Below are 144,179 nucleotides of genomic sequence, written 5' to 3' on the forward strand. Positions count from 1 at the left end.
TAACAGTAAAAATTATGAAACCAAAATGGGTTCTAACAAATTGCACTGAAACCAAAAGGAAAAACATAATCTTAATAAAACAAAATAAAACACCAGCAGAAAATTACACAATTAACTGTAAAGAATATAGATAATAAAGTGTATTCTCAAAACATAATAAAGTGTAAAACATCAATTTAACAATGTCGGACAATCTTCATGAAGATCACACATCGTTTTCATAAGCTGCAATCGTGTTTGATGGAGATTCGACTACTACAATTAGATTAATCTGAAGATGATCGACTTAATAATTCGAATGATTAAACTGTACCTTCTCTTCTTTTCTCGAATCAAACTGAAAATAATTATAGATCTGAAAAACAGAAGTTCTTCAATTTCTTAAACACTGAAAATCAATCTTTAGATATAATTCGAAGCATTCAAGTCTATGATTTCTTCGCTACTTCAACTAAACTGAAACAAAAACGAGATCTCAAAAATAATTTATGAGATGATCAGATCGAAATTGAAGCTAAAAATTGTTTATGAATTGAAAATGTTGATGAAATCGGAAGAATCATAAGTATTTGAACCATAAAATCCAAATACATGAATATTTTTGTGGAGAATATCTCGAATTCTCTGTGTAAATCTGATCTTCACAATTTCTGTATTTGTTTCCGCCTAAATTTTCATTATAAACATCGTATATACATAGGGAAGGGTAAGACAAGAATTATAAAATTTAATAAAAACTAAATTTACCAATTTTAAATGAAAATGGGGTTTTTGTTCCATTTTTATTAGATATGGTTCTTATGGAGGCCAAATAATATGGTGGTGTATTGGTAACTCAAAGAGTATCACCTAGGTTTTTTAAAGCTTATTATGTAAAATACCAGCCCTTAAATCGTGTCGTAATGGCACGGGCCATAATGTTGGTTCATTTTTAATATATCGTATAATTTGTGTCCCTAGTACTTATCAACTCCTTATGATTAATATGAGTTTGTCATAAAAATAGTAGGGATTTTCCTCTCTTTTTTTCTTTTTTTTTTCCTTTAATATTTTACCGTCGGAAATTTGCTCAAACGAAAGAAATATAATCTTAACTTTCAGACAATTTTTTATTTAGGTTCATTACTTATAATGAGATAATGCTCTACATGAACATGGAAGTTTAAATATTTTTTGGAAATATGTCGTCAGCAGCGCTCATCTCAGTGAAATAAACTAATCAATATCGTTCATAAAAGTCTCCCCATGCTCCTATTTCGCTCCAGCTGACTCATTTATCATGGTCATGTTGTCGATCCTCCAAATAGGCAGAGAATAATATTTCTTTGCATCGAACGGATGATACAAACTCTCCAATGTGACATGATTTTCCTGTAATTTTTCAACACCCATCAGATGACAATGTTTAAAATATGTACCAATTACCTTTTCGAAGGGATTATATATATGCAAACCTTTGCCATTAAATCTTCAACAAAGTATTGTGCCCAACAGTTTGTCTTAACGAAGGCTTTGGTAACTTCAAAAGTCTTGGAAATTTTGTCACTTCCATATGTTCCTACCTTCACTTGGAATACAATCTGACGACACATTACCTCATAAAGAACCTTGAACACATATTGTACTCCCTGATCCTATTTCAAATTTATAGGTTGTCAATAGATCCTTTACCAAAGGTTGACATCTTATACATTGAATATTTATAAAAAAAGATTATGGTATTGTGAATCATTGCTTTCTAAGATTGTAGTTTTCAAAATTGGTCTCTTCAAGTCCCACGACTTTCTAAATTTATTTATCCTGTTTGTTTTTAACATTTTAGTTAGCCATATTATGTTTGTTATTAACTTTAAACTTGATGTCATCTTATACTGTGAACTTTATGTGATTTCAGAATCGAACTTTATGTGTTTTGTCGAGTTTATTTTAACATTAGAATGATCAACCACGTTTTATACTTTATAATATAATGTTACATATTTTGTGGCATTACAAAATTAGCATAATATGTTTTTGTTCACCAATACACGCCACCACCATAAAACCATATGAATCCTTTTTTTTTATCCACCACCACCTAGTGGGAGAGCCAAGGGTTAACTAACCTGGCTCTAACCCCTTAAACTTTTAATAACTACATTAATTTTTTAGTTTATTTTATAAACAGTACTTTGTCCATATATATTTATGGTTTAGTCCACCAAAGTTTACATGTTTTTTTTTTTAAAGTAAGCCTCCTCAATGTCAATTTTTGACTCCACCACTGCCATCATCACTGCCGCCCACACCATGTAGGTTGTTGGACGCAATTCTAATTTTCAATCACAAATGCCATGTATGAGGTTTAGATTGAACAAAATGTCGTCAACTGATTGGTTTCATTTTTTTCCGTGTATATATTCTTTTTTTTATTGCAATCCATTTTATTTTAACATTAAAAAATCATGATTTATACGATATAGTACCAAAGATAATAGGGGTACCATTTGGGTGATCCAACTACGATCATGAAAATATTATCTTGTATGATATCATCCCGGAAATATATGGTACCTTCCTTTATCAAAAGTGTTAAAAACAACCAACCACATCTTCCACACTACGATGTTATCGATGGTGTAACGACAACATAAAATTAATATTGTCCATCACTACTCACCAGCACTCACCGTCACTACTTCTTCCACCACAAACCAGGGGTGAAGCCAGGATTTTGAGGAAAGAGGGAGAAAAAACTCTTGGAAAGTTGGGTACATGTGAAAAATGGACTTCGTATCCCATTTTATGATAAAAGAACAAAAATAAATATAATTGTGCTCGGCGCCGCCCTTAACCACCACTAGTCTTTCGGCCTCCACCTCTTCTATTACTCATTGTTGCCAAAAATGTTTATTGATATTATTTATCAAAATTACTTATTAATAGAAATACATATTATAATTAATTAAGAAAATATTTATAATTAAAAAATGATTAGTCATTTATTATGAGCAATCAGTGAAACACATTTTAATAAAACACTTTATAATGAATAGATTATTTATTATGTGCAATTAGTGAAACACTAATTAATAAAACAATTATGATATTTAAGTTGAACAAACCACCACCGTTGATTTATCTTTTTTATTAATTCCAACCAAGGTGGAACACTGGTTAGAGGCCATTCTTATGACACAATAGGTCATTAGTTCGAAACTCCCCGTTATAATTTTTTTAAATCCATATCTTGACTTGAGTATTCATTTTTTATTCATAATATTGGAATTAATACCACGCGTGCGAGTTGTGGGGGTTGGTCAGGAGAACCACAGCCCTTGATTTATCTTTGTCTGGACAAATCCTGACCACCACTAACACATGCTAACTTATCCTAGCTTTGTTTTGTACTAATGATATGGTAAAATAGATATTTATTTATTTTATTTTTTTTCCGAAGAAGTAAATTTATAAATTTCAACAATTCTAGACCAAATACATCAAAGGTGAAAAAGATGAAAAAGATACGTATGTCAGGTATCACAGAAACTTTGCCATACAATACAAGTATGAGAAACATGATTTTCACATACGTAACTGATGATATTGAGGGGATGGCATTTGAATTATGTTTTTTTTTGTGCGAATAAGGTATTTCATTGACGACTAAGACTGAAAAAGATCCTGCATTACAATAGAAGTAGAGCCATCTAATATCGATCCTTATGGTGATCTCTTGATATTAGATTTATATACTGATAGATGATGTTGAATCTATGCTGCACAAAAACACCGAGAAATATGTCGTAACCGTGTCAAACACCGATCAGACACGACATGGTTACGACACTTCCCGATACGTGATGGACACGACATATCACGTGTCCCGTAAAACTCGACATTGGATAATTTACAGACACTAATTGGATACTTTCAGACACACCATAAATGATTAATTTTTGTTAGGAAAATCAAAATAAACTAAATATGAAGCTAATTTATTCACGTTTTAGTCAAATCTAAACATTATTTACGAAAAACTTGATCACTATTTTATTACTATTGATTTAATTTTATTTTTAATCAAGTTTATTAAGAATAATAATACTTATTATGTTGAGTAGATTGATGTAGAATCTCATTTTGATGGTTTGTGTAATACATATCGTGTCCCCGTAACCAGGTTTTCTGAGATTTGACGTGTCCCCGTAACCTATCCCGTGTCTGTATCTGTGCAACATAGTGAATACATGGGGGGTATGAAAACGTTGGGGGTACCAAAATACACCACCAACTTTTCTTGGGCAATCTTTATGGAATAAACCTAAATATTATTCCGAGAGTTAGACTCAATCAAGAAATAATACTTAGAGTTATATCTCTAACTCTCACAATCAAAATATTATAGAACCGAATCCGTGAACCCTGATTTATCAGTGAGAGAACTCTTGGATGGTACCAAAGACCAATGCCCAAGAATCAATCAAGTCGCATCCAATAAACTAGGTAGGATATATCTACTATGATTGATTTACGTACAACCTGCTATAGATAAACAATATAATACTGAAAAATAAATAACACATACACCATAAGTTTTGTTAACGAGGAAACCGCAAATGCAGAAAAACCCCGGGACCTAGTCCATATTGAATACCAAACTACATTAAGCCGCTACAGACACTATCCTACGACCAATTAACTTCGGGCTGGAATGTAGTTGAGACCGAATTAAACCCTCCCAGCGATTCAGTTACAGTCGCGTTCCTTACGCCTCTTGAATCCTAGCAGGACTCCACGCAGTTGATTCCCTTAGATGATGTCACACCAACTAAGATTTGCTTCAACTCAATTTAAGACTTTGAACCAATATGCCTCCCATAGATTAAGCCTATATAGATATATGATTCCATTTTTAATCAAAGATTTGATAAATCCAATTGGAAATCGATAGCAATGGACACGGTCTAGCTAACCTCAAAATACGGTCTTACAACACCGAGTGCAGCCTAGATTATTATTCACCTCACAAATATAACAACCATGTGGAATCAACAAAGTCTGAGACGAATAAAACTTTGATAATTATTATCAATCTTGTTTGATAGAGCAAGCTTAACAATACAAAAAAATATCAGGTTACTAAATATATTAATACAATTAATAACAAGATATGGCTTCACGAATCCCTATGAAGTCTTTGTAGTCACTGAAACCCTAGAACGGTTTTAGGAAGAGGACGACTCTAGATACAATTAGGACACACAAGAAGTAGTGTCGGCATTCAAAGTTCCCAGTTTCCTGAAGTTCCCCTTTTATATACTTTCAAAGAATAGGTTGCTTTATGTTTAAGCTAAGATAGCTTTGGAACCAAGCAATCAATATTAACTGTTAGATGAAATTTGAAATCTGGTTTACATAAACAAGATATACACTATGGTTCGCTAAACCGTAACCAAACCGTTTATAAAGACTATGTCCAACATGGTTAGCCTAAACTAGCCGTTTTGAACTTAAAATATTAATATTCATTTTCATGAACACACGAGAAACTAATCCTGAGTCACAAACATGTGATCAAGTAAGTCTAGTGTTTTTAGAGAATTAATCAAATGCAAATTATCTCATAGAAATAATTTAATCGTACTTGAAAATAAAATCGACATGGTTAGTAAGTGTAAAAAATAAAAACACCATTGCCAATCCTAAGTTGGTTCAGTCACAGTACGCGTACCGGTTTGTAAACATTTAACCAAACCAAGTTTCGCAGTTCACAGAACTTTTTAGGTTTGCGTATCAGTTTGGAAAATTTAAGACTGCCACCGGTTCCAGTGTTCACAGAAATAAATTGGTTTGTGTATCGGTTTGGGTACACAGCCGAGTTCAGGAACACATAACTATTTTAGTTCGCATACCGGTGTGGAAGCTAATCCCGGTTTTGTAACCACAGTTCCAGAATGGTTTGCTTACAAGTATGCATACTAATTTGGTTCACAAGTTGATATATTTTATTCAAGGTATGCATAAGAACATGCTTACCAAAAATCCGCTTGTGGATATATAGCTACTCCGCTACGTGTACAAAGTACATGTATTACGGTTTTAGACTTATAACAATTATCTCAGTTTGTAAGACTCATAACATTGTATTCTATCCGAATATAGTAGTTCTATATTTATCTCAAAATCGATTTGAAATATTCCCTAGTAACATCAATGACACATATCACTCTTCCAGGCTATTTCTGAATGATAAAAACTTGAATCACGACTTAGATTCCGAACAAAAAAATTTTCCTTAACCGAAATTCATCAAGTATGAACAAATGTTTAGTAAGCTTAGTCATTGTATTTCGAGAACTAATTATCAAGATAAACTTGACTCGAAATTCTTGTCTATGCATAATAGTCTAATTAGTTATGTGACATCGTCTCATAGATAGAAATATGAATAAAACTTGAGATATAGGTGGTTAAGTATTCACTTACCTTTTGTCGAAGAAGTTATTCAAAAGATTTGGTTGATCTTCGCTGCCAAACGGTAGAACACAATGACAATTGTCGCGATGTCTGTATCTCAACTACACTTTTATCCTAATCAGAGACTAAACTAACTGTAGACTAAAAATCAAGATATATTTTTGACAACTAAATTTGACAACAAGCTTGAGATAACAACACTTGTGAGTTCGTTCGAGCAATGCTCTAACAGGGTAGTCTTCCAATTTAGTTGAATTGAAGTTCCTTACAAATTTAGTTATAATATCCGCTACCACATTTATTGATTTGAGAATCAGGGTGAGAGACTGTATGCGAATTGGCTCACGACTCAGTGCATTAATCACAAAAAAATATTCATTTTCATTGAAATCTTCATAATTTTCCGTGTTAATCCTTGAATTTTTGGGTGTTTTTTAGTTGGATCTGGTATTAATGATCCTTAATTAGTTCTTCTTACTGTAAGGAAATGGATTTTGATGAAAAACATGAAGATTCAGATAGGGTTTCTTCAGTTATTAGTACTTCAAAAAATTTGAAAATCAAACTTCTGTAACTTTGATTGATGATGAAGATGATCGTTATGCTTCATGGATATTTTCGTTGACTGGTCGACTTGATTTGCTTCGAATCAAATTTGTAGATGCGGCGATTATCTTAAAAAACCAATGGAAATTAGCAGGGCAATGTCAATTGATACCTTTGAGAAAAGTTTTTTTCACAATCAAGTTATCTAATGAAGAAGATAAACAATATATCAGGTCTGGTAGATGGGAAGTAGCTGATAAAATCTTAATAATCGGGAATTGGATACCTAATTTCATGCCTAAAAATCATAGAACATCTTTAGAAATAGTTTGGATTAACTTTCCTGGGTTGAGATTGGAATATTGGGATAAAAATACATTGTTTACAATTAGCAAACCTATTGGTAATCCAGTCAAGCTTGATGATGCTACCCCTAAATATGAAAGTGGGTATTCTGCAAAAGTTCTTATTGAGATTGATCTTGCAAAGGCTATCCCAAACAAAATATGGATGATCACCATATATGGTAGTTTCTCTCAAGGTATTACTCTTAGCAAACTGCCTAAGTTTTGTAATAAGTGCAAGATAGTAGGTCATATGCAATCTGAATGCATATTTACACAGAAAAATCAGGAGGTTGTAATTGAGCAACAACATAATACTGTGGAAAAAATAAACAAGCTAGTAATTCTCATTCTCATGATCAAAAGCCTTTTGATATATGTCAAACTTCTGTAGTTCAGTTAAATAATGGAGTTGTCACAGCTCTAACAGTGAAGTGTATATTTCAAAAGGAATGTTTAGCCCATTACAAGAATAAGAAATAGAAATTGAAGATGTATCTGAGGACAGTAGAGTGGATTTAGAAGTTCTAAATCCAGAGAAAGTGTTTCAGATTGCATAAGGTAATAATATTGAAAAAAGTGTTGTGAAGTATATAAATGGGAAGGATGGTACTGTATCAGCTGAAAAAGTTCTGGTTGAAAAGACGAGGGTATCCAAATACACCGCAATCTTTTATATATCAACATATTAGTCCGGTATCTTAAGTGATCGTCTATAAAGTGAGTCGAGACAATACAACTTAAGTCTTATACCTTGTGTGATTGACTATAGACGAGGTTGAGACAATACAACAACAAGATATTTACTTGACAATAGTTACGAAAAAAACCGATTCACTATTAGAATCAAAGTCAAGTAATTCAGATTAACGTACTAAGTATTATTTACTTGCGGAAGTAAAGTAAATAACACACACAAGAATTTTGTTAACGAGGAAGCTTCAAATGCAGAAAAACCTCGAGACCTTGTCCAATTTTGAATACTCTCATAATTAAGCCGATATATCAAATTTATGTCAACTTCGTATAGTTGAGACCAAGACGACTCCCCTAGATACTTAGTTTTGTCAGTATCCATGCGCCTAAGACTTCGAGAGTCACACACGTGAATCATAACTCCTTTGGATCGTATTCCAAACAATAAAGGAAGAAAATCTGTTTGGAAACAACTCTTATTCAATCTTAGTGATTAAGACAATATGAGTTTGACAAAGGCTCTTCCGTTTATCGCAATAAACTCGTTAGACGGGGTAGGATATATCCAAATAATTAACTTAGATTCGGATCTAACAACTATCATATTCGGATCCTGAAGAATGCCACCAAATGATAATTTCCGATTTATGCGACTTTATGATTAGATAAATCTAATCTAAGTCGGACCCCAGCCGATCAAGATGTGTGTACCAGATTCAAAAAGATACAAAAACTAATAAGAAAATCTTCTCCATCTTCAAATATTCAGTTGCCTTCTTAAACCTGCAAAACAAAAAACTTGAATCCTCTTGTGATCAATCGCACACAGGATGAAGTCTGTTAACAATGGATTATCACAAGATGCCTTTAGATCCGAAAATGGTTCTAAAGATCCCGTCGATACTTTGATCTTGTTTAGTGACCCTTATGTCAGAAGAAAGGGATCTCAAGAATAATAACTAGGGGAAAACAAAGTTATAACAACTGTTAGTCAATCAAATCAATAATCGAAAACCAATATAACTATGCAATATCTAGTTCTCCCATCAACGGTACTAGTAGAACTTATTGATCCCACAGAATTATTTAAACGAGCGGTCGAAAGAGATTTCGCCTAATTAGGGTACTTTACTCTCTGGAGAGACGATTCCACCAGAAACATGAATGAAGTTTTCTTGGCTCTTAGGATAGTTTGCAAGAAATGCAAACTCAATTATTTATAGACCAAGGTCCTTTGAACAAGAAGGAAATTCCAAAACCGAAACTATTCCTAAGATATGTGTTAAGGTGCGAAATTCGGTTTTCTTATTCCCAATAAATGTTGAACCATATTTGAAATCTCTCATAGAAAACTTTTATTATTAGTCTAGAACATTAACTAATGATCCTTTTCTAGAGTATATGCTTTTATTGTTGGACATGAAAGCATATAAAATCAAAGATCATAATTAAATAATCTTTAATTATTGGTATCACCTTAGTATCAAGGAATATATTTGAACAATAAATAATATGAGTTGTGCACATGTATAAATAATTTCGACATATTTAAGCTTCTAATCTAAACCCTAATTCACATACATCATGAAGAAATATGTGAATCATGGAAACTTGGTTTTTCTCATGGAACCGATCAAACCATCATTACAAAATATGTTGTGACCGTTTATAACATGAATCCCAAGATAGGTTGTAATCGGTTACACCTTGCTTCCGAAGTTGCTTGTGACCGGTTACACCTTGATTCCCAGACGTAGCTTGTGACCGATTACAACTAAATCCCCAATTGAACTTGTGAACAGTAAGACATTGGAGTCCAAAGTAACTTTTGACCGGTTACAACTTGCATTCAAATATAGCTTGTGATTGGTTACGCCTTGATTTCTAAAGTAAACTGTAACCGATTTCAACTAGCTATATAACATAGGCTATGACCAGTTATACTTCACTGTCAACCAAAGTTAAGATTGGTTATATGTAGTCATATTGTATTGATCAATAAAAATACTCAATGAAGAACCGGATTAAAACATCATGTTTTCCCTTTCGATTATGAAACGAGTTCATACATTTACTTCCTTAAACTAATGTAATGATACATAGTTTTCTAGGATGAAATTACACCTATATAAGTAACTAAATACAATAGATTATGTCGATGTCGTCATTACAAACTTCAAAAGATAAACGTTATACTTTGTAATATGATTCCTTAATACTTCGATCATGCTAATATGACCAAGTATAATACTAGAGTTTCATATGTATATATCTTCGCATGTTATACCTTGCTTCCCGATAGCTATCATGTGAGCGGTTACACTTGGTCCCCAAGGTAACTATGTGACTGGTTACACCTTGCTTCCTGAAGTTATCATGTGACCAGTTACAATTTTGTTTCCAAAGTGATTATGTGACTGGTTACAACTAACCTCCTAATGCATGATGTGACCGGTTACACTTTGGTTCCCAAAGTGTTTATGTGACCGGCTACAACTAGCATCCTAACATTGCATGTGATCGGTTACACTTTGATCTCCAAAGCTACTTGTGACCGATTCTAACTAGCTAATCATTATAGGACGTGACCGGGTGTACCTTAAGTCTTAACATAGTCAAGATAGTTTCTACCACTGTCATCTCCGTTGGTCATCCAAAAAAGATATTCAAAGAATAACTAGACCTATCATGATTTCCCTTTTCATTATGAAAACAAATTCATACATCTACTTCCTTAAACTAATGTAAAGATACACAGTTTTCTAGGATGAAATATAAGATGCACACATAATCAAGCAACTATATTGCTTTGAGGTAAAAACTGTTTCTGCTGATTTTGGTAAATTTGGGTATGTGGATGAGAAACTAATCTAAACCTTAAACAAATGCACTGCACGGGAGTACTTTAGATTCGAGAGATACTAATCTAAACCATATGTATTTAATCAAGCGACTCTAGATGAGTTTTGATACTAAAATATGACAACCAAACTTGACATACCAACGCTTGATGGGTTCAAACGAGCTATGCTCTAACACATATATAATCGGTTCGGTTTGTAACCAAGATTTCAATGATCGGGCTAAGGGAAAATTGCTTCGGCAATTGTTTCCTTGATAACATATTGAAACTAAATTACTTTTATAGTTTCAGTTTTAGTATTGGTTATATAAATTGGTATGCACTTCTTAACTCTTATAGGTTATACAAGTCATATGGATTTGTAACATCATTTCGGTTTTCTCTTATGTTTTTTCGTTTCTTTGACATTTTTGTAAATATTTGGAGTAAACAAGTGATACATGTGGAGAATTATATATACCTAACGAAAGTAAAGCATAGACTAAGGGGGGAAACATATCATTTTGTTGTGTATTATTTCATACTGCAAAAGGGGAATAACAAAGATGTTCGGATTGAATATTTACGTACATGGTGTTAGTCCTCAAGGGAGTTTGGGGAGTTGGGTGTAGTTGGGTTTTTTCCTCTTAGTCGTGAGGGAGTTCGAAGGAGTATCTCAAAATCCCCGTTAGTCGTTGGAGAGTTTAGAAGAGTCTCCCAAACTCCCTAGAAAATCCCGTTAGTCGTGGGGGAGTTTGAAATAAACTCTTAATCTCCCTGTTAGTGGTAAAAACTAGAATGCTAGGGAGTTGGGTTTTTTTGGAGAGTTCTGGGGAGTTCTAGGGAGTTTACAATGTATTTTTTCCTCACTCCAAATCTATTAAAAGAGTAGAGATTTTGGGAGAGTCTCTCAAACTCCCTACACATAAAACACCAAACTATCTCAAACTCCCTATACTCTCTTACACTTCCTCAAAATCCCCAAGATCTAAAATACATTAAACTCCCTCCCAACTCGCTTGTGGACTAACCCCCTGCTAGCTTTCCTTTCGGGTAAAGCTTTTGTTATTCACATGCAACAACGACGTTTATTTTTGAATATATGAAGGAAATTATGTTTTTGAAACTTGGAATTAAGCGTATGAAGATTGAGTTTTTAGTAATTCGTTTATCTCCATATATATTAGAGTTTTGTCACTAACATAGAAAAAGGGGGAGATTGTTAGAGCATAGCTCGGTTGAACTCACCAAGTGTTGGTATGCCAAGTTTGGTTATCATATTTTAGTATGAAAACTCATATAGAGTCTCTTGATTAAATACTATGAGTTGGGAACTCAATGTATCGACATTTGAGTGATAGATAAGTTCAAGTCTCCACATACCTTTTAGTCGATGAAGTTCCACTGCTTCCTTGAGTAGTTCTTCGTCTTCATATGATGATCTCCGTGGAGTCTGGAGCTCACACTTAACTATCCTAGTCCGAGACTTAGCTATAAGTAGACTAGAAATCAAGACATATAGTTTTGAAAATTAAATTTGACAAACAAGCTTGAGATAGCAACACTTGCGAGTTAGACCGAGCAATGCTCTAACAATCCCCCCCTTTGTCAATTTTAGTGACAAAAATTTCAATACATATGGAATACAACATAAATAAACTTTGTAGCTTCTCCTCCACATGCTTGATCTCCATGGTTCTTCAACATTACTCGAAATGTTCGTCAAGTACTCCCATGATTCCATAGATGTTCAATTTAGCATCATAGTGTTTGAAGATCCGTATCCATAACAATGAGAAAAAAAAATCTCTCAATAATTGTTATACAATGTCATAGTATTATTGCACGACATCAAAGTTCAATTGTATCACAACTTCGACAACGATACTATGGTGATATGTATCACTCCCCCTTAGTCAATACTTTCATCTCAACATGAAAACCACTCCCCCTTACATAATGAACCGAAAAACATATGTATTTGTAATGTGAACTACACATTAACTCTCCCCCCTTTGTCAATAAAATTGGCAAAGGTACGAAAACTAGTGGGATCCTAATGAAATTTCCACGGAGAGTCTTCATGGCCAAAGAAAAGTACATATCAATTTTTTTAGATGTAATCATAAAGACGATGCTAAATGCATTCATCAAGGAGTTTATAAAGATACAAGATAACTTCTATAATATTCCACAGCCGCACTCCCCACAAAGATATGAAAATTAACCGCAAGTTCAAAAGAACTCTCCCCCATAAAGTGTCATTCTCGAAAGAACAACAAGAGCGACCTTACTTTTACAAGAAAAAAAGGATTTCTTTGGACACCAAAAATCACAAAAGAAAATGATTTTGTATCAAAAAATCTCAACTAAATTAACCACAAGAGAACTCATTATTAATTTAATCGGAATACTCAACCAAATTAACCACAAAAGAATTCATGATTAATCTATTTGGAAATGCTCACATAAGAAAACTTACAGATCCGCACAGTATATTCATAAGAATGGATCAGAGAAGATCAATACTTAAGCATAGACAAAGATTCATTTTATTTTCATCACTATTTGCATAACGACATATAATAGACATAATCTTTGTAAACAAAAAGTCATCCTATCTTCCATCAATTATTTGCATAATGACACAACATGTTCAATTTTTGTTTATCAATATCGACATATGAAAGAGATAACTTTTGACCAAGTATGGGACAATCATAGTTCACGGACGCAAACACACATATCCCATAACACATCGCACTATATAAAATCATAAAGATTAATACTGCAAAATGATCTTCCAAATCAACTTTAGAATTTAAATAAATAAATCTAAAAATATTACAGGATGAAAATGTTGGACATAGCTATGTGTAATCACAATAATGGCTATTCCAAACCCTAGTTATCCTTCTTAAACAAAAACAAGAATAAAATTCTCATAAGAAGTTTCCTAGACATTAAGACCTTTGAAAAATTCTTTGTCGTCCCCGAACTCCTTGTCGTCAACATCCATTGGAACATATGGCTCATGGAGAAAGGAGTCAATTCCAATAAACCTTCTTGGATGATGATGTCGAACCAGGGCCTTCTGAATTTCCAATGATCTTAAAAAAAAAAGCTTTTCTTTTTTGAATGTCCTTCCTTGTTTCCTTCAACTCTTCAAGAACATCAGAAAAATTTTGAGAGTTTGAAGTAACAACTCTTGGCTTCCTCACATTCCTTTTTTTATTTTCAAAGTTGGAGGTAATGGAGTGATTGATGGCTTAACAACCATATTGACATCTTTTCCATCAGAAGACATGATGCTTGGAGTAACCATATGCAAACGGTTTTGTGAGAGGAATTTACAATCTAAAGTCAAAAAGTAGTCTTAAGATATAAAGAGTATCAGGGAAGGAAAAATGAATGTAGGGTTATGAAACCTTTAACATAAGTTTGTACACACACAACTCACAACCATATGAAGGGTATAATTATCAAGAATAACCCTCTTTTATTGAAAGACCAGGGAGGTCCTTTCCAATATCAAATATATATGGAAGAATTCCGAAAACACAAAGCTACGAAAGAAAAACATAAATTTTTCTAAAATCCTGAGATGTGCACAATATTGTATCTTTTGACCAGGCACATGAGACAAGATGCACCAAATAACACAATCAAGTTGTGCTACGGTGAACAACAATCTGTCCACCATAACCTCTTTGAAAGGAATTCATAGAACCCCGTCTCTCTGAATGTTTAGACCATACTTTCTCCTCTAGTGTCCTAGACTTATCCTTGGAAACTAACTTCTTCGAAGAAGATAAAATCTTACATACCTCAGCGGTTTTTTAAGCAAGTTTAAGCTTGTTTGCTAGACGATCCGCTCTTCGTTGAAGTTGGTTGACATATCTAATTTTGTGTTTTTACTTAAAACACTTTGGAAGTTCATGACCCTTGAGCTAACAATAAGAGCATGTCAACGCATAAGATGATTCAGGCGCCCGTGATGTGCAAGCTGCTAAGCACATAGTAGAACCTGAAACATTAAAAAAAGAGTTTCCAATAGAAAGGCCAATTGTTTCTTTCAGCTTGGTTGAGTTCTCTTCTGAAAGATTATCAAGCTTGATGTATGTATTGCTATAATTAACAAAATTAATATTTTCACATAGAAGAGCAACACTTGATTTTCTGTCTTCATCAGAATCATAATTATCAGACATTTCATCAAGAGTTGCAGCAAGACCTTTGTTCCCAGTGTATTTTCTGCGATTTGGACACTCATTTCCAAAATGGACAAACCTTTACACTTAAAGCACTGAGGCATATCCTCATCATCAGTTTCATCGTTTTCCATGTTTTTAGAAGGAATACGACTATGAGGTTTAACTCATGCTTTAGCCTTATCTGTGGAGAACCGTTTACTTTTCTTCAAAAGAAGATCTCTAAACTGTCTTATGATCATCGAGACTGACTTGTCAAGATCTTCATCTGATGACACAGTATCAGAAAGATCATCTTCAAAGATACAAACACTTGTAATTTATCAAGTAGTTTAGTTTCCTTCTGTGCTTTGAACGCAACATCCTCGCCAAATTTGGATGATGCTCATGATCAAAGATCTTTAGCTTCTCAACCAGAGTATTTCTGGAGAGAGTTGCGAGATTATTTCCTTCAACGATGGCATGCTTCTTAGAGTCGTATCTAGATGGCAGCGATCTGAGAATTTTCATCACAATGTCCTTTTCAGGAATAGTCTTACTCAATGCAAAAGATGCATTAACAATTTCAGACACTTTGTGATTAAACTCATCAAATGAATCTTCATCTGTCATACGAAGATTTTCCCAATCAAAATTTAGGTTTTGAATCTTATCTTCCTTTTCACTAGTATTCCCTTCAAATACGATTTCTAAGATATCCCAGGCTTTTTTAGACTTAGTGCACGTAGTCACATGATGCTGAAGATCTGGGGTAATAGCATGTACGATAGTATTCATCCCATCAAAATTTTGATTTGCAACAAGGATTTATTCTGGATTATATCTAGCTACCAATATCCTTAGGTATACATCACCTTCTATATTAACCGGAGGATCATAGACATTAAAAACACATACCCATGTTTGAAAATCATGAGCCTGAATAAAAGCACGCATAACGATTTCCACCGCAAGTAGTTTGAGCCATCGAAGACTGGTGGTGCGTTTATGGAGATAGAATTTATGTCCATAAAGTCAGATTGCTACAAACACAGACTTTTAAGGTCTTAAACATGTTTGCCTGCTCTGATACCAATTGAAAATGTGGGGGGTCTAATAACCTCACCCAATATTTCGCTTAGCAATCTGTATGGAATAACTCCAATATACTCTCAAGAGAATCAACTAGACAGTTAGACTCAATCTTAAGAAATATATATCAAGGAGTTAAATATCTCTGTCTCTAATTCAATCTGTAATTAACAAATAGAAATCTGCGAGTTCGATTGAATATAAGAGATGAAAACTTGAACGTTACCGAAGACCAATGTTCAAGAATTAATCAATTTCAATCAACAACCAAAGGTTGGATTTCACAATTGATAAATACAACACACAACCTGTGATATTTCTATTATATAACAAATAATGCGAAAAAGAAATAACACAGACACCAGAGATTTTGTTAACGAGGAAACCACAAATGCAGAAAAACCCCGAGACCTTATCCAGTTTGACCACCACACTACGGACTCTAGCCTACTATAAATTAACTTAATTATGGACTGTAGTTGAAACCCAATCAATATCACACTGATTCAAGGTACAGTTGTGGTCCTTACATCTCTGATCCCAACAAGATACTATGCACTTGATTCCCTTAGCTGATCTCATCCACAACCAAGAGTTGATACGATCGAAAGTCGAAAACTTTAATAAACATACGATAATAGATAAACATTTCTCCCAAAGAAATACCTACGAGTTTTGTTCCGTCTTTGGATAAATCAAGGTGAACAGGAACCAATCAGTAACCCGAACTTATATTTCCGAAGAACAACCTAGAATTATCAATCACCTCACAATAATCTTAATCGGCTAGTGAAACAAGATATTACGGAATTAAAAACGATGAGACGAAGATATTTGTGACTTCTTTTCTATCTTTCCTATCGGAGATATCAATCTCAAGCCAATCTTTCGATTGTACTCGTATGATAGAAACAACAAGATCAGATCACGCAACTACAAAGAAAATAGTTGGGTCTGGATTCATAATCCCAATGAAGTCTTCAAATCGTTAACCTATATGGTTTCGAGAATAAACCTAAGGTTAAAGGAGAATCGACTATAGCTTACACAACTTGTATCACACAGGAGGTGTGGGGATTAGGTTTCCCAGTTGCTAGAGTTGTCCTTTATATAGTTTTCAAATCAAGGTTTGCAATCTAAGTTACCTTGGTAACAAAGCATTCAATATTCACCGTTAGATGAAAACATGATTAGATTCAAGATAATATGTTTCAACCGTTAGATTGAATCTTAGCTTGTCATACACAAATGAAATGCACGTTCATTTAGGTTTGGGTAATCGTACCTAAACATGTACACCTAGTCGGTTCAACAATAGTTAACCAATGGTTAGCCATATGAGCACTTTCATATCAACCATATTCATATTCACCACAACTAGTTCAAATGACTTCAAAAGAACTAGTTAGAGAGTTGTTCAATTGCTTAGATCTTATATAACTACAAGACACAATTGAAGCAAAATCGGTTTGATTCACTTGAATAAATTCATGAACATTCTAGCCACAGTTTGCAAAGATTGAATTCCTTATTTTGTAAATGTTTGAGTTCATGAACGACCGATTTTATAAAGTAACCAGCTTAAGTATGCGCACGGGTATGCGTACTTAAGCAACCGGATTTGAGTTGGTTTGGTTTCCAAACTCAGCAAAAATTCTCGCACAAAAACTTCCGCCAGTATGCCTATGGTACGCATACTTTAGGTAACCAGATAAGAGTTTGTTAATTCCCAAACTCAGCATATATTCACGTAAGTGAACTTCCGCCAGTATGCGTACGGGTACGCATACTTATCTAGTCTGCATCCACCAGTTGCACACATTCAAGAATGCACACATTAGGTTCTCGGTTTATGGACTTATACACTAATGTGCGAACACACTATATATTCTTAAGTCCAAGGATGGTTATGTAATATAAACTCTTATTTCAATCATTGAAACATTCTTAGAGGATATTATATATTTGTTATTCACAAACTATTTTTCATCAAAGCGATTTTCAGGATATTGAAATATCAACATGACTTTTGTCACGAGTAAATATGAACTTGGCTAAAGCGAAAGCTTACCAACACATATTTCGAGAAATAGATAGGCGAGATAAACTCGTCTCGAAATAGCAAATGTGGTGTTCAATCTGGACTAGGTCCAGGGGTTTTTCTGAATTTGTGGTTTCCTGGTTAAGAAAACTTCTGGTGTCTGTTTTATTTCTTTTACAAAATATATTTTGTTATATAATTGAAATTGTTAGAGCACTGCTCGGTCAAACTCGCATGCGTTGCTATATCAAGCATGTTTGTCAATGTTAGTGATCAAAACTATAAGTCTTGATTTCTAGTCTATTATAGCTAAGTCTCGGACTAGGATAGTAAGTGTAGTTGAGATCAAGGACTTCATGGCGATTCATCATACAAGTGGAAGAACTACTCAATGAACCGGTGGAACTTCTCAACAAAAAGGTATGTGAAGACTTGAACTTATCTGTCACTCAAAAGTCTATCTATTCTATCTCCTACTTCTTGAGACAAAAGTCATATGCTATATATATATACATAGGTTATACACATTTGGTCTTTCGAGCCGAGTATACCTCACCTATCTATATCTCGAAATATGTGTTGGTAAGCGTTTCGCTTCGACCATGTTTTTCTTTACCTAGTGATGCAAGTCATGTATGTTTCAATCATATTGAAAATTGCTTTGACGAGAAATAGTGTAACAACTATATAACGTCCTCTAAGAATGTTTCAATGATTGGAATGAGAGTTTAGATTATATAACCATAATGTACATAAGTATGTTGTGGAAACACATATGTGCGTAAGTCCCATGATGGAAATCGGCTAGTAGACAAGTCCGCGAACTCAGTCCGCGAACTGCCGAGGTTCTCAAACCCGAGAATTTCTGCTAATTTTACACACTGTTTTGCGTGAGCCAAGTCCGCAAACCAGCGAAGCTCTCGAACCCGAGAATTTCTGCTGGAGTTTGAAAACTCTTTCCAGTACCTCAAGTCCGAGAACCTAGTCTGCGAACTTGTGTAGGTTATATATCTAAAGATGATTTCTGAACTTGACTTATAAAGACTAAGGAATGATTTTACAAACCATGGGTATAAAGTTCATGAACCGATTCATGTGAATCAAATCATCTTTGCTTCAATTGTGTCTTGTGTAGTACATGAGATTTCCTTGCAATTTAACAACTCTCTAACTAGTTCACGTGAGTCATTTGAACTAGTTATGGTGAAGAAGAAAATGGTTAGTATGAAATGCTCAAATGGCTAACCTTTTGGTTGACTATTATTGAACCAACTATGCACACGTTTGGGTACGGTTAACAAACCTAGAAGCGTGCATTTCATTTGTGTATAACAAGCTAAGGTTTCGATCTAACGGTTGAGATATAGTAGCTTGCATATAAATCAGGTTTTCATCTAATGGTGGATAGCGTTTGCTTTGTGAGCAAGGAGAAACCATGATTTCAAAGACTATACAAGGGGACTTCTAGCAAACTCCACAAACTAATCCCCACACGTCCGTGTGATACTAGTTTGTGTGCTAGAGTCGATTCTCCTTTAACCTTTGGTTTTCTTATTCTAAAACTAGGTTAACGACTTAAAGACTTCATTGGGATTGTGAAGCCAGATCGATACTACTTTTATCGTAGTTGTGTGATCTGATCTTACATCTTTTATCGTACGAGTACAATCATATTGATTGGCCTGAGATCGTGAGAGTTCTCCGATAGGCAAGATATAAAAGTAATCACAAACATCTTCGTCTCATTGTTTGTGATTCCACGACGTCTTGTTTCTCTACCATACGATTAAGATTGTTGTGAGGTGATTGATTAATCTAGGCTGTTCTTCGGGAATATAAGATCAGATTATCAATTGGTTTCTCTTCACCTTGATTATATATCAAAAGATGAAACAAAAACTTTAGGGTTTTTCTGTGGGAGATAGATTGATCCTTTGATAGACTTGTCTGTGTGAGACAAAAAATTTTATTGTTAAAGCCTGCGATTTTGGGTCGTAGCAACTCTTAGTTGTGGGTGAGATCAACTAAGGTAATCAAGTGCGTAGTGTCCTGCTTGGATCATAGGCGTAGGGGTGCAAATGTATATTGGATCAGTGGGATACTGATTGGGGTTCAAATTCAGTCCATTCCGAAGTTAGCTTGGAGTAGGAAAGTGTCTGTAGCGGCTTAATATAGTGTGCATTCAATCTGGACTAGGTCCCGGGGTTTTTCTGCATTTGCAGTTTCCTCGTTAATAAAACTACTGGTGTATGTGTTATTTCTTTTCGGCAGTATATTTTATGTAATAGAAATAATACAGGTTTTACGTTTGAATCAATCAATTGGAAATCTGACCTTTAGTTGTTGATTGATATTGATTGATCCTTGGACATTGGTCTTTGGTACCGTCCAAGTTTATCTCTCTTTGATAAAGACTCGCAGATTTCTATTTTCTTGAGTAAAGATCAAATCGAGAGATTGAGATATAAACTCGTTAATATACTTTTCTATTGATTGAGTCTGACTGTCTAGTTGATTCTCATAAAAAGTATATTGGAGTTTGTCCATACAAATTGCTAAGAGAAATATTGGGTGGAGTTGTTAGACCCCCGCTTTTTCAGAAATATCACAGATTTTGTGTTGGATCGATCAATTGGAAAATCCAACCTTTGGTTGTTGATTGATTCTCGAACATTGGTCTTTGGTATCGTTCAAGTTATATTTCTTATATTCAATCGGGCTCGGAAATTTCTATTTGCTGATTGCAGATTGAATAACAAGAGATAGAGATATTAACTCCTTGATATACTTTTCTTAGATTGAGTCTAACTGTCTAGTTGCTTCTCTTAAAAGTATTTCGGAGTTTGTCTATTTATATTTCCAAACGAAATATTGGGTTTGGTTGTTAGACCCCCGTTTTTTCATGATTGGATTGGTTCGGCCTGGACATGTTTAAACCAAAACTGCACCGGCTGGTTGGACCAGGTTGAACCGAATGTTAATTAGTTCAGGTGAACCAGGTTGGATTTGAACCTAACCATATTAGATGGACCGGTTGATGAACCGGATCCTTGGCTCGGCTTTAATCTGGCTTAGCTGGATTTGAGCGGCTCGAAGAGCTCGGCTCGGATTGAAGCGACTTGGATTAGAGGAATGGAAAAGAAGCTATGGTAACGTTTCTGTGTAACTGTTACTATTTTGGAACGCTTCTGTTACTGCTTCTGCTGCTGTTTTCGCTCCGGTTTCTGCATCTACTTCGCAACAGTTCCTTCATCTCGTTCGCAGCAGTTTCTTCAACCTTTGTAACGGTTTCTTCAATTTTCGTAATGGTTTCTTCAACCTCGCAACACTTTTTTTACTTGTTCATAACCGTTTTTCTGATTCTAACTTTTATTTTTTTGCTTATTTTTGCATGGAATATGATTTCTTCCACGCTTTTATCAATGATAATGCCTTTAGCCGGCGCCAATGTTTGTACCCAAAATTACTTCTAGACACTAAACACGATGATTTGATGATGCGATTAGGTTAGAAAACGAATTAATGATGAACAAAAAGACGAATTTAACGTGGTTTGGAAAGTTGTGCCTACATCCACGGCAGAATCCTATAGGGGAGAAGTTGTATTGATATGAGGTATACAACCTAGAATTCCATGTATCCTTAGAGTTTAGGATACATGTATTTATATAGTGTATGTAACCCTAATTCTTATATAAACTTGATGTGCAAACAACTTGGGCAACAAGACTTCTGGAAACTTCTGGAATCTTCTTTAACGAGCTTGATTCGCTGGCTTATAGTCTATTTTATAGACGATACAAACAATATTACTAACCTCAAGTGAAAGGATGACATCGTCGTTGTATTCGTTGCTTCTTCACTTTCTTCATGTCTGCAGAGTAATATTTGTATGTCTCAACATTCCTAAACTTTCTAGTCTAACCTACACGAAGTTGACTCTAGTACATAATCAAGCGATTCTTAGATGAGTTTTGGAACTAAAATATGATAAGAAAACTTGACATACCAACGCTTGTTGGGTTAATCCGAGCTATGCTCTAACATGGAAAGAAACAATCGTTAATTCAGACACAGAAAAGGGCTGTTGTGGAAGCAATCATATGCATGATTTACTGCCAGAAGCAAAGGAGCAGTCAAATGCTTCACCACTAATTATAGTTAATAGATGATGAAACCATCTAATGTAAAGAGTATGCGAACAAATAACTTTTAGCTTGATTTTCAGAACAATTTGATTTTGAGAATGGATGCATTTCTTTTGTAAACAACATCAGGTTTAAGAATGTATATGAGATTTTTTTGCGTCTTATTATATATGATTCTATGGTTTGTGGATGTATGTTTGTTCCATGGGGGGAATGGAATTCTGCCAAAAAAAAACAGGGAGCCTGGTTTTCAATTTTTACTCTAACATCAGGAACGGTTTCATTAAACCATTCCTATTAATTTCAATCTATTTAGGGACGGTTTAACTAAACCATTCCTATTGGGAACTAGGGATGGTTTATTAACCGTCACAAAAATATATCCTAAAACCCGTCATCACATTATCAACGGATTACAAAGCGTCCCCAAAAATATTAGTGACGGAATTTATAAACCGTCCCTAAGAGGAAAAACCGTCCCTAGTAGTACTAGTGACGGTGGATCGGAGGACGGTAAGAAAATCGTCCCTATATATCTTTTGGGACGGCTTCTGGCCTCTTGGGACGCTGTTTTGGCCGTCCCAAAAGGCCTTCTGTTTTGTAGTGTCATACTCTTGAGCGGGTTGAGGTAATGGCATATTTTTTGGACTTACCACCTACTATCCATCCATTATTCCATATTTCCTACAACAAGCAACATCTAGGTACCGTTACTCAAGATCATGATGCTCTTCCTCTTATTGATAATTATCAGGTCATACAACAATATCGTGAAAAAGTTTTGGAAGGTCAAACGAGTCGTCATCATGATTCTAGCGAATATCGTAATATTTTTCTCCGAGTGGAATGAGACAAAACCTATTGGTAGAGCGTTTATGAATTAGTTTTTGTTCCACCTAGTACTTATCCTCAGTGAAGCTATGCTTAATTATTTTTTGTTCCACCTAGACAAAACCTATTCACGCGGATGTTGCTCGGTTCGTGTACTTTATGTGTGTTACCGTATCTATTTTTATCATTACTGAGATGACATGATATTATATATGTTCATGAAAAAAAATAGCCCCCCAAACGAGAATCCCTGATTCCGTCGTTGCCTCCGTACTTTTAATTGATTAAAAAATGTAGCAGAATTAAAACTTACAATCTCTCTAACGTCGCTCATCGTTATTTTCGGGGCCTGGAGTCTGCCATTCTCATAGACCTAGGATGTCCCCACTTGCCAACATATTTGATAGATTTGTATAAGGGAAAAAAACTGGTTGAAGAACACTATGCGATTGGAAAGCACTCGGTATTACAAACATCTTATACGATGTTTGTTGTTGTTGTGGTGGTGTAACAGTGTAGCCATCATTTGGGTTGAAGGGCGAGAATGATGATGAAATGCGCCTAGCATCTGGGTAAATAATTACTTGAGGTTGAGATATAGTGGTAGGACTAGAAGATGCCTACAATATTAAACTGCAAGTGCACAGTGTATTATTGTGTATAATTCAAATACAGGTCGATCCACAGGGACAAGGTGGGTGTAGAGTTGATTCTATAGCCTTACTACAACTGACTTCTAACAAGGAGTAATAAAAAAAATGGGTTGTTTTTGCGTTGATACGACAAATATTGATGATTATACTAAATCAACAAATGTAAGAAAAAATACAAAGATAACTATGATGTTGAATCCACCGCCTAAATGCTTAGAATTCCCTAATTTTGATATACTAGTTCCGTTTTCAATCAAAGAGCTGTAGAGGTTCTAGCCTTAAACTACCTTGAAGATGTGATAAATCACTTGCACAAAATGGATAATTTAACCTCATCAAAATATGTCAATCCCTAGCATTATTTATCTGTTTAAGACATAAATAATCACAAACTGAACTAATCAGTTTACATAAAGCTTGAATACATAGCAAAGAATTGCTCAAACTACCATGAATGCATGGCATACAAGGTGAAACTAATTTTCCATGAATTCAGAGATTAAATCATGCTTCTCATATAAATTCATGGAGAAAAAGTAGAACCAAATCAAGCAACTGATTATTTAGGGGTTTCATCTCAACCCTAGTTAGAAAACTAAAACATGGAGGAATCTGAAAGTAAAACTAAATTACAACTAAATCTTGGTGCACCGGCTACTCCGGGCATGCCTTTTCATCACAAACCCATCTCTATTTATACATCCATTTCTCCCAAAATTGGGTTTCAATTTGTCTACAAATCCCACTGAAATTTAGGGATTGAGATGTCAATCACTCACCAAATGGTACATAACACCTGATTTGCACTGCATTGAGTTCACCCACTTCATTAACGTCACATGCATGCTCCATTGATGGTGGTATTTAGACATAGGTTTCAACTCCATAACCTATAATTTCAATCACTTTCGTCTTCCTTAATTGGTCAGTGGTTGTGTGTAGGAATGATAGAATTAGGTGTTTCATATCCTACAGAGAGTTAGTATTTTGAGAATGGGAAAGTGGAAGTGACTACACATATAAGATATGGAAGAGAAGAGAGTGCAGTTGAGGGAGGGTGGGCGGTGGTATGGGAGAATAAATTTTTCTGATTTTCGGAAATGAGAAGGGAAAGTGTAAAGAGGGTTCACCGAGTGTTAAGCATGTGTATCTTGTTTAGATGTGCAAGGGTGAGATTGTTGACCTCCTTGACTTCAAACATGATTTGAGAACTTTATACCATTGATCAGACTTGATTAATTTTTCACTCCTTGACCACAGCTGTTGTTCCATTGACTTTGGTAAGTTCAGTTCTACACATGCTCAGACATCTCCCTAGTGTAGCGATGCGACATTCCCACTTCTTCTTACGCTTCCTTTACAGTCTCGCTCACCTCTTGTTCACCATTTACTCAACTACCTAAAACACAACAAATAAAAAAAAGATTATCTTGACAAAATTACCCATTAAAGGAGATGTGCTCATGATACAAGTTTTTCCGCAAAACAAAACATGGAGGAATTAAATATGTGATAAAAGACAACAAAAAGATCTAGAAATATGCATTATTAGGCACTGATCATATAGGCACAATTTGTGATGAAATACTGTGTCGTACTTGTGTTTCTCCCATCATTAATTTTATCACTCTTGTGACATGATCTGTTGCTCCTGGTAGAATCAGAAGACTGTGAACGCCCATCAACATTTACAGTTGGACTCAATCCAAACATCGTGTCCGTCTTCCATTTCCGACACACACGCAAGTGTATAGCCTCCCTTTTCCAATTCAACCAATACATATTGTTAAGTTGTCTCTTCAACTCTTTGCGACTGGGATCCATATTGTAGTAAGGATAATCACGTCCTATATTTAGGAAAACAATAGGTATCGTGGTTGGATCACCTTGTGAAGTAATAATTGGAATCCCCCAACGGATTTTGAGCATATTTGACGAAGATGATGAAGAATTTGTACCGCGACAGGGTAAAATATAAAGCATGGATCTTCCGGGGGTAGCTGGCTAGGAACGATGTTTTCATCAAGAGCCACGCGTGATAACCTAGGAAATCAAACCCATAGATATGCATGTTTTCTATACTAATTACAGGCTTCACAATCGACATGTACCATCTAACATAATGCGCTTCATAAATATTCCTCTATGAGTATAGTTCACACCTCTCCCACGACAATAATCTCAGCCGATCAAAATCTGATGCAGAGGTTTGCATCTCTATTGGCGGGTTAATTGCATTGCATAAGTACATTGTAACCGGTACATTAGTCATTCTCCCAAGTACCAAACCCCTATATCCATTTATGGAGTGTAAAAAAAAACTCTACGGAGAGGATAATCAAGAATGCGTTCTACATCATTACTATGATACTCAGGATAATTAATATAAGTGTGAACAACAACATTCCCGTGGATTCGAGTCATCTGTTGAAACCTTTGAACAAAACTGGAAAACGAGCCGTCGCTGCCAGTGTCCTTTTCTCCCAGTTGGTCGAGAGGTACATTTCCATGATTGGAAATCTATGGGTTTTTCTTTAAGAATTGGTTTACCAATACAAAAATGGGTATACTACCAATACCGCAAATTACTCCATAATTTAGTATTTTGACTTGATCTACATTTGTTCATAAAAAATCTTTAGATTTAAAAATAATAATTTTGATATTTACCTCTATGATGTCTCAGAAATAAATGGAGTTAGATATATCTATGGACGCTTGATCCATCCCACAGTACATACCAGCTAAAATTACAGACCCCCAAACATAATGTGGCGCTTTTTCAAAATCTTCTAACGCTTCAAGCCAACCAATATGAGCCACAATTTTTGAGCTTGGAAAGAACGTCTGACCCAGTAACCATAAGATAAACACCCTTTCGAGTTCAGGATTGTCATATATATTTGTTGAGTTCCTATGTTGGTTAAGGAAAATCTTCAATGCTGAACATAATAGTCCACCTCCTTTCAAATCTTTATGATATGCATGTACACGTGCTTCTAAAAACGAGGGAAGAAGCTTCTCCCATTTATTATTTGACATCTAATTGTTTTAGTTGAATGGTACATGATTTCCCACTCCACTTGGGATCCCAAAAATGAAATACAGATCAAGGGGCGTAATTCCTATTATAAGACTATAATTATTTATTTTTTGATTATTTCAAAAATTAAGTTAAGTTGAACAAACTTGCCAATTTACAAATCCAAAAAATGGAACATGTGCGTCGCCAGTCACCACCTTTCTACCAATACTTTTGTAATTTTGTTGTTGTGTTTTTTATGCTTCACACTATAAAGCACACGTCAGGGACATCTGTCAATTCTTTCTCCGAATGCAGAGGGTAGACCATCATAAACAACCTTTAAATCTGAAAATCCACCTCTTACTCTATAAAAACTCTCAGATCACTGTTGATGCCCTTACACATGACCTTGGACTAATGATGAATCATCAACGACACTCGGCAAAGCAAACTCGGCTTCCCGATTTTGATTAGAATCTACATTTGTGGTAGGCCACGTTACCGGTTCATGTCCTCGATCTCTTTTGTGCCTGATATTATTGACCGTTTTTCTTATCAACTGGCTCATTTTATATCAAAACTTCGTTTAGGAAGAATAAAATTTTATTTAAAAGAATTTTAGAAGAAGAGATAGTAGCGGTGTGAGTGAAAATGAATTCAAATGAAGAACCATCTGGGGTTAGCTCAGTTGGCCAGGAGCGTGACTCTCAAGAAGGAGGTCAGGAGTTCGAGTCTTCGCTCAAACATTGGAGTACTCGTGTAATTATACTAACTTTACTATGGGGTTCATGGGGCCGAGTTTTCTCAGTGGGGAGTAAGCCGGTGGCTACGCTGCCAGGAGGCAAGACGGGCCTATGCCTAGTTTCGAAAAAAAAATTTCGAAGGAATTTGTAGGTTTTGAAAACAATAGACGTTGGGAAAAGAGAAATTGGAAATCTAAATCAGGAATTGAACTTTGAATTTCTAAAACTACAAAATCAGGGTTCTTCCCAAACATCAAAATCAGACCCTAATTTTAAAATTCCAACCACGCCAATGCAAAATCAAGTTAAAATCCCTCTATTCCTCCATTGTTATTTCCACCGCCTTTTTAGCCTTTGCCTTTGCTTCTCTTTTCCTTTTACGATTAACTACCTTCAGAATCTTTTTCATCTTTTCAATGCATTTTTCCTTCACATCTTCAATCCTTTTCATTTTATCCAGAAAAACCTTTGACTCCTGCGTTAGGACCTCAGCTTCAATCTCCTCCAGTTCTTCCACACCATCGTCATTGAGAAGAATTACTGCAGCAAAAACAGAAGCTTAGTTGCACTCCTCTTAGTTTATAATACCAATTCTTGTTCTTATAGGAAGTATAAAATACTCTGAAAAGTGAAACATACTTAACAATTTGTGATATATGTTTGTCTGTTCACTGCAAGTTATACCAAACATAAGTAATACCAAAACTAATTGCAAGATTTAGGAATTAGGAATTACTTGAAATCTTAGACCACATGTCCACCATACTGCAAGAAAGATTCCAATTTACAGGTCACTTATCCAAATGGATCTTTTCAAAATTCATTATAAGAAGCTTACAACTTGCCAGTATGCACTCTTTCCCCCCCACATTTCACTACTGCTACTTTTCCATAAATCAGTATTACGAATCTGCTAAACTCTGGACATGTAGTGCAGGCGAACGCAGCACTAGGAGAAGTCGGATATTCAAGGGTAAACTAGTTCACACTTTATTTATGGAACAAACTAGTGGCCAAACTTACTGGCGTCAAGTGGAAAGACAAGCTACAAGGAAGCAAACCAAGTCATGTGCTCTCATACCACATCTAATTTGGTTCCATGACAGGTTCTACTCCAACACTTCACAGGCTGTATCTAAATCCTACTTATGTGTTAAATGGTGCCAATCTGGGCAGGGTACCACTTCTTGCAAACCCATCAGAAGGAAAATAAAATCCTTGGCTTGGATATTAGATATCGGTTAGCATCTTAACACAAGGTTCTCTACAAGTAAATTGTTAAGGATCCATGCCAATCTATTATATATAATATACATACTTTAATAAGAGGAAGTGATGTTTAACGTCTCAACAAGACAGGATAAATCTAGTGTGACCTGAACTGGCTTTATGCAGTGAAGTTTTGTGATGTTCAAACTTCATATTTCAAATTAAAATTGAAATCTGAGAACAACAACAGAACAAGTGCAACTTGCCTCACAAATTCTTGATAAAGGAAATTCTTCCACAATTGAAATTCATTATACATTTCCAAGGTATGGGTTAACAACCAATCATTGTTAGTACGAAAAGAGAACTAGATAAATAGCAGCCTAACTAACTACCCTGCTAAGACAGAATCTTATATTTGAGAATTGCATACCATTGGTATCACCAGTACCAATTCCCAATATCCCCATTGATGTTGCCAACAATAGAGAAAAAGCATACAAATGCAAAGGTTTTAAAAAAGAAAAGCAGAAAAAATCAGAACACAAACCTTTAACAGTCCCTCCTGTTTTCAGATCCCTTTGACATGCTAATGCCATTCCTAGCAAAATATGTTTAGCAATCGTTTGCTCATCATCATCCCCACTTTCGAGTTTAGACCTCAAAGGAATGAGTGCACGTCGAGCCTCCCGATCCTTGAAAGCAGAAGGTACGAAGAGAATTCCCATCTATCTCCTTACCATTGGTGTTACGTTCTCTGATTTCCGAACGGGTGAAAACCTCCTTCCTAAAAACATCACCAGTACCAAGTCTTCCAACATAAATCACCCTATTCGATCCACTGTATTCTGAAAAACAAATACTAGCTGCCTTTTTTTTGTATGTCTAATTTTTCCAGTTTATAATTCTTGTTTCCAAAAAATTCTTCAGCCTCTTGTGCACAATCTTCAGCAGTAAGAAGTTCTTGTGTTTGATCCTGAAAGTGCATCAGACTAAAGCGACATTCTTAATACTAACTCCAAGAAAATTTAAAAAAAAAATACATACCATTGTTGTCAATTTACTAATAACCGGATCAAACCATCCACTGCACCCAGCTACGGTTGCATACACATCTTCTGAGATTTTTATTGCCTTGTTGGAATTTGAGATAGGAACAGGGGGATGTTGTTGTTGCGCACCAGGATCAGAATCATGAAAAACGAGCTGAGTCTCAAGACCATCGGTACACACAAAAATCCCATAAGTCTCGTTTTTGACTAGGATAATAACAGTCGTGCCAGTGATCAAAATCCATCTGCAAAAGGAAACAATTTATATATCGATATTTTCTCCTGCGAGAGAATTTATTTGGAAAAAAAGTAAAGTTTGATTTCTAATAATAAGGAAAGTAAAAGAAAGAAATATACCTTTGGCTTTGATCGGTGGTAGCCATTATCTAGCTAAAGAAGAAGAAAATTAAAGGTTTAAAATGGTGTTTTTCTTGAAATGTATGTTGTGGAAACCAAACCCTAGAGCTCTTCTGAAATGTGTGTTGGGAAAGTAAGTTCTAAGGGTTTTGGAAGGGTTTTCAGCTTGATTACCATTTCAAGCAGATGCTTTTTTCCTTTCATTTTTCTTTCCCAATAGTTTCTGTTTTTGGAAGTTGGAAAAGTATCAGGATATTATAAAGATCAATCTGGATTCCATCAACTAGGCACGAGTAGCCTAGTGGATAAGACTCTAACTTAGGATTGAGGGTTACGAGTTCGAGCCTCTCCACTCCCTGGTGTTTTTTCTTCCTTTTTGTTCATTTTATCCCACTCATCTGCAGAGCCACACACAAATCTTTTATATTCATTTTTATGAGCTTGTTCAAATTCTTTACTAACTTTTTGGATCTGAGGCCATTAAAAGATAACTATAAAAACAATAAGAAGAACTAAGAGGGTCACTTAGAGGAACAGTTCCTGCCAACTCTAACGCACCAGACAGCCAACAGGTGAACCTTTAAATTTCAAGTGGGATACACCAGACCTTATTACTCTGCACAACAGCAATGCTAGTATCGCAAGACAGTGCTCATGTTCGGAATTGAACTCGAAATATTGATGCCGTCCATTACCGATTTTCCTGGCATAGTAGGTTGTGTCTGGTAACATCTCCAGACAGCTGACATGGAGACTTCAACAGTTTCATATGCCAGTTATGTCGCTTAAGTCTCCCCTGGAAGAAGAATACATATCCAAGATCAAAAGGCTGACAACCAGAGTTCAGTTAACAGAAAACAGGCATAACTGTAATCACTAGAAAACAAGCAAACTTAAATAAAAAATGAAACACTCTTTCTGGGAAGAGGGAGTACAATTTTTTCTTTTTTATGCTCATATATTTAGCGAATGAAAACAGTTCAGTTACGAAGAGAAGGTTACCTATCTCTCAACAGAAAAAATAATCCTTGGTGCAAAAGATGAATCAAATAGCCCAGTTGAACTCATTTATACACAATATTGGTTATTCATGTGCAGTGGTCTCACTACTATATCGAAGAATATAAACAAGAGACAGGAGGGGAAGGTAACAGGCACATGTGCAACAAAGACCCAGAAAGGTTGGGGTGCTAACTCACTCGTTAGTCATGATCTAAGACCATATAAGTAAAAACAAGGAAACAAAATGTCCAAATTACACACAGTTTGAACACTAAGTAACCTCCAGAAACAAAAATTTTAAGTCTTGTTCAGTGACCATCATGGATATCTAAGGATTGCTACATGTGAAAGCGAAAAGGACTTATCGATTGAAAAATACCTCTTCAAACCAATGCGCTGCCATAAGGTACTGCGCTGCGTCTCTTCATTTTGATTTTGCGTGATGAAACTTCTCCTTCTCATATATATAGTTCCCTCTGCCAATGATTTTCGAAATTATTGATGAATTCACATCAAATTCGGGAACTCCAGCACATTCAAAGTCCTAAATTAGCAGCGAATGTAGAATATGTAAGATGGTAGAAACTAGTATAGGTACTTAGCTGGATGAATTGAACAGGTCTGGCTGTCTGGTAACAGAGAAAACCTACCTGAGATGCTAACAACTCAACCTAGCCCAGCCCTAGTCTGAGCCTAGCCTGCAATAAAGTGGGCCGTCGCTAGTCTGTTCGCATGTTGTTTTAAATTTCAGTGTACAAATTCAACATCAAAGTATACGTGGCCATCTCAAACAGCGTGAATGAGGTTCCATTATGGAGCAAATGAGCCCAAAACTCGACAGCATCAGCTTTCTCCACAAGTAATTGACTAGTTGAGAAGCAGGCCTAGTATGTGATCATGAGTCATGTTATGGTACCTTGGGGAATATCAGTATGACACAGCTATACATATGCAAATTGGAAAATGTTACTGCATGCTCCAGGAAAGAAAAGCTGTGAAAAGTATGTGTATATATAAGATACATTCTGGAGATAATTTTATCAGTACATCACATCTTCCAGAAGATACTAGGATGTAAAATTACAGAAACATGTGGTTTCCCAAATGCCAAGTGATAAGATTGAGCGTCTTGCCAAGTTAGCTAATGATGATTAGCCACCTTTAAGAGCACGGGTGTATCCAAAAACAAAAACTATCGGGAAAAAAAGCTACAAAGTAAACTCTGTCAGTGAAGAAAATACTAAAAACTCGCAACAGTATATATGTATACTGATGGTAATTGCCTTTTCTGGTTTACGGAGCATATAGTTACAACTTCTGAAACATGACCAAGTCTCTGAGTAAACAACCACAAGAGAATTTAGAAATTTTGTTACCTTTAGTAATAGTTCCATACATTCCCATGACTGATAAAAATTGCTGAAATTAGCGGTCTAAGCAAACCCTGACCACAAACAACATCGGGCTGCATGGTGAAGAAAAATCAATTAAGCTGACAATTATCTTGATCGACTACCTTACAGAGGGACAGCTGTTCAATACCAGCAAAAGAACATAGCACCCTGATCCAACAACACTTTGACAGCATCTCGGTGACCGAGACCAGCAGCAAGCTCAAAGGCAGTGCCAGCACTAGTTGCAACATTCTACGTGATCACCCCTTGAAAGTAACAAGGTTATTATCTTTGTATCACCAAGCCAAATGTTTATTCAAATAAATAGAGATTACTTGTAGGAAGTAAAGAAACATCTTATTGCTGTTCAGACTTCATAACCTACTTTGAGGAAATCTCGGCGTACTGAGAACTACACTAGATAAAGTAGTTTGCTATGTCTGCTGGGCCATTGGAATGCAGTTAAAATATTCTCACGTTGACCCGAAAGTCTATATCGTTGTGGAAAGTTGGGACAAGGATATTTCTAGACCACCAAATCAGGATGGCTCACTAGAAGGTCGACCATCCAGCCAGGCAAAGAGAGTAGTTTTTGGCTATGACATCCTTTTGGTTGACTATAATTTAACTGATCCAGCAAATTGGCCAGGACTTTGCATCCTTAACAGGTAATCTGATCTCACATTCAAGCACAGATTACCTAAAATTCATGCAGTGAAGTACATCTTTCAGTGTGTCCAGATAAGTGAAGTTTTTAATGAGGTCCCAATTGTTTCCAGTTAATTAATTATTATTAGGTGTACTGTGTAAATGTGTTTAATATCCATGTGAAGGTATAACCGAATTTTAAGTTAGGTCGACATGTTTAGCCTTAACAAGAGCAATGAAGGTCTACTATCTAACAGAAGACTGAAAGGACCATCTAGAGAGGGAGTACCTATCTAACAGAAGACCGAAAGGACCATCTAGAGAGGGAGTACCTCATCCTAGGGGTCCAATAGTTGGAGGTAGTGAGCATTTACCACGTGGCCTGAAGTATCAGGAAGAAGATGGTTCCAAGGTGATATAAAAAATAAGCAGTCATATGGTGCTTAGTCTTCTCCTCTGTCATCACCAACTTTCCTTGAGCAACCAAATCTTTCGTCCCTGAAAACTCATCAAACAAGGTTTTGAGCTTGATCTTTTTCAACTTCTTCTTGTACGTGCGGTCTTCCTCAAACTCATTATAATCATCACCTTCCTTGGGATCTTTGTTAGCTCGCCTAAACTCACATTGTGCCTTTTTATCGCTCCACCGTAGACACCTTTCGACTAGTTTTTCAAGAGCTTCATAACTCATCGAGGGATCGTAGCCATATCGAACACTTGTTCCTGCAATTGGTAGGGATGTGATTCTAAAACAATCATCTGGAGTTATTTCCATCTCACCAAAAGGTAGATGAAAGGTATCCGTCTCTGGATAAGCCCTCTCGGAAAATGCAGTAATAGTGACAACATCAAATTTTTGGTGCGCATGTTGTATCACGTTCCATAGTACACAATCAAATACCGCCAAGCGGACCTCATCACACTCATTGTCTATATTCCATACCTTGTTCTTTTGACATTTCAAAACACAAACAACATTTTTATGATCCTAAAAAAACAACATCATATCTTATATACTAATATATATATAGAAAAGAACAATATATGTCAAAATATAATAAAATGACTGAGAAATCTAAATCTTGATAGTTAAGATTGAACCATACATTTGTCACAAAGATCTTGGCAGCCCATGAGTTTTTGTAGCCCATCAATACCTCCCCGCCATCTCTTGGAGTACCATATGTTGGATTCTTTGGCGGCAAACACAAATCCTTATGAGGAATGTACGAATATCTAGCACAAGGCTTTTTAGGCGTCTTTTTAGGTCTCTTTACCACTATGTCTGCTTGTTCCTCTTCTTCTTCCTCTTCATCCGAGTCCTCCTTTGATTCATCATCATCCTTATCTCCATCCTTGTCTCCATCTTTCTCATCTTTTTCATCCTCATCATCGCCACCCTCATTTCCTCCTCCTTGATAACAATTATGTACGCGAAATGGCTGAATACCTTTCTCTATTGATCTCCTTGTCTTTAAATGTGAATAATGTACAGCCTAAATTAGGCAACAAAATATACAACTAATGCAATTGACTATTTAGCTAACTATTCTAAGTAATATATACAAATACATGGTAAGAAGAATAACTTAATTGGAGCCACAAATCTTGCAAAGAATTCCTGAATTAACGTCATAATTACTGCCATTGATATCCCCCTTCAAATTGATGTTGGATGACTATGAAGCATCAATTTGTCAACCATAAACTGATGACGGTTTCGGGAAAGATCCTTCGTAAATACGTCAGCTGTTTGAAGAGCAGTATTGATATGAGGAAGTGAAATAACACGACTATCATAGGCATCATGAATAGAATGACAATCTACTTCAATGTGTTTCGTACGTTCATGAAATACTGGATTTGCGACAATTTGGATGGCACTAGTATTATCTGCATGAAGTTGAGTAGGCTCAGCTTGAGAAAAGCCAAGTTCACCCAAGAGGCCACGAAGCCAAATAATTTCTGAACATGCTGAGGACATAGCACGATATTCAGACTCAGTTGAAGATTTATATATTCGTTATTGCTTTTTGCTTTTCCATGATACAAGAGAGTCACCAAGGAACATACACCAGTCGGTAATAGAACGTCGAGTATCTGAACAACCAGCCCAGTCCGCATCACTGTATGCAACTAAACGAATGGAAGTACCCACAGGAAAGAAGAGACCTCGATCAGAAGTTCCTTGCAAATAACGAATAATGCGACGAACAGCAGCTAGATGGATGTGCGTAGGTGCTTGCATAAATTGACTAACTTGTTGAACAGCAAATGAAATATTCGGCCGAGTAATCGTCAAATAATTTAGGCTCCCCACCAAGCGACGGTACAAAGAAAGATCAGAAAGAAAATCACCATCATCCCGACGATATTTGACATTTACCTCTAAAGGAGTGTCAACTGAGCGACCATCTTGTAGACCAACCAAAGAAATAAGATCCCGAGTATATTTATGTTGGTGTAAAAAGAGACCAGCAGCTGTCGAATGAAATTCAAGGCCTAAAAAATACTGCAAAGGACCTAAATCCTTCATATGAAAGGACTGACGAAGATGCTCTTGAAGTTGTGAAATCAAAGTAGAGTCAGTACCCGTAATAACGATATCATCAACATAAATCAAGAGTAAAACAATGTCGTTCGAAGTTTTGCAAGGGAACAAAGAAGAATCATACTGACTCTGGACAAAGGAGAAGCTGATAAGTGTAGATCGAAACTTGTCAAACCAGGCTCGTGGTGCCTGTTTCAAGCCATAAAGTGATCGTTTGAGCTTACAAACATCCGTCAATGGAGTAGAAAAGAATCCAGATGGTGGAGTCATATAGATTTCTTCCTTAAGGTCCCCATGTAAGAAAGCATTCTTAACGTCCATTTGACGCAGTGGCCAACCTTGAGAGGCTACAATAGCAAGAATAAGTCGCACAGTAATCATTTTTGTGACCGGTGCAAATGTTTCTTCGTAGTCAACTCCATGCTCTTGCCGATTACCAAGTGTCACCAACCTTGCTTTATATCTGTCAAGAGACCCATCAGAGCGGAGCTTAATGGAATATACCCATTTATATCCAATGGGTCTGACACCTGCAGAACATGGAACAATATCCCAAGTATGATTCTCCTGAAGAGCTTGAAGATATTCTTGCATGGCTTTCGTCCAACATGCATGTTTACCTGCTTGAGAATAACAAGTGGGAACTTCAGTGTTAGCTAAAATGGCAGAGAAACCATACCGATTTGGAGGATGGGTGTCACGGAGTGACCTTCTGAGAGCCACTGGAGCAATCACCGGATTAGGGTCGGGAAGGATTTGTGGAGATAGGGGCCGTCTTCGCTGATAAACATGGTTGCGTTTAAAACGCTCAATGAGTGGTGACAGATCATTGATATCCTCAAAGGTAGGAAAATAAACATTATCAAAATGAGAGACATGCTGCTGAAAAAAATACTCGCTTTCAAAGAAAATCACATTTCTAGAAATACGCATGCGATTAGCAACACTATCAAAGCACATATATCCTTTCTGAGTAGTACTATACCCCATAAAAGCACATGTTACTGACTGAGCCATAAGTTTGTGACGCTCATGAGAAGGCAGGTGAACAAAACAAACACACCCAAAAGCGTGCAACATGTCATACTGAGGATATGTACTGAAGCGACGATGGTAAGGAGAATCAAACCCCAATTGTTGAGAAGGTAAGCAATTGATTAAATACACTTCCGTAGATAAAGCTTCCACCCAAAACTTCGCTGGAACAGAGGACTCCAAAAGCAATGTTCGAACCATATCCAACAAGTGACGGTTCTTACGTTCAGCCACCCGTTCTGTTGAGGTGTATAAGGACAAGATCGCTGAGATATAATACCTTTCTTTTGCAAGAATCCCTGAAATTCATGTGACATGTATTCCCCTCCATTATCATATCACAAAATCTTAACACATGTAGAGAATTGTGTTTCAATATAGGCTAGAAAAGTTTGAAACACAATGAATACTTCAGCCTTCGTGCGCAGAAAATAAATCCATGTAAAACGGCTGTAATCATCAATAAATGTGACAAAATAGTTATATTGAGCATGCGAGATAATAGGAGCAATACCCCAAACATCAGAATGTATAATATCAAAACATGTAGTAGCACGACTCCCATATGTAGGAAAAGGTAAAATTTTACTTTTCCCCAACTTACAGGTAGAGCAATCAAAATTGAAACTTTTATCTTTGTTACCAAGAAAACCACGATTCATTAAAGTTGATAAAATCACATTGTTCGGATGACCCAAACGTTTATGCCAAATGGCAGCCTTATTCTCAACTATAATAGAAGCTAAAGACAAAGTTCTAGGAATCGAAAATTGCAGCGTAAAAATTCTGCCCACTTTAGGCGCCTTCGCGATCACCTTCCCCGACACCTGATCCTGCACAAGACAACCATTTCGAGAAAAATGCACATCACAGTTATTATCCACCATTTGACCAACGGAAATAAGGCTAGTAGATAATCCAGGAGAAATAAATACATGACGAAAAGAGGGCATAATGTCACCAACGGCTGTAATTGGAAGATTACTTCCATTGGCGATTTCAATATTGTGTGTGCCAGTATACTCACGTACATTGTGTAATAAATCAGGTGAGCCAATCATATGATTGGATGCTCCAGAATCAACAATCCGATGAAAGGTAATTGACTTACTGTTACCTTGAAGTCCAAGCGCAGAGAATGTTGTAAGAATCATTTGTTGTACCATTTCTGGAGTAACTGTTGACTGATTAACAGTGGAAGATGAAGAAACAGCTTGAAAGGCTTGGGATTTCCGATTTTCTGGACGTGTAGGACACTCCTTGATGATGTTCCCTTGTTGTTTGCAGTAGTTGCATAATTTCTTACTAAAATTGCGTGCAATATTCCCAAACTCCTTGCAACTATAGCATTGTGATTGCCCTTTCCCTCGATTCCTCCCTTGAGAAACATAAGCTAGATTAAGCAAATCAGCCGTTTCTTTCTGCCCACTTATAGCGGCTTGGGTAGCCATCCTTTGTTCCTCACGCAATAATTCACCAACACATATGTATAATGAGGGAACCGGATTTCTGTTCAACAATCCAGCTCGCGCAGTCTCAAATTATGGTCTCAATTTCATCAAAAATTAATCCCGCTTACTTTCCTCATGCACCGCCTGAAGACCTTCCAACGTCTCTTGAGAGACCTTAGAATAATAATACCAGAATATTCGCTCCACAGGTTAATAAATTCAGAATAATATTGCTCAATGGAAATATTACCTTGACTGAATTGAATGATCTCAAGTTCAAGTTGAAAGCGCCGCGCAGTATTTTCTTGGTGGTAGATGCGTCTCAAGTAATCCCACATTTGTTTTGTTGTACCAAAAGAACGCAGATTGTTAACCATACGTGGTTCAATAGATGCTAAGATCCAAGAAATGATGCGAGCATCACTGGTTTCCCATTGCGCAAGTTCCTCAACATCTGTAGGTTTCGAAGAACTGCCGTCGATGTGATTCCAAAGTGTCTTCCCTTTCGAGAACATTCTGAACTGAAACTCCCAGGCAACGTAGTTCTTGCCTGTAAGTCTGATTGCAAACGTCTCCGAGGATTTGCCAGAAAATTTTTCGATAGACATCTTAAACCAAAAATCACAAAGCCAAATTGTTGATAATAAATCAACCCGAAACGAAGACGAAAAGAAAAGAACTAGAAAACATCCCAGAAAAAGAGATAATCAGAAAATAATTGATGGCTCTGATGCCATAACAATTATGTACTCGAAATGGCTGAATGCATTTCTCTATTGATCTCCTTGTCTTTAAATGAGAATAATGTACAACCTAAATTAGGCAACAAAATATACAACTGATGCAATTGACTATTTAGCTAACTATTCTAAGTAATATATACAAATACATGGTAAGAAGAATAACTTAATTGGAGCCACAAATCTTGCAAAGAATTCCTGAATTAACGTCATAATTACTGCCATTGATACTTGAGCGGGTTCATCTTCTACACCTTGATTATGTTCTTGACTTCCCATCTTCCACAATCTCTTCATTAACTTGTTGGCTTACGTTGTCAACATTATCTCTATTGACACCATCTTGGATGACAACACCCGGTAATGACCCACCTCCATACTTAGCATTTCTGATTCCACGCTTACCGGCACCACAATGTATTTTTCCTCGAGGCGTGGGAGTTCTCAGATCTTCCAGTAAAGGTTGTTTTCCTCTAATCAAGAAAACAAAATATATTAGCTTAACCGATAAATGATTGACTAAATCAAGTGCAACATAAGGATTCTCAGCGTAAGCTTCGGTTTGAATAGGTTTTTTGCTAACACACCGAACTCCACATGTGTGCAAATATTGAAGAGTTCGGTTTGTCAAGGATTTTTGCGAATAAACCGAACTCAACATTGGTCACTAATAGTAAAGAGTTCGGTTTGTCAAGGTTTTTTGCGAACAAACCGAACTCCACATATGTGCAAATACTGAAGAGTTCGGTTTGTCAAGGTTTTTTGCGAATAGACCGAACTCAACATTGGTGACTAATAGTGAAGATTCGGTTTGTCAAGGTTTTTTGCGAATAAACCGAACTCCACATGTATGCAACCTAACATAGTTGGACAAGTTCGGTTAAATTGAAACTCAACATAGCATAGTTCGGTTATATTGAGATTTGTTTTTTTTTCTTGGTAAAGTTTGGTTACTAAATAGTTTTAGAATATTATGCGAACCAACCGAACAAGATAGCTCAGTTCGGTTACACAAAAACTCAAAATAGCGGGCAAAATTGCATAGTTCGGTTACATGTGGAAAAAAAATTGTTGCAAAACTGGTGAAGTTCGGTTAGAAAAAAGTTTTAGGCTTTTTTGCGAACTAACCAAACTGGCAGTTCGGTGACCCGGTTTTGAATCCTATAAAACCGAATTGTTCTTCGTGTTCTTCCTTTCAGGAAGTTCGGTTAACAAACTAGGGTTTTCTAGAAATTCGTCCTAACCGAACAACGCACTGTAACTTCCGTTCGAACCCTATTTTGATGATTTCTATTCAATTAAACGAATCAAAATCAAATTAAAAGTATGGGTTTGTTGGAAAATACCTACGAATCGGTCCCATGGCAGAATCAGGCTTCTTACAGCGTCTATTATACTGGATTATGGATTCACTTGGCTCTTCCACTTCTTTATGAATCTCAAAATCACTTGGATGATTTACTAGATGTCCTAATGGGGGACCTGTTCCTGGGAGTCAATTGGTTTTCTTTCGAAGAACCATTCTTATAGTCGATTGATTAATCGATGATGAAAATTTTATGAATAGACGATTAATCGATGAAGACGATGTTGAAATGGGGGAAGAGGAAAGAAGAAGAGGAGAATAGTTCCTCAAAACTGTTTTTTTTGTTGTTGTGCGGCTAGGATAGATTAGGATTATGTTTAGGTTTTTGTTTTAGATTAAGTTAGATGTAGTTATTAGGTTAGGATTAATTTAATTAGGGTAAGGACCAAATTAGTAATCTCATCTGATTTAGGACATCCCTTAACATTGTAGGGTAGGTGGTCTAATAGGAGCATGGTTCCCCCAAAAGCACCATGGTCCCCAAAAAATCGTTCTTTAATTAAAGGCCTCATATTATAGGTTATCTATGGATTGGGCCTTAGCCTAGTTTTTCCTTATAACATTTATGCTCAAGCTTGCCCAAAATTTTAAAATACATTGTCCATATCTGCCCAACATTTCGGTTGAAATGAGTTGGGTGGGTTGGCACAACCCAAGTCCCACACCTAATTAGACATACCATTTCATACATTTTCAAGTTTGAAATAGTTTGAATTACGTCATTAAACTTACTCTAAAACAATTTTTCTTAGATTTGAGGCACATGAGGCAAATGTCATGAAATTTTCTTGAATAAGGCAATCCTTGGGCTTGAGGACACTCATACATTCTCATCATTTAGCAAATGTATAGTACATCAGTGGATACCTCATCTTTGCTAATATCTTCTCTCTCTGTGCGTGTCTTTTCAAAACATCCGTGTGGGTAGATATAATCTTAGGGTTTCTTACTCTTCCATGTATTGCGTGCCTGGTTATTGGTTGGAAATGGACTGACTGCAAAATCAGTAGAGACAAATAGGGAATTAGTTTGCTGGTTGGGGTGCATTCTGTTGTTTTTGACTTGATTATTTAGATTCTGATTCACCATATTGCGGCTTTTCTTGTTTCGTGCCACCATCTGAATTAAAAGTATCTCAAATTAGAGGCATGTGTCTGGTTTTGTGACTGTTTGAAACTGAATTGCGGCTGTTTCCTGTTTAATGCCACCGTCTGAAGTAGAAGTATCTCAAACTGGAGGCATGTATTTAGTTTAGTGACTGTTAAGTGCAATTTTGCAAGTAGAGTTGTTTCCAGGACCCTGCAAAGTTGTGCCTGTGGCTGTGTTTTGCGTCGTCATTCACCATGTTAGTAAAAGCTTCTCAGATTAGAGGCGTCTTTTGATTGTGACTGTCCAAAACTAGAGTGCAAGTAGACTGGTTTGTGCACCTGTTCTAAATAGCCAAGATGAAGATTGAATGTATTTCAATGAGTACATCTAAAAACAATTATGTTATGGCTTCGTCCAGGTTTGAACTGGAGACCTTCAGTGTGTTAGACTGACGTGATAACCAACTACACCACGAAACCGTTGTTGGCCTGAAAGCTTAAGAAAATAATTATTAAACCGGTACAAATGAATAGTCCTATCAGAAAAGATTTTGGATTCTGAAACAGAACTTTTATAAAGGTAGCAAGGTGAACTCAACTGTGGAAATAAGTTGGTACGAGTGCATTATGCTGATAGGGGTATGAGCATCTGTTCTTTTGCTTGCTTTCGACTAGTACAGTATACATGAACTGCACCTCTCACTACTACTAATAAAGAACAGGACTCTGAAAGTTTGGCCCAAGTGGACATGAAGAATTGAAATCCCAAATTGAGTTTTTAAGTATAGAAACTTGCAAACAACTTTAGGGGCACTAGTATATGGTAAAGTTCTGTTCCCTGTGCTTACATTCGATTTGAGTACATGGATTTTCACTTTGCACCTCGCAACTACTTATATTGTACCCTGGTCTCTAGCTTTATGAGTTTGATTCAGCATTTTTGATTGTTGCTTAAGATTCCCTTATAGAGCTTGAGGGGGCAAACTTTAGTTTTAAGATTTGGCAGGGGGCAGCGCGGACGCTTTCCCCCCTCAGGAACAAATTATGACGTAGACTCTCCCTCTTGGGGAGATCTTAGGCGAGCACCCCTCCTTAGTGTGCAATGGAGGTCACTAACCTAGGCCATGGACCTTCATGATCATCCATAGACCCCGTCCAGGTAAGTATGTTTTTCAATTCTACCTCTCCTCTCTTTATAGTCTGTTTTTTCCTGTCTCTTGGATTGGCACAATAAATGTGGGACTAACCATTTTGTTAGAGTGAAACTCACCATGTAGTTTTTTTCCGTGTGCAACAATCAAAATGAATATTGGAAATTTGCAACATTGGATGATCTAGTGGTGCATTCTTATATTTTTGTTATCATTATGATTTATCTGCAATGCGGTCACCGGTTCTGAGTGTGTGAATTTGGTACTCAATTAAGCATACGACCTTCAAATTTCGTTGGCTACCTTCAACGGATGGGCTTTTTTTGTTATTTCTTTTGTGTATGCATTCTCTGTGGAGACAACACTCACTTGTGCATTCTTGGTGTTTTCCGTTCATTAAAAGCTTATAAGAAGCTAGAATCAATTCTCCAGTTTCAGTCTGAGTGTAAACTTTCATTGGGCCATTCTAATTCACTCACCTTTGGTTGTGGCATTGATCCAGATCTTCATACGAACTAATTTTATTTTCTTGTTGCATGTCTCCCAAAACCCACTATCTAGGCAACAACCGAATTCTAGCTCCCCATGAGTTTAGAAGACAAACCAATCAGGACTTGATTCTGCAAGTAGGCACTGAGTTTTTTAATCTAATGATACGAGCTCTTCTCTGTTCATCCTTCCAAAAAAAAAAATTAGTTTTAAGAATTGTAGGGCTTTACCCTTGATTAGAGGGAGCCCTTCCAGAAATTCTCGACGGCCCTGAGAGACCCAAGGCCGAGGAGGGGTTTTGGAAATAGTTTTCAACCAGCAATTGACGCGCCTCGGTTATTACCTCATTAGCTGCATCATTGCCCCAAACGCAAAGATGCCTTGGACTGACTGCATCAACTACCTTTTATAATACCTCTACCCACACCCCTAACTCTGATTCGAATAAGGTGGGACTAATAATTGTTGGCTCTTTAAAAATGAAGTAACTGCAGTTTGGACAAGACCGAGTTGCTAAAATCATGAGCCCGAGCATTTTCTCTTGAGAAACAACTGGCCTTTCTGGTAGAATTAGAGACAGGTGGTTGATGAAATTATAATCATCATTGTTGTTAAGGGAATCATGATTTTTAAGACACTTAGCTACCTCGTGATAAAAACACTAGAAATGATGAATGACAAGCACATTGGACAGATTTTTGGCTGTTAGGTAATGTGTTTGGTGTTTCTACAGGTGGTTCATTCATTTTGCCAGTTGATATGACAACTGACAAGCACATGCTTTATGAATTGGCGAAGGGTAAGAGAGCAAACCCCTCCTTGGATACTAAAAGATTGGTTTTAAATATTTGTTGGGTTCCCCTTGAAAAGGAGAAACCCTCCAAAAATAGGCGTATGCCGCTTATAAACGGCAAGCACACGGTATTCTTTAGTAAAAGGCGAAAGAATAGTTCGCTTTGTGCTTACCGCACGGCTGCGTGGATCATTAGGAGGTGTCAAGTGCTTGTTTTATGCAAAGTATTTTCAGTACGGTTGTGCTTGTTACTCAATGTGGGATTAATCACTAATTCTTTTTCATTTCGACTGTCATATTTCTAATTTCTCCTTTTGTAATGCTGTCTCTGATATATTCCGCTAGTTGCCTTGGTAGTCAAAAATTATCGTTGTGAATGAATTTTCTTCTGCTTAACATTCCAACAATATGCAGTCAATAACGAGTCTTTCAGCATCTATTGGGGAAAATTAGAAGTTAGTGATGGTTTGAGCCAATTGGAATCTGTAGGCTTAAAAACCTCACCTGGGAGAATTTAAGGTCACCGTGGGGCTTGCCTTCAGCTCAGTACTATAATTGAGGATTGCCGGGCAGACCTTTTAGATTTGAACCAGTTGCTTTTTTAGAAATTTGGGATGCAGCAGGTCTATCCACTGAAATAGGCGGCTTCAGCAAATATGATTCTTGTCAAAAATGATTTTAGGAGCTTTACTTGCTGGCACTGTGTGAACAAACACGATAATATCCACTCACCTGATGGTGCTGGCATTCAAGAGAAACAGCCGTAGCAGCCAGAAAATTAATGTATCTTAAAAAAACTAAAAACAAAAAAAGAAAGAGAAAAAAAAGTAAATGGCTTCCCCCAGGTTTGAACTGGATGGAGATCTTGGGTGTGTTAGAGCAAGTCTTATGATGGAATCCATCCATCTTCCATCTTCTACGCCACCTCAACATTTGGAACTGTGGATGGAAACGCAAGTGTAACGGTGGAATCCAGAAAAACGCTATTAAGAATAGCGTTCAACGCAAATATGAATAGCGCTACCTAAACACTATTATCATTAGCGTTTGACCACGTCAACGGTCAAAACGCTATTCTCAATAGCGTTAGACGCTGTTCTAAATAGCGCCGAACACGATTCTCAATAACGCTGACGCTATTCCTATTATCGTTTTAGAATTCTCTTATCCAGAGAACACTCCACCATTCTTCTTCTCTTCTAATTATTCTTCTCCTCATTAAGCAAATGTATAGTAGCATGAGAGATATCTTAGATTTGAGGCACATGTCATGAAATTTTCTTGATTTAGCCAATCCATGGGTTTGGCACAAGTCAGTAGAGATTCTTATCTTTGTTAACACATAGCCGCATGTCTATTCAAAACTGTAGCGTCGGTACTTATTTTTATTTTTTTCATTCTTAGTCTTCCTTGTATAGCCTGGTTAATTTTTTTGTAGGAATTACCTATAGGTACTAGTTTAGTGATACTAGTTAGTGGTAGGTCCACCCACAAAAACCCAGTAACATGAGGTCTAAAGTTTTAAAGAAAAAAGAAAATTGGACCTAAAATTTTATTCCCAGGTCCTATACATGTGCGAGATACATGAGACATATTTTTAAATTCCCAAAACACCCTCATGTATATAAAAACAGGGTAAGTAAATTTCATTTCATTTTTTCTCTTTTCATTTCAATCTCTCGGATCCAAATCGGAGAGCAGCTAGAAGAAGGAAAAAATTCTTGGGTTTTAATCGTCGAACGCGAGATTATTTATTTCAATCTTGTTTCATTAGCCGAGATTTAGTTAGTTTTAATGTTGTCTCATATTTTTTTGAAACTATTTGGATTTGATTTTCAGTCTAATGGCAAAATCAATTGAGATACTGTATATGAAGTTGTTGCTTCCTACATATCAAGAAAATCATCTAAGAATTAGTCAATGTATTTGGTTTATATTTGATTCCTATGTTGATTTTTCAATTCATCTTAGTCTGTTGTTGGAGATCTCATATTTAGTTCGGATCTAGATAGATAATCATGTTTTATATACATTTCGTTAGTAGATATGATATTTTACTTTCATTTTGTTGGGTTTTTTTTTTGTTTTTGTGTATTAACCATCAGTACATATATGATGTACTGATGGTTTTTGATGAAAATAGTTCAGATCTAAACGTAAATAATAAATTTGTTGTTGTTTGAGATTGTTTGATCCATCAATAAATATATGATATTTTGCTCCAGGTATGTTTTCTAATCATCTTCTTTGATTATTTTGTTTGTTTTATTCTTTTGATTTGTTTTTCGATTGTATTATGAAGATCAAATCGATTTTCATGACGCTTTTATGTTTTTAGCTTTGTTACAGTTTGGTTTTGTGTATGAATTGACAGTACGTATACGAAGTACTGATATAAAATTCTTTTGATTATGTTTTAATCAGATTTTTGCCACTGTTTTTGGGTTCGATCCATGAGTATGTAAGTGTAATACTGAAATATGTGCTTTGATTCGGTTATATTCATCGTTTCATCAATTCTTCTTTACATGAAGTTGATTTTTAGTTCATGATTATGCAGTACGTATATGGCGTACTGATAGAAACTTTTTTTGATTCTGTTTTATTCAGAGTTTTGTGTTCCATCCATTAGTACGTATGTGTAATAATGAACTATGTTCTTTGATTTTTAGTTATAAATTAGAGGTACATATATGGAATACTAAAAAGAACTGCTTTAATTCTGTTATGCTCGTAGATTCATCGGTCTTTTCTTATCTTGGAGTTGATTTAGATAATGAATCATCAATTCATATATGGATTACCTAAAGGTAACATGATTTTTTTTTTGTTTTTACAGGTTCGTTGTTGTTCGTCGTAGTGGATTGTAATTCGATTGATAATTTTTTCAGGTTAGTTTCATGTAAAATGAGCAGTATTATTTTGAGGTGCTCAATGTTTTGTATGTACGAGAGCAGTATTACTTTGAGGTGTTCAATGTTTCGTGTATATATGTCCGGTTCGTAATTGCTTGTTAATACATTAGATTATCTAGAATTGTAATTAGCTGAATCAGTGCATATTGCATGTACTACTCATTTTTATCCGTTGTTCATCATGGTTGTGTCAATATTGTTACGTTTTGGTCGCATTTACAGGTTCAAGATGTCTATATCTAGTCCAAACACTTGGAACTTTTTTTAGTATACCATTTATTAACTGCAAATTAACTAGTTTTATTTTCAGTATATCATTTATGTACTGCAAATTCATAGTGTCTAACACACAGATTCATATATGTAAGCATAAGAATGGTTTTTTAATGAGTGTGGAAGTTATGTACTGAAAATTCTGAGCCTTTTTTTCGGTTTCAATTTGTGTAGCTTTTTAGTTTCTGAGAGTATATCATATATGTACTCTTATATTTTGCAGGTTTTTTATCCACTAGCATATGCTTAGTTCCTGGAGAAGATGTTGCATTAGTTCCTGGAGAAGATGTTGCTGCTTGGTCCTCTTCAAATAAGGATTAGCTCATGATGTTGATTTCTTATTCAAGAACTTTCATCAGTTTTTGAATTATGTAATAGGGAATCTATCTCCTAAAACATTGTTGCGCTGCTGATTTGAACAGTAAAAGATAAAAAAAAAACTATCGATGTATCATATTGGTTAAAATAAAACAGGGTTTTTTCAGTACATCATATATGTACTACTAATTCATACCATTTTATGCTACTTTTTAAGCAAACACATATGTAGACTTCTTCTCAAACTTCACAAATCAGAACGTCTAGGTCTTCTACTATGTTTTTTTTATTATATATGTAGATAAATTAGGTTTCTTTATGGGAGAGAGAATAATATCGAATTATATTAGATATTAAAGGTGTGCAGGCACACACGTTTGGCAACAAGGAGTTTCTGGTCATTTCCATGTTTTGGTTAAATATGGACCTGTAGATAACTAATTAATCCGGTTGGACCCTACTATAAATAACCTTATGGACTTAGGACCAAACAAGAAATTTTCCTTATTTTTTTTTAGAAGTTGTTTACCAGAGGTTTATTGTTGGTCTTCTGCAATTAATATGGCATCATACCATGGCAGTAGTAGCTAGGTTGAGACACAGGCCCAAACAACGGATCCACAAACATTGAGATAAACCAAAGAGAATCGAAAGAAACAGTCATGGTACAACAGCGAAATTTCTCGTGGCAATCCAAAGAGTTGATGCGTCGTGTTACATGCTCTGCCAAACTCGGAATTTTATTAGGTTAGCCAAGCCAAGGAGATTTAAAGATTGGTTTTGAAATTTAGCATTTGCTGAGGGTAACCGTCCCAAAATTTGAATGGGTTTTCATGAAATTTTGAATGCGTTTAGATGTAATGGTTCTCATGAATGAAGCTTTTATGAAACCTTGGCTGTATGTTGAACTTCAACTGTGTAAAATACAATGTCTGTTACATGAACTGCAACTGTTTGACAAAATACTCCAATGAAAAAATCGATATGAGTGTCTCATTTGTTGTGCGATTGTGCGAAATTGAAGAAAATCGCAGTTGAATATCTTAATAGAGAGATAACGAAGAGTAGTACTCAAACTCATTGAAAGCAAACCGTTCAAGCGGTGTTTCTTTTTAGTTTAGCTTTAGTAATCTACTTCGCAATCAATTTTGATTATTGGTTGATGTATGTTCTCCTAATTTTACAAGCACTACTCTTACATTTCCTGCATGGTGGTATTTTTGTGGAAACCACTATTTATCCCCAACATTTCGTTTATGCTGCTAAATGTTTCTTAATTTCTTGAACTTAATATAATGGTCACCACAGTAAGAGAATTTGACTGGAAAAAAAACAAGAGAAAATGTTAAACCAACCATTTTGTGTAAATGGGTATTTATGGTTGAAGAAATATTAAATGAAAAGTCCGATTTTAATTGAAATGGAATGGCAGGCTCATCGCGCGCGTCAGAGACTGAAGGGAGGAGCTTGAAGATATCTTTGGTGGTGATGGTGGATCTCTACTGGTAGGTGCACCATTCATTTTCTAATCCTCATAGTTTTCTTGAGATGATGATTAATGATACATCCTGTTTTGATTAGCGCCGTTTTTGAGTGGTTTGAGGCTTTCTAAGAAATTGGGTCTCATTGAATCTTCATGTCCTTGAAAATATTGCCATCATTGGAGTTATACACACTTCCTTCCATATGCGTTTTGATGAAGGAGATATATCAAAACAAGAAACCCTGTTATGCAATTTTTGAAAAGTTTATGTAATTGAAACAAATTTGTCACGAGGCTGAATGCAGTTTTAGGTAGCTGACCTTCATCATGTGCTAGTTGAGTGTGAGTTGCTTGAGTGAATCTATGTACCTTGTTAGTCGGCAACTTAACTGTTTTCCTTTGACATGTTTTATTTGCTTGCTTGTCTATGACAATGATACGTCGATTGTCAAAGCCTTAGTTAGGTCTGTAGTTGTGTTTCTCTATGCTGTCATTTTGGATCTAGATTTTACGGAAGTTGTATGAGCCATTTCTCTTATATTTCTAATTCCCAGGCAAGATATGGAAGAACAATGATCCCCATCTTACTTAATTAGTAGTGAATAGACGGATGCAGAACTATTCAACTTAATAAGCTTACTTTGTTTAATTGTGCTTTATGAATTATGACAATTTTTATTTCCTTAGAGCTTTTACTTTTAGAATCCAACTGTAGATTGGACCAAACTCTGAAAATATGTTAACTTTAGATATGTAATAAAAATGAGATGCAGACTGACAAGTGCTTGATTTGGGTACAGGGGTGGAAGACATCAAATATCTTGATTTACAAAGAGAAGACAGCTATTTCATTGTTGCTAGGGAATAAGGCTAAGGGTCTGATATGGGCAACAGCCGAGGACTTGGCAAGGAATAGAGGACGAGTCCTTTCTCTATGAGGAAGTTGGGATTTAATTTGGTGATTTACTTTCAGGGTTTGAATGTGCAGCGAAGTTTTTCCAATAGAATCTGCTGAAAAGGGGTTGGTTCTAAGTATACTTAAGTGTATCTAAGTTGCCGTTGGATTATAGTCACCTAGTTTCTGTATATAAATTAGTCACAGTTAGTTGAATTCAGTGAATGTTGCAGAGTTGGAGGAGATAATAGTATTGGGGTTGGAGGTGATGCTGGAGCAGTATATAGAATGCAAAAGACTAGTTTGCTTTCGGCTGCATAAATTATTTGCTAGGTTGAAATGCTAATCATAAACAAACCAATTGGAGTGGAGCTGTACTTCATACTCTATAGGAGACTAATCCTTCACATCAGCTGAGATTTGAAGATGTTAGTCCAAGCTTTTTTCTGGACTTGCTAATTAACCGAAGGAGGAATAATGTGCTGCAAAGCTTCAAAAATGTACTCATTCTGCTTTAGTATTCAAATGTCAGTCTGTGAATGGAACTGCAATTGAGAGGAATTCCAGCCATAGTATTCTAGCATACGTTGAAGCGCTTGTCAGCTCAGCAGGAACGGCTTCTGATGAACTTTTAATAATTAAGCAGCAAACTTTAGTTTTAAGATTTGGCAGGGGGCAGCGCGGACGCTTTCCTCCCTCAGGAACAAATTATGACGTAGACTCTCCCTCTTGGGGAGATCTTAGGCGAGCACCCCTCCTTAGTGTGCAATGGAGGTCACTAACCTAGGCCATGGACCTTCATGATCATCCAGAGACCCCGTCCAGGTAAGTATGTTTCTCGAAATTGCCTCTCCTCTCTTTATAGTATATCTTTTCCTGATTCTTGGATTTGCACAAGAAATGTGGGACTAACCATTTTGTTAGAGTGAAACACTATCTAGGTTTTTGCCCGTTGCCCGATGCAACAATCAAAATGAACATTGGAAATTTGCAACATTCAATGATCTAGTGGTGCGCTCTTATATTTTTGTTATCATTATGATTTATCTGCAATGCCGTCACCAGCTTTTAGTGTGTGAAGTTGGTACTCAATTAAGCATATGACCTTCAAATTTGGTTGCTTACCTTCAACGGATGGTTTTTTACTTTTTTTGTGTATGCGTTCTCTGTGGACACAACACTCACTCATGCATTCTTGGTGTTTTCCATTCATTAAAAGCTCATAAGAATCTAGAATCAATTCTCCAGTTTCAGTTTGGTTGTAAACCTTCATTGGGCCATTCTAATTCACTCTCCTTAGGTTGTGGCACTGATCCAACGCTTCATTGTCGCATGTCTCCCAAAACCCACTATCTAGACAACAACCGAATTTTTGTTCCGACGGTTTTTAAATCGTACTCGTCGTTGGATGCAAACAAACAAGCTTAATTTCTAAAGTCTTTTGAGAAGAAAAGTTTCATGTGTACACACAAATCCAGTATCACGAATGAAATGACAACCAAGGAAGTGGAGAGATTCATGGGTTCCGTTCTTTATAAGGATGTAAAGATATTTTAGACACTACAGACTGTCCTGAAGTGGGAAGAGGCCACACACTCCAGTCGTAGGGTGGTATAAAAGCTGTATTGCAGTTGCTCTAGGGCCACTAGATGAAGGTTATTTGAAACAGATGACTTGGAAGGTAAGCCCAGTAGAAGCAATCGTGATGTCAACCTAGCTCCCCATGAGTTTAGTTTAGAAGACAAACCAATCCTGCAGGCATCATGACGTTTCAGATGCCTTAGTCTGACTGCATCAACTACCTTTTTATAATACCTTCATTCACACCCCTAAATCTGATTTGTGGGACTAATAATTGCTACTCTCACATTCATAGCGGCTCTTTAAAAATGAAGTAACTGCGCAACTCTCCCTGGCATTTTCTCTAAAGCACAACTTTGAGAAAGAACTCTAACCCCTGGTGTACAATTTTTTTTTTGTTTAGATAAACGCCCAAGAGCTGATCTAAGACAATATTACAGATACTTGGTGTCAGATCTGGTGTACATTGAACTATTCCATGACATTTTCAATTTGGTTGAACCAGTAGCGACTATTAGAACTGTTGCTAACAACTCTAATCGCTAAACTTATGTTGATCGTACTGTGCAAAACAAACGATCTGACTGCTGACTCGGCCCGAATCAGGGGTTGACTCAGATCCAGACGCTGAGTTAGCTGCAAACAAACAAGTTGTTACTTAGTGAGTAGACTTTGAAAAAATAGATTGATATGAAAAAGTACAGATCATGAGATTAAACACAACATGGTTCTGATTGGCATTCTATTACAACCGAGTTTTGAAGCCTGTTCCCAAAATCTAGTCTGATATGTTCTGCTAGTTGCCTTGGTAGTCAAAAATTATCGTTGTGAATGAATTTTCTTCTGTTTAACATTCCAACAATATGCAGTCAATAACGAGTCTTTCAGCATCTATTGGAGAAAATTAGAAGTTATGATGCCAATTGGAATCTGTAGGCTTAAGGTCACCGTGGGGCTTTTAGATTTGAACCAGACAGTGGCTTAAAAAAAAAAGAAAAAAGTTAATGGCTTCGCCCAGGTTTGAACTGGAGACCTTCAGTGTGTTAGACTGACGTGATAACCAACTACACCACGAAACCGTTGTTGGCCTAGAGCTCAAGAAAAATGATAGATAGTCTAAAATTCGTCAGGAATAGATATTGGATTATGAAACAGATCTTGAACTCAACTGTAAAATAAGTTGGTATGATTGCATTATGCTGATAGGTTGAGGATAACCCAAAACATCAATACAAAAGAAGAAAACCAACATAAGCATTGGGCTGATTGGTCTTTCATCAAGAGTAATCATGCAGCGACTTATGAGCAGCTAAATTCTTCTTGAAACTAAAGTGGGAATCAACTCTCGCTGTATCAAGAGAGTTTGTTTCAGGTGATTCTTTCTTTTATTTTCTACATTTGCATGTCTAAACCTCCTCGACGAGCCGTGACATGATTCTTGGGCTTCAGACTGACTAAGAATTATATTTTTAGGCATACGAAAATGTTTTGAGGCATACAAAATAAAATACCGTAGAATAGTTTCATTTTCCTTAAAAGGAAATTCCATTGGATATGCAAAGTATTGTGGTCATTATGAACTCAGAAAGCTGCTTGCGAAACATTTTTGGAAAAGTTGATGACTTTATGTCAAGCTAATTGGTGATTGAAATGGAGCAACACAACTTCTAATGTTCCATGAAGATTTGAATATTTTGGTAAAAGCAATAACATCTAAATTATCGAAATGTGTAAACGAACCGAGGTGAAAAACTACGAAAAAACGACAGATACAAATAACGTGGGCCCCTGCTAATGGGTCCCATAAATAATGGGAAATCTGTGAGAGGCGGCTTCTCACCCTTGTTTTTTCCTCGGTCCATTAAGAGTCACTCATTATACAGGAACTATATTTTTATTTGGCATACCTAGGACCTGATCCACTATAAAAAGATATTTTATTGGCTGTTGTGTCCTGCCAGGATATGATTTATGGTTTTGACCTGCAGCGGACACCAAATTATTGCCCATCCTTTGCAGAAACGAAATTTAAAGATTTAAGGAATGTCGTAATTACAAGTAAAAAGACTGGAATTACTCAGACGTTAAGAACACCAAAAATGATTGATGAACCGTGATGAGCACCGTGTGCGAAGGGGATGGGGCACCCAATGCAGAGAGCGTGACATTTAGGCCGTCAGATCCCTCTCGGTGCACATCACGGGACTGAATCACGGTGTGTGTATCATTGCTCTAAGAACACACATTTGTACTGTTCAGGCGTTTAATAGATAAACGTCAAGAATTTCAAAGTATATGAAATTACGGAAAATGGAAGCCCAACTGAAACTTTAAGAAAGTATATTCAGTTTTTTTCAATAGAATCCAGAACATGAAACAATAGATCTGTGTTTTTTATCCCAATCTCACTGCCCATCCACTTAATCAAAGTTGGGTGATTATTAGACTAAAATTGGCATGATGATCTTCCTTGTTGTAAATGCTATCTACTTGTCATGAATTTGTATTTATGCTATAAATACCTACTTAAACCTCATTAAATCAAGAGGTCCGTCAGACAGTTAACAAATAACCTTACTCGAGATCTTCTTTGAATTACGGCATCCCCGAGCCTTGCTCTTCTTACCAGCGACCACGCACCATCCTTCCTCCACTTCTATTGTATTGCTTTCCTTCGGATCATCCACTAGCATTTCTGTTGACTCGCTGATCAGTTCATCATTATCATTGCTATCATCGTCTTCATTAACGACCTAGCACAAGTTCAGATCTAACATAAGAAAGAATGTCGGAACAAACTATTAATCATTTTGCACCACCCGTATCACAATTTTAACAATTTAGACCAAAGACACCCAATCCCCCTTCAAAAATGACAACACACTTAGAAGTACATAATGCTTATAGTTTCTCATTAAGAGTTGGTTGAATCGAAAATATTCATGGTTGATTAAGAAAAGAGGACATTTTGGAACCACAAATTCAAGGGGATTACAGCTAACAAGTTCCTATAGCTGAGGTGACTTTTTCCTATTGATTATATTGTAAGGAACATCACTGTCCAAAGATGTTCCAGAATTTGGAAAAAGTGACCTAACCATATTATATATTGTCAGCAACACTAGCTATGTTTAAACTTTAAAGGTATATAAGTAAGTTCCTATTGCAGGGTCACATCCTTAATACACATCTTTGATGAACAAGAGACTTAGCGTTTAATTTGACCTTTTGTTTTCTTCTAAGAGAAATCTCTTCATTTTATCTGAATAAGGAATTTTCTAGAGAAGGGTGGATTTCAAGAAAGACCAAGCTATCCAAGAAAAATAAGAAAAATGAACTTGGTATTTTAACAAATCACAAAATCAAATGTGATTGTCAATCTGCAACTGGATAACCAGGGTTCAAGATTTCTAACGTTTCATCATAATTACCCAGCGCATATAGTTATCAGAACTGCAGTTAATACGAAACAACTACGAAAATCAGATAGCAGGGAGCAAATTATCATTTTGCACCAAGAAATCATTTTTTTTTTAACATTTTGACAAATAAATGGTGTGAAGCTGGCAAAAAATCTATAAGTTACCAGTGTACTTTGGAAACTGCTTTTGACCCATTAGATGATGTCCTTAGCTTTTGGATTTCTTCATATTTTCCTTGCAAACACTCTTCATGCATGATCATCAAATGTAATGCCACCTGTTTCAAGTTACAAAAGCATGCATTAGCTTCAAACAGTTACAGAAAAGATCATACATGTTCCTCTATTATAAGTAGTCAGTGGTCAGACAAGTTCAGAATTAATAATATAAACAATATACGACCCAAAGCGGAACATCAACTAATATGTATCTACTTTATAAGGACCTACCAAAACATGATCTACTTCGACCAATTGAAACACAATTTGACATAGGTGTTACCAAACCAATTGTAGCAGTGACAGAGAAGTTACCTCTTTGGTTGACATGGTTGTCGCTCTGTAACACTAGATCTTCTTTTGTTTTCTTGAAATAACTAAAAGAATTTTATTGTGAAATACAGCATACACTCATACTGTATCTACGCAACCCAATCTATGAAGAAACCTTTCAATCAATTACCCAGATATCCAAAATGTGATTGGTTATGAGATCCAATCAACAAATGAGCATATTTGTAATGACGCACAAAGCTTCTTTGTTTAGATAAGACATCAATTATTAATACCCTGATTGAAAAAGTTTGTTCTCAAAATCTACCTCAGACAAAGATTTGGATGAATCCCATGAAGTATATACAGGCTCATTAAATTTCTTGGACACATGAATTCATACTCCAGTAACCCAAAATCTTCCTTAAAGTTAAGTTTTGATTAATACTGTGCATAGTATAGACATGAAGAACACCGGAATCACGAGGTACGGTACTAAGAAACCTCCAAACTTGATGCTAGACCAAAAGAGATTTTTGGACACAGAGCAGTCGGATCCGCTTGATATTAGATAATAGATATTCATAGATCAGATATCAGATCCATATTTAACAAACATCTGAATCAATAACCACCTAGTGGAACAAATATAAAAGCTAACCAGCCATAATATATATCTTAGACAATCAATAAGTAACACAAGTAATCACAAACTGCAGAGATTTTTTTTTTCTTTGGAAGCAAATGCAGAGAAACTAACATTATAATCAATAAGTTCAAGTAATAAAAAAATTTGTAAAAACGGAACTCCATTTTCAATATTTTGAATGTGTTATAACATTTCTACTTATGTAACCATATACACCTATAACCTTTATATTTGAATGAACAGAGATTAAATTGTTTGGTGTGCGTGCACTGTATCAAGAACTTGTCCAATTAAATAAGAGCCGAAGGTCATTATGTGGTCATACTTGCTAAAGCCACCTATAGTCACTGGATTTCAGGGCCAGACCTGCTGCATCACAATTTCTAAAAGGCAACTGGTTCAAATCCAAAAGGTCTACCCAGCAATCCTCAATTACAGTACTGAACTGAAAGCAAGCCCCACAGTGACCTTAAGTTCTCCCAGGTGAGGTTGAAGCCTACAGATTCCAATTGGCTCAAAGCATTACTAACTTCTAATTTTGTTAGTGCTCAACAAAAAAAGGACATGCTCATCAAGCTAATAAATAGTTTCTTTAACAATTCATGGACCATTCCTCCTATATTTTTTAACATACTAAACTAACAGAGTCACCATCCATTGCAGCAAAATAAAAACCATGCATACCTCTGTAACCTCTCGAATGCTTTCCTCGTCAAAATATGTGTCGAAGAATCGACTCAAGCTTTCTTCTGAGTATATCTTCTAAATCATCAATATAAAGCTCTAAAATAGAAAAAACAAAAACCAGGAAATCAAAATGCTGAGCACAATGCCAAACTCAATCGAGAAAGAATACAAACGACAGCAGAATACAATAGAAATGAACCGAACCTGAGTGGGTGAACCAAGAGAAGATATCAGCACGGAGTTGGTCTGCCTTTTGGCAAGAAAATCTGTCATAATTCCTGTATTGAAGTGCAAGCTGAAGAGCAGTCCACTGGGAGAGAATAAGATGGATCCCTTCTTCAACTAGTGCCAACTTATTGTTTCCATCTCCATTGCCAGAATCCATTCATCAAACCAACTTCTTACTCTCCCAGCTAAAACCTTCAATTCACAGAGCAGAAATGTAAATATAAGTTTTAGGGTTTGACAGGCAATTCTAAAACCCTAGGATGCAAAGAAGAGGAATCAAAGCCTTATAATACCAAAATGATGAACTAATAAAATCAAATTGCACGATTGAATTCAGAAAAGAAGAAAAACAACGACCTAAAGTCGTACAAAATCTGTGTGTCGGAGGCGGAACAAGGGGTTTAAGGAATGAAATCTTAATAAAATAGAATGAAGCGCAGAAACCGGGACATATACGAGAACGATTTTCCAGGGACCATGGTCCTGTTAGGCCACTACCCTACAATTTTAAGGGATGTCCTAAAATTATGAGATTACTAATTTTGTCTTATCCTAATTAAAATTAACCTAATTTAATAACTGATTCTAATTTAATCTAAAATAAAACCTAATTTAATCTAAAACAAACCTAGCCGCACTGTAAAGAAAAAAAAGTTTTGAGGAGAAAAATGCTCTCCCTCTTGTTCTTCTCTTCTTCCCCATTTCAACATCATCTTCATCGATTAATCGTCGATTCATAAAATTTTCATCGTCAATTAATCAATCAACTATAAGAATGGTTCTTTGAAAGGAAACCCCACGACTTCAAGGAGAGGGTCCTCGATTGGGACATCTAGCAAATCAACCAAGTGATTTTGAGATTCATAAAGAAGTGGAAGAGCCAAGTGAAGCCATAATCCAGTATAATAGACGCAGGAAGAAGCCTGATTCTGCCATAGGACCGATTCGCAGGTATTTTCCAACAAACCCATATTTTTAATTTGATTTTTATTCGTTTAATTGAATAGAAATCATCAAAATAGGGTTCATATGGAAGTTACAGTGTCATGTTCGGTTAAAATGCGTTTCACAAAAACCCTAGTTTCTTAACCGAACTTCCTGAAACGAAAAACACGAAGAGCAGTTCAGTTCCATAGGATTTAAAATTAGGTTACCGAACTGCTAGTTCGGTTTGTTCGCAAAAATTTTGAAAACTATTTTGTAACCGAACTCTACCCATATTACCAAAAAATATATTACAATGTAACCGAAGCGAACTGTGTTATTTTTCCCACTATGTTGAGTTTACATTTAACCGAACTTTTACAACTCTGTTCGGTTGGTTCGCAAAAAAATTTGAAACTGTCAAGTAACCGAACTCTACCCATATTACAACCTTGTATAATTGCATACATGTGGAGTTCGGTTTGTTCGCAAAAAACCTGGATTAACCGAACTCTTCACTGGAACACAATTTATTTTTAGAGTTGGCCTATTTTTCGTAAACTTTTGCTACTAACCAAACCTTACTACGAGAACCATTATGTTGCATCTTATTTAGTCAATCATTTATCGGTTAAGCTAATATCTTTTGTTTTCTTGATTAGAGGAAAACAACCTTTACTGGAAGATCTGAGAACTCCCACGCCTCGAGGCAGAGTACATTGTGGCGCCAGTAAGCGTGGAAACAAAAATGCTAAGTATGGAGTTGGGTCATTACCGGGTATTGTCATCCAAGATGGTGTCAATAGAGATAATGTTGAAAACGTAATCCAACAAGTTAATGAAGAGATTGTGGAAGATATTGGAAGTCAAGAACATCATCAAGGTGGAGAAGGTGAACCAACTCAAGAAGGAGGAAATGAGGGTGGCGATGATGAGGGTGAAAAAGATGAGGAAGATGGAGACAATTATGGAGATAAGGATGGTGATAAATCAGAGGAGGACTCGGATGAAGAGGAAGAAGAAGAGAAAGAGGAACAAGTACAAACAAAGGGAAAGAAACCTAGAAAGACGCCTAAAAAGCCTTGTGCTAGATATGCATACATTCCTGATGGAGATTTGTATTTGGCGCCAAAGAATCCGACTTATGGTACTCCAAGAGATGGAGGGAGGTATTGATGGGCTACAAAAACTCATGGGATGCCAGGATCTTTGCGACAAATGTATGGTTCAATCTTAACCATAAATATTTCTTAGTCATTTTATTATGTTTTGACATATATTGTTCTTTTATATATATTAGTATATAAGACATGATGTTGTTTTTCTAGGATCATAATAATGTTGTTTGTGTTTTGAAACGTCAAAAGAACAAGATATGGAGTATAGATAAAGAGTGTGATGAGGTCCGCTTGGCGGTATTTGATTGTGTACTATGGAAGGGGATACAACATGCGCACCAAAAATTTGATGATGTCACTGTATTTGCCGAGAGGGCTTATCCAGAGACGGATACCTTTCATCTACCTTTTGGTGAGATGGAAATAACTCCGTGTGATTGTTTTAGAATTACAGGCCTACCAATTACGGGAACAAGTGTTCGAGATGGCTACGATCCCTCTATGAGTTATGAACTTCTTGAAAAGCTAGTCGAAAAGTGTCTGGGATGGAGCGATAAAAAGGAACAAGTGAGTTTAGACGAGCTAACAAAGAGCCTAACGAAGGTGATGAGTATAATGAGTTTGAGGAAGACCGCACGTACAAGAAGAAGTTGAAAAATATCAAGCTCAAAACCTTGTTTGAAGAGTTTTCAGGGATGAAAGATTTGGTTGCTCAAGGAAAGTTGGTGATGACAGAGGAGAAGATTAAGCACCGGGTGACTGCTTATTTGTTATATCAACTAGAAACCATTTTCTTCCCCGACAGTTAAGGTCATGTGGTAAATGCTCATTACCTCCATCTATTGGACCCCCTAAATGAGGTGAACAACTACTATTGGTGCGTTGCGGTTCTTTCATTCGTTCAAGCGGAACTTAGAAAAGCTTCGAGGCTTAAGAGTCTATATTTTGAATGAATGTGTATTGTTAAATTATCGTTTGTGTGTTTCAATATATAAGTGAATGAATGTGTATTGTTACTAATCATATTGCGAATGTATTATTTGTTGCTTTTTCTCATAGGTTTGGGTGTACGACCACTTCCCTAAACTAAAATTGTCTTATGCTCACTCTCCTTGGCCTTATGAGAAGGCTACAGCTGGTAAATATGAGTTTTTGAACTCACAGGATAAGCGTAAGGAGAAAAAGGTGTTGGAGTTGAGGGAGACATTGTATAAGTTAACAGTGGAAGATGTGGTTTTTCATCCTTACACAATTGCATCAGATGAAGACGAGGAGGATGTTGAGGTTATTGATTTCTCACCTGTTGCGGATTATAATGGACCGTTGTTTCATACTGGAGGTTGTACAATGTATAATCCTTGAAGAGTATTGAGACAAATTTCTTGTGTCTAAAGTGTCCCACAAGTGGAAGACTTCAACTTCAAGGTGAAGAAGCAGGGAACTAAGAACTCCGAGAAGAATTTCTCCCCCAAATACAATCATGCTCCATCAGTGGACCACTGGAACAACTCTGGGAATTATCTTGTTCCAGTCGAAGAGTTGCAATATTCGTTTGATGAGCCAAATGACGTTGACGAAGGATATATGGAATGGTATGAAAATTTTTCTCATGCTCGTGTAATAAAAAGTGTCCAACAATCCCGTGCTGATAAAGGATAAGCGAAGGCAATGGAGAAAGAGGCTCAGAAACTTATGAAGCATACCCATATGTGTGGTGATGAGTCCTTGAGGTTGTGGAATTCGGCGGTAAGATATTTACTCTTATTTTTGTTTTCAAAATGTTATAAATTATTGAAAAATAATAGTTAGTTATGTTTTTGATTGAGAAAAGGTGAAGGCAAGTGCTAAACTGTTGAATAAAATGATGGAAAAATCCGGAGTGGAGAGCCGATGGGCACTCGAGAACAAACACATCTCTTCAACCAATTGACTAATGTTTTTAACCCCAACCTTGTCGATACAAGCCAGGTTGATCCAAGCCAGACCATGCCGTTGAAGAGGAGTTGCCGACAAGGGGAAGGTTCAAGTCGGATGGTTGAACAAAGCAGTGGAGATGACACTCCTAGTGACGATGGACGACCTCAACCTCCTAAACGCAAGACTATAAAAGTTGCTCGTAGTGGTCGTGGTAAATGAGTGATTGCAACAATTAGTACTTTGGTTTTTTATGTTTGGAATACTTTTTATTGCGGATTTGGTTCTTTGTTTTCTTATGTTTGGAAGATTTTTTTATTGCGGATTTGGTAGTTTGTTTCCTTATGTTTGGAAGACTTGTGTTTTGCGGATTCGGTAGTTTGTTTTTTTATGTTTGTTTCCAACATTTAGTTATGTGGATTAGTAAATAAATTTCATAATTTGGTTTTTAATTTGTGTTTTAAGGGATTAGTTCGGCTATTTGACTAATTTTTAAGAAATAAATAGGTAGTTCGGTTAGTCGACTAAATATCGTAACCAACCGAACTTGATGGTCCATAAGTTCGGTTTGTTCGCAGATTTTGAAATATAACCGAGCTCTGCAACACCAAACTTTCAAAAGTTACAGTGTAATGTTCGGTTACCTGCAGAATAATGCCAGGTAACCGAACTATGGAGCTCAAAAACCAGTGAAAAGTTTCCTAAGTTCGGTTACCTACCATTTTTTACCAGGTAACCGAATAATACACTGTAACTTTGAACCTTTTTTTTTTGGTTGAGTTCGGTTACTTTGAGTTTACGGAATCAACCGAACTTTCGGACTACCAAGTTCGGTTATATGTATAAAGTTTTGCGGAAACCGAACTCTGGAGTTCGGTTTTGTCGATGAATTTCCTATGTAACCGAACTATGTATTTTGAAATATGAATGACACAAATTTCAAAATAACGGCTATTTTTATAGCCATTATACACCTCAGTAGTATAAATATGTGTCTCATAGTTAACATTTTGTCTCAAAATATTCTAGAAATGGCAGCTACTACTCCTAAATTTACTCTAGATGAAGATCTTTCTCTTTGCAGAAACTACATACTATACTATCCAAAGAGGGGTGAAGAACGAAGAATGAATGAGATTATGAGTCAAAGTTATTGGGGGGAAATTCATGAGAAATTCTGCTCCGATACGACAAACCATCATAACCTTGATCATATAGCTTTGTTCATTCGATTTGAAAAGATTAAAGATAAAGTTGTGGAATTTATGACTTTATTTCGTATTGTAAGGAGGTATCGACTTAGGAGTGACACATACGAGGAAATCGTTTTAACATCAAAAAATAAATTACGACGATGGAAAAGAAAGGATTTCAAATATGAGGATCACTTCCGCATCCTTGAAAACTTTTTCATAACGCGTTTTGGATATTAAGTGTTATGTTCGGTTATGTAATTTTATTTCGTCATTTCCTTGTAATTTTCATTTCCTAACCAAACTTTTGTCATGTAATAGTTCGCTATTGTATTGCAATTTCATTTCTTAACCGAATTTCTATAAAATGCATTGAGAAAAACAACAAAATATGAGCAAATAACACAAAAAAAGACCAAATACCAAAAAACACAATCTTTCATTCTTATGTTGATATTCAAAGCATATATAAGACAAAATACAAAAAAAACACAATCTTTAATTCTTATGATGATGTTCAAAGCATACATATTCTAGCTAAGGGTACATTTAATCATCCCCAAGGAAAATTGAACCTTCGTGTATAATTTTGTCTGATTTCTCCAAAGTTGTCCACATCTCCATGTTATGTTCACGCATAATGCACCAACCCAACATTGTGTCGGGGTTAAATCATTTCCAACAAGAGCATCCGCATATCGGTGGAAATGGACGATTGTATTCTAACCGGAGGCCTATAAAATGCTTGTTGTTAATGAGCGCAATCACCACTCTCATACGTCTAAGTTGCTCGACACATATGGTTGTTTTGGTAGTGTATGTGAAACTAGCACCTTTTGAGAAATAGTGAACCACGCAATTGAAAGCGTCGACGATTAAGTGCCCACATATCGTCATGGCCGTCCGATGATCCCTTGTGAATGGATTGGCCCCCTGGAGACGGATTTGATACCTAACAAATTGCATATTGAGACAAGCATCGCCATCGGACAACATTGTCTTGTAAAATTATGGTTTCTCCTTTAGCTTCATCACCAACCTTTGACGGACATAAGTGATTTGATTATCATCATATATCTTGGCACCTTGAGTGAAAGGCCCTAGTTGTTGTACAACTACATGGAAACCGCAATTAACATCCGGAGGGACGTCATGGGTGGATATGACGTAATCTCTAATGTAAGGAGGTAACTCTTCCAAGTACCTTTTATCATCAAGAGGTGGTGTATCAATTGGAGCCTTTAGCTTCACGTCTTGTGGAGTTGGTTGGATCGGTTCCGGCGGAGTGGGTTGAGAGTGTAACATCGGTCATTTTTTCTTCATATCCCCTTCACTTGACTCGCTCTTTTCAATAATATTCCTTCCCTTTTTCTTAGAATCTTCTTGGTACTTTGGTGGCTCTCTAAAAGAGTCACAGAAATGATACCTGCAAGTGCACAGGGTCTGTTGTAGTGAGTGTGCAAATACGGGTCGAATCCACAGGGACTAGGGTGTGTATTGAAATTCTCCTAAGCTACTCTCTAAGTGCAAGGAAGTGAAGTAAAGAGCCAAAGAAACAAAGTAAAACAGTGGCAGTGATGGAAAGAGTGCATTGAATAAAAGAAGCAAAGAAGATCAAAGTAAACAGTTGTGGTAACACTACTAGGGTCTTGAATCCACCTTCTTAATCCTACGCTAAGGCAATATTTATTCAAATTATGTTCTTGTTCCTTTCCAGAGAAAACTACAAAGAATGATTTATCAGTTAATCTTCCTAACTCACCCCTAGCATAGGCTGTCTTCTTACAGCACAACCTATCACATGCTAATTTGGTTCAATTAGCTAACTCTCATTCATTTCTCAATTAAGCACAGTTCTTATTCTATGGTGGGATCTCAAATGGATAACTTATCAACCAACTTCACTAATTCCCCCCTAGCATAAACTGTCTTCTTACAGTACAACTTATCACAGGTTCATTTGATCAATGTAGCTAACTAGCATCCCTAAAGTTATGAAGCATTATAAGAACAATAATATGAACTTGAATTATCTTAACATGTGATTAAGGCTTTCATCTAAACCCTAGCAGATTAATTTAGAACATGAACTGAAATTAAATTCTAAAATGAACTGAAATTTACAAGACAATTTAAACTAAGAACTAACCCTTGAGGCACTGGCTATTCCAGTCCTCTTGGGTGAAGCACTGGCTAGCCCCGGCATGTCTTCTAACACACACCCACACATCATATTTATAGTTACAAGCTTCAATTAGGGTTCTACACAAGTTTTCCCCAAATCCCCAAAAACAACAGAAATTAGGGTTACTGATTTACCTAATTTGATGGGATGATTCGTTCCCATGTCTTCGACCCATCCTTCCTCTGCTCTTCCTTCTCCATCTCCTGTTCCAACTGCTCCTCTAACTCGAGCTATTTTATCAATTTCTCTTCTTTCCTGTCTCTGAAACCCTAGGAGAGAAATTGGTATGATAGCTGGCTAGAAAGAAGGGGAAATAGATGGGGTTTCGTTAGGTAATAGCCATGATGGATTTTGGTGGTGGTTGTGGCAGTTGAGGAAGGTGGTGGTGATGATGGTGGTGCGGCAGGGTATGGTGGTGTTTGTTGTGGAGAAAAATAGTCCTAAAAATTCTAACTGCAAGTGCACAGTGTCGGCAAGCAACACAGGGCAAGCACAGGTCATTTCCACAGGGACAAGGGGGTGCAAGTGCTATCTTTCTTATTGTAACCAACTTCTAACTAATTACACTAACCAGGGCAAGTCAAACTAACATTTATTTCTTTTCACTAACATTAAACAGAACTAACATTAACTTCTCAATCATTAACAGTTATTAACTTCTCAATCATTAAACAGAACTAGCATTTACTTTCCACTAACAGTCATTAACAGGACTAGCATTAACTTCTCAATCATTAACAGAGCTAGCATTTACTTTCCACTAACAGTCATTAACAGAACTAACATTAACATCTCAATCATTAACAATCACACTGAACTCAAAACATTCAATGCATTGACTTCAGGCTAGCATTGGATTTCTACTAACATCAAAATCAACACAGCATTTATTTCTGGTGCATTAATCACTGACTACTAATCATTAATCATTGACACTAATCATTCACATTAACTGCACAAGCAGATTTGTAGGCAGAGCATTACACTAATTCAATTCTGGAAATTGAAGCAAGGTTACAAAGATAACTAAAGGTGAACAAGCAAATAATGAGGTTAAAATTTCTGAACAGCAATGAAGATATGGTGAATCAGATGAATGGGAAACTAGGGTTTGAGAATTCACCTCTCAGCCCATACTATCATGTTAACTATTGCACTACTCAGCTTCTTTAAGTGGATAAATTACCTCCAATCACTAAATCAAGGCAAGCATTAGTTGTCTGCTTAAAGAACAACTAATCAAAACACAGTAACAAGCAATTGAGAGTAAGTGAACATACATAGGGGAATTCTAACTACCTAGGATGCTTGACATTCTAGGTGAAAGCAACATGTTGTTCATCAGCAAAAATTGTATCCTACACAGTGATATTATCATACATCAGTAGCAATAGGCACACATTCTAGTATTAAGGCTAAGGGTTTCATCTAAACCCTAGTTAGGATGTTTAGTTCATGAGTAGAGGACCTAACATGATACTAACAGTATGAGTGTACATGGAGAATTCAACAGAGACAGAACACAAGCCAATTCCAATTGATTGATAATTTTTTCACTCAAATTAAACTTGGGTCTCTCTCCCTCCTTCTCACAATGTTACACAGTGCCCATTTTATATCAGAACAATAAACCTAATTGTAAATCCCCAAATCAGAAAATTAGGGTTTTTTTTAAATTACAAAAAATTGGACTTACAAACTCCCAAAATTTGCTCGACCCATGCCTTCTTTAGTCCTTGTTGTCGATTACCCATGCTTTCTTCTGCTCCTCTGCTACGAATTCAGTTCCCATCAACCTAGTTCTCTCATGTCAAAACCCTAACAGTGGGTAGGGTTAATGAAATGGGTGAAATAGGGTGATGGGTTTTGTTATCGGTTGATGGAGATGGTGGTGTTGTCGGGTGTTTGTGGTGGTGGTGGAGCTCGAGGTCTGGTGGTGGCAGGGAGTTGCAGGCGATGGTGGTTCTGGAAGTGGTCGGGTGGAGAAGATGAGATCGAAGTTTTGGGAAGAAGGGAGTGTTTGGGTGGTAGTATAGGCTTCGGTGCTAGGGTGTGAAGCGGGAGCATCTGATTCGATGTTTGGCGAGATGAGCTGTTGGATATGGAGATGGTAGGTGGATCCAACGATGAGATGGGAGGCTGTGGGTAGCGACCGTCGGATGGAGGAATGCAACGAAAAGGACGGCCCAAGATGGAGATGGGCGTTGCGATGTAAAGCGGGAGCTTCGGAGTTTGATGTGCGATGATGGAGCGACCGTAGGATGCTGAAATGCTTCGATCTGACGGCTGAAATCCGATACGGGCTTGGGTAGTGGAAATGGGTTTGAGAAAGGGTTTTGGGCCTTGGGTATTCCAGGCCCATAACTTCTTTTAAGAACAATTCTTCCTTCTTGAGCCCATTTCTACCCTCTTGGTCTTGTGCACAACATTCTTCGCGGCTTCCTTGCGTAATTCCTCCTGGCTTTTCACTACTTTTCTGCTCTTTTTGCTCCGCACTTCATCCAGACTTTATTTATTACCTAAAAATGCAAAATTAAGTAAGAAAAAATATTTATTCTTGAAAACAATGAAAATACAGAATATGGGATAAAATGTAGAATTAATGCACAAAAGATGAGTTAAATGCCAACAAAAAGGGATAAATATATACAATATTTGGCACTCATCAAATACCCCCAAACCTGAATTTTACTTGTCCTCAAGTAAAACAAAACTAAGGAAATCCTAACTATACCACTGTCGCTGGTCTCTCGAATGCATTTAGCGTATGCACTAAGCCTTTTAAACCACTAAGTGTCCCTAGTGGACGAGTTGAAGTCTTGTGAAGGTTTACCAGAGGTGTGCCTACAAAACCTAAGGACAAAATATAAGCTCATATTCCGTCAAATGTGACATGTGCAAAACAGTTTAAGCTCACAGCAAAATGGAGATGTCAATCTAGCTATCGAAGGCACAATCCTAGCACTGATAACAAATAAAGACATGTGATAAGAGTGTAAAGTGTATCTACACATGTGTAAAGAAAGATCTGAAGTTATGACTTCTAATCACCAAGAGATAGTTTCTCAGGCTAAGAACTGAGGTCGAAATCTAGCTAGCTGTCCGGACTTTACGAGAATTGTGAATGAGTTGGAGGTATTTCACAATTACTCGCGTTGTACATCAATGACATACACCCTTCCTTGCTTATTACAATGAAACAATAAAAATAACTCTTTACATGACTCTTATTTACATTGACTACTCTCTTTTTATTTTTGGAACAAGAGATGATGGAATTGATAAATACTTGATATTTTTATTTTATTTTATTTTTTTATTTTTATTTTTTTTTGATACAAATGATACTGATTTTTACATATGGTAGCACTTTTGATACATAACAAAAAGAAACAAAAAAATTACATGACACTTTGCAAGAGGTAGCCCTTTTTGATGCACCCAGTTAAATTCGATGGTTGTTTTTCTTAATGTAACCTCCATCTTCTATCCCAACCAACCAAAGAACAAGCTAGTCAAGTTTCGTTCAGTATTCTAAAGTGATTGGCAATCGTAACTTCCTATCCAACACCTTGAAGATCGAGGCCATACATGTATTGGTAGATCGTGCGCGTGCAAATTTCTTATCACTATGTGAATTGTGCTAGAATCAGGGTGCCTAAATATCTAGACTAAGACTCCTAATAAAAATACATATTTGCACAAGAGTCAACATTTCAAGGTAAATGAGCTTCATTTTTTATGATTTTTCATTTTTTAATTTTTTTGAATTTTGATTTTTTTTTTTAATTTTTTTTTTTTTTTTTGGAATTTTTCAATTTTTTTCAAAAAGAAGGAGTTCGTTTTCAATTATAGCATATTATCGTGGTATCTACTCTATACCCCCAAACCTAAACTAAACATTGTCCTCAATGTTTCAAAACATGGAAAGCATTATAAAACAATATATGAAGAGGAACATGCTGAGTAGAGTAAAAGGAGAGAGAATACCCGATTGTATGGCGAAAGCTCGATTAAAACTCCGTTATTTCAAGGCAAAAATCCATCATATTAGCAGTCACAATGGATGAGCACAAAATATATACAAAAGGAAATTTAACTAACACATTATCTACAAGAAAATTTGGTTTTTAATGGGATTGGACTTTTTGGAAAATTTTGGTTTTGTCGGGAGACATTTGGTTTGGATGGGAAAAAGAAAAATTTTGGTTTTTATGGGAGAAAAACATTTGGAAAACTTTTTGGTTATTTAGGGAAAGAGTGGACCAGTTTAGTCCACATAGACCGGGTCCTCCAGGTTGGTTGTATCAATGTCGGGTGGAAATGGCTCAAGGAATGGCTTTAATCTCTGCCCGTTGACTTTGAAAACGTTCTTGTTGGAGACATCCTCCAGCTCTACAGCTCCATGAGGAAAAACTGTGCGTACTAGGTACGGACCCTTCCATCTGGACCGCAGTTTTCCCGGAAAAAGATGTAATCGGGAGTCATACAACAAAACTTTCTGACCAGGAGTGAAGGATTTGCGCAGAATACGCTTATCATGAAACATCTTCATCTTCTGCTTATATAACTTGGCACTATCATAAGCCTCATTCCTCAATTCTTCCAACTCGTTGAGTTGAAGTTTCCTTTGAATTCCAGCTTCGTCCAGAGAAAAGTTCAGCTCCTTGATTGCCCAGTAGGCACGATGTTCTAATTCCACAGGTAGATGGCACGGCTTTCCATACACAAAGCATCATTCAATCTTAATGACCAATCTTTCCTAGACGGATTAACCGTCTTCTCGAGAATGTGCTTAATTTCCCTATTAGAAACTTCTACTTGTCCACTAGTCTGAGGGTGGTACGGAGTAGCAACCTTGTGAGTTATGCCATACTTGCGTACTAAAGACTCAAAGTACTTGTTACGAAAATGTGAACCGCCGTCACTGATGATAGCTCTAGGGGTACCAAAACGTGCGAATATGTTTTCCTTTAGAAATGAAAGTACCACATTGTGGTCATTTGTTCTGGTTGCTATGGCTTCTACCCACTTAGAAACGTAATCAACTGCGACTAGGATGTACACTCTCCCGTCAGAAATAGGGAATGGACCCATGAAGTCGATCCCCCAAACATCAAAAATCTCCACAATCAAAATGGGGTTCAATGGCATCATGTTTCTCCTCGAAATGCTTCCTAGCTTTTGACAGCGTTCACAAGCAACGCAATAATCATGGCAATCCTTGAACAATGATGGCCAGTAGAATCCACACTGCAAAATCTTTGCAGCGGTTTTCTTGGCACTGAAATGGCCTCCACATGCCTGGTCATGACAAAAAGATATCACATCTTTCTGTGCGGTGTTGGGGACACATCTCCTAATGATTTGGTCCCGGCAATACTTAAACAGATATGGGTCATCCCAAAGGAAATGTTTAACTTCAGCCAAAAACTTATAGCGGTCTTGTCTCGACCAATGTGAGGGCATCCTACCTGCAACAAGGTAGTTAACGATATCAGCAAACCAAGGAAGGTCTGAGATAGACATCTGCTGTTCATCTGGGAATGATTCTCTAATCAGCTCAGATTCATCAACAGACTCACTAGTTAATCGGGACAAGTGATCAGCAACCACATTCTCACACCCCTTCTTATCACGGATTTCGATGTCGAATTCCTGTAATAAGAGTATCCATCGAATAAGGCGAGCTTTAGCATCCTTCTTAGAAAGAAGATACTTCAAAGCCGCATGGTCAGTGTATATGATGATCTTATATCCTATCAAATAAGATCTAAACTTGTCTAATGCAAATACCACGGCAAGTAACTCCTTCTCGGTAGTCGAATAGTTGAGTTGAGCATCATTAAGAGTTTTACTAGCATAGTATATCACATATGGTAGTCTATCAACACGCTGCCCTAGAACAGCGCCAACGGCATAATCAGAGGCATCACACATGAGCTCGAACGGCAGTTTCCAATCTGGTGGTCGGACTATAGGAGCGGTGGTGAGGAGAGTCTTGAGTTCTTCCCATGCCTTCACACAAGCAGCATCGAAGTTAAAGACAACATCTTTGGCAAGTAGGTTACACAAAGGTCTTGAGATTTGGCTAAAGTTTTTGATGAATCGCCGGTAGAACCCAGCGTGACCTAAAAATGATCGAATCCCCTTCACAGAGTGGGGTTGAGGTAATTGCTGAATGAGGTCGACTTTAGCTTTATCTACTTCAATTCCTTTTTCCGATACGATGTGTCCTAGAACTATGCCGGAGTTCACCATGAAGTGGCATTTTTCCCAGTTTAAAATCAGATTCTTTTGCTTACATCTTGATAGCACAAGGACTAGATGGTCCAAACATTCGTCAAAAGAGGAACCAAACACAGAGAAATCATCCATAAAGATCTCGAGAAAACTATCTATCATGTCTGAAAAAATGCTCATCATGCACCGCTGAAAAGTAGCGGGTGCATTACACAGCCCGAAGGGCATACGTCTAAAAGCAAATGTCCCAAATGGACACGTGAATGTAGTTTTTTCCTGATCTTCGGGTGCTATATGAATTTGGTTATAACCGGAAAAGCCATCTAGAAAACAGTAGTGACTGTGTCCAGACACACGTTCTAGCATTTGGTCTATGAAGGGAAGGGGGAAGTGATCTTTTCTTGTTACTGTGTTCAACTTCCTGTAGTCGACACATACTCGCCATCCTGTGGTTGTACGTGAAGGGACTAACTCATTCTTTTCGTTCCGCACTACAGTAATGCCTGACTTTTTAGGCACAACTTGAATGGGACTAACCCATTTACTATCTGAAATCGGATATATGATACCCGCATCAAGTAGCTTCAAGATCTCACTCTTAACGACTTCTCTCATGTTAGGGTTAAGTCTCCTTTGCATTTCCCTAGATGGTTTGGCATTCTCTTCAAGATTAATGTGGTGCATGCAAATGGTGGGGCTTATCCCTTTGAGATCTGAGATGGTCCATCCTAAGGCTTCTTTCTGCTCCTCAAGGACTCCTAAAAGCTTGTTTTCCTGTTATATGTTTAATTGTGAAGAAATGATAACAGGTAAAGTATCAGAAGGACCTAGAAATGCATACTTCAAAGTATCAGGTAATGGTTTCAATTCCTGGTTGGCCTTAGGCGACTCAGCCGAAGATATAACAAACTCCTCAGAAAGTGGGGGTTGTTCCACTGTATTCTGCCACTTAGTGATGTCCATTTGAGGTACAGATTCGAGCAAAGATTGGACTTCACTAGTGTATTCATCATCATACAACTCCAAGTTAACACCTTCCAAACATGCTTGCAGGGGATCTTTTGACATAATGCTAGTCAATGAATCTTGTATCAAACTCTCAATCATATTGACTTCATGTACCTCCTCATCATCAAGATTCACAGGTTGTTGACTAACATTAAACGCATTCAATTCTACAGTCATGTTTCCAAAAGAGAGTTTCAACACTCCATTCCGACAGTTGATGATCGCATTGGACGTCGCCAGGAATGGACGTCCTAAAATGACAGGAATGTGACAATTTGGGTTTTGGACAGGTTGGTGTCTAAGACAATGAAGTCTACAGGAAAATAGAATTTTTCAACCTTAATCAAAACGTCTTCTACACTCCACGAGGAACTTTGACAGATCGATCTGCTAATTGGAGAGTTATAGGTGTAGGCTTCAACTCTCCAAGACCTAACTGCACATAAACAGAATATGGCAGGAGGTTCACACTTGCACCTAGATCTAATAAAGCTCTATTGACCGTGTGTTCTCCGATAGTGCAAGAGATTGTTGGACAACCTGGGTCCTTAAACTTGGGTGGAGTTTTGTTGAGAATAATGGAACTCACTTGTTCAGCTAAGAAAGCACGTTTGTGCACATTAATCTTGCGCTTTTGAGTGCACAAATCTTTGAGGAATTTGGCATATGCAGGGATTTGCTTAATTGCCTCAAGAAAAGGAATGTTGATGTTGACTCTTTTGAACAGTTCTAACATCTCATTGTAGTGGGTGCTTATCTGTTGGCGAACTAACCTCTGAGGAAAAGGAGCAATAGGAACATTAGGAGGTAGAGGGACATTCCTAGCAGTAGGTTTGTCGGCTTCACTAATGTGCTCGGATTCTTTTTCTGGACTGGAGGTTTCCTTAGGTGGTGTAGGCAATGCTAAGTTTGGCTCGATTCACTTGTTTGTGGTATGCCTACATTGTTCTCAACAATTTACCACTTCGGAGAGTGGTGATGGAATGGACTTGATCGGGTGAGGTTCTTTCGCAAGATGATGATGTGTGCCTGCTTGAAATATCCTCTTTGGTTCTTGTTGGGGTTGGCTAGGAAGTTTACCCTTTTCTCTTGTATTCAATGCATCGCAAATTTGACCCATCTGTAGTTCTAGAGCGGTGACTCGCTGATCAGTTGCTTTCTCGTTTTTCATCAGATGTTGGGTCAATGATTGATACTTTCTTCAATGTTGGACAATTTCTTGTCAGCAGTGTATTGAGGGTACGACTGCTGTTGAGGATTTCTCGGGTATTGATAGCCTTGGTTGTTTTGATAGCTTGATTTGGTTGAGATGGTCCTCCTTGGGCAGGGCCTTTGGACCATGAAAAGTTGGGGTGGTTTCTCCATCCTGGATTGTAGGTCTGTGAATATGGGTTGTGCTCTTGTTTTTGAAACATAGCATGTGCTTGCTCAAGCTTAGATTCCTGGAATGCATGCATTTCCGGACAATCATTGACTTGGTGATCAGATCCATTACATAGAGCACAGATAGCCATTTCGACATGTTCACAAAAGGTAGTGGGAGAAGGGTTTGCGTTTTTCTGTAGTTCTAACGCTTCTATTCTTCTTGCTAGCGCAGCCATCTTTGCACTTCCTTCAAAATCAGACTCAATCCTATGGACTCTAGCTACAGGTGTAGTCTTTCTAGGTTCACGAATGGATTCCCACTGTTGCGTCTTCTCAGCTACTTCAATCAGGAAGTCCCAAGACGCATCAGCAGTCTTGTTTACAAAAAGACCATTGCACATTGACTCAACCGTTGTTCGGGTGGACACATCTAGACCTTCATACAAAATTTGCACAAGTCTCCATTTTTCAAAACCATGATGGGGACATTGGAGCAATAATTCATTGAATCTCTCCAAGTATCTAGCTAGGGTCTCACCCTCTAATTGCACAAAGCTATTCAGACTTTGACGAATTGTCGCAGTCTTGTGATTTGGGAAAAACTTTTTGAAAAACTCCTTGATGAGATCATCCCAAGACATGATGGATTGAGGCTGTAAAGCATACAGCCAGGCCTTAGCCTTATCTTTAAGGGAGAAAGGAAAAAGCCTCAACTTTAGGATTTCGTCGACATTTGAGTGAAACGCAGAGTTCCACAAATCTCCTCAAATCTCTCACGTGGTGGTACGGGTTTTCATTTTCAACCCTTTAAAAACTGGAAGCATTTGTATTGTGCTCGATTTCAGCTCATAATGGCCATTGGCTTCGGGTAGCACAATACAAGATGGTTGACTAGTTCTCGTTGGGTACATATAATCCTTGAGTGTACGGGGTTCTCCCATTGTTTCTGATTGATCTGGACTGTCTACCTCAGAACTAAGGATTTCGATTGGATCGTCCGGGTTAATTCTAACGAGTCTGTTTGTTTGGTCTCTGTAGGTCACAATCATGTCCTAGCAGGTACCTCAACTAACATGTTGGTCAGAGCAGTCGGAAACAATTTTTGAACCACAAAAGGCCCAATATTTTGGTTTAAAATGGGTTTTTGATGATTTGGTTTTGAGTGGGTTTTGGTTTCACAATGGGTTTTGGTTTATAAAATGTAGAGCCCAAATTTTTTTTGTTTTGTTTTGTTTTGTTTTTTTTTTATAAAGTTAGGAGCCTAATGGATGGGATATAAACCTAAAGTCCAAATTAAAAGACAAGCCCATAAAAGAGAAGAAAAAGAATAATAACAAACAATAATTACAAGCCCATAAAAGAAAAGAAAAAGAAAAAAAAGAAAATTAAAAATTATTACAGGCCCAAATAGAAAGAAAACTAAAATAAAAATTATTACAAGCCCAAATTTAAATACTTAAATACAAGCCCAATTGAATTTAATGAGGCCCAGTTGGGTTAGCTCATGGGTTAGGCCTACCTGAATAGCACAGCCCAGCTGTTCAGTTTTAGTTGCAACAGCCCAGTTGGGATTTGGATCGTCCTACACAGCTTTGGCTTTTCTGAGGCCCAGTTGGGCTTTGGTTCACCTCTGCAGCTTACGGCCCAGTTGGGCTTTGGTTCAGTTTCTGCACCTTCTGCAGCTTACAGCCCAGTTGGGCTTTGGTTCAGCAAAGCTGCAAGTGCACCAGCAGCAGCAACACAACAGCAGCAGGAGCAGCAGCTTAGGGGAGGCTAGCAGGTAAGCAGCACAAAGCAGCAACAGCAGGAGAAGTAGGTTGGCAGGGAAAGAAAGCTGCAGCAGCACAGCAGCTTGGCAGCCCAGTTCAGTTAACAGGCTTAGCACAACAGCAGATTTTCACCAGCACCACAGCACAGTTCAGTAAGCAGCAGCAGTTCAGCAACAACCCACAAGAAAGAAAGAGCAATTGCGCCGCAACCGAGTCCCCGGCAGCGGTGCCAAAAACTTATTGTGGAGAAAAATAGTCCTAAAAATTCTAACTGCAAGTGCACAGTGTCGGCAAGCAACACAGGGCAAGCACAGGTCAGTTCCACAGGGACAAGGGGGTGCAAGTGCTATCTTTCTTATTGTAACCAACTTCTAACTAATTACACTAACCAGGGCAAGTCAAACTAACATTTATTTCTTTTCACTAACATTAAACAGAACTAACATTAACTTCTCAATCATTAACAGTTATTAACTTCTCAATCATTAAACAGAACTAGCATTTACTTTCCACTAACAGTCATTAACAGGACTAGCATTAACTTCTCAATCATTAACAGAGCTAGCATTTACTTTCCACTAACAGTCATTAACAGAACTAACATTAACATCTCAATCATTAACAATCACACTGAACTCAAAACATTCAATGCATTGACTTCAGGCTAGCATTGGATTTCTACTAACATCAAAATCAACACAGCATTTATTTCTGGTGCATTAATCACTGACTACTAATCATTTACATTAATCATTAATCATTGACACTAATCATTCACATTAACTGCACAAGCAGATTTGTAGGCAGAGCATTACACTAATTCAATTCTGGAAATTGAAGCAAGGTTACAAAGATAACTAAAGGTGAACAAGCAAATAATGAGGTTAAAATTTCTGAACAGCAATGAAGATATGGTGAATCAGATGAATGGGAAACTAGGGTTTGAGAATTCACCTCTCAGCCCATACTATCATGTTAACTATTGCACTACTCAGCTTCTTTAAGTGGATAAATTACCTCCAATCACTAAATCAAGGCAAGCATTAGTTGTCTGCTTAAAGAACAACTAATCAAAACACAATAACAAGCAATTGAGAGTAAGTGAACATACATAGGGGAATTCTAACTACCTAGGATGCTTGACATTCTAGGTGAAAGCAACATGTTGTTCATCAGCAAAAATTGTATCCTACACAGTGATATTATCATACATCAGTAGCAATAGGCACACATTCTAGTATTAAGGCTAAGGGTTTCATCTAAACCCTAGTTAGGATGTTTAGTTCATGAGTAGAGGACCTAACATGATACTAACAGTATGAGTGTACATGGAGAATTCAACAGAGACAGAACACAAGCCAATTCCAATTGATTGATAATTTTTTCACTCAAATTAAACTTGGGTCTCTCTCCCTCCTTCTCACAATGTTACACAGTGCCCATTTTATATCAGAACAATAAACCTAATTGTAAATCCCCAAATCAGAAAATTAGGGTTTTTTTTAAATTACAAAAAATTGGACTTACAAACTCCCAAAATTTGCTCGACCCATGCCTTCTTTAGTCCTTGTTGTCGATTACCCATGCTTTCTTCTGCTCCTCTGCTACGAATTCAGTTCCCATCAACCTAGTTCTCTCATGTCAAAACCCTAACAGTGGGTAGGGTTAATGAAATGGGTGAAATAGGGTGATGGGTTTTGTTGTCGGTTGATGGAGATGGTGGTGTTGTCGGGTGTTTGTGGTGGTGGTGGAGCTCGAGGTCTGGTGGTGGCAGGGAGTTGCAGGCGATGGTGGTTCTGGAAGTGGTCGGGTGGAGAAGATGAGATCGAAGTTTTGGGAAGAAGGGAGTGTTTGGGTGGTAGTATAGGCTTCGGTGCTAGGGTGTGAAGCGGGAGCATCTGATTCGATGTTTGGCGAGATGAGCTGTTGGATATGGAGATGGTAGGTGGATCCAACGATGAGATGGGAGGCTGTGGGTAGCGACCGTCGGATGGAGGAATGCAACGAAAAGGACGGCCCAAGATGGAGATGGGCGTTGCGATGTAAAGCGGGAGCTTCGGAGTTTGATGTGCGATGATGGAGCGACCGTAGGATGCTGAAATGCTTCGATCTGACGGCTGAAATCCGATACGGGCTTGGGTAGTGGAAATGGGTTTGAGAAAGGGTTTTGGGCCTTGGGTATGCCAGGCCCATAACTTCTTTTAAGAACAATTCTTCCTTCTTGAGCCCATTTCTACCCTCTTGGTCTTGTGCACAACATTCTTCGCGGCTTCCTTGCGTAATTCCTCCTGGCTTTTCACTACTTTTCTGCTCTTTTTGCTCCGCACTTCATCCAGACTTTATTTATTACCTAAAAATGCAAAATTAAGTAAGAAAAAATATTTATTCTTGAAAACAATGAAAATACAGAATATGGGATAAAATGTAGAATTAATGCACAAAAGATGAGTTAAATGCCAACAAAAAGGGATAAATATATACAATATTTGGCACTCATCAGTGTTGCATAGGGTGAGGGAGAAAGAGAAGAAGTCGATGGAAAATGGATTGGGGTGCGTTTGTTTTGGGTATAGGGTATTCGGTACTCGGGTGTTGAGCGGGTTTAGCAATTGTTGATGAACAGCGAGGATGAGACGTTGGATGCGGAAGTACAACGAAACTGACGGCTCAAGATGGAGTTAGGTGTTGTAGTGTTTGACAGGAGCTTCAGACTTCGATGCACGACGATGAAGCGACCGTAGGATGCATCTCTGGATCCAATCTGACGGCTACGAGCTTAGGCAGGCTTTGGGCTTGGTCTTGGACTTAGGTTAGAGTTTGGGATTAGACAATTCTGAGCCCACTTCTTCTTTAAGAACAAATTCTTCCTTCCAAGCCCACTTCTAGTTGATCCGGCTCTTGCAAACATCATTCTTGCTGCCTTTCTGCGGGAGTCTTTGCCGTTTCTTTGCTCTTTCACTTCGTAAGTTAACCAGGCTTTATTTAGTACCTAAAAATGCAAAATTAATTAAGAAAAGTATTTATTCTTGAAAACAATGAAAATACAGAATATGGGATAAAATGGAGAATTAATGCACAAAAGATGAGTTAAATGCCAAGAAAAATATATAGAAATATGCACTTTTTAGCACTCATCAAATACCCCCAAACCTGAATTTTACTTGTCCTCAAGTAAAACAAAACTAAGGAAATCCTACCTATACCACTGTCGCTGGTTTATCGAATGCATTTAGCGTATGCACTAAGCCTTTTAAACCACTAAGTGTCCCTAGTGGACGAGTGAAGTCTCGTGAAGGTTTGCTTAGAACGTACCTACAAAGTTCTAGGACAAAATATAAGCTCAGATTCCATGAAATGTGACATGTGAAAGACAGTAGAAGCTCACAGCAAAATGGAGATGTCAATCTAGCTATCAAAGGCACAATCCTAGCACTGATAACAACTAAAGACACGTGATAAGAGTGTAAAGTGTATCTACACATGTTTCTAGAATGACCTGAAGTTATGACTACTAATCACCAAGAGATAGTTTTTAGGCTAAGAACCGAATTCTAAGCCAAGCTAGCTGTCCGGCTTTACGAGAATTGTGAATGTTCACCCAATGAGTTGGTGATATTTTAGTTTACCCGCGTTATACATCGATGGCTGCACCCTCCTTGCTTATTACAAGACTATTTACAACAAAAAGATGACTCTTTACATGACTCTTATTTACATTGATTACTCTCTTTTATTTTTGGAACAAGAGAGAACTATTGTCTTTAACATGACAAAACATGGAATAAATGCTTGATATATTTTTTTTTTTTTGATATTTTTTTTTTTTGATTTTTCTGAATTTTTCTGATTTTTTTTTTTTTAAGAAATAACTTTGATCTTTACAACATAGTGACACTTTTGATACATGAACAAAAAGAAAAACATAATTACATGACTCTTAGCAAGAGGTAGCCCTTATTGAATGCATCCGGTCAAATTCTATGGTTGCTTTTCTTAACGTATCCTCCAACTTCTATCCCAGCCAACCAAAGAACAAGCTAGTCAAGTCTCATTCAGTATTCTAAAGTGATTGGCAATCTAACTTCCTATCAAACACCTTGAAGATCGAGGCTATACATGTATTGGTAGATCGTGCGTGTGCAAGTTTCTTATCACTATGTGAATTGTGCTAGAATCAGGGTGCCTAAATATCTAGACTAAGAATCCTTATGTTTACATACATGCACAAGAGTCAACATTTCAAGGTAAATGAGCTCCATTTTTATGATTTTTTATTTTTTTCAATTTTTTAATTTTTTTCAAAAAGAATTCAAAAAGAAGGAGTTCTTGTTTTCAATTATGGCATGTGATCGTGGTATCTACTCTATACCCCCAAACCTAAACTAAACATTGTCCTCAATATTTCAAAAGATGTAAAGAATTATAATACAACATATGGAGAGGATTATGCTGAGTAGAGAAAAAGGAAAGAGAATACCCGATTTCGGCGAAAGCAAGATTAGAACTCCGTTATTCAAGGCAAAAATCCAACATTTTTTTAGCCGAGATCATATTGGATTAGCGCTATATATACAAAAGAAACAAAAGATTTAACTAAGAAACTATCTACTAGATTTTATACAAGAAAATTTGGTTTTTAATGGGATTGGACTTTTTGGGAAAAATTTGGTTTTGTCGGGAGACATTTGGTTTTGATGGGAAAAAGAAAATTTTTGGTTTTTAGGGAAATATTTGTAAAACTTTGGTTTTTATGGGAGAAAAACATTTGGTTTTTAATGGGATAAGGAGACCAAGCCCACTGTTTGGTTTTGCGAAGCCCAGCTAAGTTTTTGAAAAACAGGCCCACTGCTGGTGAGTAAAGCTCACTGTTGGTTTTTGGAATTTTGAAATTTTGGCCCACTCGAACTTTGGTTCAGGCCCACAGTTCAGAAACAAGCCCAGGTAACAATTTGAAATTTGGGCTCTTAAATAGCCAAAGGTCGAGGCCCAACTGGGCTTTGAAAACGTTTTCTGTTTTTGGGTCAAGCCCACAGTGTAAATGTTTAGTTTTCAAATGGATGTTAAGCCCACAGTCCCAGAAATTTAGTTGGGCTTTGGCTAGCTACTAACTAAAATATGAGGCCCAACTGGGTTTTCAAAATTTCAGTTTTCTTTAATTAAAACAACAGGCCCAAATCAATCTAAAACCACAGGCCCACAAGTAATTAAACAAACAAGCCCACAAGAAATTAATTACAAACCCAACAGAAAATATAAGCCCAAATGTTGGGTTTAATATTACAAGCCCACAAGAAAAATGGAAGCCCACAGTTTGGGTTCTCTTAATGGGTTTAGGCTTACTTGCTTAAGCACAGCCCAGCTGTTCAGTTTGATTGCAAAAACCCAGTTGGGCTTTGGATCATCCTAAGCTTGTGTAGCCCAGTTGTGTTTTGGTCTAGTTACAGCAGCAGCAGACAACAACACAAGATCAACTCAGCAACAGCAATAGGCTTGGCCTGGCAGGAAACAGCAGCAGCACCAGGTCAGTTTGTGGCAAGGTCACAGCAACAACAGCAGGGGCAACAGCAGCTCTGCTGCAGCACCACAGGTAACAGCAGCAGCATCAACACCTGTTGGCTCAAAAAGAGAAGTAAGTTTCTCTTGAAAAAGAAGCAATGAGGGATCAATACAGCAGTGATATGCAAACTAAGATGCAAGATGCTAATGCAAGTTACACTAAGATGCGGTTAACCTAAGATGCAATGCAAAACAGTAAGATGCACATCAAGTTATACAAAAACAGCAAACTAAGATACAAGAAAAACTTCAACAAAACAGCAGCCAAGTCCAAACTTCAACCGGTGGTGAGCCGATTCTACCAAACTTGTCGCTTGCTTACCAAAGTGTTTATAGTTGTTGGTAAAAGCATAAACGAAGCGCTCTTTGTGCGGTTCCAACCATTGCTCCACCACATAGTTATTGGTTAATTGGTTGCGAACCAACCGAACTTTGTACACTAAGTTAGATCTAATTTTTACGTAAAGTTCGGTTTGTTAATTTATTACGAACCAACAGAACATAACGCTGTTAATCCTAGAAACTTCCATTAACAGTGAGTTCGGTAACCTGCGTGTTTGGACCAAGTACCCGAACTACACCTTCAGGAGAGTTCGGTTACATGTTCTTCACACGATGGAACCGAACTACACCTTCAGGAGAGTTCGGTTACATGTTCTTCACATAATGTAACCGAACAGTCCCAAATCCAGTTGATTTTTTTTATTTTTAGGAAAGTTTTGACAAATTCAACATACATTTTCCAAGTATGGAGCATACCTGGACACCCAAATACTCTTCTTCCGGTGGTGGTTGATAAAATCCATCATATTCATCTTGAGATTGAGTTTGGGGAAGAATAGAATCATCATCTAAGAAATAACTCATATCCGGATCATTGTGAAGATTAACAAATACTCTAGGAGAGGATGGAGATGAAGAATCAAATGAGTTTTCATCACTTGAATACTCAAAGTTAGTGAATTGGAAAAAAAATATTTTCCATGTTTTTCTCCTTCATCTTCTCTAACTTTACTCTCTCAATAATTCTACTCATCTAATAAAAAAAACATCTTTTAATTTAATCTCACTAATTATTTTTAACTAAATCATTTCACTAATCATAACCTAAAATTAATTATGAGGATAGTTTAGGTATTAATATAAATACCTAGATATGGGGTGACCTAGGTTTACTTCTGATGTCTTTACTCAAAATAAAACCATGGTCCCCGTGCCCAAAAAAATCGTTCATATACAATGAGCGGACTAGAGTAGAATATTTGATCCATTTGCCCAGCTTCTTTCTAGCCCAACAACAACAAAAAATGACCCCTTAACCACCAGACAGGAAGACCACTGTTTCCATTTCCTGATACAGTTAGACTTGCCACCAGACAACACTGCCACTAAATTTTCTTATAATCTTGGTTAAGAGTTACTTTCAGAAAGCTATCCAGTTCAAATTGACGAAAGAGATCAAAATCGGAACTGGATTCTATAACAAGGAATGTTGTACTCCGCAATGTTACTTAAAAGTTAACACCAACCAAGAAATCCCAAAATAACAAGTCAAATTTCTGTTCAAATCCTCTGAGAAGAAAACCTCTTCCATGGATTCTGGTTCTAGGACGTCGCAAAAGCGCAGTGGATGAATATTTGGTTGGTCAGAGAAATTCAAGAGATATGTCCACTGCTGTGTGCTCTTTACTTCGGCTATTTTCCTTGTGTGGATTGCCGTGGTACAGAACTTATTTCATGTTAGAATTTTTTTGCTTGTTTTGATGTTCTGGAATGTGTGGTGATACAGTCTGTGAGCAGGATTAAAGAAAAAAAAAAGACAAAAAAATGTGAGCAGGATTAAAAAAGAAAGACAAAAAAATAGTTAATGGCTTCGCCCAGGTTTGAACTGGAGACACTGACTGACGTAATAACCAACTACACCACGAAACCCTTATTGGCCAAAAGTTCAAGGCCAAGGAAATTTTAATTGTACAAAAGTTGTAACGACTAGGTAGTCTAGACCTCGGATTTTGGAAACAAATTTTGCATTAAGGCAGCAAGACTTGAGTTAAAGTAATGCTGTGAGGTGAACTCAACTATGCAAATAAGGACAAGCCGAACCCATCAAGCCGAACCCATCAAGAAACAAGCATTATGCTGATTCCACTGAAATCTTTTTCTTGTTTATAAGGTGAAGCAGTTAATGAAGTGTGCAGATATATACTGCTAATGGACTACCATATTTACCAGAAACCTGGGGACTACATTAAAAAAAACTTACTCCCCTCCTAGGATGAAACCTATCTCTCATTGACTTTATACTGCTAATGGACTCAAACCCACCATCCTCTTTTGATCCCTGCCCACGCAATGGCAGCAACCGTAGCACCTCCCAAGTGAGCTTCTCCAGAGATATGACCGTCTTCCTGCAAGATTTAAACCAATTGATTAGTAGCATACACTAAAAACTGTAAAATCTAAATGGACCGTGTTTGCTGGCCACGTAACATGGCAACAGGTGTCTAAATGCCACACAAATTGACACCGGTCCATAATCTAGTCTCTATGAATTAGTTGTTTTTGTGGCTCCTTGTTAAGATAGTGTGCCGCTCAATGGGACAAGAAAATTCAAGTTGATATTAACACACAAATGGAAAACAAGTGCTGAATTTGATGAGCATAAATACCTGTTGCATCCTGTATAAATCTTTTCCAATTATCATAGCTCCCTGAGATTCAGTTGCAGAAAAGATGTTTTCAGTTAAGATTCACAGCATAGATTGTATTGCAATAGTTAACTGAGGTATATAAACAGGTGAAATTATACTCAGCAATAAAATTGCTGGGACTGGTATGAAGAAATTGAAATAGAGTGTAGCTTTTGGAAAAAGAAATATTTCAAGCAGTACAATAGCATTCACAGCACCACTTGCACCCTGCATTAGGATAGAGTCAATTCAAAGAAGTAATATTAATAAATTAACAATTCAAGGCTTACGAAATTTCCTTTCTTCAAATACAGTTTTTTGCATGCCAAAGATATGTATTTCTAGGTTGTGACAATTCTTGCGAAGTAAGTAATATCCATGATACACTTGGTACGTACCAATGCAGGGATTGACGAAGGATCTACAAAAAACGAACTGGAGCTCTGCACACATAGATGAACAAGTTAATGCAAAGTGAAGGCAATCAAATTTCTTCAAGGATTCACGGAGAGGCTAGTCATCACATGCTTTGTGGTGACCCAGTAACAAATTTTGAAAACTATGATACAATCTAAGAATCATCGTCACATACAGACAGACAAATATATATGTATTTGGTAATCCACAAACTCTTCTTGAAATTATTTACTATGAGAAGAAACTATTCAGATCTTTCTAAAGATCATAATTTTGTTTGATTAAAAAATGAATTTTCCAAGGATAACTTCGATTGAACATAACAGCTTGTAACAAAAGGAACAAACAGATCTGTGCCCCTAACATATGCAAGATACTCGGTAAATCAGGGAGTTCAGGCCAAAATTGCTATTAAACTTAATACACATAAAGATTCAAACTCTAAGTAGCAATTACCCATGTGGTAAGATGTGACTTCATTAAGATCCTAGGGAAATATAATACAAAAAAGAAAAAAGAAAAAAAGACGATGAGTGGATGCTGATACAAAATTTGTTCACCTGTTTACATCAGTTTTTTAATGAACAACCAAAAGCGAACAGGGATCTAAATCATCATGGGAGTAAATCATACCTTTCTCGATGGGTGCATGAAAGCATGATGTACCAAGTAGAATATCGAGCCGCCAATTGCCCCAGCTAGATACAACTTCAACAGGAACTGTGGTCCGTATATCTGTCCAATCTGTTAAACGCAAAGTATAAGATATTTTATATAAACACCAGCTTAACAAAACAATTAAGCATTCATGAGTGGTATCACATGCACAAAGGTTTGTCACAGCCGAGTACAAAAACAATGACCTGCAGATATGCCACATTGTCGGACTCCGAGGGAAGGGAAAGAAACCAAATACACTGAGATAGGATGTTTGTGATTATGATACCAAATTCATGTCTTTATGGACAGGAGTATTCAGTCCTTACGTATCCGACTAATTTTTAAATTTGTCATCTGATACAGAAATTCTGGTGTAGTTATTTGGAATACATCAACAAGTGATGCAAACTTAGTTTGAGGACCCAGGATCTAGTACGGATAATACTAGGGTGGTGCAATCAAGCAACGAACTCGTGAGCTTGAAATCTCTTCTCCAATTCCCAGAGAGGTGAACTGACAAGAGAGACTAGCAAGGGATCCCCGTGCAAGTTGTACATTGTAATTAGAACAGATGTATAATTAGAAGGAGGTGTGTATATCCTTACCGATTGCCCGAAGAAGTAAAGGCCAAGCATGTTACTGAAAAGATGTTCAATATCTATTTGACTGAACGCAGAAGTAATCATTGTATGTACACGTCCACTTTTGAAGTTATCCACTGAAATCTGTTCACGAAGCATTCTAAAGATTAGAATCAAACTTGGGTCATTCATGATTGTAAACAAGATGTAAGTCAATAAGAAAACTTTCGTCTATGAAGTAAAAGTTAACTTCCCTAAAAGGATAGAGGTGTTCATCATCATCACATTCGTGCATTTGCATTGTTTGAGCGAAAATGAGATGTTTCAAGGAGTTACCATAAAGTTCTCTTTCATGAATGAACGATCAGCAACCCTCCACAACATAAAGACAGCAACATTAGCCCCGATTAACCCCCAAAGAACACCTTTTGCTGATGGAAACCATGAGTTCCTGAAGACAAAAATGAATTGATCATATGAGTGAATTCTTTTTCTCTTCAAGTGAATTAGGAATATCCCAAACAAACCATTTTGGGGCTAAATGGGATTTCAAGTAAACCGCATTATGCTAGGTATAGACCCAAAACGATCATATCATCAGAAATAACCTAATAGAAGAAAAATAAACAAAGTTAATTAAAAAAAATGAATTACCTAGAGGGACGACTCAAGGTGAAGTAACCTTGTTTTGATCCAAAACTAATTGTATTCTTAGAAAAATTACTAGTTTTTGCAAAAAGAATTCCACGATTAATGAAATTTCTGGTTTGAGATTTCCAAAAGGTATGTGAGACTGGGTTTGATTTTGATGGAGTCGAAGAGAAGAAGTAGGTTTTAATTGAAGAGGGAGGTGGGGGTTTAGTAAATGAAGAGGAAGAAGAATTGAATAAGTCTCTTCTTGTGGTGGTTTTGAGCCTAGGAGAAGGAGAAGGAGGAGGAGGACCTAAACGACATTCTTGTAATGAGTTGGTATTTTTAAGGATTTTAGACAGAGTTCTCAATGATTTCTGCATCCTCCCAAACTGGTTTGGTTTTAGAGATGAAGTCTGTCTCTCCGTCTGGTTGAATTGGAAAAGGAACTCTTTGCCTCTTTGAAAAGAAAACAAAGAGAGTGACCACTTTTCTGTTAAATGTACCGAAAATACCCTTTCCCGTGATTTTCTGCAAGTCGAAAAATCTATGTGGGTATTTTTGCCGGGCGAGATTGGGATATACCCAGATTGATCGGGTAATACCCAAATTTGAATAGACCTAGTGCCATTGCTAAGGGGTGGTCAAAACCGGTGATTTTATTTTAATACCCTTGAACTAGTTAAATTAAAAACTAAACGCTAAAAGTAAAAACTAAAAAACTTTTAATCTTTTTTAATATCTCTTCTCTAATCTCTCTGTTCTTCCCCTTTAGCTTCTTTCATTTCTTCTATCAACCGAAAATCTTCAACTTTGATTTTCCACAAAAATGGTTGATTCTAAACGATCAAGCAGCAATACAGATTCAACATGTAATATCAAAAGATCTAAATTATAGGAAAAAGGTAACAAAAAAGTTGGAACAAGTGAACCCAAAGTACCAATCCCTAAACTCAAAGTACCAATCACTGAAGATGTTGAAAAGAACCCATTGCAGGAAAAAAGATGTAAGTAATGTCTAAACTCAAACCAATTATTTTGCTGTGTGGTATGATTGTTATATTATGTTAGAAATCGAAAATTACGATTTTCAGCGTCTAACGTCGGCATGGTTTTCAAAACAAAAGATGTCGGCCTTAGTATGTAAGTGGTAGTCGCCAAGGTCGTAACATGAATAACATGCCGACTTTTCATAATTGTCATGGCGACTGTAAAACATTACCCAGGCCCAGCAGGGTAATCAATAATCAGTCATGTCGACTTTGATTTAGTCGTCAATTTCTTAGACTTGTACCGTCACGACTTGATGTACTTTATGTTACATAAACTTGATTTTACTGAGTACAATTTTGTTCATATTCGACATCTTATATGAATAGGACCCTGCCGACTATTCCTAACAATGTCGACTAAGTGTTAAATTTTTTATTAGCCGATATTATATATGAATATAACGACTAAATGTTAGTCCTTTTTATATAGAATTTTGTTATTAGTCGGCATCTTATATGAATAAGACCATGTCGAAAAGTAAGTAAAAACTATATTTGAAGGTGTAAAATTTCATCTTCCTCCCGCTTTAGGTGTATGGGAAGGTGGTGAAGAATTTATTATTATCTTCTAAGTAATAAGGAAAATACTAATCAATTGGTCGCCAATAAAGTAAGCTACATCATAATGCAAGTTAGCGGAGCTTTCATAAGCCTAAGGAAAGTATGGAATGGGCCTGATTGATACACCCTTTGCATGAGCAAGAAAAATGCATACTCTCAGCAATGCCAAAGCTAAGTAAGAGAGGTGGAACTAGGACGCAATGGGCTACGCTCTAGTTTAAGGCATGTATTATTCCTAGAAATGACTCGAAGGCCATAGATGCATGCAATATTCATAGTCTATAGCCTCCATGGATTTAAACCCTTTTCAGAGCGAGGGTAAGTTGGAACGGTGTGGAAGCTAAGTTGGATGCATCATGCTCCACGATCATGCTTGCAAGGGCAGATGAACGTGCATTTGTCTAGTATTGTGGCTCAATAAGTAGCGTAATAATGGCGCATCGGGGAAGTTATGGCATGCGCCCCGTGGTGAGCTAGGCATTATTTCCTAATCCGTTACAGTTGGTATCATAGCAAGCTCCGAGATAACTCTAGGGACTGTGCGGAATGGATTCGTCAAACGAGTATTATTTTCTTATAAAGGAAACAAATTTGGAGAGTAAACCAACTATTGTGCAAGAAGAGTTTGTAAGTGGACTGCCAGTTACTTTGTAATTCGAGTTGTGCATGTTTGAATACTGTGTATTTGTTTGGCCTAAGTGGAAATCCACTCACGAGTGGAATCCGGAAGACCGTCTGAGACGATGGATGGACAATGGAACTGATCATCCCCACACATTGGAAACTGGCCAATAGTGTGCGTTGTCGGGCCGGCTAGCATCCCACTTACGCGTGACAACCTGGATGATTGTCTTTTTTTTCTTAATCACATTTAATATATTGATAATCAAAATTGTTTAAAATATTACAAGATAAAATTCAGAAGAAAAGAAGGCCAACTACATAGAATTAAAAGAAAATCTAGCAGAATGTATAATACTCAACATTTGGAAACTCTATTCTTGTTAAAAACTTGGTCTCCCTTATAAAACTTGTCTTTGATCTGCAGCCAATTTGGCACCTCTTTTAGCAGCTGTGTGATGAGTGCCAAATATTGTATATATTTATCCCTTTTTGTTGGCATTTAACTCATATGTTGTGCAATAATTCTACATTTTATCCCATATTCTGTATTTTCATTGTTTTCAAGAATAAATATTTTTCTTACTTAATCTTATATTTTTTAGGTAATAAATAAAGTCTGGATGAATTGCGGAGCGGAATAGAGCAGAAAAGTAGTGAAAAGCCGGGAGGAATTACGCAAGGAAGCCGCGAAGAATGTTGTGCACAAGACCAAGAGGGTAGAAATGGGCTCAAGAAGGAAGAATTGTTCTTAAAGAAGTTATGGGCCTGGCATACCCAAGGCCCAAAACCCTTTCTCAAACCCATTTCCACTACCCAAGCCCGTATCGGATTTCAGCCGTCAGATCGAAGCATTTCAGCATCCTACGGTCGCTCCATCATCGCACATCAAACTCCGAAGCTCCCGCTTTACATCGCAACGCCCATCTCCATCTTGGGCCGTCCTTTTCGTTGCATTCCTCCATCCGACGGTCGCTACCCACATCCTCCCATCTCATCGTTGGATCCACCTACCATCGTCACATCCTACGGACCAGATCGCGAAACATCATCCCTCGCTGCAACCGCTACACACCATAGTGACCAAACCCTATACTACCACCCAAACACTCCCTTCTTCCCAAAACATCGACCACACTCTGTCATCCCCATTTCCAGAACCACCACCACCTGCTCTACCCTGCCACCATCTTCCCCGACCATCCCAGTTCACCTCGAGCCGCTTCTCATCACCTCCCAACACCACAGAGACCCATACCCATCAGTACTTTCCCCCTAGCCTAGAGTTCTTATCAAACTCATATCTCTGCATCCTAGGTATGGAATTGATAAGAAATCTCGAGCTAGGGTTTCACTTGGAGCGACAGGGAAAGCAGAGAAAGCATCGTACAAGCATGGGTTGAAGCTATTTTGGTCAGTATGTAGGTTAATTTTTATTAATTTTGAAAACCCTAATTTTCAAATTTGGGGATTTTCCAATTAGGGTTTGTAGAAATATAATTTCCCTGTAAAAACTATAAATGCATGATATGGGTGTGGTAGGAAAGCTCTCTGGGCTAGCCAGGAACAAATTATTGCATCAATTCTCAAATTTCTGTTTAGCAACAGTATATGTGTGGAACTTGTTCATCAGTTGATTTTTGTTGAGGTTATGTTTGCTTAATCTATGTATGCTGTTAGTAAAATGTTGAGCATGAGCTAAATAGCACTGAACTAGGGCTCTGATGAAGCCTAGTGTAATGTTGGATGATGCATGGTTAGGATAGTGTTCTTCTTGCAATTTTGCTTGAGCAATGAGAAGTACTCAGTGCTCTGGCATGCTTGTGATTGATTGTGCTGTCAAAAGACAATCAATTCTAGGGGCATATCAGTGAGCAAGCTGTTTTTCATCTCATTCTAGATGTATGCTTAGGAATTCCATTTCAACCTTGACTGCATTGTTTGATATAGGCACATGGTGGACTCAGTTGCCTTAGTAACTCCACTTTCTGTAACTCTCTCTCTGTTTTGTTTATTGCCTTCTTAAGTGTTTCTTCACTGTTTGGTTTAATTTGTGCAACTCCAACCCTGCTGTGCACTGGATATAGTGCACTGCTCTCCTCTGCCCTTAGCTCATAGCTTCGGTTTACTTCATTGCCATCTTTGTTTTACTTGCACTGTGACTTAGTGAACTGCTACCTTTGTCTTGCATCCACTGCCTAGCTTAGCCCAACTTCAATTACAACCTCCTAATCCCTGTGGAACTGACCCTTCTTACCCACTAGCTACAACTTATCCCTGTATACTTGCAGGCAAGTTGTGAGCAGTCACTTTTCTATACACACCAAGTTTTTGGCGCCGCTGCCGGGGATTTGGTTGTGCTGTTTTTGAAGTTCTCCTAACTATTCTTGCATCTTAGCTCCTCTTGCATTTTAGCTGATTCTATTGTTGTTGTTGTGAACTAGAAGCTTCTTTCACTTCCTGCCTTGTATCTTCCTGCCTTGTATCTTCCTGCCTTGCCATAGTTGTGTGCTCATTGCTATTGTGGCCTTGCTGTGCTCATTGTCCACTCACCTGTTGCTGGTGCCTTCTCTGCTGCCAAGTGAAGCTGCTGGGCTGCCAACTGAAGTGAAGCTGCTGGGCTCTGCCAACTTCTGGTGGGCTTGTACTTTTCTGAATTGGGCTTCACCAAGTGCTGCTGGGCTCTGCCTCCTTTTGTTACTGGGCTCCTGGTCTCTTGTTACTGAGCTGAACCCAACTCAACTGGGCTTCACTACTGGTTCTGCCTTCTGCTGCTGGGCTTGAGCGAGAGCTGTGTAGGACGATCCTAAAGCCCAACTGGGCTGTGCAACTAAAAGGGAACAAAAGCCTAACTGGGCTTCCCTCCTTAACCAAGTAAGCCTAAAACCATGAGTAACCCACTTGGGCCTCATTAAATATTCAATTTGGGTATGTAATAATTAATTTATTTTTTTTAATTTGGGATTGTAATAATTATTTTCATTTTTATTTTTTTTTGTATTTTCTTTTTCTTTTATTTTCTTTTATTTTTCTTTTATGGGCTTGTAATTATTATTATTGTTTTTATTTTTTTTTTTATGGGTTGTGCTAATTTATGCTAGGTTTAGTTCAAAAACTCTTCCAAAGCCCAATTTTAGACCAAAAACAAAATCCCTATTTAAAACCAAAATTCCACTCCTTAAAACCAAATTCCACTTAACCCTTTCAAAACCAAATCCTTATGGGCCCTGTTTTCTTCCTTATCCGTGGGCTTGTTATTTCATGAGTGGGATATGATTGTAACCTTTAGAGACCAATCAAATAGACTAGTTAGAGTAAATCAAATAGACCCAATTGACATACCCACAACTTCTGAGGAAAACACACCGGACCAATCTGAAACAATGGGAGAACCCCGTACCCTCAAGGATTATATGTACCCAACTAGAGCCAGTCAACCTTCTTGTATTGTGCTACCCGAGGCTAATGGCCATTATGAGCTGAAATCCAGCACAATACAGATGCTCCCTATTTTTAGAGGTGTTGAGAATGAAAACCCTTACCACCACGTGAGAGAATTCGAGGAAATTTGTGGAACTCTGCGTTTCACTCAAATGTCCGACGAAACCCTAAAGTTAAGGCTCTTTCCTTTTTCCCTGAAAGATAAGGCAAAGGCCTGGCTGTATGCTTTACAGCCTCAATCCATCATGACATGGGATGACCTCATAAAGGAGTTTTTCAAAAAGTTTTTCCCGAATCACAAGACTGCGACAATTCGTCAAAGTCTGAATAGCTTTGTGCAATTAGAGGGTGAAACCTTAGCTAGATACCTGGAGAGATTCAATGAATTATTGCTCCAATGTCCCCATCATGGTTTTGAAAAATGGAGACTTGTGCAAATTTTGTATGAGGGTCTAGATGTGTCCACCCGAACAACGGTTGAGTCAATGTGTAATGGTCTATTCGTAGACAAAACCGCTGAGGCATCTTGGGACTTCTTGATTGAAGTGGCTGAAAAGACGCAACAGTGGGAATCCATCCGTGAACCCATAAAGACTACTTCCGAAGCTAGGGCTTTTAGGATTGAAGCGGATTTTGAGGGAAGAGCAAACATGGCATCAATAGTTAGGAGATTAGAAGAGTTAGAACTACATAAAAATTCAAAACCTTCCACCACTACTCTCCGAGAACATGTCGCTTCGTCTGTATGTGCCGCTTGTAACGATCCCAACCATCAATTCCAAAATTGTCCCGATTTGCTTGCAGTCCAGGAATCTAGGCTTGAACAGGCACAGGCCATGTTTCAAAAACAAGAGCATAACCCCTATTCACAGACCTACAATCCAGGATGGAGAAACCACCCTAACTTTTCATGGTCCAAAGGACCCACTCAGGGAGGACCATCTCAACCCAATCAGAGCTATCAAAACAATCAGGGATATCAGAACAATCAAGGTTATCAACACCCTAGGAACCCTCAGCAACAATCAAACTCTCAACAATCTTATCCTCAACACCATACCGACAAGAGATTATCCGCTCTAGAGGAGATGTTCCAGAGTCTAGTGCAAAGTCAGAAAAGTCTTGATCAAAAGATGGGTCAAATCTGTGATTCCATAAGTGAGAGAGAAAAGGGTACACTTCCTAGCCAACCCCAACAAAATCCAAAGAGGATATTTCAAACAGGCACAACATCCTGCACTGAAACCTCACCCGATCAAGTCCATGCCGTTACCACCCTCCGAAGTGGTAAAATCATCGAGAACAACGTGGGCGAACCTAATGAATCTGATACAAATTCCACGCTGTCTCCACAACCCCAGAAAACCAAAGAATCTGAGCAAGTTGGAAAGCCTGACAATTCTACTGCTGTGAATGTCCCTTTGCCAACTCATTCTCCTGTTGCCCCATTTCCTCAAAGATTGATCTATCAACAGAAAAGTACCCATTACAATGAGATGTTAGATCTATTCAAGAGAGTCAACATCAACATTCCTTTTCTTGAAGCAATCAAGCAAATCCCTGCTTATTCCAAATTCCTCAAAGACTTGTGTACTCAAAAGCGCAAGCTCAATGTGCAAAACGTGCTTTCTTAGCTGAGCAGGTGAGTTCCATCATTCTGAACAAAACTCCACCCAAGTTTAGGGATCCAGGATGTCCAACAATTTCTTGCACTATAGGAGAACACACGGTCAATAAAGCGTTATTAGACCTAGGTGCAAGTGTTAACCTACTGCCATATTCTGTTTATGAGCAGTTAGGTCTTGGGGAGTTGAAACCAACATCTATCACTCTACAACTGGCAGACCGATCTGTCAAGATTCCTCGTGGAGTGGTCGAAGACGTTTTGATCAAGGTTGACAAATTCTATTTTCCCGTAGACTTCATTGTCTTAGACACTCAACCTGTACAAAACCCAGACTGTCACATTCCTGTCATCTTAGGACGTCCTTTCTTGGCTACGTCCAACGCGATCATTAATTGTCGTAATGGAGTGTTGAAACTGTCTTTTGGCAACATGACGGTAGAATTGAATGTGTTCGATATTAGTCAACAACCTGTGAATCTTGATGATGATGATGTGCATGAAGTTAATATGATTGAAGGATTAATGCAAGATTCGTTGACTAACATTCTATCCGTCGACCCCTTTCAAGCATGTATGGAGAACTTTAACCAGATTCCTATGATGATGCATACTGTAGTGACGTCCTATCTCTGCTCGAATCTGTACCTCAAATGGACGTCACTGAAAGGAAATATGAAGTGGAACCACCCTTACTCTCTGATTCCAAGCTTATTCCATCCATTGTTGAGCCACCCAAGCTTGAATTGAAAACATTGCCTAGTACGTTGAAGTACGCATTCCTAGGTTCTTCTGATACTTTACCTGTCATTATTTCATCATGTTTAGACACGGAACAGGAAAGTAAGCTTTTAGAAGTACTTAAGGAACACAAAGAGGCCTTAGGATGGACCATCTCAGATCTCAAAGGAATTAGTCCCACCATTTGCATGCACCACATTAACCTTGAAGAGAATGCCAAACCATCGAGGGAAATGCAAAGGAGACTTAATCCTAACATGAGAGATATAGTCAAATGAGAGATCCTGAAACTACTTGATGCGGGTATCATATACCCAATTCCCGATAGCAAATGGGTTAGTCCCATTCAAGTTGTGCCTAAGAAGTCAGGCATTACTGTAGTTCAGAACGACAAGAATGAATTAGTCCCTACTCGTACAACCACAGGATGGCGAGTATGCATCGACTACAGGAAGTTGAACACAGTAACAAGGAAGGATCACTTCCCGCTCCCTTTCATTGACCAAATGCTAGAACGTGTGTCTGGACACAGTCACTACTGTTTTCTAGATGGCTTTTCCGGTTATAACCAAATTCACATTGCTCCGGAAGATCAGGAAAAAACTACATTCACGTGTCCATTTGGGACGTTTGCTTATAGACGTATGCCCTTCGGGTTGTGTAATGCACCTGCTACTTTTCAGCGTTGCATGATGAGCATTTTTCTGACATGATAGATAGTTTTCTCGAGATATTTATGGATGATTTCTCTGTTTTTGGTTCCTCGTTTGACGAATGTTTGAAGCATCTTTCCCTCGTGATATCCAGATGTAAAGAAAAGAACCTTGTTCTAAATTGGGAAAAATGCCATTTTATGGTGAATTCAGGAATATTCTAGGACACATCATCTCAGAAAAAGGAATTTAAGTGGATAAAGCTAAAGTTGACCTCATTCAACATCTACCACAACCTTGATCTGTGAAGGAGATCAGATCGTTTCTAGGTCATGCTGGTTTTTACCGGCGATTCATCAAAGATTTCAGCAAAATCTCCAGACCTCTGTGCAGTCTTCTCTCCAAAGATGTTGCCTTCAATTTCGATGTTGCTTGTGTGAAGGCATGGGAGGAATTAAAAACCCTTCTCACCACCGCTCCTATAGTCCGACCACCCGATTGGAAGCTTCGTTCGAACTTATGTGTGATGCCTCTGATTATGCTGTTGGTGCTGTTTTAGGACAGCGAGTTGATAGACTACCATATGTGATATACTATGCTAGCAAAACCCTTAATGATGCCCAACTCAATTATTCAACTACCGAGAAGGAATTGCTTGCCGTCGTTTTCGCATTAGACAAGTTTAGATCTTATCTGATAGGGTCTAAGATCATCATATACACAGACCATGCGGCTTTGAAGTATCTTCTTTCCAAGAAGGATGCTAAAGCTCGCCTTATTCGATGGATACTATTATTACAAGAATTCGATCTCGAAATCCGTGATAAGAAAGGTTGTGAGAATGTGGTTGCTGATCATTTGTCTAGATTAACTTTAGAGTCTATTGATGAATTTGAGCTGATTAGAGAATCATTCCCAGATGAACAGCTGATGTCTATCTCAGACCTTCCTTGGTTTGCTGATATTGTTAACTACCTCGCTGCAGGTAGGATGCCCTCACGTTGGTCGAGACAAGACCGCTATAAGTTCTTGGCTGAAGTTAAACATTTCCTTTGGGATGACCCATATTTGTTTAAGTACTGCCCAGACCAAATCATTAGGAAATGTGTCCCCAACACCGAACGGAAAGATGTGATATCTTTCTGTCATGACCACGCATGTGGAGGCCATTTCAGTGCCAAGAAAACCGCTGCAAAGATCTTGCAGTGTGGATTCTATTGGCCATCATTGTTCAAGGATTGCCATGATTATTGTGTTGCTTGTGAACGCTGTCAAAAGCTAGGAAGCATTTCGAGGAGAAACATGATGCCATTGAACCCTATTTTGATTGTGGAGATTTTTGATGTTTGGGGGATCGACTTCATGGGTCCATTCCCTGTTTCTGACGGTAGATTGTACATCCTAGTCGCCGTTGACTACGTCTCCAAGTGGGTAGAAGCCATCGCAACCAGAATAAATGACCACAAGGTGGTACTTTCCTTTTTAAAGGAAAACATATTTTCACGTTTTGGTACCCCGAGAGCTATCATCAGTGACGGTGGCTCACATTTCTGCAATAGGCACTTCGAGTTTTTAGTACGCAAGTATGGATAACTCACAAGGTTGCTACTCCGTACCACCCTCAGACCAGTGGACAAGTGGAAGTGTCTAATAGGGAAATCAAGCACATTCTAGAAAAGACGGTTAACCCGTCCAGGAAAGATTGGTCATTGAGATTGAATGATGCTTTGTGGGCCTATAGAACAGCTTATAAGACACCAATTGGCATGTCCCCCTATCGTTTAGTGTATGGAAATCCGTGTCATCTTCCTGTGGAGTTAAAACATCGAGCTTATTGGGCAATCAAGCAACTGAACTTTTCTCTGGACGAAGCTGGAATTCAACGGAAACTTCAACTCAACGAGTTGGAAGAATTGAGAAATGAGGCTTATGATAGTGCCAAGTTATATAAACAGAAGATGAAGATGTTTCATGATAAGCGTATTCTGCGCAAATCCTTCACTCCTGGTCAGAAAGTCTTGCTGTATGACTCCCGATTACATCTTTTTCCAGGAAAACTGCGTTCCAGATGGAAGGGTCCGTACCTAGTACGCACAGTTTTTCCTCATGGAGCTGTAGAGCTGGAGGATGTCTCCAACAAGAACGTTTTCAAAGTCAACGGGCAGAGATTAAATCCATTCCTTGAGCCATTTCCACCCGACATTGAAACAACCAACCTGGAGGACCCAGTCTATGTGGACTAAACTGGTCCATTCTTTCCCTAAACTGGAATGGAGTTTTTGTTTGATGAAGATGGCTTTTGAACCACTCTAGACCAAGAGGTTGTTGGAACCCTTTCCTCTGATACTGATCCATATTTCCCATTTATAAAGTTGATGACACTCTTATCCACTGCATTATTCTCTGCTATTTGTAGAATTTTTTATGGAGAAAGTGTTTAATTCCTTTCACTCATTTGTATCTCTTTTTCTTCCTCAATCACATTATTAGGAGTTTCAAATCCGGCAGAAGATATGTTAACAGCTGCATTGTTAACTGGAGACGTAGTTTGTTGATGAATGGATGTACCTGGAGTAAAACATATATCAAACTTAACTTGTTCAGTCTAAGATGCTATTTTGGTGTTGTTGTACCATATGAAATAGATGAGGAATTCCTTCCTTTATCAGTCTTCTCAAGAGAGATTGGTTTAAAGTTATTTGTTGCAGTCCTTTGCTTTGCTTGAATGCTCTTTTCTTCTGCTTCAGCTGCTATTTTAATATTGCATTCAGTTTGCAAATGCCCAACAATTTTGCAATGATGACAGAATTTGTGTACCTTTGTAAGTAAAACATCTTACATAAAACCACCAAATTTAGTTTTAATCCATAGTTTGGGAGGAATTTTCTTTACCAAATCAATTTTAATAAGAACTCTAGCATATAATCCATTCTCAAAATTCAAAGTAGCCTCATCTACTTTCACTGGATCTCTCAATGCTTTGCTGATAGTGAATAATATTTTTTTCATCCCAGTACTCTAAACTTAGTACACGATAATGAACCCATACAATTGCAGTAGATGTTCGATGAAGTTCTGGACAAAAATCTGGTATCCAATTACGAATCCATAAGGTTTGATTAAAAACTTCCCAAAGTCATGTTTTGATGTAACTTTGATCTCTTTCATTATCCAGTTTGATTGTGAATAAACCCTTCCCTAATGGGATAATTTTGCATTGACCTTGAAGTTTCCACTGAGATTTCAGATTTGATACGCATCTGTAAATTTCATATGAAGTAAATCCAGACGTCCTATTCATGAAAATTTCCACACAACACATATTTCTTCAGTACCATTAACCAGATCGATTGATTGACTTTGTTCAACAGAGTTATTAAGATCCACCACTGATGGATTCATTTCCAAGTTTGATGATTTTCCATAAAAATTGAGATAAAACACACAAAAAACAATAAAACTCTGGATGACTGTCTGGGACACTGGACAATTGGAAGTTGTTCCACACAATATTACATGTTGTTGGCACCAACCTTGTGAACATTAGGGATTCCTTAGTGGTGGTATGGGACGCCCACTTAGGATACCTGCTTGAGATATCCTTTTGGCAACTGGCCAATTGAGATTCTTGTAACGTTGTGGACTCTTTTTGGATTCATGAGTATGCGATACATTATGTTTTCTCAGAAGTTTCCAATTGATTTTCCATGACAAACTGAAGAAACTTACGTGATTTATGAGCATTTGGTATGAGACTTTTGCTCAGGAATACAAACCTAAGAGTTTGTCCACAATAGTTTTGTTTTGAATTTCGGGGACGAGATTCTTTAAAGGGGTGAATGATGTAAAAACTTGAATTTTTAGCACGGCGCATGCTCAAAGATGCGTCATAGCATGAGCTGAAGCTTCATCTCAAGCTTCTGTCGTGTTAAGAGGAACATTGGCTCAGGCCAATGCGGTGCCAAATTGGCGCATTATGTTGGGCACATTGACCAAGGCCAATACGACACCAAGTGGAAGCTACATTGGCCTAGAGCCAACATTGCATAAATATGATGCATTATGCCAGTTGGTTATATGGCCTTAGTCGATAAATCACAAACATTGCACAATATGCGGGTTAATGCCTCGAGCCAATATTGCACAATCATTGTGTAATAGGCCAGAGAGGGTTGTCCAAGTGAATATTGCATAATCATTGTGCAATTTATGGCTGAGTAAATGTTGTGCAATCATTGTGCAACATCCAGAACGAGTGATGCGTAATCATTGTGCATTACAGAACATAACTCAGCATTCATTTCCGGTTATTCAGGAAAACATGGCAACGACTATGAATAGTGAAACAAGCATGTCACTTGGTGGATGTCAATCCTGTCTCCTTTACAAAGTTATAGAAATATCATTAAGACATATATAGGGAGGGATAGTTGGTTGAAGGTGTATTGCGGACCATGCACCAAGTAAGCTTCATAGATTATCCAGAACAGTATAAATGATGCCTAAGCCTTATTTATAGCTGTGTAACCTTGAAAATAAGGTATATGATGCGAAGGCATCATCATGCCATGCTGCAGACCCGATAATGCACAATCATTATGCATTTTGATGAAACGACCTATACGGACTAGGCCATTAGCATTATTGCTTGGCCACGACCTCACAAACGAGTTGGCTTAAGTTGTTTGTCCATTCGTGGATGAATTACGGTCCGTGTTTGATTCCTTTAGAGTATGGAGGGTTACTTAGGCAGCCACAATGAGTTGCAGCATTTCCGGTCTAGTACTTATTGCTCATATCATCTAATTACGAGATGATTGCGACACATTGGCCTTCATATCATCTGGCTCAGTATTGTGATGCAAGAGATGATTGTGACCAAATTTGATAAAGCTAGTTGCATGCCATTCATTGGATGATCATATTTCCTATCAAGCTACACGAAATGGGCATATGTACCAACGACGCGTTGGGCATTGCCAATAAAGTAAGCTACATCGATATGCAAGTTAGCAGAGCTTGCATAAGCCTAAGGAAAGTATGGCATGTGCCTGATTGATGTACCCTTTGCATGAGCAAGAAAAATGCATGCTCTCAGCAATGCCAAAGCTAAGTAAGAAAGGTGTAACTAGGCTGCAATGGCATACGCGCTAGTTTAAGGCATGTATTATGCCTAGAAAGGACTCGAAGGCCAGAGATGCATGAAATATGCATATGCCATAGCCTCCATGGCTTTAAACCCTTTTCAGAGCAAGGGTCAGTTGGAACGGTGTGGAAGCTAAGTTGGATGCATAATGCTCCACGGGCATGCTTGCAAGTGCAGGTGAAAGTGTATTTGCCTAGTGTTGTGGCCTGATAAATAGCGTAATAATGGCGCATCAGGGAAGTTATGTCCTGTGCACCCTGGTGCACTAGGCGTAATTTTCCTGTGCGTCACCTGGATGCTCTTCTGGAAGCATAAGTCCCGGTTTTGGGGTTAGATAGACTTTGTATATTGCTATCGATTTCCCGTCTCACCTTTGTCTATTGATCGGAAAGAAAATCACACATATAGGCTTATCTTTGGGATGCAGATTGCTTTAAAGTTTCCAATTGATTTAAAGCAACTCTTAGGCTGTAAAGGACGTCATCTAATTAAGGGAATCAATTGCGTCAAGTCCTGCTAAGATTCAAGAGGCGTAAGGAGCGTGACAGTAACTAAATTGTTGTGAGGATTTAATTCGGTCTCAACTACTGTTGATGGTGTTTTTTAGCTTAGGGTTAAAATCGTAAAACCTTGCATCAGATGTGACGTCACTCTGCAAGAAAACGGTGTTGCAAGTACTAACCTCTCTACCGACACATTTATTGAGCAGCTCAATATGCTTTTACCCATAACACTCTGTAAATTCTGGCACCTCGCCAATAATAGACTCACTGAGTACTTTCTTGTGCTATGTTCCCCAGCAAAACCCTTAAATCGGTATGGCATGACAGATTAATGTTCGCTCGCAGCGGAGTAGCATGAACCTTCAAGTACCAAAGTTAAGGCCATTGCACGAAATACTCAGACAAAAAGTACACTGCATTCTTAAGATAAAGATTTTGTGTGGAAGTATACAAAATCCGGCCAATTATTGTGATGACTCACAAAGGACTCATAAACCCGAATAATTTGCGAAATGAGGGTTTCGCGCCCCGCACAGTATACTAGACCCCATTGGTCGAAACCATGCTTAGCCAAGCTATGAAACCAAATCCTCCACAGCGCACTAAAAGTGCGGCCGCGCCCTAGCATGCTGGCCCTATTTCCATCGACCAATCGGGTCGCTTCAAATCCGCCACCGCGCGTTAAAAGTGTGGCCGTGACCTAAGATTGCCCCCTACTTTCATTGACCAATCAGGTTGCTCCAAACCTGCCACAGTCTCAAAAGAGGTCGATATACTAAGCTAGCGTCCCAAAACACGTTAGCTTCCCAAAAACACGCTAGCGTCCCAAAACACGCTAGCTTCCCAAAACACGCTAGCTTCCTGATGAGTGCCAAATATTGTATAATTTTATCCCTTTTTGTTGGCATTTAACTCATCTTTTGCGCAGTAATTCTACATTTTATCCCATATTCTGTATTTTCATTGTTTTCAAGAATAAATATTTTTCTTACTTAATTTTGCATTTTTAGGTAATAAATAAAGTTTGGATGAATTGCGGAGCGAAAAGAGCAGAAAAGTAGTGAAAAACCGGGAAGAAATTACGCAAGGAAGCCGCAAAGAATGGTGCGCACAAGTCCAAAAAGCTAGGAATGGGCTCAAAAAGGAAGAATTGTTCTTAAAGAAGATATGGGCTTGGCATACCCAAAGCCCAAAACCCTTACCCAAACCCATTTTCTATATCCATACCCGCCTCCATCTTCAGCCGTCGGATTGGATCCATCTCATCATCCAATGGTCGCTTCATCGTCGTGCATCGAAGTCTGAAGCTCCTGTCAAACGCCACAGCACCTAACTCCATCTAGCACCATTAGTTTCGTTGTATATCTGCATCCAACGGTCGCTGCCAGCCTCTTCTCTTTTAGCCGTTAGATCGATCCATCATCTCCACATCCCACGGCTCATCCTCGCTGTTCATCCAATTTGCTACAACCGCCCAACACCCGAGCACCCGATACCTATACCCGTACCAAACATCCCCTTCCCCTTCTTCCATCGACATCTCCTCCTCCATACCCTGTGCAGAGCCACCACCACCTTCTCCACCTGCTCTGACCTCGCCACCACCACTCCATACGCCACCAAACCAACCCTAAACCTAAGCCCATCATCACCATCACGTGTTATCTCTTTATCAACCACTAATTTCTCCAATTTCTCATCTCTCTTCTCACTGAAACCCTAGGTGAGAAATTGGGGATATAAGTGATGTTAAAGCAACAATTGGAGCATGAGATGTACGAGAAGAAGTAATTGGAGAGTGGGTCGACGAGATGGAGTGAGTATCTCAACACATTAGGTAAATCAATTTTACCTAATTTTCTGTTTTTGGGGAAAAGGGGTTGGAACCCTAATTCTGATAGGGGGAGTATATATTTGTAATGTTTTGTGTGAGGGAAAAGGAGGAGATGATCTCTGGACTAGCCAGAAGAGAATTGAAAAAATTTTATTTCACAATTTCAATTTCAGTTATTCATTACAGTTGATAGTTGAATGTGTATGTTGTTTGATTTATCTTGAATGTTGAGAATGTTGTTTCAATTAGCATATGTGATGAATGTTGATGTTGTTAACATGTTTTTCATGAACTAAGTTACTGCAGCTAAGGCTCAGATGAAGCCTTAGTGCATTGTTGGATGATGAATTGCTAGGTTAGAGCCTTAATGCTTGTTTTTCTTGAGCAATGGGAAGAGATTAGTGCTCACTAATGCCTGTGATTGATTGTACTGTCAAAAGACAGTCAATACTAGGGGCATATCAGTGAGCAAACTGATTTTCTTCCCATTCCATTGTATGCTTAGGGTCTTAATTTCAACCTAGAACTACATTGTTTGGCTAGGACACCAAGGTGGATTCTAAGCCATTAGCTTAGCCACAATTCCTTTCTTCAGTCACTTACAATTCCAGCTCTGCTTTTATTCACTGCTCAGTTACTTTCCTTTACTGTTTTGCTTAGTTCTTGCATTTTGAAGCCTATTGTGCACTGAAATCAGTGCACAATCTCACTCCTGCCCTTGGCTTACAGCCTTGGTTCCTTGATGTTTTTATTACATGTCATTTGCTTGCTTGGTTAACTGTTTTCCCATCTTTCCCATCTGCCATATTGTTTGCTTCCCTCATTGACAGCTTAGGTTAAACTTTTAAGCACTCCTACTCCCTGTGGACTGATCCCTTTCTTATCCCTATATTATAAAACTTGACCTTGTATACTTTCAAGTTTTGTGTGCAACCCCATTTCCACACCACTTCCCAAAAACACGCTAGCATCCCAAAACACGCTAGCTTCCCAAAAACACTCTAGCGTCCTAAAACACGCTAGCTTCCCAAAACACGCTAGCTTCCAAAAAACACGCTAGCGTCCGAAAACACGCTAGCTTCCTAAAAACACGCCGACTTCCGAAACGCGCCAAACATGCCGCATGCGCATACTACACGCATTAATTAGGTTTTCAACACACCAAACCCTAATTTGGGCAAGTTTCTACGAAATCCGTCCACAATACCAATTTAGCTTTTGGCCACGCCGCAACTGGCATACCAGCATGGCACCATGCCACGGCTATGCCATTAGCATGCCGCTATGCCATGGCTACGCCAATGGAATATCACCATGTTTCCAACACCGTTATGAAAACAAGATGCGGCCACGATCACTGGCCATCTTTTCTCCTGATATGCAAATCTCATCCGCCAAAATTCGCCACCAAACCGCATAACTTGTGGCAACTTTGGCCACAACGCCAAATCCCTTGGTTTTTTCCGCCAAACCCCAAATTGGCTACGATACCAATTCTTTGGTCATCATGCCAAAAAACACGCGCAAGCCATGCTAGTCACGCTACCACGCCTCTGATCACCAACGAAAGGTAGTCACGATCAACGGCTACCCTTCCCCATGAGATGCAAATCTCAACCTTACAAGTTATCCACCAAACTTGTGGCAACTTTTGGTCGCAATGCCAAAATCCATAATTTATACCAAAAACCTAATTTGGTCGCGCCTAGAATATGCACAAGCATGCTGGCCATGCCACTGGCTTCCAAACGGAAGGTAGCCACGATCAACGGCTACCCTTCCTTCTGAGATGCAAATATCGGTCGTCGAAGGTCGCCACTGAACCCGCAAGCCTCTCTATTTTACTTGCCACACATAACAACGTGCTACATGTTTTCCATGAAAACACTCGAGACATCAAAAAAATGTCACAAACTGGGGGATGCTCATCATGGGTATTGGTCTGGCGGTTTAGAACGTGCAGCGTGCAATACGCCCGTTACAAGAAAGTGTCATAAAAGTGAGGCGGTTAGTGATGGAAATAAATAAGCGGTGAAACGTATCTTCATTATGGAAACATCAATTCCATATGTTACCAGTTACCACTTTCTTCCACCACTGAACCGCTTCCACTTCTTACGAGGCCAATGTACATCAAAAAACAAGTTTTGGTTAGGAGAGAAATACACATCCAGAAATCACCTGGTAGCTTCTATTCTTCTCTCCAGTTCAAATTTCTGATACAAGTCGTCAAACAACTACTCTTCTAGAATCAACTATTCTGGTCTCAACACTCTCTTCGCTTCCCTCCCTAAGACCAACCCTTCTCCTTCACTTTGTGACCGAAGCAAGTATGAAACGACCATTTCTTGGTTTAGGCCGGATTTGTACAGATTGATCTCTCGAATCAAAAGTACTCCCGTGCAATACATTGTTTAGGGTTTAGATTTTTTTCTCTCCCGCACATCCGAAATTACCAAAATCAGCAGAAATGGTTTTCACCCACAAACAATTGGCGACCACGGTGGGAGATTAATCTCTCGGTTACAACATCAATTTCCAATACCATTCTTCAACACGATCTCAAGATGGTAGAACTCAGGTCCGGATCAGCAACAAACCCTGAGAACACTAGCGCTGAAATCATCCCTGGTACTAACGCTCTTTCCAGTGGCATTAATACGCCACCCCCCGACACCAGCAACGCGGAAAATGTTCCTTCAGGTATTATACCACCGATTTCCAGAGCCGCTGCCGCCTCTCCCAATGTTTCTACAAGTCTGACACCTCCAACCGTCGCCAGAGCCGCTGCTACTCCATCACCGGGACGAGATACAAGAGGATCCAGAGGAAGCCAACCTCCCCTTACCACTTTTTTATTTGATGAAAACACAAAAGGTTCTCGTAGGGCTCAGACAGACATGGATGCAACTCAGATAGGACATACTTATTTTCCTCAAGACACTAACAAGCGGCTACCACAAGAGTCACGTCCACCCCCTTTTTAACATCTGGCGCAAGCACTTCAGCAAGACGCGCCTTTATAGATGAAGAGGCTCGCGTTGCTCCTAAACGCCTAGTAGAAAAGAATCAGCAATCCAATTTCATCACACGTGAAGATCAGGAACGACTTCTCCAAAATCGAGGCAAAGAAAATCAGCAACCCTCATGAGTTCACAGTGACCCTCTTCCCATCAGGAGATGTATAATTTCTGGGGACTTCATCCACAAAATCGTGCAGTCTATGATGAAACATTTGTGTGAGATTTTGTATATATCCAAGGCGCATCGTCAATACATACTTGCAGCCCTCAACCGCACTATATCAAGAAAACAGTCGTTTCCAGCCAGGGAAGCCATTCCCAAACCCCAACCCCTCTTGGAAAGCACGATTGATAAATGGAACTGGGGACTCTTAACCACTGTTCACCTAAAGGATGTCGAGTTTGATAGTACCGTGGCCTCCGACTTCAACATTGTAACCGTCAAGACCCTAAGAGTCACAAAGGAAAATCAAACAAAAGAAGCGTATTCTTTCCCATGAGGAGAAAAACATGACTTGCTGACCAACATTATTTGTGTGCCGTCCTCTCATATTCCATATCGTATCAATTCGTTTTTCGAAGTCAAGGTTTAATGGCGCCCACACTGGAGTTCTCTCCAGGAGCCGCTTCAATGTTTCACTCTGGAAACCGCTTCAACATTCTCTCGAGAATCCACTTCGCTTCCATATCCAGAAGCCGCTCCTCTTCAACGTTTCACTCTAGAAGCCGCTCCGCTTCCAGAGCCAGAATCCGCTCCTCTTCAAGGTTTCGCTCCAGAAGCCGCTCCGCTTCAACGTTTCGCTCCAAAAGCCGCTTCGACATTCTCTCGAGAAGCCGCCCCGCTTCAATGTTTCGCTCTGGAAACCGCTTCAACATTCTCTCCAGAAGTCGCCACTCCTCGCTGTCAGGGATCGTGATCACAACCAGCCAAAGTTCATAGTTGTGGACACTTTTTGATTCATTTCTCCAAATCTCGTGGTCGTGAACAGCTTACTCCCTTACGCATCCAGCCAATCCCTTTGCTTCCATGGACACCCATCCAATTCCTGCCAACCTATTTTGTTTTCACGACAATGTAGTCTCTTCGGATCACATCTACTACCAAGAACTATTGCTGCTCATTTGTCAATACCAGCCAGAGGTTTACCATAACAACAACCACTACAAAGGTAATCCGTACTCTTCCATTTTAGTTTCACATGGAATAAATAACAAAGTCACAAGTACGGATACAAGATGATGATATCTTTATCATGGTCAACCCACTGAACATACAAGATAAAAACATGTACACCACACTTGGGGACTGAGGCTCTACACGGGATCCCTTCACTGTCAAAGCTCAAAATACATGGTCAACCAAAAGGTCTTAACCACGATAAGGTCAATCTACTCTTCAAGAGTGTAGCGCAGAAATATCATCACCCCTCTGTCTAAAAGGATCCTGCAACACTTTACAACACTTGATAGCAGCACATCGGCAACGAGACGCTCTCATCTCGTATACTTCACCCAATGGCTCCAGAAGATTTCGACCATGCAAGCATCCATAGAATATCATAATCGCAATCAGAAAGTCCAGGCACCGGATAACCTAAAGTCAAGGATGGACCAACAACACAACTACAATCTCCAAGATACTCATTCTTCTGGAGTTAGAACCTTATTACACATTCCGGAGAAGATCGATGGTACTGTTGGGTGGCTACATGTGAGAGAACCTACCTTGAGTTCTCCTGGCTCTCCTTTCTGCTGATTATAACTATCGGAGATTGATTTTTCGCCGTTAATGCTCGCTCTACCACCGCTAACAAACGACGAAGAGGAACCAAACGCTGCAAACGAAAGCACAAAATCGGAAAAAAGAGAAGAGGGTCGATACCCCTTTCATACGAACAAAGTTTATTAGGTTTGAATAGAAGGATTCCTCCTTTCTCCATGAATGGGAATAGATGACTGGGCGCACCATGCTCATACTCCATAGCCAAAGGAAACACGCATAGCCAAAGGAGTGGGGAATGATGCTCGTTTTGACAAGCCATATTTACCGCAGGAAACATGCCCTGACCAAAATTGTGTCTCGCCACAGGAAGTATGCCAAAAGAGAGAATGCTCTCCACAAACAATTTGCTCACTACCACGGAAGCAAAAAGAAACCATAAAACTAGGTTTTTCACGAAAAGGGGACCAATAGCGTCCACTCGCTCGTGCAAGTCTACTTTGAATAATAATTGGCTTCATTACTATAAATATGGTGGCTAATATTACTACAATACTGCTACCAGAGAAGAATCATTCATGTGGAAGTATTTCTACGAGTTTATGGAAGATATGCCTATGGCTAGGGTTTACACCAACAATATGAGAGCAAACAAAAGAATAAACACGGAGATACGTACCTGAAATGTGCTAGCCTGCTTTATTGCTACCACTCTACCACTAGCACCAAGACGAGGAAACAAAGCCAATAATACGAGGTAAAGAGGACAGGTGATGCTGCATAACACTTTTTGGAGTTTGAATGGAGGAAAGTTTCTTGTTTTGGTATATACACGGGAAGAAGCGACCAGACCCGCGCTGGAAAAGCTCCATGGCGCCAACAAGCCACTCCCAGCGCCAACAGTTCATGCCCTAACCAGCAGCGTCACGACCAAGCCAATCCATCCCGCGTCCCAAGACAAGTCAACGGCTCCACGGTCAAGCCAAGCCAGACCGCGTCCCAAGCCAAGTCAACGGCTCCACGTCCAAGCCAATCCATCCCGCGTCCCAATCCAAGTCAACGGCTTCACGGACAAGCCAAGCTAGCCCGAGTCCCAAGCCAAGCCAGCGACTCCACAGCCAAGCCAAGCCAACCCGCGTCCCAAGCCAAGCCAACCCGCGTCCACGGTTAAGCTAAGCCTGCCTGTGTCCCAAGACAAGTTAAAGGCTCACGCCAAGCCGAGCTGACCGCTCCACACCCTAGCCAGCACCAACAACTTTCATCCTTCCATCACTATCTTCTCTGCTTGATGGCCAACACCAACAACTTGCATCCTTCTAGCGCTAGCTTCTCTGCTCGATAGCCGATGCACCAACAACCTGCATCCTTCTCAGCGCCAAATTTTCCGCTCTTGAAAAATGCCATCCATGCCAAAGCCAAGCCAGCAGCGTCGTGGCCAATCCAAGCCAAGTCAGTAACATCACATCCAAGCCACGCCATTGGCCCTACCAAGCAAGCCACACCATTGGCCCTACCAAGCCAGCCACGCCATTGGCCCTGCCAAGCTAGCCGTGACATCCCCTATTTCAAGCTACCCGCTCCATCCGCCCTGCCAAGCTAGCCGCACCCATCCAACAACACCATCTTGGCCATTCAAAGCAACACCATCTCCACCCGCCAAGGATGTGCTATCTTGGCCGTCGAAAGCAGCACCATCTCCATACGTTCTGTGACCTAGCCAGCTAGCGCCATTCACCTATTCGCAGACCAAATTGCGATTCCATCTCCGCCAATCAGTAGCCAAAGTTTCAGCGCAGACGCCAACACCATATGGCCAAGTAAGAATTACGTAGAGCTACCAATACAAATATCATGGATTTCCCATGCCTTCCACCAAAGGTTAGTTGAATTTTCTTGGAAATCTCTTCACGTCTTGCTCTTTCGATTTTAATCTTGTCTGTCACCGTCTCATGCTTACCACGCAACAATGCCACTGTTAGGTGATAAGCATGGGACTTAATGTTTATGGTGGTTTTTAGCTTAGGGTTAAAATCGTAAAACCTTGCATCAGATGTGACCTCACTCTGCAAGAAAACGGTGCTGCAAGTACTAACCTCTCTACCGACACATTTATTGAGCCGCTCAATATGTTTTTACCCATAACACTCTGTAAATTCTGGCACCTCGCCAATACTAGACTCACTAAGTACTTTCCCGTGCTATGTTCCCCAGTAGAACCCTTAAATCGGTATGGCATGACGAATTTATGTTCGCTCGCAGTAGAGTAACATGAACCTCGAAGTACCAAAGTTAAGGCCATTGCACGAAATACTCAAACAGAAAGCACACTGCATTCTGTAGATAAAGATTTTGTGTGGCAGTATACAAAATCATGCCAATTATTGTGATAACTCACAAAAGACTCGTAAACCCGACTAATTTGCGAAATTAGGGTTTCGCGCCCCGCGCAGTATACTAGACCCCGTTGGTCGAAACCATGCTTATCCAAGCTAGGCAACCAAATCCTCCACAACGCACTAAAAGTGTGGCCGCGCCCTAGCACGCCGTCCCTCTTTCCATCGACCAATCAGGTCGATTCAAATCCTCCACCGCGCGTTAAAAGTGTGGCCGTGACCTAAGCTTGCAGGCCCCCTACTTTCATTGACCAATCAGGTTGCTCCAAACCTTCCACGGTCTCAAAAGAGGTCGCTATACTAAGCTAGGGTCCCGAACACGCTAGCTTCCCAAAAAACGCTGGCTTTCCAAAAACACGCTAGCGTCCCAAAACACGCTAGCTTCCCAAAAACACGTTAGCATCTCGAAACACGCTAGCTTCCCAAAAAATGCTAGCTTCCCAAAAACACGCTAGCGTCCCAAAACACGCTAGCTTCCAAAAAAACGCGCCGACTTCGGAAACGCGCCAAACATGATGCACGCACATACTACACGCACTAATTAGGGTTTCAACACGCCAAACCCTAATTTGGACAAGTTGCTACCAAATCCATCCACGGTACCAATTTTAGCTTTTGGACATGCCGCAACTGGCATACCACTATGCCGTGGCTACTAGCATGGCACCATGCCCCGGCTATGCCATGGCTACGCCACTGGCATATCACCAACATATTTCCAATACCGCTATGCAAACAAGATGCGGCCACGATCAATGGCAGTGATGGAGGCAAGAAAATTCTTGTATGGGGTCAAACCGAAACAACTTTCCATTTTTAACATCTTTGACCCCCAAAAGAATAAAAATACCTGTAATATCAAAAAATTTCCCCCATAACATATCAAAATTTCTAAAAAAAACAACCAATTTTACACTGTAATTGGAAAACAAGTGGGGTCATGGGACCCCATTTGTCTCTGTTTGCCTTCGTCCCTGATCAATGGCAATCTTTTCTCCTGAGATGTAAATCTCAGCCGTCCAAATTCACCACCTAACCGCAATACTTGTGGCAACTTTGGACACAATGCCAAATCCATTGGTTTGTGCCTCTAATCCCCAAATTGGATATGATACCAATTCTTTGGTCATCGTACCAAAAAAACATGCGCAATCCATGCCAGCCATTCTACCACGCCTCTAACCATTAACGAAAGGTAGCCACGATCAACGACTACCCTTCCTCATAAGATGCAGATCTCAGCCGTACAAGTTCGCCACCAATATTGTGGCAACTTTTGGTTGCAATGCCAAAATCCATAATTTATGCCAATAACCTAATTTGGTTGCGCCTACAATATGAGTAAGCATGCTTTCCAAGCCGCTGGCCGCCAAACGGAAGGTATCCACGATCAACGGCTACCCTTCCTCCTGAGATGCAAATCTCGATCGTCGAAGGTCGCCACTGAACCGGCAAGCCTCTCTATTTTTACTTTCCACACATAAAAACATGCTACACGTTTTCCATGAAAACACTCGAGATATCAAAACATGTCACAAACTGGGGGATGCTCATCATAAGTATTGGTTTGTCGGTTTACAACGTGCGGCGTTCAATACGCCCGTTACAAGAAAGTTTCATAAAAGTGAGGCGGTTAGTGATGGCAAGAAATAACTGGTGAAACGTATCTTCATTGGAAACATCAATTCCAGGCATTACCAGTTACCACTTTCTTCCACCACTCAACCGCTTCCACTTATTACGAGGCTAGGGTACGTTTTATTACGACTTGTATAAATAGGTTTCACCTACTTCAACCAAAAACAAGTTTTGTTTAGGAGAGCAATACACATCCAGAAATTACCTAGTAGCTTTCTATTCAGCTCGCCTGTTCAACTTTCTGATACAAGTCGTCAAAATACTACTCTTCAAGAATCAACTATTCTGGTCTCAACACTCTCTTCGCTTCCCTCCCTAAGACCAACCCCTGGAACATACATTTCTTGGTTTAGGCCGGATTTGTACAAATTGATCTCTCGAATCAAAAGAATTGCCGTGCAGTACATTGTTTAGGGTTTAGATTCATTTCTCACCCACACATACGGAATTACAAAAATCAGCAGAAATTGTTTTCACCCACAAACAACTACATTCCAGTCTGAAGTATTGATAGTGGGCTAGAGTCTGTAGCGGCTTAATATAGTTTTGTTTTCAATATGGACTAGGTTCCGGGGTTTTTATGTATTTGCGGTTTCCTCGCTAACAAAACTCCTGGTGTCTGTGTTATTGTTAGAGCATTGCTCGGTCGAACTCGCATGCGTTGCTATCTCAAGCATGTATTTCAATGTTAGTGATCAAAACTACAAGTCTTGATTTCTATCCTATCATAGCTAAGGTCTCGGACTAGGATACAAAGTGTAGTTGAGCTCAAGAACTCCATGGAAATCATCATACAATACGAAGGACTACTCAAGGAACTGGTGGATCTTCATCGACTAAAGTATATGTGGAGACTTGAACTTATATGTGGAGTCTATTCACTCTATCTCCTACTCTTGAGACAAAAGTCGTTTTGATATAGACTTCCATTATACACATTTGCTATTTCGAGCCGAGTTTACCTCTCATATATATTTCTCGAAATATGTGTTGGTAAAGCATACACTTTAGCCTAATTCATCTTTTCCTAGTGACGAAAGTCATGTTATGTTTCAATCACTTTGAGAATTGCTCTGATGAAAAATGGCATATGAATAACGGCTATATAACATCCTTTGAGAATGTCTCAATGATTTAAATGGGAGTTTAGATTACAAAACCATTGGTGGATATAAGCATTGTTGTAGAAACACATATGTGCATAAGTCCTATTCCTTGAACCAAAGTTTGCCAACTTTGTTGATCAAGAGAAATGGAAGTGGCGTGAGCCAAGTCCGCGAACTCAGTCCACAAACTGGCGGAAGTTCTCGACCGGAGAAATTCTGCTGGAGTTTGTTTACTCCTTCCATGAGCTTAAGTTCGCGAACCCAGTCCGCGAACCCAGAGAGGTTATACATATAAAACCGGTTATTCTTGAACTCATGTTTATATAAACTAAGGAATGCTTTTGCAAAACGTGGCTATAAAGTTCATGAACCGATTCGAGTGAATCAAACCGTTTTTACTTCGATTGTGTCTTGTGTAGTTACATAAAGATCTAAGCACTTGAACAACTCTCGAACTAGTTCATTTGAGTCATTTGGACTATTTATGGTGAAGAAGAATATGGTTGATATGAAAGTGATCATATGGCTAACCATTGATTAACTATTGTTGAACCAACAAATGTTAATGTTTGGGTATGGTTCATAAACCCAAAATGGAACATTTCATTTGTGTGTAACAAGCTAGGTTTTCGAACTAACAATTGAGAAATATTAGCTTGAATCTAATCAGGTTTTCATCTAACAGTGAATATTGAATGCTTTGTTACTAAGCTAACATTGATTGCAAACCCTGATTTGAAAGTGTATATAAGGGATGACTCTAGAAACTGGGAAACCTAATCCCCACACCTTATGTGTGATACTAGTTTCCTAAGATAGAGTCGATTCTCCTTTAATCTTGGGTTTTCTTCTTATAAAACCAGGTTAACGACTTAAAGACTTCATTTGGACTGTGAAACCAGACCGATACTACTTTATCGTAGTTGTGTGATCTGATCTTGATGTTTCTATCATTAGGAGTGCGATTGTAATAATTGGCTCGAGATTTATATCTCCGATAGAAAAGATAGAAAAGAAATCACAAACACTTCGTCTCATCGTTTGTGATTCCACAATATCTTTTTTCGATACGTCGATTAAGACTATTGTGAGGTGATTGATAATACTAGGCTGTTCTTCGGGAATATAAGTACGGTTTATCAATTGGTTCTTGTTTACCTTGATTTATCAAAAGACGAAATAAAACTCATAGGTATATTCGTGGAAGACGGATTTATCAGTTACCGTAGACTTTTCTGTGTGATACAGATTTGATTATTAAAGTCTTCGACTTTGGGTCGTAGCAACTCTTTGTTGTAGGTGAGATCAGCTAAGGGTATCAAATGCGCAGTATCCTGCTGGGATCAGAGGCGTAGGAGCATAAATGTACCTTGGATCAGTGGGAGATTTATTGGGGTTCACTACAGTCCAGACTGAAGTTAGTTTGGAGTAGGCTAGTGTATGTAGCGGATTAATACATTGTGTGTTCAATCTGGACTAGGTCCCTGGGTTTTATGCATTTGCAGTTTCCTCGTTAACAAAATTATAGTGTATGTGTTATTTCTATTCCGCATTATATTTGTTTATATAATTGAAATAATACAGGTTGTGCGTTGTTCAATCAATTAGAATATCCGACCTATTAGATTGTTTATTTAAATTGATTAACACTTGGATATTGGTCTTTGGTATCATCCAAGTTATCTCTTTTTGATAAAGACTCGCAGATTTCTATTTTCTTGAGTAAAAATCAAATCGAGAGATAGAGATACAAACTCTTTGATATACTTTTTTTCTAGATTGAGTCTGACTGTCTAGTCGATTCTCTAGAAAGTATATTGGAGTTTGTCCATACAGATTGCTAATCGAATTGTTGGGTGTGGTCGTTAGACCCCCGTTTTTTCAATTGGTATCAGAGCAGGCAAACACTCTAAACCTAATAAGTTTGTGTTTGTTCGTTCCTTAAAAATTTTCCTATGGGAAATTTCTTTGGAAAACTTGCTCTTAGCATATGTAACGCACGCCAAAAGTCCTTAAAGATTGTTCAAAGATTATTATGGTTAAAATCTCTGATTTCTCATGATAATCCTACTTCATCTAAAATGGAAGATTTAGATGTTAAGTATCAATCTGTAGGAAAAAATAAAAAGAAGGTAAGATTGAGAAAACGCTCGTCACGCTCAAGGATATGAAACCTCGCTAGATTAACTCTTGATCTCTTTGAGGAATACTATCGTAATTGATCAATTGATAAAGATCTATTCAAAGCGTTCGAAGGTATTTTTAAATTCTTAGAAAAACTTAATCCTGTTAAATCTAAGAATCATTCCGAAAACGGGCCTGTACATGTTAAATCATTTAATATTGTGCAACCTAGGAATCGGAAGAATCCTTCTTCTAGCCAGATCAACCCAAGGATAGAAAGCTCTGACTGCCCTGATTATTATCATTATTTTGATTATACCACAGGGACTGTTCACACATATCAACCAGAAATGTTGCATGAGAATTCCTCTGCACATTATGCCTCTTCGTAACAAGCTTGGCACCACCCCATTTGTATATATATTCTTGAAATGGGGCAAGAAATGGTTGAGTCGTGTACATTTTTGTTATTCTCTTAGAATACCAAATAATGCTTTTACCGTATCCATGGTACCTCACAAAATGTGTTTTCACGGGATACATAACCTTTGATTAGTAAATGTCTAAGGAAATACCATCTTCCTTGTGTAGGTCGCGGTTCACAAACGAGTCCAAGCCCATTAGTGGTCTTATAAAGAAGAAGTTCATGCACCCTAGTCTTCTTCATCACCCATCCGCATATGTGAGCCTCTAGGGTTTTGTGTGTTTCCTCCATTGAAGCTTCCTTGGAAAAATTAAAAGAAAGGGTGTTCAAGGTTTTCTCCAAGTAAGTAAATTCCTCTTATTCCTTTCAATTTCTTAGATCTCTTGATGAATTCTAAGGGATCAAGAAGGAGCTCCAAAAGCTCAAATACCTATAGCATGGATCTTCCTTGTGACTAAAACTCTCTTAGAATTAGGTTTGTGGATGATTCTTGTGCTAGAATATTGGAAAAGATTTCATCTAAAGGTTTCATCCTAGAAAAGAAATTGGATCGTTCTCGTGGACATTAAGAGGATTTAGTTTGCTTCAAAAATCTCAAGATTGGAAATATCTTTGATGGCCTTGGTCAAGGTTTTGATTCTCTCACAAGAATTTTCTATGCCAACATTCATGATGTTGATCTTAATAAGATGGTATTCAAATCAATGATAAGTTGAGAAAGATTTCTTGTTGATAAAGAATTGATTTCTAAGATCACTAAAATCCCGTTGGTAAACGTGCGTCTCCCTAGACCAAGTGATGAACGTCCATCATGTGATGAAATCTCCCTTAAGCTTTGTGGCAAGAAGGTAGCTTGGAATCAAGGAAAATTTCCTACTAATGATCTTAGTATCCCATTGTTGGCATTTTTGAAACTTGGTATCCCTAATATTTGTCCCTCCACAATTGAGAATTCGTGGTGGAGTCATGAGTTTGCGAAATTAGTCTATTTCCTTGAATCGGGTGTTCAAAGTCTCGATATTTGTGGTTTTATCATTTTTCAGATGACTTCGATGACTTCACCCATCAAGATGTTAGGTTACCCTTTCTTGATTGGAAAATTTTTCCATGATCGTGGTCTTGATTCGATTGGCAACTCTCTTGGAGTTCCCAAACCAATTTGTTCGTGTACCCTTAGACGCATAAGGGAGAATGTGTGCAAAATACAAAGAGATGCTTTACTCAACGATTGTGACTCTACCACTTTGAGTCTTCTTCGAAAAATCCACAAAGGTGTGTGTAAAGTCGATTCAAAGGTGAAGTGTACCCAAGAACAATTGTCTTTGGTTGCGACAAATACAAAAGTTAATCCTATATTGTCAATTATTGATGTAAGATATGTTAAAATCTTTTGTTTGCAAGGATTATGTCTATTGAAAGTCGTTATGCAAATAATGATGAAAAATAGAATGAATCCTTGTTTATTCCGAAGTAATTGATCTTCCCTGATCCATATTTTATGTATTACTGTGTCGCTCCATAATGTGTCTTATGTTCAGCACTAAACAACCAAGTTGATTATTCTTATGATTAGCTTTGTTGTTGTTTTGTAAGGTACTTTATGTCGAGCATTTTTGAACTAAATTAGTCATCTCGTTTGGTTATTTAGTTATGACTCCGTAAGTTTTCTTATGTCTGAGCGTTCTTGACTGAGTTGATTATTTTTATGATTAACTTATTCATTGCTCCATAGATTCTCTTATGTGAGTACGGCCAATTGAATTGATTACTTTAGTGATTAGTTTGGTTGTGTATTTCGATTAGATTAATTATGGGTTTTCTTATGATTAATCTAATTGAGAGATTTTAAGTCTCCATAAGTTTACTTGTGTTGAGCATATCCGGTTAAGTTAATTATGAGTTCGTTTATGGTTAACTTAATTGAATATTTTTGGATTCAAATTCATACTTGTATGTGATTTGTTATGTCCAAAGAAATCCTTCTTTTCTCTTCGAAATTAAGGTCGTTCTTGTTGTTCCTTTGGGAATGACATATTATGGGGGAGAGTTCATTTTGAACTTGTGCTTAATTGCCAAATCTTTGTGGGGAGTGCAGTTGTGGAATATTATAGGGGTTATCTTGTATCTTTAAAATCCTTGATGAATGCATTTATCTTCGGCTTTATGATTGCATCAAAATAAGATGATATATGTTCTTACTTTTGGTCATGAAATATCTCTTTCGGAAATTTCATTAGGATCCCGTTCTTTTACCTTTGCCAATTTTATTGACAAAACGGGGGGAGAATTAATATGTAGTTCACACTACAAATACATATGGTTTTCGGATCATTATGTAAAGGGGAGTGGTTTCCATGTGAGATGGAGTATTGACTAAGGGAGAGTGATACATATCACCATAGTATTTTTGTTAAAATTGTGATGCAATTGGACTTTGACGCTGTGTAATGATACTATGACACTGTATAACAATGATTGAGAACTCTTGTTTTCTTGTTGTTATAGCTACGGATTTTCAACAACGATGATGCTCAACTTACAACCTTTGGGATCATTAGAGTACTTGGAAGTGACGAATATTTCGAGTAATGTTGAAGATTAGGCATGTGGAATAGGATCTACAAAAGTTTATTTATTTATTTTTTGTATTCCATATATATTAATAGTTTTGCCACTAAAATTGACAAAGGGGAGATTGTTAGAGAATTTATCGATCGAAATCGCATGCATTGCTATCTCAAGCATGTTTGTCATTGTTAGTGATCAAAACTATAAGTCTTGATTTCTAGCCTATCATAGCTAAGGTCTCGGACTAGGATACAAAGTGTAGTTGAGATCAAGAACTCCATGGCAATCATCATACAAGACGAATGACTACTCAAGGAACTGATGGATCTTTATCGACTAAAAGGTATGTCGAGACTTGAACTTATCTATCACTCAAAAGAAATGGAAGTGGCGTGAAACAAGTCCGCGAACTGAGTCCGCAAACTGGCAGAAGTGCTCGACCCGAGAAATTCTGTTGGAGTTTGTTTACTCCTTCCATGAACTTAAGTCCGCGAACCCAGTCCGCAAACTTGAGAGGTTATATATCTAAACCGGTTGTTCTTGAACTCATGTTTATATAAATTAAGGAATGCTTTTGCAAACCGTGGCTATAAAGTTCATGAACCGATTCGAGTGAATCAAACCGTTTTTTCTTCAATTGTGTCTTGTGTAGTTACATAAAGATCTAAGAAATTGAACAACTCTCTAACTAGTTCATTTGAGTCATTTGGACTATTTATGGTGAAGAAGAATATGGTTGATATGAAATTGATCATATGGCTAACCATTGGTTAACTATTGTTGAACTAATAAATGTTAATGTTTGGGTACGGTTCATAAACCCAAAATGGAAAATTTCATTTGTGTGTAACAAGCTAAGTTTTCGATCTAACAATTGAGAAATATTAGCTTGAATCTAATCAGGTTTTCATCTAACGGTGAATATTGAATGCTTTGTTACTAAGCTAACATTGATTGCAAACCCTGATTTGAAAGTGTATATAAGGGAGAACTCAAGCAACTGGGAATCCTAATCCCCACACCTTACGTGTGATACTAGTTTCCTAAGATAGAGTCGATTCTCCTTTAACCTTGGATTTTCTTCTTCTAAAACCAGGTTAAAGACTTAAAGACTTCATTTGGATTGTGAAGCTAGACCGATACTACTTTATCGCAGTTGTGTGATCTGATCTTGATGTTATATCGTTATGCGTGCGATTGTAATAATTGGCTCGAGATTTATATCTCCGATAGGCAAGATATAAAAGAAATCACAAACACTTCGTCTCATCGTTTGTGATTCCACAATATCTTTTTACGACGCGTCGATTAAGACTATTGTGAGGTGATTGATAATAATAGGCTGTTCTTCGGGAATATAAGTACGGTTTATCAATTGGTTCTTGTTTACCTTGATTTATCAAAAGACGAAATAAAACTCGTAGGTATATTCGTGGGAGACGGATTTATCAATTACCGTAGTGATGAGTGCTAAAAAGTGCATATTTCTATATATTTTTCTTGGCATTTAACTCATCTTTTGTGCATTAATTCTACATTTTATCCCATATTCTGTATTTTCATTGTTTTCAAGAATAAATATTTTTATTAATTAATTTTGCATTTTTAGGTAATAAATAAAGTTTGGATGAATAGCGGAGCGAAAAGAGCAGAAAAGTAGTGAAAATCCGGGAGGAATTACACAAGGAAGCCGCGAAGAATGTTGTGCACAAGACCAAAAGGCTGGAAGTGGGCTTGAAGAGGAAGAATTGTTCTTAAACAAGATATGGGCTTGGCATACCCAAGGCCCAAAACCCTCACCCAAACCCATTACCAATATCCATACCCGCATTCATCTTCAGCCGTCAGATTGGATCATCTCAGCATCCTACGGTCGCTTCATCGTCGTGCATCAAAGTCTGAAGCTCCTGTCAAACACTACAACACCTAACTCCATCTTGGACCGTCAGTTTTGATGTATTCCATATCCAACGGTCACTCCACATCCGTTTACATCACATCGTTGGATCTTTCCCTCATCCTATCATCCTACGGATTCCCCTCACAAAACATCAAGATTTGATGAGTCTGCTCAACACCCAAACAACCAAATACCCTATACCCAAACCAAACAACCCCCTTCTCTCTTCGTTCATCTCCTTCTTCCCCTCTTCTGCAACAGCGACGCTGTCTCCATCACCACCACCATAACCCACAAATCACTCAACCACCACCACTCGAGCCATCATCACTTCTAACAACCAAGACCTACCTTTCTAGCCACTTATAACATCACCTCCTAATCGTTTCATCTCACAGGAACCCTAGGTTAGGAGTTGATGAAATAGGTGAGGTTAGAGGATAAATCAAAGGCATGGGTAGCATCAGCAGACGACAAGGAAGCATGGGTGAGAGCTATCAATCGTTTTCAGAGATTAGGTAAGGATTTTTTGTAAAACCCTAATTTCATAAATTGGGGATTTTTGGGGAAGTTAGTGTACGTCTAATTAGGGGCATGGGTGAAAGTTCTCGAGTAGTTTTCAATGTATTAGGTGATTTAATCTCACTTTTTGTCAGAACCCTAGTTCACTGTTTTGGAGATTTTAGGTTAAAAATTATTTTTTGTATAAATAGATGTGTGGGTGTGTAATAGAATCATCCTGGGCTAGCCAGTGAACAACATGCTTTGAGTTATAAATTTTACTTCTTAAAAATTGCAATATTAATTTGATACTTGATATATTTTCACCTTGACTGTGTATGCTGTTATGATGATATTTTTGAGTATGTCTACACCTGTGAAGATGATGATAATGGTCATGTATATGTTCTAGTTTCATCTGCTAGGGATTTGAGGAAGCCCTAACTTACTGTTATGTATTACACTATGATTATGTTGTTCTTGATTGATAAACAAGTTTAGGAAAGAATCAAAGTTAGTAAATCATCATTCTACTCTCACATTGTATGTTATGAATACATGGTATGTTATGAATACATTGTAGTTAGACTTATAGCATGTTGATAAAACTACAACTCATGTTCAACCAGACCACTCTTAATCCTTAGACTAGTTGTGTCTTAACCAAGACAATTAGTGCTTTGGAGTCATACTTTAGTTGATTTGATCTTTCTATAGGAGAAACTCCTTAGATGTAGAGAACCAAGAATGAAATCTTAATCCTTGCATCTTATAAGGCAAGAATAGCATAATCTAGTGAATACATGGTGTAAGTTAGAGGTGGACTTAATAACCCTAGTACCTCAATCCTTTTTATCAACTTTTGTCACTAGCTCCTTTGAATTCAGTTAACTTTTGAAACTTAGAGAACTTTAGCAAATCCTCCAAGTCCCTGTGGACAAAACCCTTATTTACTTTTTCTTGCTTCAACTTCCCTGTGCACTTGCAGGCGATTTTAGGTACTTCTTTTCCTTTCTACCAAGTTTTTGGCGCCGCTGCCGGGGACTCGGTAGCGGTTTGCTTGTTTTCTGTTTTCTTTCTTGTTAATCTTGCTTGTTCCTGACCTGAACTTCCTTGTTTGCTACTACTGTTGCTGCTGCTATTTTAGCTGCTGTTGCTGTTGCTGTTGCTGTGAAGCTGCTGTTGCTGTTGTTGCTGCTCCCTCCTGCTTGCTGCTGCTGTGAAGCTGCTGGTGCAATTCTGCTGAGCTGTTGATAAGGTTGCTAAGGAAGATCCAAGCCCAACTGGGCTAGTGCAACAAAAAGGGATAAAAAGCCCAAATTTGGGCTTCCCTCCAAAAATCAAGTAAGGCTAACCCATGAGCTAACCCAACTGGGCCTCATTAAATTTCTTTGGGCTTGTATTTAAGTATTTATATTTGGGCTTGTAATAATTTTAGTTTTTCTTTTTCTTTATTTTCTATTTGGGCTTGTAATAATTTTTATTTTTCTTTTTCTATTTCTTTTATGGGCTTGTAATTATTTGTTTGTTATTTTTTCTTTTCTTTTGTGGGCTTGCACTTTAATTTGGACTATAGGTTTATATCCCCTCCATTGGGCTCCTAACCTTACAAAAACAATTCTGTTGGGCTTAGAGGCAACAAAATTCTGTTGAGCCGTGAGTTAAGATTTTTCTCACCAAAATTCTTCAAAGAACCCAACAACCAAAATCCTTTTAGTTGGTTGGGCTTTGTCCTAATTAATCCAAAAATTTTCTAAACCCATTTTAAACCAAAGTTTCTAACCCTTTCAAACCAAAAATTTGGGCTCTACATTTTATAAACCAAAACCCATTGTGAAACCAAAACCCAACAAAACCAAATTTTAGGTCGTGTTTTTTTTCATTGACTGTGGGCTTGTTAGTTGTTATTTCATTGATTAATGATCTTATTAGGATATGATTGTGACCTTTAGAGACCAATCAAACCGACTAATTAGAATCAATCCAATAGACCCAATTGACATACCCACATCTTCTGAGGAAAACACACCGGACCAACCTGAGATAATGGAAGAACCCCGTAGTCTCAAGGATTACATGTACCCCACAAGGACAAGCCAACCCTCGTGCATTGTTTTACCAGAAGCTACTGGTCATTATGAGCTAAAATCGAGCACAATACAAATGCTTCCCGTGTTTAGAGGAATTGAAAACGAAAACCCTTACCATCACGTGAGAGAATTCGAGGAGATTTGTGGAACTATACGTTTCACTCAGATGTCTGACGAAACCCTAAAATTGAGACTATTTCCTTTCTCTTTGAAGGAAAAGGCCAAGTCATGGTTGTATGCCTTACATCCACAGTCAATTAGGACATGGGACAACCTCACAAAAGAGTTTTTCAAAAAGTTCTTCCCTAACCACAAGACTGCGACAATTCGTCAAAGTCTGAACACTTTGTACAATTAGAAGGTGAAACCTTAGCTAGATATCTTGAGAGATTCAATGAATTGTTGCTTAAGTGTCCCCATCATGGTTTTGAAAAATGGAGACTTGTGCAAATTTTGTATGAAGGTTTAGATGTCTCCACCCGAACAATTGTAGAGTCTATGTGTAATGGACTCTTCACAGATAAAAGTGCTGATGACTCTTGGGCTTTCCTAATTGAAGTTGCTGAAAAAACTCAACAGTGGGAGTCCATTCGTGAACCTAGAAAGACTACCTGTAGATAAGGTCCATAGAATTGAGTCTGATTTTGAGGGAAATGCAAAAATGGCAGCACTAGCAAGAAGAATAGAAGCGTTAGAACTTCAGAAAAACGTAAAACCTTCTACCACTGCTTTCTGTGAACATGTCGAAATGGCTATCTGTGATATATGTAACGGTTCTGACCATCAGGTCAGTGATTGTCCGGAAATGCATGCATTCCAAGAATCTAGGCTGGAACAGGCACATGCTATGTTTCAAAAACAAGAGCATAACCCTTATTCACAGACCTACAACCCAGGATGGAGGAACCACCCAATTTTTCATGGTCTAAAGGACCATTCAAGGAGGACCATCTCAACCCACTCAAAGCTATCAAAACAATCAAGGCTATCAAAAAAATCCTCAAACAGTCGTACCCTCAATACACTGCTGACAAGAAATTGTCTAGCATGAAGAGAGTATCAATCAGTTGACCCAACATCTGATGAAAAATGAGAAAGCAACTGATCAAGAGTCTCCGCTCTAGAACTACAGATGGGTCAAATTTGCGATGCACTGAATACAAGAGAAAAGGGTAAACTTCCTAGCCACCCCAACAAAATCCAAAGAGGATATTTCAAGCAGGCACATCATCTTGCAATGAAACCTCACCCGATCAATCCATTCCATCACCACTCTCCGAAGTGGTAAGATTGTTGAGAACAATGTAGGCATACCACAATCAAATGAATCTGAGCCAAACATATCATTGCCTGCACCACCAAAGAAACCTCCACTTAGAAAAGGAGCCTGAGCACATTAGTGAAGCCGACAATCCCACTGTTGTGAATATCTCCTACTCCTAATGCTCATGTTGCTCCATATTCTCAGAGGTTAGTTTATCAACAGAAAAGCACCCATTACAATGAAATGTTAGAACTGTTCAAAAGAGTCAACATTAACATTCCTTTTCTTGAGGCAATCAAGCAAATCCCTGCATATGCCAAATTCCTCAAAGACTTGTGTACTCAAAAGCGCAAGCTTAATGTTCAAAAACGTGCTTTCTTAGCTGAACAGGTGAGTTCCATCATTTTAAACAAAACTCCACCCAAGTTTAAGGACCCAGGTTGTCCAATAATCTCTTGCACTATCGGAAAAAACACGGTCAATAGAGCTTTATTAGATCTAGGTGCAAGTGTGAACCTCCTGCCATATTCTGTTTATGTGCAGTTAGGTCTTGGAGAGTTGAAGCCTACACCCATAACTCTCCAATTTTCGGACCGATCCGTCAAAGTTCCTCGTGGAGTGGTAGAAGACGTTTTGATTAAGGTTGAAAAATTCTATTTTCCTGTAGACTTCATTGTCTTAGACACTCAACCTGTACAAAACCCAAATTGTCACATTCCTGTCATTTTAGGACGTCCTTTCTTGGCGACGTCCAATGCGATCATCAACTGTCGGAATGGAGTGTTGAAACTATCTTTTGGAAACATGACTGTAGAATTGAATGCGTTTAATGTTAGTCAACAGCATGTGAATCTTGATGATGAGGATGTACATGAGGTCAATATGATTGAGAGTTTGATACAAGATTCATTGACTGGCATTATGTCAAAAGATCCCTGGCAAGCATGTTTGGAAGATGTTAACTTGGAGTTGTATGATGATGAATACATTGGTGAAGTCCAATCTTTGCTCGAATCTGTACCTCAAATGGACATCACTAAATGGCAGAATACAGTGGAACAACTCCCACTTTCTGAGAAGTTTGTTATATCTTCGGATGAGTCTCCTAAGACCAAACAGGAATTGAAACCATTACCTGATACTTTGAAGTATGCATTTCTAGGTCCTTTTGATACTTTACCTGTTATCATTTCTTCACGATTAAACCTAGAACAGGAAAACAAGCTTTTAGGAGTACTTGAGGAGCAGAAAGAAGCCTTAGGATGGACCATCTCAGATCTCAAAGGGATAAGTCCCACCATTTGAATGCACCACATTAATCTTGAAGAGAATGCCAAACCATCTAGGGAAATGCAAAGGAGACTTAATCCTAACATGAGAGACGTTGTTAAGAGTGAGATCTTGAAGCTACTTGATGCGGGTATCATATATCCGATTTCAGATAGTAAATGGGTTAGTCCCATTCAAGTTGTGCCTAAGAAGTCAGGCATTACTGTAGTTCGGAACGAAAAGAATGAGTTAGTCCCTTCACGTACAACCACAGGATGGCGAGTATGTATTGGTGTGGAAATGGGGAGCACACAAAACTCTTGCAAGTATACAAGGCCAAATTTTATAGTATAGGGATGAGTAGGGGTTTGTCCACAGGGAGTGGGAGCATACAAGAAGTCTTCCTAGCTAAAGTTTACAGTGAGCTAAGGGCAGTAACTATGGTGACAGTGACAATGATCTAGAGTGGTAGTGAAACAAAGGCAGCAGCCTAAGGCAAGGGTATTGATCAACAATGACAGAAAAGGAGAAAGATGCAGAACTGTGTGAAGTTACTAAGGCAATTGAATCCACCTTGTGCCCTAATCAAGCAATGCAATCTAGGTTGAGTTGGAAATACTATGCATACATCTAGAATGGGATGAAAATCAGCTTGCTCACTGATATGCCCCTAGCATTGACTGTCTTTTGACAGCACAATCAATCACAGGCATGCCAGAGCACTGAGTACTTCCCATTGCTCAAGCAAACATGCATCAAGAAAACTATCCTAACCATGCATCATCTAACAGTGCACTAGGCTTCATCAGAGCCTTATTTGCAGTGAATTAGCTCATGCTAGACATGAGTACAACTACAACATTCATCAAATAAGCTAAATTAAGATACAACATACACACAAAATTGCACACAATCAACTGTAGCTAAAAAGGAATTTGGATAATGAAAATTGGTTGCAAAAATTGTTCACTGGCTAGCCCAGAGATGCTTTATACACTCATCCTACATCTCTATTTATACCCAAAACATTCAATTAGGGTTTACAATGTTTTCCCCCAAATTTGATAAAATTAGGGTTCTTGGGAAATTGGGGAAAACTCACCGTACCATCTGAATTCGTTGTCTCCTCTGCAATTGAGCGCTGACCCATGCTTCCACTTGCTCCTACTGCTCCTCCTCTAGCTCTTATTGCGCTGTTGGCCTAGCCCTAGACCTCTGTGAACCCTAGATTCTCTCACTGTCGAGTTTGCAGCATCAGGACTCGATGCTACAGACGAGAAAGGGAGAGAAAAGGGTGGTGATTGACTCCTGAGTTTGTCGGGGGAAGGTGGTAGTGGTGGTGTTCGAGGTGGAGATGGAAGAGATGGTGGTGATGGAGTTGCAGAGCTCTGCAAATTTTTGGGAAGAAGGGGAAGAACTCGATGGAAATGGGATTAGGGTCTGTTTGTTTGGGGTGTAGGTGTTCGGTTGCTAGGGTGTGAAGCAGGTGCAGCGGAGTTTGATGATCTGCGACAAGGAGCGATGGATGGGAAGATGGTAGGTGGATCTAACGGCGATACGGAGGTAAGCGTGGAGCGACCGTCGGATGAAGGGATGTAGCAAAACGGACGACCCAAGATGGAGATGGGCGTTGCGATGTAAAGCGGGGGCTTCGGAATTTGATGTGCGATGATGGAGCGACCGTAGGATGCTGAAATGCTTCGATCTGACGGCTGAAATCCGAGACGGGCTTGGATAGTGGAAATGTGTTTGAGTAAGGGTTTTGGGCCTTGGGTATGCCAAGCCCATATCTTCTTTAAGGACAATTCTTCTTCTTCAAGCCCACTTCTAGCCTTTTGGTCTTGTGCACAACATTCTTCGCGGCTTCCTTGTGTAATTCCTCCCGGCTTTTCACTACTTTTCTGCTCTTTTCCGCTCCGCTATTCATCCAAACTTTATTTATTACCTAAAAATGCAAAATTAATTAATAAAAATATTTATTCTTGAAAACAAAGAAAAATACAGAATATGGGATAAAATGTAGAATTAATGCACAAAAGATGAGTTAAATGCCAACAAAAAGGGATAAATATTACAATATTTGGCACTCATCAATACCCCCAAACCTGAATTTTACTTGTCCTCAAGTAAAACAAAACTAAGGAAATCCTACCTATACCACTGTCGCTGGTCTCGAATGCATTTAGCGTATGCACTAAGCCTTTAAACCACTAAGTGTCCCTAGTGGACGAGTTGAAGTCTCGTGAAGGTTTGCTTAGAACGTACCTACAAAGTTCTAGGTCAAAATATAAGCTCAGATTCCATCAAATGTGACATGTGCAAGTCAGTTAAGCTCACAGCAAAATGGAGATGTCAATCTAGCTATCGAAGGCACAATCCTAGCACTGATAACAAATAAAGACATGTGATAAGAGTGTAAAGTGTATCTACACATGTGTAAAGAAAGATCGGATGTTATGACTACTAATCACCAAGAGAGAGTTTCTCAGGCTAAGAACCAAGGTCGAAATCTAGCTAGCTGTCCGGACTTTACGAGAATTGTGAATGAGTTGGAGGTATTTCACAATTACTCGCGTTGTACATCAATGGAATACACCCTTCCTTGCTTATTACAATAAAACAAAAGATGACTCTTTACATGACTCTTATTTACATTGACTACTCTCTTTTATTTTTGGAACAAGAGAGGATGGAATTGATAAATACTTGATTGATTTTTTTTTTTTTTTTGTATTTATCTGATATTTTTTTTTTATTTTTTTTTTACTCAAGAACTTGAAATTGATTTTTACATATGGTATCTCTTTTGATACATAACAAAAAGAAACAAAAAATTACATGACACTTTGCAAGAGGTAGCCCTTTTTGATGCACCCAGTTAAATTCGATGGTTGTCTTTCTTAATGTAACCTCCACCTTCTATCCCAACCAACCAAAGAACAAGCTAGTCAAGTTTCGTTCAGTATTCTAAAGTGATTGGCAATCGTGACTTCCTATCAAACACCTTGAAGATCGAGGCCATACATGTATTGGTAGATCGTGCGCGTGCAAATTTCTTATCACTATGTGAATTGTGCTAGAATCAGGGTGCCTAAATATCTAGACTAAGACTCCTAATAATTACATATTTGCACAAGAGTCAACATTTCAAGGTAAATGAGCTCCATTTTTATGTTTTTATTTTTTATTTTTTTTTATTTTGATTTTTCAATTTTTTTTTTGGAATTTTTCAATTTTTTCAAAAAGATGGAGTTTTGTTTTCAATTATGGCATATTATCGTGGTATCTACTCTATACCCCCAAACCTAAACTAAACATTGTCCTCAATGTTTCAAAATATGGAAAGAATTATAAAACAATATATGAAGAGGAACATGCTGAGTAGAGTAAAAGGAGAGAGAATACCCGATTGTACGGCGAAAGCTCGATTAAAACTCCGTTATCCAAGGCAAAACTCCAACATATTCGGAGTCACAATGGATGAGCACAAAATATATACAAAAGGAAATTTAACTAACACATTATCTACAAGAAAATTTGGTTTTTAATGGGATTGGACTTTTTGGAAAAATTTGGTTTTGTCGGGAGACATTTGGTTTTGATGGGAAAAAGAAAAATTTTGGTTTTTAGGGAAACATTTGGAAAACTTTGGTTTTTATGGGAGAAAAACATTTGGTTTTGATGGGAAAAAAAAATTTTGGTTTTTAGGGAAACATTTGGAAAACTTTTTGGTTATTTAGGGAAAGAGTGGACCAGTTTAGTCCACATAGACCGGGTCCTCCAGGTTGGTTGTTTCAATGTCGGGTGGAATGGTTCAAGGAATGGCTTCAATCTCTGCCCGTTGACTTTGAAAATGTTCTTGTTGGAGACATCTTCTAGCTCCACAGCTCCATGAGGGTAAACTGTGCGTACTAGGAACGGACCCTTCCATCTGGAACGCAGTTTTCCCGGAAAAAGATGTAACCGGGAGTCATACAGCAAAACTTTCTGACCAGGAGTGAAGGATTTGCGCAGAATACGCTTATCATGAAACATCTTCATCTTCTGCTTATATAACTTGGCACTATCATAAGCCTCATTTCTCAATTCTTCCAACTCGTTGAGTTGAAGTTTCCTTTGAATTCCAGCTTCGTCCAGAGAGAAGTTCAGCTCTTTGATTGCCCAGTAGGCACGATGTTCTAATTCCACAGGTAGATGGCACGGCTTTCCATACACTAGACGATAGGGGGACATGCCAATTGGTGTCTTATAAGCTGTTCTATAGGCCCACAAAGCATCATTCAATCTTAATGACCAATCTTTCCTGGACGGGTTGACCGTCTTCTCCAGAATGTGCTTAATTTCCCTATTAGAAACTTCTACTTGTCCACGTCTGAGGGTGGTACGGAGTAGCAACCTTGTGAGTTATGCCATACTTGCGTACTAAAGACTCAAAGTACTTGTTACGAAAATGTGAACCGCCGTCACTGATGATAGCTCTAGGGGTACCAAAACGTGCAAATATGTTTTCCTTTAGAAATGAAAGTACCACCTTGTGGTCATTTGTTCTGGTTGCTATGGCTTCTACCCACTTAGAAACGTAATCAACTGCGACTAGGATGTACAATCTACCGTCAGAAATAGGGAATGGACCCATGAAGTCGATCCCCCAAACATCAAAAATCTCCACAATCAAAATGGGGTTCAATGGCATCATGTTTCTCCTCGAAATGCTTCCTAGCTTTTGACAGCGTTCACAAGCAACACAATAATCATGGCAATCCTTGAACAATGATGGCCAATAGAATCCACACTGCAAGATCTTTGCAGCGGTTTTCTTGGCACTGAAATGGCCTCCACATGCTTGGTCATGACAGAAAGATATCACATCTTTCTGTTCAGTGTTGGGGACACATCTCCTAATGATTTGGTCGGGCAGTACTTAAACAAATATGGGTCATCCCAAAGGAAATGTTTAACTTCAGCCAAGAACTTATAGCGGTCTTGTCTCGACCAATGTGAGGGCATCCTACCTGCAGCAAGGTAGTTAACGATGTCGGCAAACCAAGGAAGGTTGACACAGACATCAATTGCTCATCAGGAAATGATTCTCTGATTAGCATGGACTCATCAATAGACTCAATGGTTAATCTAGACAAATGATCAGCAACCACATTCTCACAACCTTTCTTATCACGGATTTCGAGATCGAATTCCTGTAATAAGAGTATCCATCGAATAAGGCGAGCTTTAGCATCCTTCTTGGAAAGAAGATACTTCAAAGCCGCATGGTCAGTGTATATGATGATCTTAGATCCTATGAGATAAGATCTAAACTTGTCTAATGCGAAAACGACAGCAAGCAATTCCTTCTCGGTAGTTGTGTAATTGAGTTGAGTATCATTAAGGGTTTTGCTAGCGTAGTATATCACGTATGGTAGTCTATCAACACGCTGTCCTAAAACAGCACCAACAGCATAATCAGAGGCATCACACATGAGTTCAAACGGTAGTTCCCAGTTGGGTGGTCGGACTATAGGAGCGGCGGTGGAGAAGAGTTTTTAATTCCTCCCAAGCTTTCACACAAGCATCATCGAAATTGAAGGTAACATCTTTGGCGAGTAGACTACACAGAGGTCTTGAGATTTTGCTAAAGTCTTTGATGAATCGCCGGTAAAAACCAGCATGACCTAAAAATGATCGAATTTCCCTCACAGAGCGGGGTTTTGGTAAATGTCGGATGAGGTCTACTTTAGCTTTATCTACTTCAATGCCTTTTTCCGAGATGATGTGTCCTAGAACTATTCCTGAATTCACCATAAAATGGCACTTTTCCCAATTTAGAACAAGGTTCCTTTTCTTACATCTGGACAGCACAAGGGTAAGATGTCTTAAACATTTATCAAACGAAGAACCGAACACGGAGAAATCATCCATGAAGATCTCGAGAAAACTATCTATCATGTCAGAAAAAATGCTCATCATGCATCGCTGAAAAGTAGCAGGTGCATTACACAACCCAAAGGGCATGCGTCTATAAGCAAATGTCCCAAAGGGACACGTGAACGTAGTTTTTTCCTGATCTTCTGGTGCAATGTGAATTTGGTTATAACCGGAAAAGCCATCTAGAAAACAGTAGTGACTGTGTCCAGACACACGTTCTAGCATTTGGTCTATGAAAGGGAGCGGGAAGTGATCCTTCCTAGTTACTGTGTTCAACTTTCTGTAGTCGATACATACTCGCCATCCTGTGGTTGTACGTGAGGGACTAACTCATTCTTGTCGTTCTGAACTACAGTAATGCCTGACTTCTTAGGCACAACTTGAATGGGACTAACCCATTTACTATCTGGTATTGGGTATATGATACCCGCATCAAGTAGTTTCAGGATTTCTCCTTTGACTACATCTCTCATGTTAGGATTAAGTCTCCTTTGCATTTCCCTAGATGGTTTGGCATTCTCTTCGAGATTAATGTGGTGCATGCAAATGGTGGGGCTTATTCCTTTGAGGTCTGAGATGGTCCATCCTAAGGCCTCTTTGTGTTCCTTAAGTACTTCTAAGCTTACTTTCCTGTTCCGTGTCTAAACATGATGAAATAATGACAGGTAAAGTATCAGAAGAACCTAGGAATGCGTACTTCAACGTACTAGGCAATGTTTTCAATTCAAGCTTGGGTGGCTCAACAATGGATGGAATGAGCTTGGAATCAGAGAGTAAGGGTGGTTCCACTTCATATTCTTTCAGTGACGTCCATTTGAGGTACAGATTCGAGCAGAGATAGGACGTCACTACAGTATGCATCATCATAGGAATCTGAGTTAAAGTTCTCCATACATGCTTGAAAGGGGTCGACGGATAGAATGTTAGTCAACGAATCTTGTATTAATCCTTCAATCATATTAACTTCATGCACATCATCATCATCAAGATTCACAGGTTGTTGACTAATATCGAACACATTCAATTCTACCGTCATGTTGCCAAAAGACAGTTTCAACACTCCATTACGACAATTAATGATTGCGTTGGACGTAGCCAAGAAAGGACGTCCTAAGATGACAGGAATGTGACAGTCTGGGTTTTGTACAGGTTGAGTGTCTAAGACAATGAAGTCTACGGGAAAATAGAATTTGTCAACCTTGATCAAAACGTCTTCGACCACTCCACGAGGAATCTTGACAGATCGGTCTGCCAGTTGTAGAGTGATAGATGTTGGCTTCAACTCCCCAAGACCTAACTGCTCATAAACAGAATATGGCAGAAGGTTAACACTTGCACCTAGGTCTAATAACGCTTTATTGACCGTGTGTTCTCCTATAGTGCAAGAAATTGTTGGACATCCTGGATCCCTAAACTTGGGTGGAGTTTTGTTCAGAATGATGGAACTCACCTGTTCAGCTAAGAAAGCACGTTTTGCACATTAAGCTTGCGCTTTTGAGTACACAAGTCTTTGAGGAATTTAGCATATGCGGGATTTGCCTAATTGCTTCAAGAAAAGGAATGTTGATGTTGACTCTCTTGAACAGATCTAACATCATTATAATGGGTACTTTTCTGTTGATAGATCAATCTTTGAGGAAATGGGGCAACAGGAGAATGAGTTGGCAAAGGGACATTCACAGCAGTAGAATTGTCAGGCTTTCCAACTTGCTCAGATTCTTTGGTTTTCTGGGGTTGTGGAGACAGCGTGGAATTTGTATCAGATTCATTAGGTTCGCCCACGTTGTTCTCGATGATTTACCACTTCGGAGGGTGGTAATGGCATGGACTTGATCGGGTGAGGTTTCAGTGCAGGATGTTGTGCCTGTTTGAAATATCCTCTTTGGATTTTGTTGGGGTTGGCTAGGAAGTGTACCCTTTTCTCTCTCGCTCATGGAATCGCACATTTGACTCATCTTTTGATCAATATTTTTCTGACCTTGCACCAGACTCTGGACCATCTCCTCTAGGGTGGATAATCTCTTGTCGGTATTGTGTTGAGGATATGATTGTTGAGAGTTCGATTGTTGTTGAGGGTTCCTAGGATATTGATAACCTTGATTGTTCTGAGATCCCTGATTGTTTTGATAGCTCTGATTGGGTTGAGATGGTCCTCCCTGAGTGGGTCCTTTGGACCATGAAAAGTTAGGGTGGTTTCTCCATCCTGGATTGTAGGTCTGTGAATAGGGGTTATGCTCTTGTTTTTGAAACATGGCATGTGCCTGTTCAAGCCTAGATTCCTGGACTGCAAGCAAATCGGGGCAATTTTGGAATTGATGGTTGGGATCGTTACAAGCGGCACATACAGACGAAGCGACATGTTCTCGGAGAGTAGTGGTGGAAGGTTTTGAATTTTTATGTAGTTCTAACTCTTCTAATCTCCTAACTATTGATGCCATGTTTGCTCTTCCCTCGAAATCTGCTTCAATCCTAAAAGCCTTAGCTTCGGAAGTAGTCTTTCTGGGTTCACGGATGGATTCCCACTGTTGCGTCTTTTCAGCTACTTCAATCAAGAAGTCTCAAGACGCATCAGCAGTTTTGTCTACGAATAGACCATTACATATTGACTCAACCGTTGTTCGGGTGGACACATCTAGACCTTCATACAAAATTTGCACAAGTCTCCATTTTTCAAAACCATGATGGGGACATTGGAGCAATAATTCATTGAATCTCTCCAGGTATCTAGCTAAGGTATCACCCTCTAATTGCACAAAGCTATTTAGACTTTGACGAATTGTCGCGGTCTTGTGATTTGGGAAAAACTTTTCGAAAAACTCCTTTATGAGGTCATCCCATGTCATGATGGATTGAGGCTGTAAAGCATAAAGCCAGGCCTTTGCCTTATCCTTCAGGGAGAAAGGAAAAAGCCTTAACTTTAGGGTTTCGTCGGACATTTGAGTGAAACGCAGAGTTCCACAAATTTCCTCGAATTCTCTCACGTGGTGGTACGGGTTTTCATTCTCAACACCTCTAAAAATAGGAAGCATCTGTATTGTGCTCGATTTCAGCTCATAATGGCCATTAGCCTCGGGTAGCACAATACAAGAAGGTTGACTGGCTCTAGTTGGGTACATATAATCCTTGAGGGTACGTGGTTCTCCCATTGTTTCAGATTGGTCCGGTGTGTTTTCCTCAGAAGTTGTGGGTATGTCAATTGGGTCTATTTGATTTACTCTAACTAGTCTATTTGATTGGTCTCTAAAGGTTACAATCATATCCCACTCATGAAATAACAAGCCCACAGATAAGGGAGAAAACAGGGCCCATAAGGATTTATGAAGATTTGGTTTTGAAAGGGTTAAGTGGAATTTGGTTTTAAGGAGTGGAATTTTGGTTTTAATAAGGGATTTTGTTTTTGGTTTAAAATTGGGCTTTGGAAAAGTTTTTGAACTAAACCTAGCATAAAGCAGCACTTGGCAAGCCCAGTTTAGTTGAAGTTGGTGAAGCCCAGTTCAGAGAAGTACAAGCCCACCAGTAGAAGGAAGAGCCCAGCAGCTTCAGTTGACAGCCCAGTTGCTTTGGCTTGGCAGCAGCAGCAGCAACAGCAGCAGCAGCAACAGCAGCAAAAATACTGCACAGCTCCAGCAGCACCTGCAAGTGAACAAGATAGCAATGATCTCAGACAACTCTGCAAGCACAGCAAGGCCACAACAGCTATGAAAACTTCAAAAATATGGCAGCCAGCTCCCCGGCAGCGGCGCCAAAAACTTGGTGTGGAAATGGGGAGCACACAAAACTCTTGCAAGTATACAAGGCCAAATTTTATAGTATAGGGATGAGTAGGGGTTTGTCCACAGGGAGTGGGAGCATACAAGAAGTCTTCCTAGCTAAAGTTTACAGTGAGCTAAGGGCAGTAAGTATGGTGACAGTGACAATGATCTAGAGTGGTAGTGAAACAAAGGCAGCAGCCTAAGGCAAGGGTATTGAGCAACAGTGACAGAAAATGAGAAAGATGCAGAACTGTGTGAAGTTACTAAGGCAATTGAATCCACCTTGTGCCCTAATCAAGCAATGCAATCTAGGTTGAGTTGGAAATCCTACGCATACATCTAGAATGGGATGAAAATCAGCTTGCTCACTGATATGCCCCTAGCATTGACTGTCTTTTGACAGCACAATCAATCACAGGCATGCCAGAGCACTGAGTACTTCCCATTGCTCAAGCAAACAGGCATCAAGAAAACTATCCTAACCATGCATCATCTAACAGTGCACTAGGCTTCATCAGAGCCTTAGTTGCAGTGAATTAGCTCATGCTAGACATGAGTACAACTACAACATTCATCAAATAAGCTAAATTAAGATACAACATACACACAAAATTGCACACAATCAACTGTAGCTAAAAAAGAATTTGGATAATGAAAATTGGTTGCAAAAATTGTTCACTGGCTAGCCCAGAGATGCTTTATACACTCATCCTACATCTCTATTTATACCCAAAACATTCAATTAGGGTTTACAATGTTTTCCCCCAAATTTGATAAAATTAGGGTTCTTGGGAAATTGGGGAAAACTCACCGTACCCTCTGAATTCGTTGTCTCCTCTGCAATTGAGCGCTGACCCATGATTCCACTTGCTCATACTGCTCCTCCTCTAGCTCTTGTTGCGCTGTTGGCCTAGCCCTAGACCTCTGTGAACCCTAGCTTTTCTCACTGTCGAGTTTGCAGCATCAGGACTCGATGCTACAGACGAGAAAGGGAGAGACAAGGGTGGTGATTGACTCCTGAGTTTGTCGGGGGAAGGTGGTAGTGGTGGTGTTCGAGGTGGAGATGAAAGAGATGGTGGTGATGGAGTTGCAGAGCTCTGCAAATTTTTGGGAAGAAGGGGAAGAACTCGATGGAAATGGGATTAGGGTCTGTTTGTTTGGGGTGTAGGTGTTCGGTTGCTATGGTGTGAAGCAGGTGCAGCGGAGTTTGATGATCTGCAACAAGGAGCGATGGATGGGAAGATGGTAGGTGGATCCAACGGCGATACGGAGGTAAGCGTGGAGCGACCGTCGAATGAAGGGATGTAGCAAAACGGACGATCCAAGATGAAGATGGGCGTTGCGATGTAAATCGGGGGCTTCGGAATTTGATGTGCGATGATGGAGCGACCGTAGGATGCTGAAATGCTTCGATCTGACGGCTGAAATCCGAGACGGGCTTGGATAGTGGAAATGTGTTTGAGTAAGGGTTTTGGGCCTTGGGTATGCCAAGCCCATATCTTCTTTAAGGACAATTCTTCTTCTTCAAGCCCACTTCTAGCCTTTTGGTCTTGTGCACAACATTCTTCGCGGCTTCCTTGTGTAATTCCTCCCGGCTTTTCACTACTTTTCTGCTCTTTTCCGCTCCGCTATTCATCCAAACTTTATTTATTACCTAAAAATGCAAAATTAATTAATAAAAATATTTATTCTTGAAAACAAAGAAAATACAGAATATGGGATAAAATGTAGAATTAATGCACAAAAGATGAGTTAAATGCCAACAAAAAGGAATAAATATATACAATATTTGGCACTCATCATGTATCGACTACAGGAAGTTGAACACAGTAACAAGAAAAGATCACTTCCCCCTTCCATTAATAGACCAAATGCTAGAACGTGTGTCTGGACACAGTCACTACTGTTTTCTAGATGGATTTTCCGGTTATAACCAAATTCACATTGCACCGGAAGATCAGGAAAAAACTACATTTACGTGTCCATTTGGGAAATTTGCTTTTAGACGTATGCCCTTCGGGCTGTGTAATGCACCTGCTACTTTTCAGCGTTGCATGATGAGCATTTTTTCAGACATGATAGATAGTTTTCTCGAGATCTTTATGGATGATTTCTCTGTGTTTGGTTCCTCTTTTGATGAATGTTTGGACCATCTGGTCCTTGTGTTGTCTAGATGTAAGCAAAAGAATCTGATTTTAAACTGGGAAAAATGCCACTTCATGGTAAACTCCGGCATAGTTCTAGGACACATCGTTTCGGAAAAAGGAATTGAAGTAGATAAAGCTAAAGTCGACCTCATTCAACATTTACCACAACCCCACTCTGTGAAGGGGATTCGATCATTTTTAGGTCACGCTGGGTTCTACCGGCGATTCATCAAAAACTTTAGCCAAATCTCAAGATCTTTGTGTAATCTACTTGTCAAAGATGTTGTCTTTAACTTAGATGCTGCTTGTGTGAAGGCATTGGAAGAACTCAAGACTCTCCTTACCTCAGCTCCTATTGTCCAACCACCCAACTGGGAACTACCGTTCGAACTCATGTGTGATGCCTCTGATTATGCCGTTGGCGCTGTTTTAGGACAGCGTGTTGATAGACTACCATATGTGATATACTATGCTAGTAAAACTCTTAATGATGCTCAACTCAACTATTCGACTACCAAGAAGGAGTTACTTGCCGTGGTATTTGCATTAGACAAGTTTAGATCTTATTTGATAGGATCTAAGATCATCATATACACTGACCATGCGGCTTTGAAGTATCTTCTTTCTAAGAAGGATGCTAAAGCTCGCCTTATTCGATGGATACTCTTATTACAGGAATTCGACATCGAAATCCGTGATAAGAAAGGTTGTGAGAATGTGGTGCTGATCACTTGTCCCGATTAACTAGTGAGTCTATTGATGAATCTGAGATGATTAGAGAATCATTCCCTGATGAACAATTGATGTCTGTGTCAAACCTTCCTTGGTTTGCCGACATTGTTAACTACCTTGCTACAGGTAGAATGCCCTCACATTGGTCGAGACAAGACCGCTCCAAGTTCTTGGCTGAAGTTAAACATTTCCTTTGGGACGACCCATATTTGTTTAAGTACTGCCGAGACCAAATCATTAGGAGATGTGTACCCGACAGGAACAGAAAGATGTGATATCTTTCTGTCATGACCAAGCATGTGGAGGGCATTTCAGTGCCAAGAAGACCGCTGCAAAGATCCTGCAGTGTGGGGTTTTACTGGCCATCGCTGTTAGAGACTGCATGAGTATTGTATTGCTTGTGAGCGCTGTCAGAAAACTAGGAAGTAGCTCGAGAAGAAACATGATGGCCGTTGAATCCGATTTTGATCGTTGAGCTATTTGATGTGTGGGGGATTGACTTTACGGGTCCATTTCCTATTTCTGAAGAAAAATTATACATCCTAGTTGTTGTTGATTACGTTTCGAAGTGGGTGAAGCTGTTGCAACCAAGACGAATGACCACAAGGTGGTACTCTCATTTCTGAAGGAGAACATATTTTCACGTTTTGGTACCCCTAGAGCTATAATCAGTGACGGTGCTTCACATTTCTGTAACAAGTACTTTGAGTCTTTAGTACGCAAGTATGGCATAACCCACAGGTTGCAACTCCGTACCACCCTCAGACAAGCGGACAAGTAGAAGTTTCTAATAGGGAAATTAAGCACATTCTGGAGAAGACGGTAAACCCGTCAAGGAAAGATTGGTCATTGAGATGAATGATGCTTTGTGGGCCTATAGAACAGTTATCAGACACCAATTGGCATGTCCCTTATCGTCTAGTGTATGGAAAGCCATGTCATCTTCCTGTGGAATTAGAACATCGAGCTTACTGGGCTATCAAGAAACTTAACTTTTCTCTCGACAAGGCGGGTGCACAACGGAAACTTCAACTCAATGAGTTAGAAGAATTAAGGAATGAGGCTTATGACAGTGCCAAGCTGTATAAGCAAAAGATGAAGTTGTTTCATGATAAGCGTATTCTGCGCAAGTCATTCACACCGGGTCAGAAAGTTTTGTTATACGACTCTCGGCTGCATCTTTTTCCAGGAAAATTGCGGTCCCGATGGACCGGCCCGTTCCTAGTACGCACGGTATTCCCTCATGGAGCTGTGGAACTTGAAGATGTCTCCAACAAGAACATTTTCAAAGTGAATGGGCAGCGATTGAAACCGTTCCTTGAACCACTTCCGCCTGACATTGAGGCAACCGATCTGGAGGATCCCGTCTATGCGTCCTGATTGGTCCACCCTTGTACATAAACCAGGTTGAACGTTCCATTTTATTTTTTTTCCTTTTCTGTACAGTTCTTTCTTTTGCACTTTTAAACATTGAGGACACTGTTTAATTTAGGTTTAGGGGTGATAATCAGTATATACCCTTATAACATGCTATAATTGAAAACAAAACTCCTCCCTCTTTTTGAAAAAATGAAAAATCAAAATAAAAAATTAAAAAATGAAAAAAATCATAAAAATGGAGCTCATTTACCTTGAAATGTTGACTCTTGTGCAAATATGTAATTTTTAGGAGTCTTAGTCTAGATATTTAGGCACCCCTGATTCTAGCACAATTCACATAGTGATAAGAAACTTGCACGCGCACGATCTACCAATACATGTATAGCCTCATCCTTGAGGTGTTCTATCGGAAGTTTTAGTTGCCAATCACTTTAGAATACTGAACGAAACTTGACTAGCTTGTTCTTTGGTTGGTTGGGATAGAAGGTGGAGGTTACATTAAGAAAAACAACCATCGAATTTAACTGGGTGCATCAAAAAGGGCTACCTCTTGCGAAGTGTCATGTAATTTTTTGTTTCTTTTTCCTTGTGTATCAAAAGTGTTTCCTTGTTCCAAAAAAAAAAAAAAAAAGTCAGAAAAAATAAATAATCAAGTATTCAAATTCCATTTGTGTCATGTAAAGAAAATAGTTCTCTCTTATCCAAAAATAAAAGAGAGTAGTCAATGTAAATAAGAGTCATGTAAAGAGTCATCTTTTGTTTTATTGTAATAAGCAAGGAAGGGTGTATGCCATTGATGTACAACACGAGTAATTGTGAAATACCTCCAACTCATTCACAATTCTCGTAAAGTCCGGACAGCTAGCTAGATTTCGACCTCAGTTCTTAGCCTGAGAAACTATCTCTTGGTGATTAGTAGTCATAACATCCGATCTTTCTTTACACATGTGTAGATACACTATACACTCTTATCACATGTCTTTATTTGTTATCAGTGCTAGGATTGTGCCTTAGATAGCTAGATTGACATCTCCATTTTGCTGTGAGCTTAAACTGTCTTGCACATGTCACATTTGATGGAATCCGAGCTCATATTTTGTCCTAGAACTTTGTAGGTACGTTCTAAGCAAACCTTCACGAGACTTCACTCGTCCACTAGGGACACTTAGTGGTTTAAAAGGCTTAGTGCATACCCTAAATGCATTCGAGAGACCAGCGACAGTGGTATAGGTAGGATTTCCTTAGTTTTGTTTTACTTGAGGACAAGTAAAATTCAGGTTTGGGGGTATTTGATGAGTGCTAAAAAGTGCATATTTCTATATATTTTTCTTGGCATTTAACTCATCTTTTGTGCATTAATTCTATATTTTATCCCATATTCTGTATTTTCATTGTTTTCAAGAATAAATATTTTTATTAATTAATTTTGCATTTTTAGGTAATAAATAAAGTTTGGATGAATAGCGGAGCGAAAAGAGCAGAAAAGTAGTGAAAATCCGGGAGGAATTACACAAGGAAGCCGCGAAGAATGTTGTGCACAAGACCAAAAGGCTGGAAGTGGGCTTGAAGAGGAAGAATTGTTCTTAAACAAGATATGGGCTTGGCATACCCAAGGCCCAAAACCCTCACCCAAACCCATTACCAATATCCATACCCGCATTCATCTTCAGCCATCAGATTGGATCATCTCAGCATCCTACGGTCGCTTCATCGTCGTGCATCAAAGTATGAAGCTCCTGTCAAACACTACAACACCTAACTCCATCTTGGACCGTCAGTTTTGATGTATTCCATATCCAACGGTCACTCCACATCCGTTTACATCACATCGTTGGATCTTTCCCTCATCCTATCATCCTACGGATTCCCCTCACAAAACATCAAGATTTGATGAGTCTGCTCAACACCCAAACAACCAAATACCCTATACCCAAACCAAACAACCCCCTTCTCTCTTCGTTCATCTCCTTCTTCCCCTCTTCTGCAACAGCGACGCTGTCTCCCTCACCACCACCATAACCCACAAATCACTCAACCACCACCACTCGATCCATCATCACTTCTAACAACCAAGACCTACCTTTCTAGCCACTTATAACATCACCTCCTAATCGTTTCATCTCACAGGAACCCTAGGTTAGGAGTTGATGAAATAGGTGAGGTTAGAGGATAAATCGAAGGCATGGGTAGCATCAGCAGACGACAAGGAAGCATGAGTGAGAGCTATCAATCGTTTTCAGAGATTAGGTAAGGATCTTTTGTAAAACTCTAATTTCATAAATTGGGGATTTTTGGGGAAAGTTAGTGTACGTCTAATTAGGGGCATGGGTGAAAGTTCTCGAGTAGTTTTCAATGTATTAGGTGATTTAATCTCACTTTTTGTCAGAACCCTAGTTCACTGTTTTGGGGATTTTAGGTTAAAAATTATTGTTTGTATAAATAGATGTGTGGGTGTGTAATAGAATCATCCTGGGCTAGCCAGTGAAAAACATGATTTGAGTTATAAATTTTACTTCTTAAAAATTGCAATATTAATTTGATACTTGATATATTTTCACCTTGACTGTGTATGCTGTTATGATGATATTTTTGAGTATGTCTACACCTGTGAAGATGATGGTAATGGTCATGTATATGTTCTAGTTTCATCTGCTAGGGATTTGAGGAAGCCCTAACTTACTGTTATGTATTACACTATGATTATGTTGTTCTTGATTGATAAACAAGTTTAGGAAAGAATCAAAGTTAGTAAATCATCATTCTACTCTCACATTGTATGTTATGAATACATGGTATGTTATGAATACATTGTAGTTAGACTTATAGCATGTTGATAAAACTACAACTCATGTTCAACCAGACCACTCTTAATCCTTAGAGTAGTTGTGTCTTAACCAAGACAATTAGTGCTTTGGAGTCATACTTTAGTTGATTTGATCTTTCTATAGGAGAAACTCCTTAGATGTAGAGAACCAAGAATGGAATCTTAATCCTTGCATCTTATAAGGCAAGAATAGCATAATCTAGTGAATACATGGTGTAAGTTAGAGGTGGACTTAATAACCCTAGTACCTCAATCCTTTTTATCAACTCTTGTCACTAGCTCCTTTGAATTCAGTTAACTTTTGAAACTTAGAGAACTTTAGCAAATCCTCCAAGTCCCTGTGGACAAAACCCTTATTTACTTTTTCTTGCTTCAACTTCCCTGTGCACTTGCAGGCTATTTTAGGTACTTCTTTTCCTTTTTACCACGTAGACTTTTCTGTGTGATACAAATTTGTTTACTAAAGTCTTCGACTTTGGGTCGTATCAACTCTTAGTTGTGGGTGATATTGGCTAAGGGAATCAAGTGCGCAGTATCCTGCTGGGATCAGATGCATAGGAGCACAACTGTACCCTTGATCAGTGTGAGATTGATTGGGGTTCAACTACAATCCAGACCGAAGTTAGTTTGGAGTAAGATAGTGTATGTAGCGGCTTAATACAGTGTGTGTTCAATCTGGACTGGGTCCCGGGTTTTTTATGCATTTGCAGTTTCCTCGTTAACAAAATTATGGTGTCTATGTTATTTATATTCCGCATTATTTTTGTTTATATAATTGAAATAATACAGGTTGTGCGTTTTTCAATCAATTAGAATATACGACCTATTGGGTTGTTGATTTAAACTGATTGACACTTGGATATTGGTATTTGGTACCATCCAAGGTATCTTTCTTTAAAAAATCTCGCAGATTTCTATTTTCTTGAGTAAAGATCAAATCGAGAGATTGAGATACAAACTCTTTGATATAATTTTTTCTAGATTTAATCTGACTGTCTAGTTGATTCTCTAGAAAATATATCGGAGTTTGTCCATACAGATTGCTAATCGAATTGTTGGGTGTGGTTGTTAGACCCACGTTTTTTCAATTGGTATCAGAGCAGGAAAACACTTTAAACCTAATAAGTTTGTGTTTGTTCGTTCCTTAAAAATTTTCCTATGGGAAATTTCTTTGGAAAACTTGCTGTTAGCATCTGTAACGCACGCCAGAAGTCCTTAAATATTTTTCAAAGATTATTATGGTTAAAATCTCTGATTTCTCATGATAATCCTACTTCATATAAAAGGGAAGATTTAGATGTTAAGTATCAATCTGAAGGAAAAAATAAAAAGAAGGAAAGATTGAGGAAACCCTCGTCACGCTCAAGGATATGGAACCTCACTAGATTAACTCTTGATCTCTTTGAGCGTTCGAAGGTGTTTTTAAATTCTTAGAAAGACTTAAGTATGGTAAGTCTAAGAATCATTCCGAAAACGGGTCTGTACATGTTAAATCATTTAATACTGCACAACCTAGGAATCAGAAGAATCCTTCTTCTAGCCAGATCAAACCAAGGATATAAAGCTCTGACTTCCCTGACTATCATCATTATTTTGATTATACCACAGGGACTGTTCACACATATCAACCAAAAATGTTGCATGAGAATTCCTCTGCACATTGTGCCTCTTGGTAACAAGCTTGGCACCACCCCATTTTTATTTATATTCTCGAAATGGGGCAAGAAATGGTTGAGTCGTGTACAATTTTTGTATTCTCTTAGAATACCAAATAAATCTTTCTACCGTATCCGTGGTACCTCACAAAATGTGTTGTCACGGGATACATAACCTTTGATTAGTAAATGGCTAAGGAAATACCATCTTCCTTGTGTAGGCCGCGGTTCACAAACGAGTCCAAGCCCATTAGTGGTCTTATAAAGAAGAAGTTCGCACACCCTAGTCTTCTTCATCACCCATCCGCATACGTGAGCCTCTAGGGTTTTGTGTGTTTCCTCCCATTGAACCTTCCTTGGAAAAATTAAAAGAAAGGGTGTTCAAGGTTCTCTCCAAGTAAGTAAATTCATCTTGTTCCTTTCTATTTCTTAAATCTCTTGATGAATTCTATGGGCTCAAGAAGGAGCTCCAAAATCTCAAATACCTCTAGCATGGATCTTCCAAAAGCTCACACAAAAATCATGTTCACGGTTTCGGTTATGTAAACTTTCTGATTGTGGGATATTGATGAGTGCTAAAAAGTGCATATTTCTATATATTTTTTTTGGCATTTAACTCATCTTTTGTGCATTAATTCTACATTTTAACCCATATTCTGTATTTTCATTGTTTTCAAGAATAAATATTTTTATTAATTAATTTTGCATTTTTAGGTAATAAATAAAGACTAGATGAGTTGCGGAGCGAAAAGTGCAAAGACACGGAGAAAGCCGGCGGAAACTCTAGAGGAAAATAAGTGCAGAATGCGGTATGGAAGACTCAAGGATGAAAATGGGCTCACAAAGGAAGAAATTGTTCTTAAAGAAGAAGTGGGCTCAAGATTGTTTAAGTCCAAACCCATTTTCTAAGCCTAAAATCAATACCCAAACCCGTTTCTCTCCTTCACCGTCAGATTGAATCCATTCCATCATCCAACGGTCGCTCCATCAGAGTCCATCGAGTTTTGATGTTCCTGTATAACACTATAACACCTAACTCCATCTTGGACCGTCAGTTTTGATGTATCTCAGATCCAACGGTCGTTCCACACCCATCTCCATCGCGCCGTTGGATCATTCCTTCATCTTTTCATCCAACATCTTCCCTTTGCTAAACATCAAAATTTTATGAGCCCGCTCAACACCATAATCTAAAAAGCCTATACCCAAAACAAACACCACCTAACCCTAAAAAACTATCGGGCTCTTCCTTCTTCTTCCCCTCTTCTTCACTGCCTCCTCCATGTCCGCCAACACCAACTCCATGTTCCCGCTCAACCACCACCACAACCACCTCTACTAACTCTCAAATAACTCAACCACTATAACCCATCTCCACCACCATCATTACCATCTATCTAGCCACCTATTTTCTCAATTTCTACACGTTTCTCTTCCAAAACCCTAACGTGTAAAATTGATAAATTAGGTCGAGTTAGAAGAGCAATTGGAAGTAGCTAGAGACGCAGGAGAAGAATAAGAGGCATGGGTCGAAGTCAGTAGCAGTTTTCAGAGATTAGGTATGAATTAATTTCATTTTTTATCAAACCCTAATTTCATAAATTGGGGATTTTGGGGGGAAAGTGATTGAATGTATAATTAGAGGCATGGGTCGACGTATTAGGGCAGTTATCAGTAGGTTAGGTGAGTCAATTTCACTTTTTGGTGAAACCCTAATTTTCTGATAATTTGGGGATTTTTGGGTGTTTGCTTGCTTGTATAAATAGAAGGTGTTGCGTGTGAAATTGGGGCATGCCTGGGGTAGCCAGAGCTTCACCCAAGGGGCCTGGAATAGCCAGTGCTTCCAAGTTGTTTTCAGTTCATGTTTTGAAGTCAATATAATTTCAATTTCAAATGTTAATTATGTTTATCATGTTCTAATTTCATGTGCTAGGGTTTAGATGAAACTCTTGATTGTATGTTAAGATAGTTAGTAATCCTGTCACTGTTCTTGTAGTGCTGAAACTAAGTAGGATTGATAATTAGCTAGTTGAGTGAATGCATCTGTGATCATCTGTGCTGTAAGAAGACAGCTGATTCTAGGGGTGTAAGAGTGAGAGTAGCTAAGGGTTCAGTCCATTTGAAGGGATATGCTTAATTGAAGTAGGGAAGTTAGTAAACTTAGTGATCAAATGCACCTGTGATTGAGTGTGCTGTAAGAAGACACTCAATGCTAGGGGTGAACTAGAGAACTTAGGGGATTAACCTTCCACTAATGCGGATTGCTAGATGACTGGTTGAGCAAACAATCCTGTGATCAGCTGTACTGTGAGAAGACAGTTGATGCTAGGGGTAAGTTAGTAAGATTAGTTAAGTAAATCATCCACAATCTTCCCTGAGATGAAACAAGAACATGATTGATTAGGATCTGCCTTAGTTTAGGATCAAGAAGTAGATTCAA

General features: G+C 38.3%; 2 protein-coding genes, 1 long non-coding RNA gene and 6 other non-coding genes across 14 annotated transcripts; 1 reads left to right on the plus strand and 8 right to left on the minus strand.

Annotated features, from left to right (window-relative positions):
• Positions 1 to 41,909: 41,909 nt before the first annotated feature.
• On the minus strand, positions 41,910 to 41,983 carry TRNAV-AAC. Its single transcript has one exon. It is a non-coding gene; the product is annotated as a tRNA-Val (tRNA).
• Positions 41,984 to 42,506: 523 nt separating this feature from the next.
• On the minus strand, positions 42,507 to 42,670 carry LOC113284771. Its single transcript, XR_003328385.1, has one exon. It is a non-coding gene; the product is annotated as a U1 spliceosomal RNA (small nuclear RNA).
• A 695-nt stretch (positions 42,671 to 43,365) lies between these two features.
• On the minus strand, positions 43,366 to 43,521 carry LOC113284701. The gene has a single exon (XR_003328331.1). It is a non-coding gene; the product is annotated as a U4 spliceosomal RNA (small nuclear RNA).
• Positions 43,522 to 43,998: 477 nt separating this feature from the next.
• On the minus strand, positions 43,999 to 44,119 carry LOC113284716. Its single transcript, XR_003328340.1, has one exon. It is a non-coding gene; the product is annotated as a U5 spliceosomal RNA (small nuclear RNA).
• Positions 44,120 to 47,971: 3,852 nt separating this feature from the next.
• On the plus strand, positions 47,972 to 50,439 carry LOC113277226. Its single transcript, XR_003324793.1, has 3 exons — positions 47,972 to 48,189; positions 48,875 to 48,947; positions 49,726 to 50,439. It is a non-coding gene; the product is annotated as an uncharacterized LOC113277226 (long non-coding RNA).
• A 50-nt stretch (positions 50,440 to 50,489) lies between these two features.
• On the minus strand, positions 50,490 to 50,653 carry LOC113284795. Its single transcript, XR_003328400.1, has one exon. It is a non-coding gene; the product is annotated as a U1 spliceosomal RNA (small nuclear RNA).
• Positions 50,654 to 52,406: 1,753 nt separating this feature from the next.
• TRNAV-AAC lies at positions 52,407 to 52,480 on the minus strand. Its single transcript has one exon. It is a non-coding gene; the product is annotated as a tRNA-Val (tRNA).
• A 1,250-nt stretch (positions 52,481 to 53,730) lies between these two features.
• Positions 53,731 to 57,288, minus strand: LOC113277227. 4 transcript variants are annotated; one of them, XR_003324794.1, is made up of 5 exons: positions 57,236 to 57,288; positions 56,855 to 57,070; positions 56,648 to 56,746; positions 54,988 to 55,100; positions 53,731 to 54,154 (listed from the first exon to the last, which is right to left on the minus strand). XR_003324794.1 is itself a non-coding variant. In XM_026526372.1 (3 exons), exons 1-3 carry the CDS (start codon positions 55,369 to 55,371, stop codon positions 53,963 to 53,965), a joined length of 312 nt encoding a protein of 103 aa, XP_026382157.1. In that variant the 5' UTR covers positions 55,372 to 56,609; the 3' UTR covers positions 53,731 to 53,962. The 4 variants fall into 4 exon arrangements, 1 of the variants encoding a protein (XP_026382157.1); XR_003324796.1 differs by having other exon boundaries at positions 56,855 to 57,063; positions 57,236 to 57,284; XR_003324795.1 differs by having other exon boundaries at positions 57,172 to 57,284.
• Positions 57,289 to 82,282: 24,994 nt separating this feature from the next.
• Positions 82,283 to 85,580, minus strand: LOC113280914 (RHOMBOID-like protein 12, mitochondrial). Of its 3 annotated transcripts, none has more exons than XM_026529523.1 (8): positions 85,156 to 85,580; positions 84,838 to 84,952; positions 84,526 to 84,645; positions 83,894 to 84,004; positions 83,242 to 83,286; positions 82,967 to 83,071; positions 82,823 to 82,864; positions 82,283 to 82,561 (listed from the first exon to the last, which is right to left on the minus strand). In XM_026529523.1, exons 1-8 carry the CDS (start codon positions 85,512 to 85,514, stop codon positions 82,469 to 82,471), a joined length of 990 nt encoding a protein of 329 aa, XP_026385308.1. In that variant the 5' UTR covers positions 85,515 to 85,580; the 3' UTR covers positions 82,283 to 82,468. The 3 variants fall into 3 exon arrangements, with proteins under 3 accessions (XP_026385308.1, XP_026385307.1, XP_026385309.1); XM_026529522.1 differs by having other exon boundaries at positions 82,963 to 83,071; XM_026529524.1 differs by lacking the exon at positions 82,967 to 83,071.
• Positions 85,581 to 144,179: the final 58,599 nt, after the last annotated feature.

Source organism: Papaver somniferum, chromosome 5 (assembly GCF_003573695.1).
Source record: "Papaver somniferum cultivar HN1 chromosome 5, ASM357369v1, whole genome shotgun sequence".
Taxonomy (NCBI): Eukaryota; Viridiplantae; Streptophyta; class Magnoliopsida; order Ranunculales; family Papaveraceae; genus Papaver; species Papaver somniferum.

Excerpts from the sequence above, each read along its gene's own strand:
- LOC113280914 (XM_026529522.1), bottom strand. The coding sequence starts at position 85,514 with ATGCAGAAATCATTGAGAACTCTGTCTAAAATCCTTAAAAATACCAAC. Across the intron at positions 83,072-83,241 it reads CTTCGTCAATCCCTGCATTG|GGTGCAAGTGGTGCTGTGAA; the intron begins GTACGTACCAAG and ends ATCCTAATGCAG. Across the intron at positions 82,562-82,822 it reads ATTTATACAGGATGCAACAG|GAAGACGGTCATATCTCTGG; the intron begins GTATTTATGCTC and ends TAAATCTTGCAG.
- LOC113277227 (XM_026526372.1), bottom strand. Across the intron at positions 54,155-54,995 it reads GGTCAAAAGCAGTTTCCAAA|GTCGTTAATGAAGACGATGA; the intron begins GTACACTGGTAA and ends AACTTGTGCTAG.